Source organism: Lactuca sativa, chromosome 2 (assembly GCF_002870075.4).
Source record: "Lactuca sativa cultivar Salinas chromosome 2, Lsat_Salinas_v11, whole genome shotgun sequence".
Taxonomy (NCBI): Eukaryota; Viridiplantae; Streptophyta; class Magnoliopsida; order Asterales; family Asteraceae; genus Lactuca; species Lactuca sativa.
This window is the reverse complement of record NC_056624.2, coordinates 205171797-205314653: the sequence shown is the minus strand read 5'-3', so window position 1 is coordinate 205314653 and position 142857 is coordinate 205171797. Positions and strand designations below refer to the sequence as shown.

General features: G+C 34.0%; 16 protein-coding genes, 2 long non-coding RNA genes and 1 other non-coding gene across 71 annotated transcripts; 9 read left to right on the top strand and 10 right to left on the bottom strand.

Moving 5' to 3' along the window:
* Window positions 1-7002: 7002 nt before the first annotated feature.
* Window positions 7003-10775, bottom strand: LOC111916425 (protein MODIFIER OF SNC1 11). Its single transcript, XM_023912107.3, has 5 exons — window positions 10341-10775; window positions 8679-8759; window positions 8469-8588; window positions 7973-8063; window positions 7003-7888 (listed from the first exon to the last, which is right to left on the bottom strand). The coding sequence occupies exons 1-4, from the start codon at window positions 10655-10657 to the stop codon at window positions 8009-8011; spliced, it is 573 nt and encodes a 190-aa protein (XP_023767875.1). The 5' UTR covers window positions 10658-10775; the 3' UTR covers window positions 7003-7888; window positions 7973-8008.
* A 1086-nt stretch (window positions 10776-11861) lies between these two features.
* LOC111916424 (probable serine/threonine-protein kinase PBL7) lies at window positions 11862-14379 on the bottom strand. Its single transcript, XM_023912106.3, has 5 exons — window positions 14190-14379; window positions 13452-13648; window positions 13178-13367; window positions 12699-13090; window positions 11862-12470 (listed from the first exon to the last, which is right to left on the bottom strand). Exons 1-5 carry the CDS (start codon window positions 14284-14286, stop codon window positions 12096-12098), a joined length of 1251 nt encoding a protein of 416 aa, XP_023767874.1. The 5' UTR covers window positions 14287-14379; the 3' UTR covers window positions 11862-12095.
* A 13576-nt stretch (window positions 14380-27955) lies between these two features.
* LOC111916423 (WRKY transcription factor 44) lies at window positions 27956-30346 on the bottom strand. The gene is made up of 5 exons (XM_023912105.3): window positions 30053-30346; window positions 29242-29632; window positions 28574-29070; window positions 28354-28497; window positions 27956-28259 (listed from the first exon to the last, which is right to left on the bottom strand). Exons 2-5 carry the CDS (start codon window positions 29524-29526, stop codon window positions 28124-28126), a joined length of 1062 nt encoding a protein of 353 aa, XP_023767873.2. The 5' UTR covers window positions 29527-29632; window positions 30053-30346; the 3' UTR covers window positions 27956-28123.
* A 1598-nt stretch (window positions 30347-31944) lies between these two features.
* Window positions 31945-35723, bottom strand: LOC111916422 (two-component response regulator-like APRR3). Of its 8 annotated transcripts, none has more exons than XM_023912097.3 (12): window positions 35539-35723; window positions 35117-35151; window positions 34502-35011; window positions 34258-34419; window positions 34005-34138; window positions 33767-33910; window positions 33526-33688; window positions 33236-33446; window positions 33016-33163; window positions 32340-32822; window positions 32145-32259; window positions 31945-32066 (listed from the first exon to the last, which is right to left on the bottom strand). In XM_023912097.3, the coding sequence occupies exons 3-11, from the start codon at window positions 34845-34847 to the stop codon at window positions 32152-32154; spliced, it is 1899 nt and encodes a 632-aa protein (XP_023767865.1). In that variant the 5' UTR covers window positions 34848-35011; window positions 35117-35151; window positions 35539-35723; the 3' UTR covers window positions 31945-32066; window positions 32145-32151. The 8 variants fall into 8 exon arrangements, with proteins under 8 accessions (XP_023767865.1, XP_023767867.1, XP_023767866.1 ...); XM_023912099.3 differs by having other exon boundaries at window positions 31945-32259; window positions 34502-34861; window positions 34926-35011; window positions 35539-35722; XM_023912098.3 differs by having other exon boundaries at window positions 31945-32259; window positions 34502-34858; window positions 34926-35011; window positions 35539-35722.
* A 648-nt stretch (window positions 35724-36371) lies between these two features.
* Window positions 36372-44798, top strand: LOC111916420 (uncharacterized). Of its 44 annotated transcripts, XR_008230377.1 has the most exons (11): window positions 36374-37621; window positions 37702-37767; window positions 38038-38196; window positions 38323-38395; window positions 38570-39691; window positions 40459-41989; window positions 42119-42202; window positions 42312-42340; window positions 42980-43022; window positions 43182-44355; window positions 44545-44798. It is a non-coding gene; the product is annotated as an uncharacterized LOC111916420 (long non-coding RNA). The 44 variants fall into 44 exon arrangements; XR_008230372.1 differs by having other exon boundaries at window positions 36373-37621; window positions 42980-44355; XR_008230394.1 differs by having other exon boundaries at window positions 36373-37621; window positions 42787-44355.
* A 4069-nt stretch (window positions 44799-48867) lies between these two features.
* Window positions 48868-53541, top strand: LOC122196646 (uncharacterized). The gene is made up of 12 exons (XM_052769045.1): window positions 48868-49011; window positions 49088-49202; window positions 49459-49552; window positions 49631-49695; window positions 49822-49906; window positions 50009-50144; window positions 50226-50434; window positions 50509-50629; window positions 50705-50884; window positions 53071-53139; window positions 53215-53294; window positions 53403-53541. Exons 1-12 carry the CDS (start codon window positions 48868-48870, stop codon window positions 53539-53541), a joined length of 1437 nt encoding a protein of 478 aa, XP_052625005.1.
* Window positions 53542-58380: 4839 nt separating this feature from the next.
* Window positions 58381-60857, top strand: LOC128132460 (uncharacterized). The gene is made up of 3 exons (XM_052769044.1): window positions 58381-59212; window positions 59325-60542; window positions 60676-60857. The coding sequence occupies exons 1-3, from the start codon at window positions 58381-58383 to the stop codon at window positions 60855-60857; spliced, it is 2232 nt and encodes a 743-aa protein (XP_052625004.1).
* A 65-nt stretch (window positions 60858-60922) lies between these two features.
* Window positions 60923-61423, top strand: LOC128132459 (uncharacterized). Its single transcript, XM_052769043.1, has 2 exons — window positions 60923-61141; window positions 61208-61423. The coding sequence occupies exons 1-2, from the start codon at window positions 60923-60925 to the stop codon at window positions 61421-61423; spliced, it is 435 nt and encodes a 144-aa protein (XP_052625003.1).
* A 30-nt stretch (window positions 61424-61453) lies between these two features.
* On the top strand, window positions 61454-62332 carry LOC128132458 (uncharacterized). Its single transcript, XM_052769042.1, has one exon. The coding sequence runs from the start codon at window positions 61454-61456 to the stop codon at window positions 62330-62332; it is 879 nt and encodes a 292-aa protein (XP_052625002.1).
* A 17110-nt stretch (window positions 62333-79442) lies between these two features.
* TRNAK-UUU (transfer RNA lysine (anticodon UUU)) lies at window positions 79443-79515 on the top strand. The gene has a single exon. It is a non-coding gene; the product is annotated as a tRNA-Lys (tRNA).
* Window positions 79516-80151: 636 nt separating this feature from the next.
* Window positions 80152-81767, bottom strand: LOC111916418 (adenylate kinase 1, chloroplastic). Its single transcript, XM_023912094.3, has 4 exons — window positions 81147-81767; window positions 80851-80991; window positions 80510-80782; window positions 80152-80397 (listed from the first exon to the last, which is right to left on the bottom strand). Exons 1-4 carry the CDS (start codon window positions 81459-81461, stop codon window positions 80254-80256), a joined length of 873 nt encoding a protein of 290 aa, XP_023767862.1. The 5' UTR covers window positions 81462-81767; the 3' UTR covers window positions 80152-80253.
* A 567-nt stretch (window positions 81768-82334) lies between these two features.
* On the top strand, window positions 82335-84026 carry LOC111916417 (thioredoxin-like protein AAED1, chloroplastic). The gene is made up of 8 exons (XM_023912093.3): window positions 82335-82653; window positions 82728-82875; window positions 83006-83051; window positions 83143-83202; window positions 83306-83342; window positions 83441-83520; window positions 83592-83683; window positions 83757-84026. The coding sequence occupies exons 1-8, from the start codon at window positions 82455-82457 to the stop codon at window positions 83875-83877; spliced, it is 783 nt and encodes a 260-aa protein (XP_023767861.1). The 5' UTR covers window positions 82335-82454; the 3' UTR covers window positions 83878-84026.
* On the bottom strand, window positions 83965-87685 carry LOC111916415 (pentatricopeptide repeat-containing protein At5g02830, chloroplastic). The gene is made up of 11 exons (XM_023912092.3): window positions 87004-87685; window positions 86821-86908; window positions 86512-86716; window positions 86266-86373; window positions 86023-86187; window positions 85334-85852; window positions 85118-85264; window positions 84927-85024; window positions 84631-84838; window positions 84479-84539; window positions 83965-84381 (listed from the first exon to the last, which is right to left on the bottom strand). The coding sequence occupies exons 1-11, from the start codon at window positions 87584-87586 to the stop codon at window positions 84068-84070; spliced, it is 2496 nt and encodes an 831-aa protein (XP_023767860.1). The 5' UTR covers window positions 87587-87685; the 3' UTR covers window positions 83965-84067.
* Window positions 87686-88622: 937 nt separating this feature from the next.
* Window positions 88623-89885, bottom strand: LOC128132457 (zinc finger BED domain-containing protein RICESLEEPER 2-like). Its single transcript, XM_052769041.1, has 2 exons — window positions 88730-89885; window positions 88623-88642 (listed from the first exon to the last, which is right to left on the bottom strand). Exons 1-2 carry the CDS (start codon window positions 89883-89885, stop codon window positions 88623-88625), a joined length of 1176 nt encoding a protein of 391 aa, XP_052625001.1.
* Window positions 89886-93254: 3369 nt separating this feature from the next.
* LOC111916413 (ribosome biogenesis protein BOP1 homolog) lies at window positions 93255-94223 on the top strand. Its single transcript, XM_023912091.3, has 3 exons — window positions 93255-93612; window positions 93693-93777; window positions 93857-94223. Exons 1-3 carry the CDS (start codon window positions 93501-93503, stop codon window positions 94044-94046), a joined length of 387 nt encoding a protein of 128 aa, XP_023767859.1. The 5' UTR covers window positions 93255-93500; the 3' UTR covers window positions 94047-94223.
* On the bottom strand, window positions 93721-94532 carry LOC111916414 (uncharacterized). The gene is made up of 2 exons (XR_008230369.1): window positions 94267-94532; window positions 93721-94078 (listed from the first exon to the last, which is right to left on the bottom strand). It is a non-coding gene; the product is annotated as an uncharacterized LOC111916414 (long non-coding RNA).
* Window positions 94533-109420: 14888 nt separating this feature from the next.
* LOC111916247 (uncharacterized mitochondrial protein AtMg00810-like) lies at window positions 109421-111546 on the bottom strand. Its single transcript, XM_023911858.2, has 4 exons — window positions 111353-111546; window positions 111073-111287; window positions 110958-111031; window positions 109421-109462 (listed from the first exon to the last, which is right to left on the bottom strand). Exons 1-4 carry the CDS (start codon window positions 111544-111546, stop codon window positions 109421-109423), a joined length of 525 nt encoding a protein of 174 aa, XP_023767626.2.
* A 4878-nt stretch (window positions 111547-116424) lies between these two features.
* Window positions 116425-117388, bottom strand: LOC111916412 (uncharacterized). The gene is made up of 2 exons (XM_023912090.2): window positions 117175-117388; window positions 116425-116865 (listed from the first exon to the last, which is right to left on the bottom strand). Exons 1-2 carry the CDS (start codon window positions 117323-117325, stop codon window positions 116600-116602), a joined length of 417 nt encoding a protein of 138 aa, XP_023767858.1. The 5' UTR covers window positions 117326-117388; the 3' UTR covers window positions 116425-116599.
* A 21258-nt stretch (window positions 117389-138646) lies between these two features.
* On the top strand, window positions 138647-141634 carry LOC111916411 (protein REVEILLE 8). 3 transcript variants are annotated; one of them, XM_023912088.3, is made up of 9 exons: window positions 138647-138949; window positions 139452-139509; window positions 139622-139745; window positions 139828-140001; window positions 140098-140175; window positions 140292-140401; window positions 140795-140854; window positions 141047-141146; window positions 141311-141634. In XM_023912088.3, exons 1-8 carry the CDS (start codon window positions 138780-138782, stop codon window positions 141128-141130), a joined length of 858 nt encoding a protein of 285 aa, XP_023767856.1. In that variant the 5' UTR covers window positions 138647-138779; the 3' UTR covers window positions 141131-141146; window positions 141311-141634. The 3 variants fall into 3 exon arrangements, with proteins under 3 accessions (XP_023767856.1, XP_023767855.1, XP_023767857.1); XM_023912087.3 differs by having other exon boundaries at window positions 140098-140190; XM_023912089.3 differs by lacking the exon at window positions 141047-141146 and having other exon boundaries at window positions 140098-140190.
* Window positions 141635-142857: the final 1223 nt, after the last annotated feature.

Sequence of the window (142857 nt, the reverse complement as noted above, 5' to 3'; positions counted from 1 at the left end):
GGATCCAAGTTCGCCATTTAGACCCAAACTGCATTTGTTGCATGACTGAGTCAAGATACCCCCAACTCAGACTATCGAAGGACTTCTCGAAATCCACTTTAAAAGTGAAAGCTTTCCTTTTATTTTTCTTTATCCATCTGATTATTTCGTTTAGTATGAGGGGCCCATCGAGAATGTGTCGATTCTTGATGTAAGTTGTCTGAGTCTCGCTAACTACCAGATGCACAACCTTTTTTAATCTCTTAGCTAGAACCTTTGATATAGTTTTGTACAAGCAACCAATTAGACTTATGGGGCGAAAGTCATTAATTGTTATTGGATCCTGAACTTTTGGGATGAGGGTGATAAAGGATGAATTGCAGCCTTTATCAATATACCTGGTAGCTTCAAAGTGCTTCACTGCTAGATAGAAATCACCACCAATCACCTCCCAATGTTGTTTTAGAAACGAAAACGAAAATCCATCAGGCCCTGGTGCCTTATCCGAGCCACACGCCCATATGGTCGCTTTAATTTCGTCTAGCGAGAACGGATCCTCTAAATGCTTAGCCACCTGTGGAGGAAGCTTCTTGAAGTTTGGGCTAATAAACTTGGGTCTTAATTTATTTGGCTCAGCAAATCTTCCAGCAAAATGATTAAATACCACCTCTTTGATTGCAGCAGGATCGCATATCTAGAATCCATTATCCTTAATACCATTTATCCTTTGCAGTCTTTGATGCTTATTTATCAGACCATGGAAAAAAGCACTATTTTCATCCACCTCAATAGCCCATTTGGTTCGAGACTTTTGTTTTAAGTCTTCAATGCGCCTGGCTTCATTTTCCATGATTTTTTGGTAGGCATTTTGTCGATCTCTAAGTAGGTCATCGCTGATTTGGCCCGTCTCAGCCAACAGATCGATACCATTGATCTTGCTCACAAGATCAACCTGCTCTCTTCGAGCTTTTTCTATAGTCTCTTTCCTCCAAGATTTGATATGTTCTTTTAGATTCCTTAGCTTACCTGCAACCATGGATAATGGGGACATATGCAGGCGAGAGTTAGAGCTAAGTGACCACCGTTTCTAAGTACCCCCTCAAAACCTGGTTCTTTCATCCAGGAATTAAAAAACTTGAATGGGGATGGGCCAAAATCAAGCTGATTGGAGGATAAGAGGATTGCACAATGATCAGAGTGCACTCTTGGCAATGCCATGACACTAAGGCTTGGCCATGAGTCGAAAACATTTGGTGTGACTAGGTATCTGTCGAGTTTGCTATGTTTATCACCAGCTTTGCTCATGAAAGTAAATCTTCTACCCCCCATTTTAACTTCCAACAGTCCACTGGAATGTATAAAATTGTTAAAATGAAATGCGCTGTTATGGCAAAATACGGAGCCTAGTCTTTCTTCAGGCATTCGAACAACATTGAAATCACCGAAAACGAACCAATAGGATTCACTATCTGGGTTTATAAGGTCATACAGCTTACTCCACATAATCTTTTTCTTTGTTGGTTCTTGTGGAGCATAGACATTGACAAAGCAAACTTTTTTCCTAACTCTTAACCACATACCCCTGATTACAAGAAAACCTTCCCCTTTAATAGAATCAGTGGCATTAAATAAGGAGGGTAAATGTCACTGTAGTCCAACCAACTTTTCGGTTTTGTTTTAAAAGATCCCTTACATATTTTTTTGGTAGTATAGGTCCTTAAACTTAGAATTGACTTATTAAAAAAGGTATTGAATTTCATTTTTCCCGGTTTCACCGGTTAAATTTGGATTGAATATCATTTTTACTTTTGGAGTAATAAAAAAAGGAATTAAAACTCTCTCTCTCTCTCTCTCTCTATCTCTCTCGTATCATCAACACGAAGAAGACAGATCGACAACCACATCCAAATTCCTCTTGTTTCAGTGAATCCGTATCGTGAAGCCAAAATCTAAAACATGTATTCACCGGTATCTAATTCACCTAAATCGAAGGCTTCATCTGAATCTCTAAATCAGAGGTCCACCGACCCCAATTGAAACCCTTCCCTTTGTTGACCGCTCACCGCCTGCTAAGTTTCATCTTCATCGCCTTCTTTGTTTCAGTTCAGATCCATGTAAGTACAAAAGTAAAAGAAGTTGGTGGATCGTTCAGAACCAGACCATTGTTCTAAAGGCGATGTCTCTCCCTCATCTCTTTCTCACTTTCTCCTTCACTACTAGATCACATGAACTCTACCAATTTCAAATAGGATTCATGTTCATTAGGACACATCCCTATAAATATCCTTACCTTACCAAAAGACTATGTTGCCACAGTGACCAGAAATCACTTCATCAATTTCAACCGCCCTTACCAAACTTCAACATCCGTCTCCCCATCTGCACCTTCACCACCTAATCAATCAAGAAACTTACACCCTCAGAAGACAATCTAGCCACTAACAAACATCATCTTCATTATCAAAATTTCTATACTAACCACACACCCTCAGAAGACGTTGCTGTCAATAATGAGGATCCACATGACGATACAGTGATAATGAAGGAAAGTACATCGACTAATGCATCAGGTTCCATCGGAGAAGAAACCATAGTCGTCAAATGGTTGGAATCTCCGTAATGGAAAGACTCGTTGAGCTCGCTTGAGAGTCAATACCCATTTCATTGATTTAATGTAAGAGGTTAAGAAGTTGATACTCGTTGAATCGATTCTCTAGTTTGATCCCCAAAGACTCTATCTTCATAGCCACCACTGAGATTTGTTTTTTAGAGATCTGATAAGACCCTGAACAATCACTGAACAATCACTTGCAATGGCAGGGAAAATGAGATGGAATGCCGACAAAACCCAAAAAAATCAAAACTTATAGCCATAGAGTGCACCTGTAGAGTCCCGATGAGGTTCCAATCTTAAGTTGTTTGAGGAGGATGGATGGTTGGATTCTGTGAATGGGGAGCAACAAAAAACTCTGTTGAAAAAGAAAAAGATGAATGATTTTAGTTTTATTTCTTTTTTTTAGTGAAAAAATCATAGTCATTAAGGAAAGCTGAAATTACAATGTTGATGTGGGTGACACATCAGCTTCAAACGTAGAGGTGGCATAAGCAACCGGTTTTCAACGGTGAAAGGGACCATTTAAACCGGTCAGCACACACTTTGTGACCCTAAAAAGCAAAAAAATAAGTTTAGGGATCATTTAAACCAAAATCAGTAAGTTGGTTGGGCTACAATGACTTTTACCCAAATAAGGAAGGGTCCCATAAGGAAGCAATTCCACCAGATAATCCAACAGGGTGAATGACCTCACATTGGAAATTTGTAGAACCCCAAATTTGTCTATCTAGCTTCCCTTTGACTTCTGTGGATTTAGTTTCCTGCAGCCCAACAAAGAATGAACAATTTTGAATCCGAGAGTCTCTAATCCTGCACCTTTTTATTTCACACCCAATCCCACGAATATTATTGGAGAAGATATTCATTGATCTACAATTGTCACACCCCGGGTTTTAAATATATTTGTTTCAATTATTCCCTTAATCACTTTTCTTGTAATTTTTAATAAATTAGACATTGTCTTCTCTCGACGCAGGCCAAAACTCAACTTATGTCCACTTTGGGGGAGGGGGTGGTTAATGTATAAGTTTTCTATTAGTCATGGACTAGTTTTCTAGTTTTCTAAATTTTTTAAACACATGAATCTTAATAAAATTTTGCACAAAGGCCTTTTTCTAAATTATAAGGATAATTTTATAATTTATTTTCTATACAAGGATCAAACATGTCAACATACAAAAGCCTTGTGATCAAACTCTCAAACCCAAAGAGTATACTATTAAAACATATGAACCATTTTTGTAAAAAAAAATGCATAGGGACTTTTCTGTAAATTATAGGGACAATTTTTGTAATTTATTTTTTATATGGGGACCAAACCTGCCAACATACAAAAATATTGTAGTCAAAGTCTAAAACTCAAACGTAAAAAAATGAACAACCTTTTCTATAAATTACAGGACAACTTCCATAATTTATTTTCTACATATAGAACAAACTTGTCAACTTATGAAACTATTGTGACAAAAGTCTAAAATTCATAACTATTGTTACAAAAGTCTAAAATGCCAAACTATATTATTCATACATGTGTTGCTTTTAATATAAAATTAATTAGAGAAAATCACAATGTACATTGTTGTTCTTCATCGGTGACTTTTATTCGTAATAGCAATGTGGTTACAATCTTTTATTGATTACTACAATTTCAACTTAAAGAATGTTTGAGATTGTTTATTTAATTCAACAAACATTTTTTGATAAATATGTTTATTAACTCATGTGGTGACAAAAAAAATAATAATTTAAAAGGTGTTTGGATTAATTTATAGGGTAGAAAAAGCTATAAATTGATAGGTTCTTTTTTAGATGTTTAGAATATCTTCTATATTTATTATTGTCATTTTAAGTGAAGAAACCCTAAGTTATTTTTCAAAAGTCAGAAGAGTATATTGCCAAATATAATAATAATATTAGATGATAAAGTGGCATGGCATGGCAATATTGCTAAGACATTTACTTGGACCAGCCTACACTGGTTTGTCATCTAGTAACATAATGCATTTAATTTCGGCCATTGAAAAACATGAGTAGTCTCTTCCATAACTACTAATTGTAACCTATTCTATAGAACTATTAATATTTTTTCAAAATTGTTATTATATATAGTACGGTATATAATTATTTTTATATTCGTAAACTCCCGAGGTCCCAACCGCATAGTGTTCTTTATGTTCTTGCTGCTATTTTTGCATCAAGTTATGTGATTAATGATTATGTATCAAAATCATAAACAAGAATTTGTTCTCTCTTAGAGTATCGATGGGTTATATATTCTCGTCAAAAAATTCCAACTTTATTTAAATATAAAACTAACAGTAAATAAGAATCACAACAAATAAATTATTACATCAAACTTAAAATTGCAATAATTAAACTAAAAAGTAAAAATTAAGTAAAAAAAAAAACATAACAAACTTAAGTTTTTATCAAGTGTCCAATCCAAGTCCATGCCACATGGCCTGGACCGGTATCACAATCAATAGACAATACGGGCTCAAGTTATTTTACCCTTTTAAACACACAGCAAGTTAAAAAAGTAGTCGCTGTTTTTGCTTTTGGAATATGTTTATTTTTAAATTTTAAGAAAATCGTATCAATTACTGATTTCTAACAGTTGTGTATTATTTTAGGTAATGATTTTATACGTAATACTGAGTATTTAATTTTTGACGAACCAGCCAAAGATTGGTCCATAACGTTACTTTCGTTTGGCATCATCTCATTTTTTTCTTATGTCAAACTTTTTTGTGTTTTTTTGTTTACAGGAAAATAATTATATAGGAGCAAGTGAACATATTTATGTTAATATGATATAAAATGATTTTACACATGTCAAGTTGGAGGGATATTTTCAAAAGAACGTCATATAAATAAGAGAAAATTGGAAATTTAGTTTATATGTTCTGTTGTTTTTTATGGGGGTTTTGGTTCATATGGGTTAAATTTGTAAAATGGTTTTTATTTATATAGATTTTATTGTGGTTTTAGTCCATATAAAAATTAAAAAGAACGATTTATCCTTTTTAATGATAATTAATCTTTTTAAAAATTAAAAACATTATCTTTAAATTAGATTAGAACTAAATTATTAATACCCGTTTATAATCATTTCTATAATCAATATCCTTAGTCTCAATATGGTTATTAACGATTATTATTCTTTGTTAGGGTGTCAAATAATGACATGGCACGACAAAAATACACGAAACGAAACGAAATTTGGACGAAATTAAAATTCGAATTTGTGTTCAAATTGATACAACGTCGTGTCATATCGTATTTGTGTTCAAAATTCGAAATCAAATTGACATGATTTAGCATTTGTTTTTCGTGTTTGTCGTGTTATGTATGATTAAATATTAATTAAATAAACTAAGTGTTATTTTATGTTATCTTTGTGGTGTCGTGTTTGTCGTTTTTTAATCGGTTCGTTTTCATATTAGTTAAAAAAACACGACATCACATCACATCGTGTTCGTGTTATATAATACTCTGTCGTGTCAGACAAAAACACGATACGACTGCCCGATTTGTCACCCATATTCATTGTCACTTCATATTATGCATAATTGGTTAACGAAATTGGTGATTGTATATTTCTAATCGACTGTATTTGCAAAACCTAGTGATTGCATATTCGATCGGTTTTAGTAAAACCTAGTGATTGTGTATTCAGTTAGCAAAACCAAAGTAAAACATAGTGATTGCATATAGGTATTTTAGTAATTTAGTTATAGTCAATTTAAAAATAATGTTTTTGATTGTTAAATAGATTATTTATCATTGAAATAAGTATTTAGGTATATTTGCAATTTTATATGTTTTATAAGAATATATTTACAAGGAGTCAAGGATATAGGCATATTTATAAAAATACAAGCATATAGACGAAATTCTCAGTTTTTTGCTTTAATATTATTAGTATAAAAATAGAACCATAGATTTTAATATTATTAGTATAAATAATAATTAGTTACATTTTATAAAAACCAAAAAAAAAAAAAAATACAGTGTTGGGAAACCGTATGAGGATACATTTCACTCCTAAGAACCAGAACCCCAAAATACAGAATGATGATGGATTCATATAAGAGAGAAAATAAAGCGATTCAAAATACAGTAGAGTTACCTTAACAAGATAGTAGGATTTGTGGTCTCGTATATGAATACTATCTTGATAATATGAAACATTATCATGAAACGTTTCAAGTATAGATAAAATTTCAGTTTGACTTTTTAATATTTTTCTAGTTTTAAAAACAAAAGAGAGGAGTTGAAATCAAAACAGAACCAAATTATGTAAAGCTTAAACAAACAACCTAACTCAACCTCAAGCTGCACCGTTTAATGAATTCATCTTATGGTGGTGTGATTTATAGAAGGCATAAAATCATTAAACAAGCATCTTTGTCTTAAATCCCCCTGTTTCCTATTTCAACAACTCTCTTAGGTTCCAATATAGCATTATATAATAATACATTAACATAAACACAACCATTGTCTGATTAAAAATTACAAGCCCTCCCTAAATTTCTTAATAAAACAGGCATCCCCGACAAAATTAATAGCAATCTCCTCCTACAACTATAACCAAAAAAAAAAAGGATTCACCATAATGGAACCAACATTTCCTGCAAATCTTTTAAATCTTCCAAATCAGATCTTCCTATCTTTTATTATTAAAATATCAAAATCCAAAAAAGGAAAAACAATAAATTAGTAATTAACGCATATTGTCCAACCAGTCATCAGATCCATGATTGTTGGTTCGATTACTTTTACTATGATGAAATTCTCATTACCTGAGGATGTCCGTGCGTACCAAAACACTGAGAATCGATCATGTGTTAATATTTATATACGTTTTAAACTACAACACTACAGAGAATACCATTTTTCAAGATTTAGACAAAATATATTTTAAACAAGAAGCATCAACTTTGACTCTACTGCTAGCATTTGAAACCCCAAAAATTGAGAAATTGAGCATGGCATGGATTGAAGACTAGTTACATCTAGTGAATATAGATTAGAGATTCAAATGCAGCTTAGGTACTTGTTGCTTCTTTTAAATCATATTATCCTAAAATCTAACCTCACTCACTATTTCATATCTATAATACCTTGTATATTTTTTTTATAAAATTTTTAAAGACACTGACTGAGGAGATTGCTATCAATTAACAAGGGGGGACACCTGCTTTACCAATACCACAGGAAGAGGAACTACTACTGTAACTCCATAATCAACAAAAGGGTTGTTTGGGGATCAAAAGATTTCACAATTCTAACCTGCATTTAAAAAATAAATAAATAAGAGTTAAATTAAAGGCAAAAGAAAAAAAAAAGTTAAACTCAAGTGAATAAAGGTCTCACTGAAAAATAAAAAAAGTGCAGGCAAGTAGGCAGGCATCAAGCTTCTCCACCAGCCTTGCCAGCAACAGTTGCCTTCTGTGTCCCTGAGAACCTGTACAACAACAAAATGGTATAACTCTGATATTAGGCAAATAAGTTAGTTAGATATAATATAGGAAATCATCTAATTAAAGTGTATCTTATTAGTGGGAGGGGCATTTTATAGTATTAGCTGTTTTGTCAGATAGTGGGCAGGGAGTGATCTATCTATCTCTTGTGTGAAAATTGGAATTCATTCCTATTAAAAGATTGGCTTATCTCGAATCAGCTAAACTATCTTCATTCTTGTAAACATTTGGTATTATCGAGTGTTTTTCAATCCATATTAGAATCTTTGATTGTTTATGTGTTATTGAATCGATTCTTAGAATCCAGTTCATAACACAAAACTTCATAGTATTCATCAAAACTGCCAATAAAAAATATATTATCTGTATTAATAAAATAAGTCAATTACCTGAGTGCCCTAGCTTTCTTTTTCTGTTCTTCAAGTGGATCAGCACTTGAAGCTGAACCAAATCTAGAAAGTCTAGCCTTCTTTTTCTCATCTTCTTCGGGTGCTTGGGTGATCCCAAATCTGAAAACACAGAATATTTTGATAATTACAAAGAAAAATAATAAATTATTATTATTATTATTTGATGATGTGCTCATAGGTCATAACAACCTCTCCGCTCTAGCCTTCCTTTTCAGCTCCTCAGCTTTCTTTGTGGCTCCTGAACCTTGTGTGCCAGGTGTAGTACCAAACCTAAAGTACAAAATGTTTTAGATAATTCATCACATTTTACAATCAAAATAGCAGCATATTTATACTCAACAAGTAGCCTTCTGATTGACTAGACAAAATGTTTATCAAATGAGATATCGTATTTGTGTGTAGGAGTGTTCATTTGGATGGATCGGTTTAATCCGATCCGATCAAGTGAATCCAAATTAATTTCAGTTTTCAAAACGTAGATCCAAATAGTCCAAACTAAATTCAAATCCGATCCGATCCAACCAAATTATAATTCGGTTGGATCATTTTTTTACAATTCGGTTTTCAAGAATCAAGACATTTAAACAAATATATAACTTTAGTATTAACTTACTCTATAATATACACTAAAAAATATTGTTTAATTAGTTGTGAACTAAAACTTATAAATAACTATCAAGAAAAATATACTATAGTTTACTACTCTATAGACAATTTTTTTTTGATAAGAAGTACATATTAAAGTATTATAATTGATGAAAAATTTTGATATATTAAAAGAATAATTTAGTAAATTTATAATTTTTAAAGATGTATATTAAAAAGAACAAAATAATAAATTGTAATTCGGTTTTTTGGACTATTCGGTTTTTATTTTATAAACCAAAACCAATCCGAAATCCAAAATAATAATTCGGTTTTGCTAAAAACCAATCCAAAAATTCGAATATCCGAACCAAATAGTCCGATCCAAATTGTCCAATTGGACAATTCAGTTTTATCCAAATAGTGAACAGTCCTATTTGTGTGATTGCTTTTTCAGGCATCTTATTTCAACAATTCTAGATTTTTTCACAAAATGACACATATTTTCGCCAAATTAGTTTTATTTTGTGCAGAGATAATGTAATTTTAACAAAATAAAAATAAATCATGAAATTAGCTACCATAAGTATTTCTTTGAAAATTAAAGAAAAAAGTCCTTCAAGAGAGTCAAGCAAGGAACCTCATGAGAGCCAAATGCCTTTAAAAATTAATTCCATTTATATTTATAATTAGTTAAAATTAATTAAGGATAAACTGGGGTCATAAATGGAAAAGAAGGAATATGCAAAAGCTGGTTGCTATCATGAGAAACTGACTGGGGTTCACTTTTGGTATACTTGGATGCTAATAAATGAAAATGGGTACATTGGCTGTTTAGTTAGACATTAGATTAATGGGTTTGTATATGTCTTGGTATGTTACAGATGGAGTTGAGACCATTCTCCAGCGAATCCCCACTGCTTCTATTCTTACAATATCGTACGAAAGTTAAACCCTAGCCCTACTCTCTTCATTATTATAATCACTAAACACCCATACAAACAAGAAACCATGAACTGAAAGGGTTGAAAACGGGAACCACAAAGCATGAGAGTGGCCACGGCGCATAAGAGCCTGATTGAAGCCCCTAAGTTAAAACAAATTACATGATAAAAATTGGTGAATATGAAAAGCCGAAACCCTAGTTTAGTATATAGAATCCTTGTTAAAAGAAATCCAGAACCCTAGATTATCATAAACAAACCTTTACATGAGAAACATGTATAAATATAGGAAGAGGAATAAATACTGCTATAGTATAATTACCTTTCCGCACGAGAATTCCGTTTTTCTTCTTCAGATAGCTGAACCGGCATACCAAAACGCTCCGCACGGCGAATCTTCCTCTGAGTATCGGTAACAGAAGCACCATCGTCGCTGCTGTTGTCCGCCGTGACGGTGGCCGGATCTGTAGTTTTCAACTTTGTGTCACCGGAATCACCGTCTTTCCTGTCGGTGGAGGATGCTGGTGATTTCTCGGTGGATACGTCTTCGGTTGTTGTGGCAGGAGGGTCTAGGGTCTTCGCATGATGGTCGTCGGTCTGGGTCGTCGTCGTCGTCGCATTCGCTGCAGGCGTCGTCATTGAGCTGATGAGTGATGAGTGACTAGTGAAGAGGTCCAAACGATTCGATTTCCGCGAAAGAAGAGAGATGATGAGATGATTTCTGTGCCCTAATTTGTGATCGTTTACCCCTTTAGGTACTATATCCTCTCACCTTGGGCCGGGGTTGGTGGTTTAACAATTGAAACTTAAGGGGTCAAAATGTAAATTCTGAAAATCATGATACTAAAATGAAAAAAACGTTTGCGCGTTACCACTGAACCATCACTACTGGACTTGTGTTGTCAAAAAAATCGGGGGGCCTCAATAGTGGTTTATCTGTTTTTTTTGAATTTCGGATTAAAATTTATTTAAAGATTTGAAAGCAAAGCCAAGAAATAAGTCTTTAGAATGTTAGGATTCTTTGATTAAGAACAGTTTTGGGTTTTTTTCTTTTCAAGAGACAATGTGGAATACATTGTTTCTTTAAACTTTTATTTTTTTTTAAATCCATATTGGATGGAAGTGGGAAAACGATGGACAGAAAAAACTTATAAAATAGTATAAAGTTGACATGGCTTTTCCATAAACGACATATTAACTTTTTAATATAAAAGAAAAGACGAAACAAAATCTTTGTTATTAAAAAAAAAGTATGAGTTACGTCATTTGGTTATTTATTTCTATCAAAACTAGGTGCACAAATACAGGTTTTACACTGGTTTTGATTTAAAAAAACAAATCTGCTTTTCTCTAGACCGTTTTCGGTTATAATTGGTTTGGTGTTTTTGGTTTTTTTTAAGTAAAATTTTATTAAAAAAACTAGTTTATTCGGTATTTTTTGTAATTTAAAATAATAATAATAATAATTTTTTGTAAACATATATCAAATCAACGGTTCAGTTGAAACGGTTATAAAAAAGCCGGCCTAACTTTATCGGGCTGGTTAAAGAAAACGATATTGTGCACCTCTAATCAAAAGACATCTATTAATATTTTCACACAACATTTGGGTAAACATCTGCTCAATATAAAATTGGGGATGAGAAAAATAGAAAATTTAGGAACTAGACTGACCCTTCCTTAAATATAAACTAAAACAAAAAGATCAAGCTTGTGTTTCTACAATCATATTTCATATCAATTACATGCATTCGTTAATCTAATCAAAACCGAATAAAAACAACACAACTTAAGAATAATATAAACATGCCTATAAGTAAAACCATTTGTCAACACATACAACTGAAAAATAAAAACATAGTAACAACTGATATTCCAGTAGAAAATAGATATACCTGTCCAGTGTCCACTAGTACAAAGCTTTATGACATATAAATCAAACAGATGCTGTTTGTCTTTATAAAATTAATAAATATGTAAATATACACGTATCTAATATAATTATATAACTACTGTACAGCAAGATGATAAAGTGGGATTCAACATACATACGATATGATGATGAAACTCCAAAACCTTAAAAGAAATTTTTGGTGTGATTTTTCTCAGATCCACTGGTGCTGACACTGCCACTGCCGCCACTACTGCCGCCGCTACTGCCGCCCTGTTTTTTATGATTGTCACGTTTTGATCTTGGAGGAGTGGAAGGTGACCACCGTGGGTTTGGGTTTGGATTTGGGTTTGGGTTTGAAACCGGGTCGTATTGCTGTGAAGCAAGATAGGTCAAGGCTGTAACCACATCAGCTATAACGGGTCGCATGTTGGGTTGATCCTGGACACACATGGCTGCAACCGCAAGAGCCTGAAACAGACCCCGCGTTGGGTACTGGCCCTCAAGTGATGGATCCGCTATCTGACAAAACTTTCTTCGGTCTTTAAACAAAGGTCTTGCCTAAACAATAATATTACAAAAAAAGGAATCAAAATTAGATTTACAATTTTACTTTTTACATGTTTTTGATGTGATGTGACATGAGACTTTAAGTAACATGATGGAGAGACAACAATATCAGCACATTAAATTATTAGCATTCCTCAATTTAATATGCATTGGCTCCTACCCAGACAAATGATTTGTTTGGGAATTGGGATGACTATTGACTATTGAGTAATGACTTACCCATGCAACCAAATTCTGCTCGCCTCCTGTTTTGGAATTATCAATTGCTTTTCGGCCTGTGATGATCTCCAAAAGGACAACACCAAAGCTATACACGTCTGATTTTAGGGTTAATTGTCCAGTCATCGCGTATTCCGGAGCACAGTATCCATATGTACCCATCACACGTGTTGACACGTGTGTGTTGTCCCCCACAGGCCCAAGTTTTGCTAATCCAAAATCAGAAAGTTTTGGGTGATAATTTTCCCCAAGTAATATATTTGAGCATTTTAAATCCCGATATATTACAGGTGGACTTGCTTTATCATGAAGATATTCCAGCCCTTTCGCAGCTCCAGCAGCAATTTTCATTCTTGTATTCCAATCCACTCGTTTCTTGCCAGGTAACGGATCTGCAACAACACAGGAATTATGAGTCCATCATCATTGGAAACCAAAGGGTATTTTCGTCTTTTAATTAAATGTCTGTGTGTTTGTACCATGGAGATGGTCATCAAGAGATCCAAGAGGCATGTATTCATAAACCAATAGTCTTTGATCTCCATCAGCACAATAACCAATTAGGTTAACAAGATTTGGGTGGTGAAGTAACCCTAACATCAACACTTCTACTAGGAATTCACGGTTTCCTTGAAGTCCATTGCGATCCAGTTGTTTGATGGCTACAATCTACAAAAATGGAAAACTATGAATACAGATTTAGAATCAAAGTGAAAATGCAATCTTTTTCATGTGTAATGAAATTGAACTGACTTGATTAGAACTTTCAAGTCGGCCTTTATATACTCTACCAAAGCCTCCTTCTCCAAGAAGACAATCACCACCCCTGAAATTTTTAGTTGCAGCTGCCAGTTCACGGAATGTGAATGTTTGAGCAGCAATATGACCTGATCCCCCATCTTTGATCGCTCCTTCCTTTGTTTTGAATGATGGATTTGACCTAATGCTCACTTAAAGATGTGTATGTGAGAAACAAAGAACAATAAACAATCAAACACATATGAAATACGAAACTGCTTGAGGCAAAATATTATGCATATAGCTCAAGAGAACAGCATTCAGTTTAGGGATTGAACCGATATGTAATAGAGTTATAAAACATAGCTGAAGGTTTCTCAATTCTCAGTTGATTTGCATCATTATTTAATTACTTGTACACACACAAAATGGAATGAATTTGAAGTCAAAAGAAGAAGAAAAGGAACAAGAATATGTCTATAAGAAGGCGTACAATATTCGAATTAATTATTCTCAAGGAAAACCTAATAACACAGTTTAGATAATGAAAAGCAAGAGAAGCAGGTAGAATCGGTAGTTATAATCTTCTTTAAACTCCAAAAAATCAGAGAAATTAACAACTTATATGAAATGGTTACCGTAAAATCATCAGAAGATGATTCAAATAATGATATTACATCGAATTTTCTAGCGATTTTACGGCAAAAAAGGGGAAACGAAAACTTGGAGAAGAAGCAGATATAAATGGAGTACCTGAGGAAGGTTGAATCGGATCGAGTGAGCGATTCTTCTTCCTCTTCTTCTTCTTTGATGTTGGCTTTGAATGTCCAGAGCATGGAAACCACCCCATTCTCTCTCTCTCCTCCTGCTATTCTCGGACAGTTGTGATTTGTAAACTGAGGGCAGTCAACAGCTCAATAAGAGAGACGCCCACATATTTTATTGGTAAGCTCCGATGTGTTAGAAAATGAAACCAAAAAAACTTGTTTCTTTTATTGAATTTATGGCTACAAAACAACAATAAAAGTGTTTTTAATTCATTTTTTTATTCTGTACTAGGTGTGAGCCCGTGTATTACACGGGTTAATTTAAAAAAATATTAAATATTAAAGTGTAAATAAAAAATATTTTTTTAATATGTTTTAATGTAAAACTTTGAAATAAGAAAGAAAGAAACGTACTTATTGCAATTTAATATCATATATACGATATTTAATACTTTACATATATAAGTATATCATTTTAATTTTAAAAATTAAAACAAACCAAAAATTGACAAGTGAATAATATTTATTTCAAAAATACCACAAAATGACAAGTGTCAAAACTCATAAGAGATTGACATGTGGCAAAAAAAACCTTTATTTATTAAGGAGAATTTTAACAAGAAATTATACAAATTTATAAAGTTAACGTATTTATCTTATCGTTATCCTTGACTTTAATGGTAGTTTTTTTAAAGTTTTTTACTATTTAAAAAACCTTTTGTGAAATTTTTTTTTGTTGAAACCGAAAATATAACATACTTCTAAAATATACCTAATTTGATCTATGTTTTATAGTTTTAAACCATTAACCTTAAGAAGATAAGACATCATTTGATATCGTTGAGTTAGAACTTAAAAGTAGTTTATTGGAAAATAAGACATCATTTGATACCGTTGAGTTAGAACTTAAAAGTAGTTTATTGGAAAATAAAATTTATTTTAGAAGTTACTTCAAACACTTATTTTCATAAATATTTTTATATTCTTTTAAGCTTTGTCATATTTAACCCTTGTAGTTAGTAACATTCTATTTTATATCACCAAAATATATTTTGATATTAGATATTGATTAGGTTTTATATTTAGATAATTAATTGATTTAACAAACAAAATAAAAATTAATATATTTTATATACTTAAAAATAGTGGCTAAAAGCTTTAAAAATTAAAAATATCAAATAGTATAAAAACATTGCGGTTACAAAATCTTTCATAATTTTTTTTTATTTTTTTTAACTGTATATGTGAAAAAAATTCATCTTTATAGTCTCAAAAAACAATACTCAACAAACGTTAGAAAAATGATAAATTGTATGATTGGTCTAATAAATACATTTAAGATAGATAACAGATCAATTAATTAATATTAAAAAAACTCCGGAAAAATTTAACTATTAGAGAAGTTACTTGATAAAAGTTTTTATAAATAAAAGGTAATGCAAAAATAATGTGGCAATAGTAAAAAACTTTTGAGATGTTAACCATTTGATGGTTTAATAAAAAGTTAAAAATTAGGAATTATTGTTTAGAAAGTTATAAAAGTTATCTTGAAATGTCTCTAATCATAAGTTTTATGTAGATAAAGTGTTTTAAAATTATGATTTTTCTATTTTTGAACATAAATTCAGTACATACTACATTATTAAAATGGATAAAAAAATTATATATTTGTGTAGTCATTCATGATACCTCCATTTTGGTGTATTATATGTCCAAAACGGATTGTAGATAATGAGAAATTAATTATTAAAACGAGATAGTTGGATGAATTGGTCATGAGGTTTATTCAGGGTCGGCCCAATACATGGGCGAGTTGGGCCAAGGCCCATGGCAACATATAAGGAGGGGCATAAGTTTAGTCCACTAAGTAATAAGTAATATGTGTGACATCCCTAAAATCTCGGTCAGAAAAGACCGATTTTCATTTATGCTTTTAAAATAATTTCAAAGTAAATCCTTTTGATTTGAAAGAGTTGCGGAATTTGTTTCCAAAAACAAAGTATGATAAAATAATATTTACCAAGGCATTTCATAAAGAAATGTATTTTCATTATATAATCAAAACTCGGGATGTCATGTTCCGATACAGACCATAAAACATAAACGGTAACATTACAAGTCGTTCAATAAATATATACATATATAGACTTGTAAACAAAACAACTTAATGATTCATCCATCTTATGCCCTTGCGCCACTTCCTGTAATACAAATAAAACTGAGTGGATCAGGCTTGGGAGCCTGGTGAGCATATAGGGTTTTCGGGGGGGAGGGGTAAAATAGGGCTTAGAGAGAGTATCGGGAGTGGGAGAAAAGAGATAGAGCAACCAAAATCGGCTGCCCCTTTAATTCTATTTATAGGGCAAAAATTTCGGGCTCGCCTCATGAGTTTTGCAATTCTCACCTCGTGAGTTTCTAAAATTCACCTTGTGAGCTCGATTCGTCATTGCGTTCGTCATGACCACTTGTCCTGGAAGACGTCCATCATCTGCTCACCTCGTGAACCACTTAATGCTCACCTCGTGAGCTCGACACAACATTGGGGTTCACGCCCCGAACTTCAGAAATTCATAACTTTCGCATACGAGCTCCGTTTTTTACTTTCTTTATATCCACGCGTAGGTGAGATTATGCTCTACAACTATCGTTTAGACTCCATTGGCTAATTTTGACTTTAATTTTAATATATTATTAATAAATTATTTTTAATATGCCGGAACAGGAAAACTCCGTTAGAAAATCATAACTTCTTCATCCGACGTCCGTTTTCGCCTATCTTTTTATCGTTTCACTACTATCGATGAGATCTTCGATTCTCATTTTGATTGTTTCAGCTAAAAATCACTCGATCTCAAATCAAGGATTCGGACTGAATACTGTTAAGTCGAAACTCCGGAAAATCATAACTTCCTCATACGAAATCAGATTTGGGCGTTCTTTTTATGCACGCTCTCGGTTTAACGAACTCTAAAACTTCCGTTTAGATCACTAAGACTAAATATCACTCTAACGTAAATTTCACTTTTTACGTCATTCAACGATGCCGGTTCTGTCGCGAAACTTCGACAGGTCATAACTTCTTCGTTATAACTCGGATTTTCGGCGTTCTTTATATCCCCGGAATCCTTGTTTTGACCACTACAACTTTATGTAAAGATATCGGGCTTATCTTACACTTTAATTTTGACGCTTATTTTTATCCTTTATTAATTATATCTTTATAATTAAGTAATAAGCACACAAATACACATAATTCACATAATACTCAAATATTTCATCATTAATACTTCAAAAAGAGTTACAAGGGTTAACCTAGACTATTACATCAACGAAAATGCTTAGCCTGGAAAGGCGGGCGTTACAATTCTCTCCCCTTAGGATGATTCCCTCCCCGGAATCACACATCAAAAAACAAATGCGGATAGCGACTCAACATGTCAATCTCCATTTTCCAGGTGAGATTTGGCCGATTCGAATGTTTCCAACGGACAAGCACTAATTCGACCATCTTGCGTCGAAGCTTCTTAGTCTTTCGGTCAACAATTGCCTCTGGTTCTTCAATTAACCTCTTGTTTTAATCAATTTTCAATTTAGAAATTGGAATTATGTCAGGAACTTCTCCCGTGAACTTCCTCAAATAACACACATGAAAAGTGTTATGAATACCATTTAGTTCTTCTGGTAATTCGAGCGTGTAAGCTTGGTTCCCAATTCTCTGAAGAACTTTAAACGGTCCAATAAAACTTGGACTCAACTTTCCCCTTTTACCAAATCTTATAAGTCCCTTCCACAGTGAGACTTTAAGTAAAACCAAATCCCCAACTTCAAAAGTCATCGGTCTTCGCCTCTTGTCGGCATAGCTCTTTTGACGATCTTGAGCTGCTAACATTCTTTCCCTGATCACTTTCAACTTCTCAGCAGTCTAATGGACCATCTCGGGTCCCATAAACTGCTTTTCTCCAGCCTCAAGCCAACAAGACGGCGTACAACACTTCTGTCCGTACAAAGCTCGATAAGATGCAATCTTTATGCTCGAGTGGAAACTATTATTATAGGAAAATTCTACCATAGGTAAATGCTCATCCCAATTACCTAGGAATTCTAGGGTACATGCTCTCAGCATATCTTCAAGTGTTTGTATTGTTCTTTCACTCTGACCATCAGTCTGTGGATGGTAAGTTGTACTTAAACACAACTTGGTACCCATTTCCTCTTGTAGACTTTTCCAAAACCTTGATGTGAAACGGCTATCACAATCCGATACAATCGTTAACGGAACACCGTGAAGCCTCACAATTTCCTTCACACAATAATTCGCGAGCGTATCCATAGACCATTTCTCATTGGCTGCTATGAAATGCGCACTCTTAGTGAAGCGATCAACGACCACCCATATCATGTCGTGACCGTTCTTTGTTCTAGGCAGTTTAGTGACAAAATCCATGGCAATGTCTTCCCATTTACCCATAGGTACAGGTAAAGGTTCTAAACTCCAATATGGTTTCTGATGTTGTGTCTTGACTCTCGCATAAGTCACACACTCGGTCACATACTTTGCAACATCAAGCTTCATCGTTGCCCACCAGTACTAGGGTTTCAGGTCCCTATACATTTTAGTGCTGCCAGGATGAATCGAGTACATGGTCTTGTGAGCTTCTTCCACCAGAAGATCTCTAATTCCTCTGGACTTAGGTACCCAAATCCGATCTTGGAACACCTTCAGTCTGTGACTGTTTATACCAAACACTAACGTTTTACCCAAACATTCCTCCTTTCGGTCATTCTTCTCTAAAGCTTCTTCTTGAGCTTTCTTTATACTTTCCACAATTGTCGAGACAACTTCTATTCTCAACGCTCTTGGCCTTTTTCTCTCAACATTGACTTTCCGACTGAGAGCATCAGCAACAACATTAGCTTTACCGGGGTGGTAAAGTATCTTACAGTCGTAGTCCTTGAGTAACTCTAGCCAGCGTCGTTGCCTCATATTTAACTCTTTCTGATTAAAGAGATATTGGAGACTCTTATGATCAGTGAAAAGTTTGCACTTCGTGCCATAGAGGTAATGCCTCCATATTTTCAGAGCAAAAACTACCGCTGCCAACTCCAAATCATGAGTAGGGTAGTTCTTTTCATGCTCCTTCAGCTGTCGAGACGCATATGCTATCACCTTTTATCTTTGGGTCAAAACACAACCCAACCCAACACCAGATGCATTGCTATAAACAGCGAAGTCTTCAACTCCATTGGGTAGAGAAATAATTGGTGCCTCACATAACTTCTCGAATGCTTCCTTACGTTTCTCGCTCCAAGCATAAGTAGCTCCTTTGTGGGTCAAAGCTATTAATGGAGTAGCAATCGAAGAAAAGCCTTGGATAAACCTTCGGTAATATCCGGCTAATCCTAAAAAGCTTCGGATCTCCGTGGGACTTTTCGATTGTTCCCACTTCATCACAACTTCGATTTTCGATGGATTAACCATTATCCCTTCTTGGTTGACCATGTGACTCAAGAATTGGACTTTCATTCGTAACCTTCAAGTTACAAAATAAATCCTTATTGAGGACTCCTTCTTCTTCTTCTTAGGATAAGTACTTTCCCTTATCTATTGTAACGGATCGATGGGTTATGTTCTAATGACCTACCATCGTGTGCTGCAATGTTTAGACTCAGGTCTCTTAGAGTCAAATTCCAGAATGGAATATACCTTCCTTCATATTCTAATGTGAAATAATCACATTTTTTTGCATGTAGCATTTCTAGCTACAAACTTCCTTAACAACAAGCGTGATGCTATCGATCGCATTGATTTCAATCTTCTGACTTAGGTCAGATGTTACATCAAACTTGGTTCTCTGAACCACATAACAAACTCATCGTAGTCGGACTCAATTTGACATGACCACTAGGGTCAGAATAACAATAATCTCCTTAGTCATCACCGAAACAATGGTAACGACATACTTGAATAAAACGAGACCAATTACTAGCTTCTTGGTAACCTTGTGACTTTCCCTGATCCAAGCGTGAGTCCTGTGCTTCCAGTAGTATAGATCTCTACTACTATTCACACCTACTCATACTCGTCCCAAGTATTGTCTCGCAGTCCCCAAGTCCTAAAATCACAAAACAATTTAACACATACTAATGTGTCCAATTAATCATAAAAATTCTCCCAAACTCTACTAGGATTTCTTCCATGCATATCTTCAATCATTAATTCTACTTCAACTCGGTTGGTGATGGAAATTCCAGACGATGGGACAACTTCAAGAGTTACACCAATCGTTCCATCATCCTGCCAATCGTAGGTGTACTTCAGACGTATCGTACTCCTCTAAACGTTCTGTTATTTTATCAGACATATTCTAAAGGCAAGATAACACTCTTACGTTATCCTTCGATAGGTGTCATTCAACACATCAGATAATAAAACCAGGGTTTATATTGATTCTTGAAACTATTACACAAAAGTTCAAGTTCACCCTATACTATGCCTTTAATAGGCTACACTTCCTGATACTAGCTATACCTTGATACGAAGTCTTTATCCTTGATTCCTCGCTTTGTCATCTGCTTCGTCAAGGATCATTTAAAATGCTTCTGCCTTTGGCTGTGGCAGTGCATTTGGTTTTGCTCCCTCATTCTTCTTCGGGCAGTCCCTAGATAAAATGCCCTTCTCCCCGACATTCATAGCACACCCTCTTTTTGGATACACACTTGTTGGCGTAATGCCCTGTCTTTCCACATTTGTAACAAGTCACATCTTCGTCACATCTCTCATAGTTCTTTAGCGGTACACTTGGCTTTGTAACTCTCATAGGGCATTCTTTCTTGTAGTGTCCCTCTTTACTACACTTAAAGCAAACTTCTTCCTCGGTTGGGCATTCGTGGGCATAGTGACCAATCTTCCTGTATTTAAAGCAGGTCACTTCCTTAGGGCATATACCGTTGTGCTTTCTTCCATACTTATTGCACCATGTCGTTTCACCTACTCCTCCATACCTTGAGAGCATGTTGTTATTGTCAGACCTTGAAGACCCCTCAAATTTCCTCTTCTTGCCAACTTCAACCTTGTTGGTGATACTACCGTTGATCACTTCTTCGACTGACTTAGCAACCCCGATAGTTATCTCAAGAGTAGGTGTCTGGCGTACTGGCACAGTAAGTTCGTCCTTACTTTGTTGAAGTAAACGCCTTGTTTCTTCCATCTGATGATCCAACATCATTCGCACCATTGCATATACTCCCGCCATCGTGATTGGCTCAGGTGCAACTATTAGTTCTAGTGCACTCCCAATCATTTGTGGCTCAATCTACGGGTTGTCGTTTCCCAATCCACTTTGTGTGTCTTCCATTTCGATCTATACACCAAATTAGGTGAATTTAGATCTCTATTTCTATAGACGTTCAAATCATCCTTTTCACTCTGAAACGTTTACATGCTAGTTCTAATATCGTAGACGTACGCTTAGAATCCTAAACACATAAGGTTTCCAGATCCGGTCGGCAACAAACCATAGATCCGGACAAATAATATTATATATGGCAAACATATAACATTTAGCACATAAAAACATTTTAGGCAATTTTCCTAAAATAAACTAGTGCTCGTGTCTAAAATATAACAGACATACATCTCAAAAATTCACTTAGCATTCTAAGTTTAAGTCTAGAAATCCTACAAATTCCTAGTTCGCTTAAACTAAAGCTCTGATACCAACTGTGACATCCCCAAAATCTCGGCCGGAAAAGACCGATTTTCATTTATGCTTTTAAAATAATTCCAGAGTAAATCCTTTTGATTTGAAAGAGTTGCGGAATTTGTTCCCAAAAACAAAGTATGATAAAATAATATTTACCAAGGCATTTCATAAAGAAATGTATTTTCATTATATAATCAAAACTCGGGATGCCATGTTCCGATACAGACCATAAAGCATAAACGATAACATTACAAGTCGTTCAACAAATATATACATCTACAGACTTGTAAACAAAACAACTTGATGATTCATCCATCTTATGCCCTTGCGTCACTTCCTGTAATACAAATAAAACTGAGTGGGTCAGGCTTGGGGCCTGATGAGCATATAGGATTTTAGACCCACAATAAGTAATTAACTTTATTTTCATTAACCCACAATAACCCAATTACCCATTACCGTTTTAGACCCGCAATAAGTAATTCTCACTTTAATTTTAATATATTATTAATATATTATTTTTAATATGCCGGGACAGGAAAACTCCGTTAGAAAATCATAACTTTTTCATCCGACGTCCGTTTTTGCTTATCTTTTTATCGTTTCACACTTTCGCAACTATCGATGAGATCTTTGATTATCATTTAGATTGTTTCGGCTAAAAATCACTCGATCTCAAATCGAGGATTCGGGCTGCATACTGTTAAGTCGAAACTTCGGAAAATCTTAACTTACTCATACGAAGTCAGATTTGGGCGTTCTTTTTATGCATGCTCTCGGTTTAACAAACTCTACAACTTCCGTTTAGATCACTAAGGTTAAATATCACTCTAACGTAAATTTCACTTTTTACATCATTCAGCGTTGCCGGTTCTGTCGCGAAACTTCGACAGGTCGTAACTTCTTCATTATAACTCGAATTTTCGGCGTTCTTTATATCCCCGGAATCCTTGTTTCGACCACTACAACTTTATGTAAAGATATCGGGCTTATCTCACACTTTAATTTTGACGCTTATTTTTATCCTTTATTAATTATATATTTATAATTAAGTAATAAGCACACAAATACACATAATTCACATAATACTTAAATATTTCATCATTAATACTTCAAAAAGAGTTATAAGGGTTAACTTAGACTATTACATCAACGAAAATGCCTAGCCTGGAAAAGCGGGGTCTTTTTTTTGCTATATTTCGGCCTTGTTTGGAGCTCTTCTTTTACGAGGTGGTCTTTTTTTTTGCTATATTTTAAGAGCTTTGGATGGCTGGGGTGATCTGTTTTTACTGAAGTATGTGGTTAGAGATTTGGAAAGCTCATTGCTATGTTGAGTATGTCTTAATCTAATTTGCTCGACTGTTGTCTACTTCAGCTGGAGATTCGCTACAATTGTAGAAACATGTTTTTACTTTTTACATACTGGATGTGGGGAGTTTAATTAGCCCTCTTCAGATCTTTTATTGTTTGGTATATATTTGTCTTTATAGCTTTGCTGGCACTAGTATATATTTGTCTTTATAGCTTTGCTGGCACTTTACATAAGAGGATTTAAATATATTTGTCTATGGGTGTTTGATATTACTATTAAAACGAAAGCAATTACAGCAAAAGTTAATTAGTAGACATGAAAGCAACTATAACTCTTTAATTAGTAGCATTTGTATTGATTTGACAAATTTAATACTACATGAACTCCTTTTCTATATAAACTTCACATTAAACACTCCAAACTTACTTAACGAAAATGGATTGGCGTTGGCTTTGTTCTGTTGGGGCATTTATTTATTGTCTCGCCCCGAGTATTAATAACTAATGGACCGGCCCTGAGTTTATTGAGTTGTATGTTATCCCACATAGATGAGGAAATGAAAACGGAGAGATATTCATAGAAAACCTCTTTAGTATTATAAGACTTATATTATCAATGTTATTTTTTGTGCGTAAATGTGAATCAAAATGGCTTCGAAACAATAAATTTATGCGTGAACACGAACTACGGATAGGAATGCACCCTTGATTGACCAAATACTTTCAAAGGCGTTTTTGCAATTTCAGTTTTTAAGCATATACAAATCCAAGTTGATTAATGTTTGTGATTAGTTTTTGTTAATCACGTCTTTATGCCTATAATATCAGTTACATTTTTTTGTTTATAAATACAAAATTTATGTCACAAGAATTAGACTCGTAAATTCAGGCGAGACCTCTTTTTATATGTTTTTGTTTTTGTGTTTTCTTGCTACACTGAAGGTAATATCCGAACTTAGCAAGATTTGACGATCTCGAAGAATAACTTCTACATTTTGTATCATGGGATACAAACGTCATACTGTGGGTGAATTTGTTTTAATGACATTATATTAAATATAGACCTCTACATTTTTTGGTGAAAGCAAATCTTTTATTTTTTTCGCTTTACATGATACAACTTTCAAAACTAACATGTCCCACAGTAAAATCTCAAACACACATAATTGAACCCTATATTAGATAAATAAAAGAAAAAGATAAATCATGTTATAAATAAAAAAAATTACCAAAATAGCCACTAAAAGACATCATTTTGAAAAGGCTCAAAAAATCGAATATATTATCTACGAAACGTAGGTTTTATCTATAAAAATTCGAAAAAATAAAAACTAATTATTTTGAATTTGTCTTGATCTGATGAGTGGAAGGATAAATAAGAGTGACTTCAACAAAACTAGATGGTAGCATTAGACGTTACAAGATGTAGCTTGTGTATTTAGAGGGTGTTTGAGATTATTTTTCAAAATGACTTTTTGAATTTTTAGCTTTTCGAAAAAATTAAAAGTTTGAAAATGTGTTTGTCAATTCTAAAAGTAAAGAATGACTTTTTTGCAAGAAGAAAAATGAGTGATTTTAAAAGCCAGAAATTGTGACTTTTTGTAACTTTTGGTTTTTTACCCTATGTTACCTTAAAAGATAATTCAAACACATTTTAAAACTTTCTTTTACAAAAAGCTATAAGACAAAAAGTTTTTAAGGCTAAAAAGCAACCCCAAACACTCAGTTAGAATTTTTTGTTTAAACTAAACATTAAAAGTCTGTAGTGTCAAACGAGATTTTTGTTCAAAATTGAACGTTTTGTCAAACACTAACATTTCTAAATGTTACGTGCCAAACATATTCTAAAAAAAATATACACCTTATATATAAATTTAGAATGTTTTGTTTAAACTAAACATTAAAAGTTTGTAGTGTCAAACGAGATTTTTGCTCAAAATTGAACGTTTTGTCAAATACTAACATTTCAGCATCATTTCTAAATGTTACGTGCCAAACATATTCTAAAGAAAATATACACCTTATATATAAATTGTTAATCGAACGGTTACTAAAAGTCAAATCAAAAGATTCAATTTGACTTTAAAACGATTTACGTGGTGGTATGACATTTGGCGGTCACTCGTCGGCAATTCCATAGAACATTGATTGCCTCCTTTATTTTTCTAGAAAACAACTTTTAATCTAATATTAAAGTTCATGATTTATCTAGAAAACGAATTTATTCATTTTTAACAACTATGCGATTAAATTGATTTTTTATTAATTTAATTTTTAATAATCCTGAAGTCGTTAGTCATTAATTAACACATTACCAAATTATGCAACATAAATTGTCAAGAACATCAATTTGTTCCATAAATTAACAAAAATATCTAGTAACAAGTTGAAACATGATTTTGTAAGTTTCCAAAATCTATTTACATGATATAATGAGAAGTTGAGAACATACGAGTTCGTTACTTAAATAAATTGTTAACTCTTAATACAAATACTTAACCAATTAGTATTTAAATAGTTTTAATCATAAACTAAGAAAAACTTTCGAGTAATTTCTCAAGTGTTTTCTAAGATTAACAATAAATTCAAGTTAATTTTATTACGAATCTTTTAAAGTTGAAAATGTTATATCATTTTAAAACTAAATGACACCTTTTTTGTTTTTTTTGAACCGGCTAATTTTATTAAAGAGAAAATGTCGCCTTTTTTAGCATAGAGAACTATTAGTTTTGCGTATCTAATGTTTTGTTTATTAATTAAATATCCACCTTGAGAAAATTTTAAAGAAAAATACATAATAAAGTTTGTAACAATAATTTTGGGTGAATCATATAAACATAAATATCAAGGACCACTATATTTATAAGATATATATATATATATATATATATATATATATATATATATATATATATATATATATATATATATATATATATATATATATATATATATATATATATGTCTAAAATTAAATAATTTTGCAGAATAAATGTTTCTTCTTATATGCTATTTCCTCAAAACTGAACATTTGTTTGTTATGAGAAGCCCATGAGAATTTCGCCAATGGCCCATCTTGAAAACATTATATCTGGTTTTCTTTTGGGAAAATGACTTGTAAGGGTAACGAAGTATTAAACCTATACAAAAAATATCATTGAACTTTTTTTTTGTACATATATCACTAATCAACTATAACTTTTGTACACATATTACCATTAAACTTTACCTTTGTTCAAAAAATATCATTATGTTACCGGTAATAGTAGGTCACCAGCTACGTAACATGTCACGTGGCATGTCATGTGGCTGCTGACGTGGATTTTATTGTATATTATGTACACATTATACCATTAAACTATTTTTTGTACACATTATACCATTAAACTTTTTTTTATGTGTATATTTTACCATTTAACTTTTTGTACACATTTTACCATTAATCTTATATAATTTATTCAAAAAATATCATTTCAAAAAATACATATTTTTACATAAAATGAGTTTTTCATCACCTATTGTGACTCCCTGATTTTGTAAGGTTTGGAGGAAAGGGTTTGTTTTTTACATTGATACTAAGGACTTTCTTTTACAACTATATTGTGAATTTATGTTGGTCATACATCGATTGAAACCCACAAGGTTTGAACTTGAGACTTCTATCTGGAGCGACGAAGAAATACTCAATTGTTCATTATTTTAGCTAATGTCTAATAAACATATTTTTATAAGTCATTTTCTTAGGAAACTACGTGTGAGACACACTTATAAACTCATGAAACATTTTGTACATGTTACCTTATTATAATTTTGCGGAATAAATGTTTCTTCTTATATGCTATTTCCTCAAAACTGAACATTTGTTTGTTATGAGAAGCCCATGAGAATTTCGCCAATGGTCCATCTTGAAAACATTATATCTGGTTTTCTTTTGGGAAAATGACTTGTAAGGGTAACGAAGTATTAAACCTATACAAAAAATATCATTGAACTTTTTTTTTTGTACATATATCACTAATCAACTATAACTTTTGTACACATATTACCATTAAACTTTACCTTTGTTCAAAAAATATCATTATGTTACCGGTAATAGTAGGTCACCAGCTACGTAACATGTCACGTGACATGTCATGTGGCTGCTGACGTGGATTTTATTGTATATTATGTACACATTATACCATTAAACTTTTTTTTTTTTATGTGTATATTTTACCATTTAACTTTTTGTACACATTTTACCATTAATCTTATATAATTTATTCAAAAAATATCATTTCAAAAAATACATATTTTTACATAAAATGGGTTTTTCATCACCTATTGTGACTCCCTGATTTTGTAAGGTTTGGGGGAAAGGGTTTGTTTTTTACATTGATACTAAGGACTTTCTTTTACAACTACATTGTGAATTTACGTTGGTCATACATCGATTGAAACCCACAAGGTTTGAACTTGAGACTTCTATCTGGAGCGACGAAGAAATACTCAATTGTTCATTATTTTAGCTAATGTCTAATAAACATATTCTTATAAGTCATTTTCTTAGGAAACTACGTGTGAGACACACTTATAAACTCATGAAAGATTTTGTACATGTTCTTATAAATGTCATTTTATATCATTTTACATTTGTCATCTAGCTTATCGATTATTTTTTTACCAAACGTTGTTACTTTATCGATTAGTTTATCAACCAAAAATTAGTTTTTTAGCTAATCTGTCAAACACAACCTAAGAAACAAAAACATTTGATATCCGATATCGATGATTAAAAGATTTCCATCTTTATTAATCTAAAAATCTTGAATTCCTTAACAACTACCTTCATCTAACATTAAACATTTTGAAAATAAACAAAGACCTATGGGATTCAAGGATGATTTATACCTTGATTATTCATCAGTTAATTTAGTTTCTTCATTGGCATTTCATGGTTATGTTTACCTTCATAAGTTGTAATAAAAACATTTGGATCATCTGATGCTCTTTCCACATGTTTCCTCACATCGCACTTAACTCCTGTGCATCTATAATAACTTCTGCACAATATCTTCTCATATTAGACTTAATATCCAAATTTTAAATATAAAAAATATATAATTTTTTTTTTAAAATAATTTTATATTATTTAACCTGGGATAAGGATTGCCCTTCACAACTTTCTGCCCATATTTTCTCCATCTAAAACCATCAGCAATTGCCTCTGAATCAATCCCATCATGAACAACAACTCCACCCTCTTTTAAACCTTCTCCATATCTTTCACTTGTAATTTTCCTGCAAAACACAAACTTTAAACTTGAATACAACAGCATGAATGATCATATGATCTTGACTTTGACCAAATTGTTACCTTCTTTTACTTGTGATGGGTTCAAGAGTTGGCATACAACTAGCATCAAATTCTTCATGGACTTTGACCACATTGGTCAAACGTAAAGATGATCCAACAACTTCATTCAACTTATTATCATTCTTGAGTTGATTACTTGGCAATTGAGAGCTTGAATCTTTGATAGTTCCATCAAAAGCATGGCGCCTAGGAAGCCTGGGTTTTGTATGATTATGTTCACCTTTATAAACAGTTTCAGCTATTTCACCATTTATGGATCTTTCAACCTTCTTTTTCACAACACAATTTGGGTGTGTGCACTTGTAGTAACTTCTTGGAAACTCGCTTCCTTTGACTTGCTTTTGACCATATTTCCTCCAATTATATCCATCATAAGAAGGTCGATCTGAGTTGTTTGTGTGTGACTGCAATCTTTTATCATCTGACTTCAGTTTTGGGGGATTCATTGATTCAAGATTTTGAGTTGCTGTTTGTACATGGCTTGTATTACAAGTTCCCTATAACATTAAAAAGAGAAATGTTTTAAATAACTATCAATCATACATATATATATATATATATATATATATATATATATATATATATATATATATATATATATATATATATATATATATATATATATATATATATATATATATTTTAGTTGGTTTTAGATAAATACTGACCATGTTTGCCAAGAGACTAATGGTTGTTCTTGATACTGTCTTTGCCAAGGGTTTATATAGAAATGGAGACGTGTGGTCTGATTTCAAGATCTCAACATTTGGAGAGCTCATAACAGGCTTGAACCTCAATGTTTTTGGTCTGATGGCAGTGACTGTGGGTTCTGTTGAGGGTGAAATGTTAATGGCGCCAGGAAGGATGTCAGAGAAGGATCCGAAGTTGGAAATGGTGGGCCTTGAAGCAACTGGTTTTGCTATGATTGTCCTTTTCGCCTCCTTAACCTCCATTTTTTTACTAATGAATCTAATCAGTGTTTCTTGATTAGATTAGAAAAGGATATTCGACTCTCACCATCTCCTGGTGTTTGTTGTCTCTAGTTCTTCAAATATTTCCCTATCAATAAATGCCCAAAATGCACAAAGTTTGAGTGACGAAACTTGATAAAAGTTACATTTTCAAGTACAGAAATCCATAAGATAGAGTAAATCTAATCAGAGCTTCTATTTACAGACGGAGTATATATTATCCGTTCACATTCATCTGAGACCACAGAAAGCAGAAGCAGATGAAGGAAAAAGTAACAAAAATTTCATGTAACTAATAATTCGCTTAACTACATGAATACAAACAGTAATTAAAATACGCGCACATAACTCTAGCTTTACATTATAACATAAGCATCGTGCGTCTAATTTCGAAACTTATACTGCATTTTCGCAACAAAGAAACAGAGGAATTAGGGCTTTTGTTATCGAGAAGCAATTTCGCATGGATACAGTTATGCAGTTGAAAAAACTTAAGCATAGTGTATACCTTTGTTGTTGAGAGAATTTGTGGATATGTGGATTCCAAAATCTCAAAAAGATATGAAGATGAGCTTCTTTTAGGTTTTGATTGAAGGGGAGAATTGAGAAGAGGCCAGTTGTTTGTTGGTACGACTGTGTGTCAAGCCAACTAACCGTCGTTTCAGCTACCTGTCTTCGTTTCTATTCTGCAAAGATATGAAGAAGCCACTGCCACGTCGACCATTTCAGTTGTTAACAATTTTAATTTATTTTAATTACGGTTTATTTAAATTTTAAGAGAATAATAAAATTGAGAGAACATGGTTTTTGAAAATGATACAAAATTGTGTCTTCATCTTTGATTTTGATAGATATCACAATTTGGTCCGAGTCATCTTCTTGACGTGACATGTATGGATGGAATAGTTGGAAACGTTTTAAATAAATAATAGATATTTTTGTCGATATCTAATCACTACACATAACTCCTTAAATAGATTCATCAACAACTGTCTTTAAAAAGTAAATGATGTGACAAATAATTTATTTTTCGTTTTGATGTTACTTCTTTTTTGTCTATAATAAGTATTACACATCTTATTTAGTTAGTTGGAGTTGGACATCTTTCTAAAAATCAAGTATATCAAGAAAAAATAGTTATTTTGGCGTTCATAAATTTTGGTCTAGATGGATGGTGTTTTATGCAATTATTATATCCTTTATTTGTATTTTTAAGCTTATTTTCAAGTAAATTGTCGGCTACAAACTCTGTTTTGGAGATACAAGTCCTAGAATGTTTATATGGAAGAAGAAAAGTTCAAATATGTCGTCATTTAAACTGTTTGCAATTTTTATTCATATTAATGAGATTTGCATTGAATTTTAACCCCTTATTATTCAAGTTTTCAGTTAATATGACATTGAATTGTATCCAACCACCTTCTACGATTTTTGAAATTCATTCGTATGGGACCAACATCATTCATGTTGCATATTACGTGTATGATGACGATGATGGCGACGGATTGATTATGTGTTCATGCATTCATTAAATGAGTTATGGATACGAAGATCTAATATGTAGAAGCAAATAATATAATAAGATTTGATTCATACATTAACAGTTTTTCTCCGTATATAATAATTTATGTTTTACAAAGTTATACAATAAAACGTTAGGTTATGTGGGTTTGTAGATCTTGGTTTGGTGTTCGTTTTTGAATATTTGGGTTTTGGTGGACGAAAAGGTGGTCTGACTTTGTTTCTGTGGTCAAGTTTAGGTTTGCTAATCTGGGTTGGGTATGTTCATGGTGGGTTGGAGGAACATGTCTGAAAATCGCTTCTATTTGTGCTTTTGGAATAGATCAGAAAATCGATTTTCTCTATGTGTGTGTCTTTGAAAATCAATTTGTGTTCATCGCCAGATTTTAAGACCAATCCCTCTAACACACACAAACACCAACAACACTTGGTGTTCATCATGTTTACTAGTGAAGAACAAATTTGGATGATTTTATTGCCAATTTCCAACGTGGTTGCACGTAGCCATATTTATTGCCACAAAAGCGTTGTTTCAGATTTTCAATAATAGCTTCATTGACATCGTTTTAAAAAAAGTTTAATGACCTGCCTAAGGAAATAACTTGACCAATTCGGGACAAAACACAGATATTTTTCCTTTTTCTAAAGTGGATTTGCAATTTAGATTTTAGAACAGTATGACTATAGAGTGGATTTCGACAGTAAAAGTCATAGAGTGATCTGTATTTTAAATGTGTAATCAATTTCCTATTTTCAAAAAAAAAATTTGCAAAGTGTATTAGCCTACTTTTGAAATGACAAAAAACACACAAGTATTAATAGAAACTGATCACAAGTATTAAAACTAAGATGACATTAACATAGTTATAACCAAGTAGATTTTTCAAAATAAAAAGTATGATGTTATAATAGATAAATCAATGAGAGTACATTGCTATTTCCCTCAACAATACTAAAATTGCCATATACATATATATTAAATCATACACATAGCAGTAAATCTGCAAAGCCAAGTTATAAAGGTTTATTATGTTTTCAAGTTTCTAAGTATTTAACATCAAGTCTTGACACCAACCAACCTGATAACTAGCCATCAGCAGCATTAGTGGAACTGTCGCGACTTTTTCCCTTCACAAATTGTCCTCGTACACGTGGCCTTTGTTCTGCCAATCTCTTTCTGTTTTGATATCTCACCTGGAAAAAAAATAAAAAATAAAAAATAATTTTATGATTAGGGAGATGTTGAATTTATTTGATTATGCAAAATGAATTACCTTCTTCTGAAAGCATCTGAGTTCTCTTTTTTGGCGAAACTTAGTCAAGGCTGCTTTTCTCTGTGTAGATATGTCGTTGCCATTGTCATTGTCATTGTCTGTTATTTTATTTTTGTCACCTAAACAAACATCATTTTCTAATTTTGCAACTTCAGAATTCACAGCATTTGGCACGTTGCTTCCATGTCTGCTGCCTGATGCACTTTTGTTTAAACTGTAATTTTGTAGGTTAGCTTCTGCTTTACCATTACCACCACCCATGATATTTGATGATCCACAATGTGGGGCATCTGCAGCCAACTGTGTTAGACCAAAATCATCATCATCATCATCATCATCATCATCATCATCATTTGACATTGGCAATGGCTCATCTGTTTCTATGTTATGGTAATGATGGACATGGTGATGATGATGGATGTGAAGCTCTTGATCATGGACCACATTGCCATTGCCAGGTGTCATGTCATTTGGTATCACTTGCTGAACAGAGTAAAATTTAGATCAGTTTTTGATACCAACTTTTAACTATAATATATAGGATCTGTTTGTTTGGTATACCGGAATGGAATGAGCAAGGTCATGTTTGGTTGGCTCCAAGGAATGCTCAATTCCATTCCTTCATGGCAACCAAACATGATTTCCAACAAACTATCTGAAATTTACTCATACGAACCTCACTTGAGCCTTGATAAATAAGATATCCTTCTGAATGCACATCACGTTTGGATTCTTTCTTCACCATGTTGGATCTATTATCAGGTTGAGAACAGCTAGCAATGATTCCAGGAGTACACTTTATAGCATTTGAGGTTGTTTTATACCTGTAACATATTCGGTAGCTTATTACTCATATCTTATCAAATTACAATACTGCCCTTTTCTTAGGTTTTGACCTTGTGAAGGCTGAAAGCTCTGAATGTCGCAATATATTGCAGCCATTTTGAACTTCTTCCTCGTCACTGTTAGATGGAGGACGTGCCCTTTTTGTGCCAAGCTCTTCAGTTTCTACTCCATTGGAATCATGGATTCCGTTGGCATTCATAATCTTTTCAGTTTTCCCATTTTCCATGCTTGTTGCAATCTCTTTGCCATTTTCATCGTTATCTGAGAAACACAAAACTTGTCATGGAAATAGTAAAAATGTTTTGGAATGACATTTTCTGGATCAACTTCATATGAATACCTGTATAGGGTTGTGGTTTGTGATTATTGGTGTCTCTTATTGGTTGAGTTTGTAGAGAACGGATAACTATGCCACAAGTGCTGTCTGGATGCTCAGATATTTGGTTGGATGGAATTGCTGATTCCGGGCTTTCACGTTCAATACCATGTTTTGTCCAAGAACTCTGCATCTCATGTCTAAATTAATCTTTCTGAAAAAAAAAAATAATAATAACAAACAAAAAGAAAGTTGCAATAATTACCTGAGTGCCACTACCATCATCACTACCACCACTGGTGTTCTCATTGTCATCCCCATCTTTGCTGCTGTTATCGTACCTTACATTGCTTTTTGAGTTTACAGATTTTTGAGCTTGTGTACCACTTTCACTTCCACTACCACTTGACTGATGGAAACGGGAAATATATTTCCAATAAATTGAAATAATCATATGATTAAACATTATTGCAGGAGGATTAAACTTGGTATAAATGACTTACACTGTGACACCTCCTCCATACATGTTGCCAAAGGTTTTTAAGCTCATTTTTCCGAATAGGCTTCACTAAAAAGTCTACTGCACCTTTTGATAAACACTTAAAAACCAAACCCATTGAATCATGAGAAGACATCACTGCACACAATCTCATTATGCATGGTGGTTAATACCGTCAATGTGGTAAAAAGCTTTTGAAAGACAGACAAATTTTGCTGATAATTTTGTTTTATAGAAAGGATAACATAAGTACTTACTGATCACAGGGATATTCTTGCGTGTCTTGTGGCTCATAATCTTGCATAAAAGACCGATTCCTGAAAGACAAGGCATGACTACTTCAGTTAAAACAATGTCAATGTGATTGGATAGATTTTCCAAGATCTTCCAGGCTTGAAGTCCATTGGCAGCTTGAATAACTGCCAAAAAGAGAAAGAAAAAAGATAGAAAATATGTGTTAGGTACTTATTATATGGAGCAAATGGTTAACATTTGACTAACCTTCATAATTACAGTTGCGAAGCAATGCAGTTACAATGTGACGTGTACAATCATCATCTTCAACCAACATGACCTTAATGGATCTAACATGTAGAAACCTCTCCCAGTGGACCAATGAACCTTGAAGCTGTTGTGGAGGTGCTTGAGGAGGGGCATTGGGATTCACTTCCACTGCTACCTGATTGCATCTATCTTGAACATTTTCATCAATTCTACTAGTTCTTGACTCATCATCTCCCTGTGAACCTGGTCCTATACTCACAAATCTATTCACATCTCCCTGATACTCAGATTTCACACAATTATTCACCTGTTGACCCTTGCTCCCTCCTTGGCTGTTGCTCATTAAGACACTTCCTGCTAATGATATTCAAAAACATCAATGATGAGAAAGGTTGGAGAACTATCTTGATACTTGTCAAACCTTCTTAATTCAAGAAAATATGCAGCACATAGCTGACACATCAAGTTATCGAATCCCTTCAAAGGTCAAATACAAAACCTTCTGCCCTAAATCAAAAGCAGATACCCAAGGAGAGAATATCAAACTAACAATACCATGGACATAGCTTATGATCAAGGAATATACCAAAACTGAGCCAAACTATTCTATACCTGCAAGAGTGAATTCTTATACGCACTATTTATCCCTGTTACAAACAACAAAACAGCAGATTAGCCAAACTTTACCAAATACTCGTTCAGTGGCAAATACAGATACACTTTGATGTTTGATGTTAAACTATGCTAGTTTTCAACTCAAATTGTAATACAAATCTTAAGCCTTTTAACAATACAATTATGAGATTGATAGACCAAAAACTAGCAGAATCCATATGAAGTTTTCCACTTGAAAACATGACCTTTTTGGATAACCACTACAATCGAAACTACAAAAGCAAGAAAAACTCGACAAATTCTCTTAATCGGACATATTTTACTAATTAAGTGATAACAGCTGCAGATATTTCGCGAATCGAAGCTAATCTTCAACTAAAATTAAACATACAGGTAAAAAACAAGTGCTTAAGAGTTACCGTAAAAGCTTTGGCTAAACGAATCGAATTCCCTGTAACTCAAGATCCAGAGCAACCAGAATTACAATAACAAAACAAAATTAGCAAGTTAAAAAATAGGGTTTCGAAATAGGAATACAAAGAAAAAATCTGGTTATGCGAAATGAGATTGACTGGTTTAGAAATCAGAGGGACTGATGACTTGAATTTGGATAAATCCAAGGACTGCCTAAAAAGATTTTACGAGATCCTACATGTCAAATTACGTGGACAAAGTTTAGGTTCGTGGGGATACACGTCCGATCTGTGATGTACGTGGACAGGTTGTGTGGTGACGTGGAAGGTGAGTTGGACTAAAACTGAAACGGAAAATGGAGCGTTCCAAATGGATTCGAACCAAATCATACGGGGGGTGAATAGTGGTGACACGTAGCTGTCGCTTGGCTCTAAAAAGATCTTCTCTGATTGGAAACTTTGCACTACGTATAAAAATTACCCCCCTCAACTTTAGACTCTTCTCATCTTGCCACCCTATATTTTGAAGCAAGAGTTTCATCTTGAAGAAGGAAGCATAAATTAATATTTTAAAATCTAAATTTCTTATTAGTTTAGAAACAATTATCAAACATATAATAATTAAATATAATAGTGGAACTGATAACTATACTATATATTAAAATTATCTATCCTTGGCTACGGTAAAATAGCTAAGGATTTGACAAAAATGTTCCTTATGTATGAGTGTTTTGCAATGCTTTCTTATTTGTTATTTGTTTTTGTAGAGGGTTAATTTAATGTATTTATATAATTTGTCTGTTTACACGTGTTCTTTTTAATTTGGTTCACCGTTTTTTTTAACCAATCTATCTTTGGATTGATGTTACTGACAATCTATGGTAGAAGCACCACCTCAAATGCTTGGATACCTTTATTCCTCTTTCGTCTTCCCCTTGTTGCGACAGTATCAACAAATCCCATCGATCAACAAACCCCTTCCAGGATTGCTTCCAAAATTGAACGACGGTTTCTCATCGCCTGGTACAACCGACCGGGTTTCGCTTCCATTTTATCTGTTTTGGTTTATACATGGCCATCGTTTCCCCCAATTCATTTACAGATCGTGAACGGGAGAAAATCACAAGACCAATTTATCTCCCATGTCTACCTGATTAGTACCGAGGAACGAAAGTATAAGGGTGGGGGTCGGAATTCACAGTAGCAGTTCATGGTTGCGGTGACTAGGCGATAGCAGCTCGGTGAAGGCGGGTGTGACCGGGACTCCAGTCAGCGGCGATGGCAGCTCCGCTGCTTCCACTTTCCTATTCCGATGAGTCCGACGAGAGGGAAAGACAAAGGCCAGAGGTTGAGGAATTTCGATGAGGGGCTGGTCACGGTGGCGGCAGGAGCTGCTCCAACGGCTCCTGTTGCTTCGTTCCCGGCGATTTCGTCGAGTGGGAAAGGGCAGGGAACAATCCGATCACCACAGACGAGTTCGGTGGTGAATTTGGGTCAAGAGATAGTGTTTCTTGGATGGTGCTCGCTCGGCACAACAACAACACCACCATCACCATCACATGCCTTCTTCTTCTGAGAATCGTTGACTTCAAGTTCTACGGTATCAGCAACCTGTCGATTCTGCATCTCCTTGCAAATCCAGTTACGATACTGATCGATTTTGCTTTGCACACCTCCAATTGTAGAAATCATGTATCAACCAAAGAATGCCCTAAGCTTTGATGTATTTGTAAGAAGTGAAAACTGTACATGCTCAATCGACAATTTTTTTCCGGTGATTGTTCATTTTGTTCTCCATCTATCTATTGCATTGATTTCTTTTATTCCTTTTCGTCCTTTGGTTTATATTTGCTGTTACAGATGAAGATGAAGCTACTGACATGATTAATAATTTTCCAAAGGCCTTTGGTTTATATTTGCGGGCTCATCTGTCGAGCAAAAGAAAAAGGAAAACGGAGGCAACTTGGATTCAGGTAAACATTTACAGTTAATATGTTTGGTTTTCCTTCTTTGGCTAATCGGAAGAAAAGAGACATGATATTGATAGCAGACAAACAAACAAATTTCTTTGATGGTTGATGGGTTTGAGGTATGTATTCTTCTTTGAATCTTTTACATTTGATTATTTTGGAAACGATTTGCCTATGAATAGGGAACTATATTTTGCAGGAAAATATATATTTGGCTCTCCGGAGTCCAACCAAGAATTAGCAGTTGTCTCTCTTAACTCCACAAGTACGTTTAAATAGTCTCTTTTATGTATTATTGCTTTTTTTGTGTTTTAGGTTCTTCTAATTTCAGCTGCCAATGGTTTTTGGGTATCATATGACTTATATGTTTTTTTATTCTTTAGTTGTTCCTCTGTGCCATCAAGAGCAACAAAAGGGGATATATTCCATAGTTTAGATTTTAATATTCATTTAATTTAATTAGATCAATGTTTTGTTTTATAATTACTTGATAAAAAGCTCTAATTATGTTTCAGTTTTCCATTTTATTCTACAGTATTTGGTTGCAATTTGAAGGTTCACAACTGTGAAACTAAATCAACAGGTGGTGAACACATGAAAACCAGTCGCTCAGAATTACAAGAAGCCTCACTACAACTCTTAATGTTCTCATTGTCAATAGGTGGTGAACTAGCAACCACACCCACATGATATGGTTTGATGGCAACCAATTTAATTTGTTCAATACTAACTTTTTATAAATTTGTTTATATTTATTTATTAGAGTGTTGTTATTTTATTTTATACAAAAAGGGTTAATTAAGCTAATTTTTTTTTGTAGGTTGGGGGATGGAGACAAGTATATGGTCATTTACAGATATTTTATTGATGTTTTGGTACTATATTAAATAAATGTGAGCTTTTTATCACTTTTAGTTTTTTTTTATCAAACAATTAGTAGTTTTATATCACTTTTACATTTGCACCAGTTCACATTTAAGCTTTTTAAACGTTTATTGCTTTTCAATATAAAAATGTGAGATCTTTAATGCATTATAAATACCAATATCTTTTTTCCTTGTGCACAGGTTCCGGACAACTTTTGAATGTTGATAAATGGTTGCTGCTTTTTAATCAAACGTACATTGCTATTATGGGTTAAAACCGAAGCATAGTGCCTATATTTGTATATGAATTGAAATTTTAAAATTACAATTAAAAAAATAGATAATTTGTTTCAACTTTGTATGGAGTTTTCTTTTCAGGTCTTCATCTTATAAAACATTCAATGTATGGTTCTTCAAGGTATGTGAAGCTAAAAAAGTTGAACATGAAACTCACTTAGAAAGAAAACCTATCTGATGCACCAAGAGATGAATATGATGATATGCTTCATGCCCTAAGTCCTTGACATTATAAAGAATTCAGATTAAGGAAGTCATGGGTTTTGTATTAGATAACATGGAAACTGCTAGAAAGATAAATATTCCAGTTTCTATTTCACATCTGGTAAGGGTAAGATGGTCATTTATATAAAATCAGTTTTTTAGTGTATTAGTATTCCTTTGTTTCTTAATTAGCTTTATTGGTTAATGATGTATTTTCCAAGCAAGCATCAATATATTAGATTTCCTCCAAATGCTTAATTTCTTTTTGATGGGACAACATCAACACATGATGTCCTTTTATCTTATACAAATACAATAATATTATAGAATAAAAATAAAAAATAGTAAATATTTATTAAAAAGGGCAATATGTTCATTATACTTCAAGTAGGAACCGAAATTTCTATAAAATCCCTCAAACAACGACTTCAAATTCATTTCGAGTTTTAGGTTCAAATAACTTTTTGAGGTTTAAATGGAAATAATTAATTTTTTGTTTATAATCTTATTAATTGTTCATTATTATATGTTGATCTGGAAATGGTTATTTTACATGTGGTTACTGTAAACCGTTATCTCTGTCATCAATTTCATGGACAAAAGTCTTTTCTAGATTTGCTTTTGGGGATAAAAAAATGTTACGAGTTCTGTCTGATAACCACATTTATAATTTTCAAAAAAAGTAAGGAGACGATAATTTTAATTTAGATTAACAAATATTATTGTTTCTTTAAATTAGTGTTAAGTGTTGGCTGCTAATTACTTATTCATGTCGTTTCAGACCTTAAAGTTGGCAATGGTTTATTAGAAGACATGGCTCAGGTATGAATATTTAGACAAATGTACAATTACCTAATTACCCCTAACTTTAAGCACCTTAACTGACCTGAATTCTCATTTTTTATATTTTCATTTTTTATAGCCTCCCACTTTTATTATTTATAACAGAAATAAATGTACATTGCTAATTCATACATTTACCACTACAAATTATATGAAATAGCTAAAAAGGAAGAGATTTATATACAAGTGTTTAACCGAAATGCATTTTTTGTTTGATTCAAAAAAACTAAAAAATGTGATGATAATATTTTATTTTGTATAAAAATGATTCACTTCGGTTAAACTGCAACTTGAACCATAAATGGTGATTTTGGTTTGATTTGGGTGTAGTGTTTGGATGAGTGGATAAAAATAGAAAATACACACATATATACATTATTTTCAAAAATTCTCTACCATGTTACCCCTACATACACTTTGACCATACTACAATTTGTTATGTTAAAATTTAGAAAAGTTACAAGTTTTTGACAAATTTAAAGTTTTTGGCAAAATTGACACCAATCGGGTTTGCTTCATGTTTCATCCTTATTTTCTACATTTTGCGTCATTACACTTTCCATTTTTTTACTAATATACACAATCATAAAATTCTACTTCCATTTTTTTTAAAATTTTTTTATAGCATTGTACTTTAGATTGTCTACTCAATTATAATATTCTACCTATAATTTTCTTTCTTAGCATATCAATGAAAATTTCATTACAGTTTGATGACCTTTCTATATTTGGTTATATTTTTCCAGGCATGACGTCGCAATGGGAACAAATGAAAGTAGGGAGCTATAAAAAATTAAATGAAGTACATTGCTTTTTCTTGCATTAAGCTATTTTGATAACCTGCTTATTGACAAAAAGTATGTTTTTCTTTATTATCTATTTTCACAAATGAATGGGAACTGAAAAAACCAAGACTCCCAAAGAAGAGTGGTCATAAGTAGGACCAGAATGTGTATTGGGTGAGATGAACGCATGGAGTTGTATGGGATACTTCTTTATGGCACATGCATGAGGTACTTAACAGATCCCAGAGCCACAAAACAAATTAAATAGATTTTATCTTTGATTGCAAATTGAATCATCAAATGATTAAATATGCATTTGATTCAAATTTTCAACCAACCTGTTTGCTTTAAGATTCTTGAAGATTAGTTACTTGGTATTGTCATCCGTGTGTTGTGAATGATTATTGGGGATGAAAAAAATGAAGTTAGTTGAGATTTGAATGATAAGTGAAGTTGTACTCATGTTTGTAAATTTTTCTTTTGTATTATGCTTTGTTGTCAACAAAGGTCTCAAAGTAATAAAGTACTTGCATATACTCCAAAACACCAACATAGCAGTTCACCCATCCCTTGAAACACATTACTATACTTCCAAGTGCTCTTGCATCTTGAGTAATTCCGTTAATGCTTACAATTCTTTATATAGCTTGTGGTTTTCGGTTGCAAAGAATAGCAACATACTTTACTGTGGCTACCAATTCGGCCTACGTACTATAGTTTCACAAAAAATGACACCTTCCGACCCTCGCAACGTGGGGGAAATCCTTCTGGTTGACGTTGAATTTGTTATTGCAAACTTTTGTTAGCCTTGTTTTAACCATATATCTTATAGTTTTGTGTCGAGTTTATATTATAACTAGACGAATGTTCGTGCGTTGCAAAGAAACACCTATATAGTTGAAGTTTTTACAAATATATGTTTTTTAAAATATAACAATAACGTTGTTGTTAAATTTGATATAATGATTCATATATACTAAATTGATATAATATATTGATTATTTTGAATTTTATATATATATATATATATATATATATATATATATATATATATATATACTATCTTATAAAAAAAATCTAACTATTTCTAAAAATAGATTAAATATAAAAATATTATTTTTTAAAACGTCCAAACCATTAAGCTACTGGTACAAGTGACCATTAATAAAATAATATTAAATTTTAACCATGTTTTTTAATCCTTATAAATCTGATCTTCTTCCCTTAATTCAGGGTTCATTCAAAATTTGAAAGTCTTCTCATCCAAATACGCTTCACCAAATATCTTAAATTCTGCATATATTGACTTGCTCTTCATCTTCACCCAATTGAATCGTTTAATCCGAGATCCATAAACCCTACCCAAACTCGATCTTCGTTGCCATTATAACCAATCGAGACCTTCACGACATCACCCATCATCCAAACATCAGCCACCATCACTGATGTCCTAGGGTTCGCCATACCCATCGTCATCACCGATCCACTATCTGTAAATCCTCAAAATCTTGCTGCTAGAGTATTTAAGAGTTTATCGCTTGGGTTGCTTGCTCTGATATCTGCTTTACGTCAACATTTTCATCCTATTTACACTTATTAGTTAACATTTGGTGGTATTTAGTTTGTAGCTTACAACGTGAATTGAAGGTCACCCTGATAACTCCTTCCAAAAAAGGATATCAACGATTTCGATTGTTCTTGAGCGGTCTCTCTCTCTCTCTCTCTCTCTCTCTCTCTCTCTCTCTCTCCTATAACAATGTGTTAATTTCTCCATTTCTTATGTATCTCTAATTTGTTCTTATTTTTGTGATTAGGGCTTGATCAACACGGCTAGATTTTCCAGGTTCAGATTTTTGTATTTTACTTTCCCATATGCAATCGAAGATGCAAAATCTACAAATTGTTGTTGTTATTTATTCCCATCTCGAATTATAGATTCAATTCCATTTAGCATATACGTAGCCTTTCTCTCTCAATCTCATTGTATCCTTTCATCCTCCCAATCATTTTAAAAAACACTCGTCCCCCTTTAATCCTTGATCGATTTATGTTGAATCCAATTGTTTCTCCCCTCATCCGCCTTCATAATCTGGACAGTGCCAATCTATATCAGTAAGTTCTAAAATTAGCACAATGTTCTCGTGGGTTCCAATAGTTGACACTATTATACCCTAGGCACCACATTCACCGGATTTGCAAATATTATACAAACAAGATGTATGATTTTAAACCCATATAATTGTTTATCTTCCTCTTATTTTTGTTTATGTTTATAAATTTTGTGATTAGGTCTTGACAGAATCCTCTCATAATTTAGAAGTTGAGGTATTGGGTGATTGGAAATGTCCCTGATCACAAATCTTCACGTTGCATCTAGATCTATGTGTTTTTTTTTTCCATATGGAGTTCTTTTTATTTCCATGAATTTTCACCATTTTCCATAGTAAGAAATATCTTAATATTAAAATGTTTATTTGAGCAGGTTTTCATGAATCTCATCTTTGTTGGCTTCAACTACATCACAGGTTTGAACTTTATGGGTAAACTGGAATTTTTACATCTACTATGTTAAGACTGTTTGCTTTTTGTAATGCATGTATAGCTTCAAAAGTAATAGTGCTTATTTGCCACTAGAAATACAATTTATGTCTCGATTCTTATGTGTTTCACTGTGTACCTTGCAGGCAAGTAATTATAGCGTATCAATTTTTCAAAATGACTGCCAGTTTAGACAGGAATATTGAAGGCAGATCTCCAACTCTTTTTATCTTTTCTATTTTACCTTAGTGAAGCTTAATTATTAGTTCTCTATATCCAACATGTGCTCCTAAAACTACTAGAAGTGACAATTCTTATGCAAAGCCAGCTTTAAAGCCTATCAATCTGGATGGACTTACTCTGCCACGTTTACAGATTCTGGTAAAGAGCATGAAGATTGATAACTCATATACATCATGGTAAAGAGAAATACAGATGTTGAAAAATATAGCCTTTATTATATAACATCACAAAAGTTTTGGGGCATGGAAGAGATAATTAAGTTTCCTTATTGTTGTTTTGGTCTGATTGGGCTACCATTTCCAACATGTCTCATGAAGCAATTAGAGAGACTACATCTCCATTCATGAATCAAAATGGAGATATTTTTTTTACTACTTTGCTGAAGCTGAATCTAAGGGGCTGTTTATTTTTTTAGTCTAGGCTTTCTGTTACAACATTGTTTTTACAGAGAGGATTAACGAAGGAACACAAATCTATCTCTGGGTCTTTATGCCCCAACATATTGTATTGTGTGGAACCAATTTTTGGGATAACATTATGCATACAAACTGTTTGATAAATGTCTTGGTTTATTTTACGAGGAATGAGTCATTTTTATTTTTTATTTTTTATTTTTGTTTTAGTAGTTCAGTTTCTTGGATATACTTTTTGTTCTGGTGGAATAAAGCCCCAATGAAGGTGCATATGACTTTATTGAAAAGCTCCAGATGGTCATAGATGTTTAGGGTGGACCACACCACTAAATAAGATGAAGTAGCTTTATTCCAAGGAGGATTCATTTGATCTTCATTGTGTTGGTGTTGAACAATATGTTGGTATTTTTATGATTCAAAGTTTATTCTGTCTCTTTTTCTCTAAATTTGAATCTAAAAACTAATCTATTTCTTGATGTGTTGGGAATGATTTCCTTGCAGATGGAGTTATTAGGTTTTCTACTTTTTTAGAAGTGATAAACATTGGTTTGATGGATTTTACTTATCTTACTTATTTGACATCTGTTTCTTGTAGGTTATACGAAGAACTTAATTAAAGTGTGGGTAACAGAAAGAGCAGGACGACCCTAATCATATGTTGAAGGTAGTTTATTTTCATTAATAATTTGTTGTTAATTTATAATGTTTGTTTATTATTGACAAAACTATCCCCATAATTGTTTCTATTAAAAAATAATAACATTTCTTTTAGTCCATAATGTTGTCCTTTTTGTGGTCTTCAAAAGTATTTTGAACCATAATTTTTACACATCTTTTTGTTTTTTTATTGCAGGTACCTGATTAAGGTATGTCAAAGGCTTTTAATGTAGAACATTGTTGTGTTTCTTAAGATGAAGAGATCGTAGAAGATCTATTTTTGCATGCTCCTATTGTCGTTCCTGTTGCCATTATGGCTCCTGTTGAATGAGTGTTTTTTTTTCTAAAAGATTTTTAACACACTTTTTTTTATATTTCTTTATTTTTATTGTTTTACCTACTCATTAACAAATCAATGAAATTACATGCTATATCATTTTCCATCTCTAATATGCTCCATTTTTATGGGATACTGTAAAAGGAGAATTGGATTCAAAGTTGAAACAAAATTATAGAATCGGAACAATTTGCTAAGCAACATTCATGTTTATTTACTATTGTAGAAGATAGCCACACCTGACTGTTGTGAGATTTCTTGCTGACGATGTAAATGCATACCATGTTATTTTTATTTTAAATTCACTACTATTTTTATGCATAAAATGATTATTAACACCAATGCATATGAACTTATGTAGAAATAGAGTTATAAGAAAAAAAATAGAGTTATAAGAAAATCGTTAAGCTTAAGCTTCTATACTTTCATGTACTAGATATATTTACTTTATTGTTTCCTTTGCCTACATTTCTCATTGAAAAGGTACTATATATTTATTTTACTGTTTTCTCATCTTGTCTGTATACTTTGTCCTCTGTAACCTATAACCTTTTATTATAATAAATTCATTGCTCTATATATGAATGCATGTGATTTTTTAGCAGAAATTAATAACATTTTTTTATCTTTTTATGATGTAAACAATTTAAGATATTAAATGATCTTATTATTATTTTAATATGATTGTTTAAGACTTTGATACATATACAAGAATTAACAGGAAGAAAGAAAATGAAAAAAAATCTTTATTAATAAATAAAGAATTCAAATATAATCAGAACACATTTCAACATTGTTACATAATTAGTTGTAGTTGAAAGTGAAGTTGTAGGGTAATGATTTGAACCCATCACTCATTAGACATAAAAAACACGATTTTAATTTCTTTTTTTCACTTCATCAAAATGGAACTCATTGATAGCAACGATACATTTTTCTACATTAAATAATTATCTTATTTCTTATAACTTTTCTACTTTAATATATACAACGTTCTTATAATTTTGTATCAACTAAAAACTTGTGTTGATTTATTAATGTTATGATTATTCAAAACGAAAAAAGTAGAAAAGATTCGATCTATAACAACTTTTTACTTCTAAATCTAATACAAAACAATATAAGGACTTCTTTTGTGATTAACCAATGTTCAAGATGTCTAATAAAATAAAATTTCTTTTTATGTCACTAAATCTAAAATCTTTAAAATCTTAGATGATATAAATAATTACCATCTCGTGGAATTCTTGAACACCGTCGGTGTTAGTGGTTTACCTCCTCATTACCTACGACTGAAAGTTGGATGCCCGATCATACTGTTACAAAATCTCGACCCATTAAATTGATTGTGTAATGATACTCAATTGATATGTAAAAGTTTTCAGCACAATGTCATTGATGATGAAATTGTTGTTGGTCAACATGCTAGAAAGATGGTATTTTTTGTCAACGATTCCTCTATGTCCGTCTTAAGATGACATGTTCATGTTCAAGTTGATGAGAAAACAATTCCAATCTGATTATGTTTCGAGATGACAATCAATAAAGCTCAAGGAAAAACAATACCAAATGTAGGAATTTATCTTTCATAATCGGTTTTCTCGCATAACTAACTTTATGTGGCATTATCTAGAGAGATATCACGTGCCAATACAAAAGTATTACTGATCCCTGATAAAGAATTCAACGACAGTGCAGTCTATACATCAAATGTGTAATATAAAAGTTTTGTACGATTAATAATGCACAATCAATAAAGTATTCATGTCTATTTGTAAAGAATTTCAACTCTTCATTTTTAGTTCTAATTGATTTTATTTCTGTTAGCGTAACACTTAATGATAATTGTTTAGATGCAATAAACAATTTGTCTAAAAGAAGTAATATTCTCTAGAAACTAAATTTTAGATAAAATATCCATACCCGACAAATCTCCTAATCTAATAAAACGGTACCAACTCGCCACGTGGCAATCAATAAGCTTCCCCCCAACAATTTTTCCCGCTCAAAAAGTTAAAGTTAAATTCCTTATTTGCCCTTTAATGAAAAAAACTATTCTTCAATACTCAATTTACGGAATTCATATTTAAAAATCACATAAAATCAGGAAGATTTTTACAATTATTTTTCGTATATATCTGTACATAAATAAAATCAGTATCAGTTTTCGGAAATAATAATCTATACAAATTTAGCACTCAAAATGTAATCACCTAAAAGATAATGAAGCATCTTACCTTAATTTTTCGGATTTGAAATTTCAAATCTTCCTATTCCAATAAAGCTGCATTAAAAATCACATAAAATCAGGAAGAATTTTTCAATTAAAAGATAACAGAACATCTTACCTTAAATATCGTAAACATCACGATTCTTTCAGTTTTTGAATTATGTATTCACCGGTTACTTGGATATATGGTATTCTGCTTCGTATTCTTCCTGTATCGACTGCATCTTTGAAATTCTGCTTCGTCAAACTTCAACGCATAAGGTTAGTCTTTATTCTATCGTGATTTATTTCTGCATTTATTTCCTTCTCCTTCATCTTCTTCATGGTTTCTGTATCGAATGCATCTCAGCATTTCTGATTCATCATATTTTGCTGGAAATAATATAGCTAATATTGTAGTGGGATGCTAAACCGTTTTTTTTTTCTGTTTTTATTCTACTATAAAGGATCAATGCAATTAGCATTAAACATTCAATTCATCCTTCTTTGTTGGAAATAATATAGCAAATAGCATAATATTTTGCTCGAAATAATAATACTTTGCTGGAAATAATATAGCAATTAGCATAATGTGATGCTAAACTGTTTTTTTATTCTGTATATACACAAAGTACTTTCCAGAAAATAATAATAAGAAAAACAGACAAAAAGAAATTGTAAACACGTTCAAAATTTAACAATGTACTTTTATGATGAATCAGAAAGTAGGATAATATAATAATAATAAAAAAGTATGTTACTATTTCCTCAATTTAACCCTTTGTTTTAGGTTTTAAGTAAACATATTCATCTGCTTATTTAAGTGAGTCAACTCACTCCTTTTCTTCTTACTTTTTGTGTTGGGTTTCATGAGCTAAGAATTAAGGTTGTGTTATTGATTTTATTCGTAAAAAAAATTAATAGAATCAGACAAAATCATTTTTTGATGATCATACCTATGTTTAGCATTATTGTTGTTGTTTATTTTTATTTATTTTTTTTTTTTGGTTTTTTTACTAATAAACCTTCCAAGTATGTGAATAGTTGTTTTTAGTTGTGGGAATTTCCTAAAATTGTTGATTTTAATCATATTAGTTAGTGATGGAAAATATCATCATTTGCACGTGGAGTGAAACAATATTGCCCATGTATGGAATTATTTGATGATCATGATTTGCACGTGGTGATTGTTAAAAAAAAAAAAAAAAACTCTTCAATGTAAAGCATTTGATAATTGTTCTATAAATTTGCCTAAAAATTGATACAATGTTGGATGTAAGGTAAAATACTGAAATATTGTTGTCTAAATACATATTTAACCGGTTACACTATTGTATATATTGATTGTGTTTTTTTTTTTCACTCGATATAAATTTATATTATATTGTACAAACTCATGATTTTATCAAATGTGTACACACAAAACATAGATATGATATTATAACATTGTATATATTAATTTTAAATATTCGTTATAAACTTACAGATAACATTGTATATATTAATTTTAAATATTCATTGTATATATTAATTTTAAATATTCGTAAATAAATAAATTTTTGACTAATCTTTTATTAGTCATTACAATTACAATTTGGATTTATTAGTCATGTTTGTCATTTTTTTCTGTGCATCTGTTACACTCCAAATCCAAGTACTCAATAAACAAATATTTACTGTTTTTGCTCTATTTCTAACTTGTCAAATGTTTACAAAATTATGTTAGGTCCTATTTCTACCCATGTCAACTTTGTGAATGTATATATTTTAGACAAAGTGAATGCATTTTTAACAGTATTTGAAACAATAATGTTTTCCATCTATATATGTGTATATATGTGCTGTAATATATGATGTAATATGTTTATAATTGTTTGCATTTAATACTAACTGTTTAATAATATGCTTTCAATTTATAATGAAAAGGGCAAAATTGATAATAATTTCAATATGCTATCAATTGTTCGCAGATAATGAATATCGGCAATAAACTATATCTAAAACACATTGAACATATTGCTGATGATTCACATCTCAAACTACGGGTGTTAAAGATTTGGAATTTTATAAAAAATAACCACGTTTTATCGATTGAAATGATCGTCATGGACGAGGAGGTTAGTTAACTTTTTTTAAACCCACTAAATATTTCATATGTTTCAAAGAATAATTTTTTTGTTTTTGTTTTAACAGGGTACAAAATACCAATCTCGTGTTTTCCACCAAAAATTTTCAAGATTTCGTGACCTTTTAAAGGAAGGTGAAAGTTATATCATTTTAAAACCAAACTTGGCGGGTGTTAAAAATGGTTTGTGTTACCGGTCAGAAACAGACATTAACTTTGGATTGGAAAAGTATCGTAAAAAAATATGATGATTTTTCGGGTCCCGTTAATGGTTTTGTGTTTGCTGATTTCAACTCTATCATCGAACATAAATGCCCAAGAGACACATTATTTGGTTAGTTGTTTAATTTTATTCCATTCACTTTTATAACTAAATGGAATAAATTATAAATGTTAGTATTTAACTTAATCTTATATTTTTTTTATTAAAATTCTGTAGATGTTATTGGGCTAATTGTCTCATTTAGGCCACTTGAGACAACCAATCATAATCCATCAAAACATTACATGAAGATGACTATTAGCAACTTAGAGTGAGATGATATTTATTTCATTTATTTATTATTTTTAGTCATATTTTTTCATACTAATTAAATTAATTTTTTATTTAGGTATGTACACCTCAATGTCACTATATTTGGAAGTCAGGCACATGAGATGTCACATTACCTGAAAAGTAACACCACGATTACTTGTGTTGTTATAGTGATGCAGTTCGTGAAACTTAACGTTTAGAATGGTTTGTATTTTATTACTTAATTTGTTTTCCAATCTATTTTTATTGACTAATCTGTTTTTACAGGAATTGGTCAAGCCCAAAGTCATTTTGATGTAACCAAAATGTTCATTAATTCAGACATTGTTGAAATTAATGAGTTTAAGAAAGAGTTAGTTTTTTTTTTATTTTTATTTAAACTTATTTATGTTATTATATTTATTTAAATGAATACAATTTCTTATTTTTAATAAATTAATTTTAAACATTGCAGATTGAAGGCTAATAACAAAGGAGATATGTCTGAAAAAAGCATTACTACACCCCCAAACTACTCTACCTCTTATATAGATGATTTTAAAGGCGATTTCCCTTTAAAAACTGTTTGTGAGATCACAAAACCACTTAAGGTATATGTTCTTTACTTTATATCCTTTAATTTTATTTGAACATTGTATTTTTTTTTTAATTTTACATTTTATTTGATATAGGAAATGAAATTTCTATTAGTTGTTTCCATCGTCAATATAAGACAGAATCTGCCTTGGTATTACGATGCGTGCTACAAATGTGGAAGAAGGATAAACAATGTGCCCAAAACCAATCTTTCCTATACCGCCCCCGGCAAGATGGAAGATAGTGTTGTAATTAAGTGTAAAAATGCAGCTAGCAACGATTCGAATTTTCATACTGTTATAAAGTATACACATACCTCCATTTATATTAATCATTTCAATCCTTCAACAAAATTACTAATAATCTAATATTTTTTAGGTATATAATTCCAATCAACGTACAAGATCATACTGGCACCATCAGATTCACTCTTTTTGATAGGGAAGCAAAAAGGTTGTTGGATATAAGTGCATTCGAGTTGAAAAAAATACATGAAGAGGTATAATATTTTATTCATACTTTTCTATCAAATAACATTTTATTTGTTTTAATATATTAAACAATCTTCTTACAGGCTGACGACAGTTTGGAACTATATCCAAATCAAATGAACGCCTTGAAAAACCGCAAATTTGTGTTTCTTGTAGATATTACATCCTACAATGTCACCAACTATAACAATATCTACACCGTTGTCAAACTTACAGAAGATGAGTCCGTTGTTTTAGAATTGGAAAGTAAACTAGAACTTATGGTAAATAATGTTGTAACGCCCCATCTCTGGTATGTTGTTCCTGTGGCATTTATTTAAAAGTTTCATTGAGGGACTCGGCGAGTCTATGGCCTGACTCGTCGAGTAGGGTCGAGTTTTGTGCACGTGTTAGTCGGTGACTCGACGAGTCCATATTCGGGACTTGGCGAGTCTGCCTGCCTGGAAGAAACCCTAAATCCCCGGGTTGCTCACTATTTAAGCAATGCTATGTGCCCCAAACTCGCCTCCTTCACCCTCAGAGAGCTGTGAGAAAACCCTAATCCATCCCTTATTGTTTTAAGTGCTTTTGTGTGTGGATTTTGAAGGCTTGAAGAAGAAGAAGAAGAAAGGAGCAAAGAGAAGAGGTGTAGAGCAAAGATCCAAGGGCAAAAGCAGAGTTCATTGAGGTATTTTTCGGATTCCTTCTGTTTTATGCTTTAGACCTCCATTAGAACTCTTCTAGGGCTAGTTTGATGCATTTTCCAAGCCTTATAGTTGTATGGATGCCTTAATAGGTCGAGATATCCCTAGATCTGTTCATTTAGTAGTTGTAGAGCCCGGATCTATTGCCTTTTTGATGATGCTTTGCATAAGAACCCTAGATCTAGCCTTTATTATGCTTTTTGAGCCTTATTATCTTCTTGGTCGCTTATGGGCACGTAAAGATAGAATCTTTACGTGCTAATCGAGTTAAGGAAGCCCAGATCTATAAGTTTCAGACGCTGGATTCAAGCAGAATCGAGTTTAGAGTAGCTGCATGGATGTGACTCGGCGAGTCGGAAGAACGACTCGGCGAGTCAAGTCGTGAGTCCCGTTTTTCCCCTTTTTGAGTGATGTTGAGTGGAAGCCTGTGAGTAGTAGATTGGACTCAGTGAGTTGGAGGGCAGACTCAGTAATGGAGGGACTCGACGAGTTGTTCATACAACTCGGCGAGTCCAAGGCAATCTTCTTAGCTCAAGAACAACTCGTCGAGTTGTTCATATGACTCGGCGAGTCGAGTGAAGATTGTCTGAGTTCTTGGATCGAGAGGGTACTCGTCGAGTCGATGCCATACTCGACGAGTAGCCACGAGTAGGGTTGAGAAGTGAGACTAGAGACTCGGCGAGTTGGCGGCCCAACTCGGTGAGTCAGGTCAACTGTGGGTTGACTTTGACCGAGAGAGTTGACTTTGACCAAGGGTAAAAGAGTCATTTTACCCCAGTGCAGTGTTTAGCATTTGATTGAGTGTGTTTATGGACTTGTAGCCGGGGAGATACCGGAGCAGCAGCAGTTAGCTTCCAGAGCCATTCACATAACAGCCAGTTCACGAGGTGAGTTTCCCTTTAGTAGGAACGGGTCTAAGGCCACAATGCTGGCCCGTTCAGTTAGCCGTAGTTTCTGGACTTCGGTCCAATGCAGTAGCTAGTATGTTTGACGCCTCCGTGGCTCAGACGGGATTTATGTGTTTATGCTAGTTGATATGTTTATGCTATGTAGGGGACAGAGGTCCCAGTCAGCTTCGGACTTCGGTCCGATGTAGGGGACAGAGGTCCCAGTCAGCTTCGGACTTCGGTCCGATGTAGGGGACGAAGGTCCCAGTCAGCTTCGGACTTCGGTCCGATGTAGGGGACAGAGGTCCCAGTCAGCTTCGGACCCCGGTCCGATGTAGGGGACGAAGGTCCCAGTCAGCTTCGGACTTCGGTCCGATGTAGGGGACAGAGGTCCCAGTCAGCTTCGGACTTCGGTCCGATGTAGGGGGCAATGCCCCAGTTAGCCCGGACTTTGGCCCGATGCAGTGGGCAAGGCCCAGTATGTGCTTATATGTTATTATGTGGTATGTGGTAGTTTGGGGGAGCTCACTAAGCTTCGTGCTTACAGTTTCAGTTTTGGTTTCAGGTACTTCCGCAAGGAAAGGGAAGAGCTCGGGATGATGGCATCGCACACACCACAACTTTAGTTTTGTCTTGGGAGTTGATTTAGTTTTCTTGATATGTTTGGATACAGTTGTGATTCAGTTTTTCTTATAGTATTTTATCATGGTTTTTGAAACACGCAACATATGGTTTTATTATGTGATACTCAGTCTCATGGGTTTTGTTATAATAAAAATCGAAATTTTTGGGTTGTTTCAAATGTTTTAATGTTCAATATTTATATTTGTTTTTTATTTACATACATAACGTTTTACATATTTCCATATTATTTTCTAGAGTGTTCAATCAGTGTCCTTAAATGAAGTACCCCTGGAATCAGATGATGTCGTTCAAAATGTTCAAAAGGTATGTTATATTCTCATATTAACTTTTATTTATATTTAATTAGATCGCTTGTCAGCTTATGTTTTTTTAATTTAGGATGTCATATCACAAACGGATGAGAATTTTACTCCCTCAACAATTGATAACATCCGCAACAAGTCCATTGAAAATATCAGGTGATTTAAAGCGTAACCTCCATGACATTTATGATGTTGATGGTGGAGGTGATTTGAGTTCAATAAAATCTAAAAGAAAATCAATGGGAGAGGGAAACCCACTTTTAGTTCCAAAAGTGGAAAAGTGAGTTGTTATGGTGATGACGTTTATGATGTAGAAGATGATGGTGATGCAAATTCTATAAAATCAAATAGGGAATCTTTGGGTGAAGATACTCCGGTTTGGGTGCCAAAAGTGGAGAAGTGAGTTGATTATGGTTTTTAAAAACAATTATTAAGTTTGGTTTTGTTTTAAAGACTATTTCATTGTTTCGTTCAAGTATTTTGGGGACTTTCGTTTGTTTTTAGACGTTTGTTTTGTTTATTTGAAGTGGTTTAACAGTACATTTTTACTTATTTGACACTTTCGCTTTAAAATTTGTTTGTATCACAATTACATTTCTGAAATTGCTTGAATTATTCGAAGTGATTTGCTATTTATTGCATCCATACCTATGTAAAAACATGCAAAAATGTAATTATTGCAGTTTTTTACAACAACCTTTTTTCATTATTTTCCTAACACAGGTGACTTTCCATGGATTCATATACATTCCATGGCTATTTACTTTTCATTATTGCAATTTTTTAGCCAAATGGCAAAAAGTTCAAAGTCGTGTAAAATATAAAAATAAAAATAAAAATCTGTTATTCTTTGTATTTAATAGAAAAGTACAATTATGCCCTTTCCTATTAATCTTGCCTTGTTCCTATCATTGTTTGTTTTTCTGTTTATGTCGTATACTAAAAAAACTATCATTATTTCTTTTTAATAGAAAAGGACAATTCTGCCCTTATATATGGACCGTTTTACCAAATAACTTATTTCATAATATAGCGGCCTACTTTTCATATAAAGCCACATAAAGGGCAATGAACTAATAGGAATGAACCAAAAAAAGGCAATCAACTATAAAGCGACATAAAACATACCAGGAGCATCAACAAAGGCAAAAAGGCCAATAAACCTCATATGAAGGAAGCAAGAATCAGCAGACATCTGAAACCAAGTATACCGGGGTCTAGCAAGAAAAAGACAACAAAATCAAGTAGTAAACAACATAAATGAAGCCACCCAACACAAAAGGGAAAAACATTCCAACTTATAGCAAAACCAAAAGGGCAAAACAGTCCATCTAAGAGAAACATCAGCTCAATGGTTTGTAATCTTTATCAATCAACACATCAATAGGGTTTAATAGGTTAAACAAAAGATGGTTGACAATTGTTTGTTCATTGTGATTTATAAGATTATTATATTTGAAAGTAAAACCTAAGAGTTTTGGATCTCCCTTTCTGGTATCTGATCATAATTTTCCTATTCAGGATTAAAACAATTAATTTATTGAGCATATAATTACTTTTCAGATATCCGTATCTACTTTTGAATCAAATATGATAACATAATAATTAGTTTTTTAGGTTCTTTTGTTTTGAATAAATAAGAAAAATGTAAGGTACAATAAACAAATTAATAAGTTTTAGTTTCCAAATACAAGAATTATGCATAATACTAAATATATATATATATATATATATATATATATATATATATATATATATATATATATATATATATATATTGTTTTCAACACACGGTGATTTTTTTTAATATGAAATTATTTTTGCACAAATAAAATTTTAAAATACAATCTAAATTAAATAATATTAACAAATATCACAAAAAATGAAACTTCAAGGTATTCTTTTATTTACTCATATTAATATAAATCAGTGAATAATTTTGCACAAAATTAAGCCTAATGTTTAGCAAATTCAAATCTCAAAATTTTAAAATAATACTCACACAATCCTAAATTCAAAACTTTTAGCAAATTGAAAGATACCTGATTGTGTTTCCATTCTTAATCGATTTCGAGGTATTCTTTTGAAGTTCTTCAGTTTTCGCTAATATCTTTATAAACAAGATTTCTGCAAAAACAAAACCAGGTAAATTTCTTCCCAATAATGTATGTTCTGTTAATAAAACTTAACATTAACAAACACTTGACCATCTCTTACCTTCAATCTTGCTGTCTTCAACCCCCAATTTTTCGTTTCTTCAGTCTCTGAGTTCGACATCGACTATTAATTGATGTAAGTCTCTGAGTTCGACATCGACTTTGGTTGTAAGTTTCTCTTCGACATCTTTTACCTTCGTCACTTCCTTCATCGATAGAAATGGACAAACTTGTAGAACGTTGACAACTTCCTCTGATTCATCATTTCTTAGCCTTCATACTTTATTCTGATTCATCATTGCTTATGTTGACTCATGCTGGTGACGATATCCTCTTCCGAATCGTTCCACATTCCATTTCAAAACACACGATAATATGTAACTAATCGCATCCTTCTGATTTCCTGATTTTGGAGAATATCGAGACAAATCGTTCTATGTTGTTTAATCGTCAAGGTTCTGACCTACATACACATTCTGAATAATAGCTCCATTTCATTTTTTGTACGCCACATACGAGATTTGTAGTCAATTGGATAGATATGTTTAGGGCTATGTTTAATTGTGCCCATCCATTCATCATTTCTTTGTTTTTCGAATACCTAGAAATGGAGAAATGTAGATTCGTACGTTAGGTTTAGGAGGTTAGGGATGTTTCATACGTGGCTGCCAATATTTGAAAATAGGGGATCTTAATGATAAATTATACATTTCAAAGTGTATAAAGTAAAAAAAAATTATTAACCTATAATAAATCTATGACTATAATGACAATACTAAACTGCAATTATATATTATAATTTGTAATTTAAAAAAAATTAGTGGTATTGATGTATATAATATTGATGTACAAATCATTTTTAAGACAAATGATTTAGTGGTATTGTCATTATTTTATATTTATGTTTTCTTGACATAAAAATATTAGATTGTAACTACATTACAACTATGGTCCCACTTATATTATATTTACTTTAATTATTTTTTTCCATGGCTATCGTCTAATTTTAAATAATAAATCCGGTTGTGTTGTTTTATTAATTATGTGCATAGCATTTATTTTATTAACTAAATTGTGTTAATTGTTCATAACACAAGCAGATCATGAAGTCGGTTAATTCTAAAAAGACTAGAAAATTAAATACTTTTTACTTAGAAAATAGACAACACGTTAATTTGTCTGCTACATCAATCCAACAATCTTCAACCGCTACTAATGTTCTTTCTTCAATTAACAACGGTATGTTTATCATTTACCATTTTTTAATTTTATTTTTACATATTTTTTAAGTTCTTTGTATATTTTTTAATAGCATAAAAATATGTACTATTCTAACACCAACCCGTATTAACATGACAAGAAAAAGCAAATATATTATATGCTTCGTTGTACGTTGAATCTTCATCATCTGGAATATTTTTTAACAAAGGTTACAAAAGTACATTTATTTCTTCACTATTATTAATATTCTATATCAATACAATTATCTACCTATTGTTAACTTTATATCATATGCTTATATTCCTTATGCAAAAAAAAAAACAACTATATCTACTACTTGCAAGCAAAAGAGAATAGAAGACGGAGAAAATTATATTTGGATAATAAGCGATTGAAGACAACAAATACAAGATCCAGCATTCTAAATCCATCAACTCCACATGTCTTAAAAAACATGGATAGCTGTAATTTTCTTATTAAAATCAACCACGTTTTACACTTTAGCTGAAAAATACAATACATAAATTCTCATCTTTTTATGTTATTACCCTATAATCTTATATAATTTTACCTTCTTACTTTGTTTTTTACGTCATGTCTTCAATTTTTATAATATATTTTTTTGCAGATCAATTTAAGAGCGTTGTTCTTCAAAATGAAAATGTTCATTCATATAGATCTCGAGGAAATGAAAATACGCTCTTACAATTTTCTCCTTCATACATAAATGTTAGAACTTCGTTATCTAACATTACAAATGGTAATAATTTTGTTTTTAAATTTACTATGATGCATTCTCTAATAAATTTATAATCTTTTTTTTTTAATTTACTATTATTTGTTTCAGCTAACATTGGTTTCAATAACTACCACACTTCAACGTTAGCAAATAAAAGTAACTACTATGTGCTTTATATGACATCCAGAATTGCATCTACAATATGTCAATCTTCATCATCGATCATGTTAAATCCAGGATGTCATAAATTAAAAAGGAAATCGAAACATTTATCTCATATTTCATTAATTGACTTGACAGCAGATGTAGAAAATATACATGAGGTCGTATCTGAAAACTTAATCGTTGGTATTTCCAAAGGTAAACAAAAATATACCCTTTTTATTATTTTTTACAAATCAAATCCTATATGGTATATATTTATAAAGTTAGTATTATATTAATAACACTTAATTTTTTTACAGAATATTTGGATCATGGTGATCAGATTGTTGTATGCCAAACATGTCGTGCAAAGTTATGGACAAATGAATCCATTAGAGGCAAACAAAAAAAGAGCACAAAATTTTCATTATGTTGTGGTTATGGCAAGGTTCAACTACCTGATTTAAAAAAAAGGCACCACCAACTTATGAAAGAATGTTTCAATCAAACGATTGTAAAAGCAAAAACTTCAGGAAAAATATACGACGTTACAATTCAATGTTTTCTTTTACATCGATGGGTGGTAAGATTGATTTTTCAATCAATAGAGGAAATGCTCCATACATTTTCAGACTTGGTGGCCAAAATTATCATAGTATTGGAAGTCTTTTACCAGCAAAAGGATCGCAACCAAAATTCTCTCAGTTATACATTTATGATACTGATAATGAAAATTCAAATAGGCAGAGATGTTTTCGGTAAATTTTCAATTTTCTTATTCATACTCTATTTTAATATATATATATATATATATATATATATATATATATATATATATATATATATATATATTGCTGATGTTATTTATATTTTCCATTCATTTAGTGGGGAAAACCATCAATCTACATCATTTGATAATGATATTATTGAAGAATTGAAGGTCATGCTAGATTCAAATAATGTCTTGGTTAGCTCTTATAGAATGGTAAGAGATGCTTTTCAAAAAAATCCTCACGTTGATATGAAGTTAAGAATTATCGGGAAAAGGAATTGTGATGGAAGAACATATAACCTACCAACTGCTTCTGAGGTTGCAGCTTTAAATGTAGGTGACATTTCAGATTCGATTGAAAATAGAGATATCTTTGTTCAAACAAAATCGGGTTTTCTACAACGTATCAATGAATTGCATCCTTCTTACCTTCCTCTCCAATATCCACTACTATTTCCATATGGGGATGATGGTTACAGTGTTGACATTCTTCATAGAGGTATTACAGACACAACCAACAACAAGCGGGCGACATGTACAATGAGAGAATTTTTCGCTTTTAGAATTCAAGACAGGGATCATTCGTTCTCATTGATTCTTACTTCAAAAAGATTGTTTCAACAATTTATGGTAGATGCGTATACTATGACTGAAAGTGAGAGATTGCATTACATACGCAGACAACAACATGTTCTTAGATGCGAGGCTTATGAGAATTTACGTAAGCAAAAAGCTCAAGGAGCTACAAGTATCTCCAACGTCGGACAACGTGTGATATTACCTTCATCATTTACTGGTGGTGCACGCTATATGCTTCAAAACTATTTGGATGCCATGTCGTTATGTAAATGGTTTGGATATCCTGATTTCTTCATAACCTTTACGTGTAATCCCAAATGGCCAGAGGTGAAAAGGTTTCTTAAGGATACTTCACTTCAACCAGAAGACAGACCTGATATACTATGTAGGTTGTTCAAGATCAAGTTTGATGCATTTATTAAAGACTTAAGGAAGAATCATATCTTCGGCATAGTTCAAGCAGGTATTTAAAATTAACTTATTTCATAATTCATGAGATTAAATGCTTTTTATTTCATATTTTTAACATTTTGCTTATGGTCTAACCATATTTTTTTGTGCAAAATATTTTGCAGTTGTTTATACAATTGAATTTCAAAAAAGAGGTTTGCCACATAGTCATATATGTCTATTCATGCATTCTGACTACAAGCTACCCACTGTTGAATTAATCGATCCCATAATATCCGCCGAAATACCAAACAAAGATGAAGATCCTGAATTGTATTCACTTGTGAGTGAGTTCATGATTCATGGTCCATGTGGAGCTGCAAATATCAATTGCCCATGCATGGTGGACAAAAAGTGCTCTAAAAACTTTTCAAAGCAATTCTGCAATCATACATCTGTTGATCAGGATGGTTTTCCCTTATATAGGAGAAGAAACAATGGTCATTTTGTTGAAAAATCAGGTGTCAAGTTGGATAATAGAAATGTTATCCCCTACAACAAATATCTATTGAAAAGATATCAGGCACATATTAATGTTGAATGGTGCAATCAGGGATCATCTATAAAGTATTTATTCAAATACATAAACAAAGGACCTGATAGAGCTACAATTGTCGTTGTACGAAGCAACAATGATTGTGATAATCATGATGCGGTCGATGAAATAAATGAATATTACGATTGTAGATATTTATCTGCATGTGAAGCATCATGGCGAATTTTTACATATGATGTTCATTACAGATATCCTTCTGTAGTTAGACTACCTTTTCATCTTCCTGGCCAACAGCAGATTGTATATGGGGAAGACGATGATATTGATGATGTTTTGGACAAACCTTCTGTTGCTGCTTCAATGTTCACAGCTTGGATGGAGTGTAATGTAATTTCTCGTGATGCACAAAAACTTACGTATGTTGAGTTTCCTACAAAGTTTGTTTGGAATCGTAAGGATAGGTTTTGGAAGCCTAAGAAAGTAGGAAAGTGCATTGGTAGAATTCATTCGGTTTCACCTAATCTAGAGGAAGCTTATTTCTTAAGGATTCTTTTAAATAAGGTGAAAGGTCCGAGATCATTTGAAGAGATCCGCACAGTAAATGGTGAAGAATATTTGTCTTTTAGAGATGCTTGTTATGCTCTTGGGCTTTTGGATGATGACAAAGAATACATCGATGCAATTAAAGAAGCAAGTCATTCTGGATCTGGTTTTTATCTACGATTCTTATTTGCCACATTGTTGATGTGTAACAATATGTCTAAACCAGAAGTTGTTTGGGAAAATACATGGGAGTATTTGGTGGATGGAATTCTTTATAATCAACGACAGAGATTAAAGTTATCAGGTATTAAAATTTTATTATTATTATTTATTTAAAAATTAAATTACTTATTTTCTAACATGCATTTGATAAATTTTTAATTATAACTAAATATTGTTAATAATATATGTAATTAATTTGATATTTTGTCCTCCAGGCTTAACTCTTAGTGAAGATCGGCTTATAAACTTAACTCTGTACGAGATAGAACAGATTTTACTTCGTAACAACAACACTCTCAAAAATTATAAAAACATGCCTTACCCGGACGTTGATTTTGTTTCTTCTTCAAACAATCGACTTATCACCGAGGAGCTAGATTATGACATTTCCTTATAAAGACTGAGTTTGACCGTATGTTTCTTGCATTAACAAATGAGCAATGTGACATTTTCCTTGATATCATGGGTGCAGTTAAAAAAAATAAAGGAGGTGTCTTCTTTGTTTATGGTTATGGTGGAACAGGTAAAACTTTTTTATGGAAGACAATATCTGCAACAATTAGATGTGATGGTCATATCGTTTTAAATGTTGCTTCAAGTGGAATTGCTTCGTTATTATTGCCCGGAGGTAGAACAGCTCACTCTCGATTTATAACTCCATTTGAACTTATTGAGGATTTTGTATGTAAAATAAATCGAAGTAGTGAGCTCGCTAGCTTATTGAGAAAAACATCTTTGATAATTTAGGATGAAGCACCTATGGTCCATAAGCATGCATTTGAAGCTTTAGATCGAAGTTTAAAAGATGTATTGAGGTCTGAAAATTCTACTGAGTCGAATATTCCATTTGGAGGGAAAGTTATTGTTTTTGGAGGAGATTTCAGACAAATTCTGCATGTTATTCCGGGTGGCAGCAGACAAAACATTGTTAATGCTTCTTTAAGTTCTTCATATTTATGGTAACATTGCAAAATCCATAAGTTAACAAAAAACATGAGGCTAACGGTTGGAAGGGATCCGTCTGCTGTAGAAAAAATAAAAGATTTTGTAGAATGGCTATTGGATATAGGAGAAGGAAAACTTGGTGGTCAGAATGACGGTGAAACGGTTATTGATATTCCGGATGATATTCTCATTAGTGATCCAAATGATCCTATAGGTTCATTAATTGAGTTTGTATATACTTCGATTTTGGATAATTACAACAATACAAGTTATTTTCAAGAAAGAGCAATACTAGCTCCAAAGAATGAAGTGGTTCAGGAAATAAATGACCGTTTTCTATTGAAGTTTCCAGGAGATGAGGTTGAATATTTATGTTCAGATAGTATATGCCAATCTGAATTTGTACATGATCAGTTTGATGCATATTTATACTCACCTGATGTTTTAAATGGTCTCAAAGTTTCGGGTTTACCAAATCATAAGTTAGTTTTAAAAATCGGTGTTCTGGTTATGTTACTAAGAAATATTGATAAAAAAAATGGCTTATGTAATGGAACAAGACTCCAAGTGATATCATTGGGCAAACGTGTTATCGAGGCACGTATCTTATCTAGAACTAATATTGGAAATCAGACATTTATTCCAAGAATGTCTTTAACGCGATCAGAAAAAAAATTTCATTCAAATTCAAAAGAAGACAGTTTGGCTGTATGTTTTGCTATGACTATTAATAAGAGTCAAGGACAGTCGTTATCCAAGGTTGGCTTGTATCTCAAAGATCCTGTTTTTTCACATGGGCAATTATATGTTGCCTTATCTAGAGTTCAAAGCAGAGAGGGATTAAAATTGTTAATTTTAGATAAGGATGGTAAGCTAACCAATAAAACTTCCAATGTTGTTTATAAGGAAGTTTTTGGTAATTTATAATCAATTATTTTGTATCATCTTTTATTTATTTTTAGTATTAATTAATTAAATTATATAACTTGATTAAATTATATTAATATATTGTATTTGATTTATTCATGTTAATTAACTTATAATATTTTATTGTTTTTGCTTTATTCATGTTAATTACATTACTTTAAATAAATTTTTATAATTAAAAATTCTTTATTGCTTAAAATTTATAAATTTTAAATACTTACAAATGCCAATCTTAATAAAATAAATATACTATTATTATGTATTTATCTTTTTTTCTTAACTATGGTATCTTCGTTTATTATGTAATCAAAATTATGATTCTATTTAAATCAATCAACTGTGGGTCCCACGGGTTTTACACCTAGTGCGGTGTATAAAGAAGTATTGCACGATTAATAATGTATAATCAGTCATGTCTTATTACACATTTTCATATTTTGCGTATTCTTATATAATTTTATTATTTTTGTTTGAACAACTTAAACATTTCTTTTGTGTCGTCTTGACCGGTTTCTTTTTATCGGTTATTTGATGTATCATGTAACAAATAACACCATAGTTTGATTATATTGTCTTCGACATGTACTTTCTTTTGGAACATAACATTTTTGTAAAGAAAACATATCACCGAAAGAGCTTATGCGCCCCGCCGCTTTGCGCGGGTACACTACTAGTATGTGTGTGTGTGTGTGTGTGTATATATATATATATATATATATATATATATATATTATAACTGTATAATCTCAACCGTTTAAATGACTTCTACCCGCTAGTTACTGATAAATAAAATTAAATATAATATATGGCTTAATGTTATTTATAGTTTTTGTTATTATTAATTAATTTTTTAAAAATTATTTTCTTAACGTATTCTATCATTACATTTATTTAGAACATCAACCATTATTTTTTTATTTCAAAGATAACAATATAATCATTTATATAAAGTTATTTTTAACTATTGTCATTGTAAGTTATTTTAAGCTCGTTATTTGAAAACTTTTAACGATTATACAAATAGCTTTAGGAAATATTTTAGTTAAATTGATATTATAATTTAGGTTTTGCGGTTAGCACTATAATTTATCACTTTTAACTATTCACAAAACATCATTGGGTTTTTTTAAGTGGAACTGAAATTTATATTTAAGTTGACACTATAATGTTATATTTAAATTAACAGTTTAAGTATTTTATCTAAACTATTCCAAAGTTGTAGCTTTAAATTGATAATGGTTTGTTATATACAACAACATATTAAATCTAATAAATTAAGTATAATATGTTAAAAGTTAAAGACATAACTTTATAAGTAGAAGTAAAGATACTATTTTAATATTGAAATTTAATTTATTTATGATTACACTTTAGATTTGATATTTAGTTAACCTTATTAACCAAATTATAATCATTATTAGAAAGTCACTATAATTTATCACTTTTCACTGTTTATAAAATATTATTTGGAGTGTTTAAGTTACACTAAAATTTGTATTTAACTTTGTCCTGTAATGTTATATTTAACTTTATAATTTAAATATTTTATACAGATTGTTCAAAAGTTGTAGCTTTAAAATGATAATGATTTACATTCAACAATACTTTAAAACTAATAAATTAAGTATAATATGTAAAAAGTTAAAAAAAATATAACTTTATAAGTAGAAGTAAATGTATTCTTTTAATATTAAGTTTTAGTTTATATATGATTACATTTTAGGTTTGATATTTATTTAATCTTATTAAACAACTTATAATCATTATTATAAAGAAAATGAAAAGTCATGGGAGTTTCAAATGAATGTGGTGAAAGGAAAAATGCATGAGAGTTTCAAATGAATGTTGTGAAAGAAAAAATGCTTCTTTTATAATATAGTATGATATGATATGATATGATATGATATGACATGATATGATGATATGATATGATGATATGATGTGTATTTGAATATTCATCCGAAACTAATCCTTTTATAACTCAACAACAGGTCGGTTTATTGTGTATTCTTAACATTCTCAAAGTTGATCTCATACCATTAGAGAACATCAATGAGGTTACCTAGCAACCAAATACTCGGTCAAGGCCGAATAATAAAAGGTAACAATATAGGTCAATGCTTAAAGATTACATAGATTGTAGGTGTATAATAGACAACGATAAGGTCTCACAACGATCAAGGTTTAATGGTATCCTTGAACCATAAAACAATAAGATATTACTCTTGTATATGCAAAGCCTGCAAGTTGAATACATAATCCACTATTAAAACAAACTCAAGCCAAAAGGCCACATTTTAAGTGTAGTTCGTTGAGGAAATTTTTTCAAATGCTTTTGTTCGTATTATAACATCCATAAAATTCATGCCAAATTTAAACTTTTGAAAATATTTCAAATATCAATAGTTATTATAAATTTATTTTCAAAATAGTTTCTTATCAGAGTATCCCAGAAATCCAAATCAAAATATGAGGAAGTGTACGGTCACGCCTTCGCCTTTCCGCGATCATCCTTTGTACCTGAAACAATAAATCGATAGATGTAAGCTCGAAGGCTTAGTGAGTTACCCCCAAAATACCAACCCCATACAACCATAAACATATCATATAACCAACACATAACAACAATGCATCCCGAGTCTACAGTGTGACTGGTCCGCCCGCACCGGGCCTTCAGTCCACCTGATCCATTCTGATCCACCAAAAAGTTCTATATTTGGGACCAAAATGACTTCAAAATCAAACTACACTAGATCTAAGCATTCTTGAGGAAAGTTATGAACTTTATACCTCCAAAGAGTCTCAAATGATGATGCTATTCCAAATCTATGAGCTCAAACTTCCCAAGTCCTTCCTTGCCAATTTCTTCTTTCCTCTTCCAAACTTAAAAATCACCAAGATAGGCTTCTCAAGATTAAAATCACACAAGAATGAAGGGATGAGACGTTCTAGGATCTTTCTGAGGTTGGGAAGGTTGATAAGGGGCTAGGGTTCAAGTCCTCATGTTTTTTATATAGTTCTTGACCCTAAAATTAGGGTTTAGTGTCACATCTCGTACGTTGGGCGTACGTCTACAACACCCACGACCATTTAACCTTCTACGTTGGGCGTACTCACCCAACTGCCACCTTTGCATGCATGGTCCTTTCTTGCCACTTCCTTCCAACCAAGGGCCAAAAATGACATAATTAAAATCCAAGGGATGAATTTGAAGCTACTTGAAAAATGGGATGTTACACGTATAAATCGAATTTAATATTGAGTAGAAGTAAGAAAATATTTGTCAGGTACATAAACCAAATGATGTTACATCTTTAATTTGAAAAGAATCACAACACTTACATCTACGTGAGGTGTGATCGGTTGATTAAGAAAATGCAAACATTTTGTTTATGTTGGTGTAGTCGGTGTCTGATGTTTCAATGTATCAGTTATATCGTGCACACTATGTTACCGCTTCAATGACAATTCTCAAGGAGGTGGTGGTGATTGGATGGTCGTCAACAAAGAAAATCAGTAATAGATAGGGATGTCAACAGGGGCAAACGGGATGGGGATTGCATCCCCCGTCCCCGCCCCCAAAATTTTCCCGTTCCCCCGCCCCCGAAATCTCCATCCTTTCCACCCCCGCCCCCGCCCCCGTTCCCCCGCCCCCGATTGATTTTGAGCTAACTTATATGGGCTAAAATAAGTTCTTGTTTGGGTTAAAAGAAACTATTTTTGGGGTAACAAATAGATATTTATAACATAATTTTACATGTTACAAGCAACTTAAAAACATGTTTTTTGTTGAATTTTTGCATGTAAAAATCATTTTATTGTTTATTATATTTATATAATTAATATATGTCAATTTATATAATTTATTAACGAGGCCCCCCACGGGGTTTCGGGACGGGACTACCAATCCTCGCCCCCGCCCCCGAAATTAAAACGGGGGTTAACCTTGCCCCCGCCCCCGCCCCCGTCCCCGATTTTTTTCAACAAATCCCCCCATACGGGACGGGGCCCCCACGAGACTTTTTGACATCCCTAGTAATAGAGACATTGGTCTTCCACACAATTGTTCTTTCTCCTTTTCAATCTGAAAATAATCCAACTATTTAAAAGGTAATGTTTGAATATAAAAAGAAATTGAATCAGTTTGCATGTAGTCGAGTGTTAGAGAGCGTCAACTTGTGGTGCATCTTTAAGGGGAAGGCCCATAGTAGTGTTTTTTGAAATTTTTTGCACCAAATTGAAAGAAATTTGAGTATGGGCAGCGATCGAAAATGGATGTTCTCGTGTAGGTGTGAGATATATAAGAGTATGGTGGTTGGTTTTAGGTGAAATAGGGAATACGGGCACGAAGGTGGAGACATAAAAAAGAAAGGTGAATGTAACATCCCAAAATACAGGCCAAAAATTTTATTTTTAATTACGTCATTTTAAAACCAACAGTGAAATAAAACATCTGTAATATTATGTCATGTCAAAACCAAAGTAGAAATAATCAAACATGTTATCATAAAACAATATCAAAGTGTAATCCCAAGGATCTCATGTGCGGAAAACCATAGTGTGATGCGCTGCGATCAAGCCGACTCCTTCCTTTTGAAAACGAACTACCTGAAACCAAAACTGAAAACCGTAAGCACAAATCTTAGTGAGTTCCCCCATCGTACCACATACCATACAATCATATAATGAACAGCTAGGAGATACGGGTCTCGCCCACACTCATGGAGGTACGTGCCTTGCCCACACTCCGCTAGCTGGGAGATACGGGCCTCGCCTACACTCCACTATCTCTGAGATACGGGCTCTGCCCACACTCAGCTATGAAACCATAACATGCAAGTATATACAATCATATACTAAACAGCTAGAAGATACGGGCCTCGCCCACACTCATGGAGATACGGGCCTTGCCCACACTCCGCTAGCTGGGAGATACGGGCCTCGCCCACACTCCACTATCTCTGAGATACGGGCCTTGCCCACACTCAGCTACTATCACAAATATCATAACACAAACATACTATCAGACATACCTGGGGTGTCCGAACTACCCTTCGGTCCTCACAACCGAACTTGGGGACTATTCCCCTCCTACTACCTGTAACACCGTGATTTCCAAAAACAAAATTTTCATTTAAATAATCAATTTAATATTAAAAACACTTGTTTAAAATCTTATTCACATTCGAATTACAAATCATAGTTTCATTTTCGTTATAACAGAAGACCAGGATCCTCCAAAACACAACTCTTTCTTCGGTGTGTACAATCGAACCGTTGCCATCCCGCGTTACTGTAAGAACCTGAAACAACATAACATAAACAACGTAAGCACGAAGCTTAGTGAGTTCCCCAATATACCTTACGCACATACGCCTTCCGGCCCGGACCTTTCGGTCCACATAACATTGCCTTCCGGCCCGGACCTTTCGGTCCACATAACATTGCCTTCCGGCCCGGACCTTTCGGTCCATGTGTCTCAGGGGACTTCCGTCCCTGCTGGGTAAACCTTCCGGCCTTACCCACGCCGACCTTCCGGTCCATCACACATCATATCGCCTTCCGGCCCATAACATAATGCCTTCCGGCCCATAATATAATCGCCTTCCGGCCCATAACATAATCGCCTTCCGGCCCATAACATACATAGCACATATAACAGATAACTTACCACATATAGCATACAGATCACATATCATATTCGACCTTCCGGTCACACAATCAAACCCTTCCGGGTACAGTATAGTGAGAAGACTCACCTCGCGGACACTGGAAGATAACAACTCCTGAAATCTCTTGCACTTGATCCTCCGAGCTACAAGCTCCCTGTCTCATCATATATCTCTTTTTAATACTTCTATCTCCCACGTTAACTGACCCTACAACGTTACACACAGGTCAACTCTGGTCAACAGTCCATTGTCAGCTCGACTGGACTCGGCGAGTTCCCTGGCGACTCGGCGAGTCTGGTCGTCCTTTAATCCTCTAAGATTCCCCTTCTACTCGTCGAGTATCCTCTTTGACTCGACGAGTCACTCCTGGAAGAATCGCGGGGCCACCCCGACTCCACTCGCCGAGTCTGAAGAACAACTCGGCGAGTCCCAGTGAATCTTCAAGCTACTCGCCGAGTCTGATCATCCGACTCGGCGAGTCCACGCCATGCAGTCGAACAACTGCTTCCTGAAATACGTATGGTCCCGAAATACACAATCATGGGACCTTCTGGACTTCTAACCATCCTATTACTGGGTTACAAACACTTGGGTAACAATATAATAATCCATCTAATCACCAAATGGGTTTCATAAACCCTAAAATCGTGTACACATCAATATAGCAGAAATGATCCGAAATATTACCTGAATAACACCCTCTCTGTGTCTCCAAACCTCAGAACTCGATCCCCTTGATATTCCTTTGGCAAAAACTCTTCTTCTTCTTGCCTAACAAATTCTTCAAGGTTCCAAAAGCTTTCTCTCCTGCTCTAGACGTCCACAACGACTAGGGTTCTTCTCAATCGGCCAAAAGACGGACATTGACAGCCTAAGAGGCATTATATACGATCCAAAACCAAACGGCTAGGGTTTCTGCTGAACAGCGTCGACTCGCCGAGTCCATATCTGGACTCGTCGAGTCCAGTCGCGAACCCGCGACCAAGTCTGCGGTCCTACTCGGCGAGTCTAAGCTCCAACTCGCCGAGTCCCCTCTTAAATCACCCCCCAAAACATAATTATATCAATATCTGAAATTTCGGGCTGTTACAACTCTCCCCCACTAGAACTAGACTTCGCCCTCGAAGTCTCACTCTGAAAATAGCCCCGGATGCTGCTCCCACATATCACATTCCGGCTCCCAAGTCATTTCCGATCCCTTACGGTGTTGCCATTGAACCAACCACCAGAGATACCTCCTTGTTCCTCAGAACCTCGATCTTTCGATCCCTGATAGCCACTAGTCTCTCCGCATAATTCAGGCTCACGTCCACCTGAATATCCTCTAATGGAACCACCGCCGATTCATCGGCTATGCACTACCTCAATTGCGACACATGCAAGGTGTCGTGGATTTGTCCCAACTCCGCTGGCAACTCCAACCGATAGGCTACCCGGCCTATCCTTGCACTCACACGAAATGGCCCAATATACCGTGGACCCAACTTGCCCCTCTTCCTGAATCGAATCACTCCTTTCCAAGGAGAGACCTTCAGGAGAACGAAGTCGCCGACCTGAAATTCAAGCTCGGACCGGCGTCTGTCTGCATAACTTTCCTGTCGGCTCTGGGCAGTCAATAACCTCTGTCTAATCTGCTGAATCTGCTCTGTCGACTGAAGCCCAATCTCTGTACTGTCCATCTCTCTCTGTAACCGAGAATTACCCAAGATGCAACTCTGCTCTAAATCCCAACAATCACTCGACCAATAAGGGTTAGGAAGCCATGAACCACCGGATCCCCGATCCAAAGTCCGCTTTGTCCATCCCAGACCAACTGAGAGATCCATTCTCACTCCCAGAGTAACTCTCACAAGTTCTCCTCTTGCCATCATATACACATGCTGAACTAGCCCCAACACCCGTAGGTTGGAAGACCCGTTACACTGATGATATCCTCGAACATCTCCCAAGCTGAACCACTACATCCACCCTACACTCTGATCAGAATCACACTGAGAATTTAAGATTCTCTCTCCCCCTGCATCCCTTCTGAGCCTCAACAGACATCCCAAACCGGACGGGCTCCTACTTTGCTGCCGCGAACACGATGCTCAAAGGCATACCCGAAATACTCTAACCATAACTCTGCTCTGCGGCTTTCCTTCTCGTGGACTTGCACTCCCCTTCGGAGTTACACACCTTTCTCTTTTCCTTTTCCAAGGAACCCTCTTGGCCATAATGCCACTCCAACCGGTGCCACAGTGCTCGCCCCAAGCGACACCACCCTTTTGCGTAACCGCTATTCACATACTCTGGTTCCCATTGCAGGGGCTCTCAATCCCATGCACTCTCTCCACTCATCAAAATCACTGCCTCAGCTAAACAAGATCACTAACCCGGGGCCAGACCTTCCAATGCAATCACACTGCAACCTACACAATCCGCAATCTCAAACTGATCCAGCAATACCAACAGAGTCTCCAGCATGACTGGACCGACTCTCATAACACATACTAGCCACTCGAGGCTATATCTCTGTGGGTCCGTACACCCAACTCTGCGAACCCTCAGGTTCTAACTCTGGAACCTTCCGGTTCCAGCTCTAGAAACATGCACAACATAATCCCGTGGGATTAATGCAGTACAACCCATCACATACCTCAAACATACCAATACTCTGATCACATAACCCCGGTTACTTACTCAAGCTTGATCCCGACCTTCTCTCAGGCCCCCACAATCGAATGCCCTAGGTCTGTATCCCGCCCCGCATACCCGACACTCGCTCTCGTCGGCCTATATTCTGCGCTGATAACCACTGCTGAATCCCAACAGCTAAGCACCCTTACATACTCATCGATCTCCCGGAGAATTTTACAATTCTCCCCCACTAAAGCACTGACTAACTGCCACCGGTCGTCATTAACGACCTTACAGAACAATCCTGTACAAAGAGAACAATTACGCACTGACTGCTTCCCACAAGCACAAGCAACCCTCAGCAAAACACACCTCCTCCCTGATCAACCCACTCACAAGAATCTAGCCCTTCAATCATCCACTCCCCGACTGTAGATGCTACTCGACAATCAACCCAGTGCCGCGTCTCCCCTAACAACCCCCACGAACGATAACCAAAGGAATCCTCGACAATAACCCATAACCAAACTCACAATCTGCCCAAAGGATGAACACCACATCGAAAACCGCACAAGACTACTGACACTAAAACACCAATTATAACCATACCCAACCATCAGGGAATAACGAATGCGAAAGCGAAAACCTGAAGCACCAATCCATAACCATGCCAGACCCGCGAAACAACGAATACCGCATCGAAATCCATACAAGATACCAGCACAACAATACGCCAAATCAATGCCAGACAATTAAGACATCATGAAAGCATCATACCCGCAGCTGTCTCCGGCACTGCTCCGTCTCCCTCTGTCGCACGCAGATAAACACGACCCTGAGCCCTCTGGGGTTCCGCTTCATCCTGTCCTCCTCAAATCCCGAATTGGCACTGACTGCCAACTATCCCGTGCACAGTGCCCCTCCTTTCCGCACTTGCGGCATGCACCACTGGGCCAACAAGCTCCGGTGCCATCTCTCTCACACTTCCCACAAGTGTGACCGCTCCGATCCCCCATTCTAACGTCTATGGTCATGGACCGTTTCGGCGCCGACTGCGACTGCATCGGGGCCTGCCTCATCTCACGCAACTGCAACTCAACCTCTAACTCACGCCACATGGCGGCCTCCTGCGATACCAACACGGTCTCGCGCCTCTGCGCAGACACGAACTGTCTGATACTCCCCCTTGAGCATACTCGGATATCGGGACATCTGAGCCTGCTCCGAAGCGAACTCAGGGCAAAACATCGCCCTCTCAATAAACATCCCGGTGCTCCCAGTCACCGACTCCAAATCCTGCTTCAGCTTAAGGAACTTCCGAGCCAATTTCTCCTTTTCATCTCGCGGAACATAGCGAGTACTGAACATCCCTCTAAACTGATCCCATGAAACCGCAGCCCTCTGCGCATCGGAAAATGACCTCATGGTCAATCTCCACCAATCCTTCGCCCCGAGCCTCAATAGGTTCAGAGCACACCCCACCCTCTGATCAGCAGGGCATAAACTCGTGGAGAAACACCCCTCCATGTCTGATAACCATCTCATAGCAACAATCGAGTCCTGAACTCCATCGAATGTGGGAGGCTTCGCATAATAGAAGTCCCGATACTGAAAACCCCGACGAGCCCCTTTCTTTGCCGTTGCTACAGCCGCTGTAACCGCCGCGGCAGCCGTCTCTGCGAAAGCCGCATATCGCTCATCAAACTACTTCAATCATAGTGGTCCTGATCGACCTAAACAATTCTGGCGACTCAGCCCGCAACAATGCAGCAACCTCATCACGCAGGATCTCGCGAATCCTCGCATCCCGCTCGCTCGTGCTCGTCCGATCGATAACCGGATAACAAGATAGCCACAAGCATCATCCACTACGAACCATGGTACTCATCCCATGACATCCCTCCTCAACATGCTTCGGTGTATGGTACCTGAACCATAGCACCACTCCTCAATCTGCTCCAATGTATAGCACTCGAACCACAACATCTATCTCAAACTGTTCCGATGTATTGTGCCCTGACCATAACATCACTCTGTATCCGCTCCGATGTATGGTATTCGAACCATAACATCACTCCTCAATCTGATCCTTAGGACCTTCAAAATGCCCCCTGTATCGAGTATGGGTCCTCTGCTTTCAGTAGTACGGGCCCATACTACCTGCCACATCTACCCATACTTTCCACACGGACCATCCCAGAGTTCCTAAGTAGCTGATAAACCTGCTCTTTCATCCATCTCATCGTGCGTGCTCGCTTTCCAGCGAAATCCTCTACTCTACCAGCGCACTCATCTGGCTAGGTTTACTCCCTAGTCCCTTCTGCTGTCCTCCCACTTCTTTGCTATCAGCTGCTGAAAAGTTCCTAATGATGCCAGCCCTCTACCTCCTGAGTATCGTCATACTCACTTAGTAGCTGACTCCCATCATCGATAACTCCACAAAGCACAAAGCAAGCAGCATTCGAGCATTGAAGCATACATAGGACTCCCCTCCTGTGGTAGCTCCACCTTCTCGGCTCATCCTCGGAAGTACCTCTGTACCCCGTAGCTTTACCCCTTGTGCGTTCTAACTAGATACTCTCACTCATCACATACACACAAAAGCATAACGCACATATAACAGCAAACCCTAGACTAAGGCATCACAAATCAGGCCACTCTAGTCCTAAGATGTGAAATACCTAGCCTGTCTCTAGCATGCAATAATGTCTCATAAAGTGCATAATAGATATTTCATAATACAAAAGTAAGAGTATTTTGGGAAATCACCGTTTGGCTCTGGCTGATTGTACACACTGCTCTTTCTTGCTTTCTTTTTGAACTCTTATTCACTTTTAGAAAACCATTTTTTTGGAAAACTTTTTCTTACTTCCTCAGTTTGAGTCCAGATTTACCCGTAGGCGCGTCCGAATCCCTCAAACCAAGGCTCTGATACCAATTTGTAACACCGTGATTTCCAAAAACAAAATTTTCATTTAAATAATCAATTTAATATTAAAAACACTTGTTTAAAATCTTATTCACATTCGAATTACAAATCATAGTTTCATTTTCGTTATAACAGAAGACCAGGATCCTCCAAAACACAACTCTTTCTTCGGTGTGTACAATCGAACCGTTGCCATCCCGCGTTACTGTAAGAACCTGAAACAACATAACATAAACAACGTAAGCACGAAGCTTAGTGAGTTCCCCAATATACCTTACGCACATACGCCTTCCGGCCCGGACCTTTCGGTCCACATAACATTGCCTTCCGGCCCGGACCTTTCGGTCCATGTGTCTCAGGGGACTTCCGTCCCTGCTGGGTAAACCTTCCGGCCTTACCCACGCCGACCTTCCGGTCCATCACACATCATATCGCCTTCCGGCCCATAACATAATGCCTTCCGGCCCATAATATAATCGCCTTCCGGCCCATAACATAATCGCCTTCCGGCCCATAACATACATAGCACATATAACAGATAACTTACCACATATAGCATACAGATCACATATCATATTCGACCTTCCGGTCACACAATCAAACCCTTCCGGGTACAGTATAGTGAGAAGACTCACCTCGCGGACACTGGAAGATAGCAACTCCTGAAATCTCTTGCACTTGATCCTCCGAGCTACAAGCTCCCTGTCTCATCATATATCTCTTTTTAATACTTCTATCTCCCACGTTAACTGACCCTACAACGTTACACACAGGTCAACTCTGGTCAACAGTCCATTGTCAGCTCGACTGGACTCGGCGAGTTCCCTGGCGACTCGGCGAGTCTGGTCATCCTTTAATCCTCTAAGATTCCCCTTCTACTCGTCGAGTATCCTCTTTGACTCGACGAGTCACTCCTGGAAGAATCGCGGGGCCACCTCGACTCCACTCGCCGAGTCTGAAGAACAACTCGGCGAGTCCCAGTGAATCTTCAAGCTACTCGCCGAGTCTGATCATCCGACTCGGCGAGTCCACGCCATGCAGTCGAACAACTGCTTCCTGAAATACGTATGGTCCCGAAATACACAATCATGGGACCTTCTGGACTTCTAACCATCCTATTACTGGGTTACAAACACTTGGGTAACAATATAATAATCCATCTAATCACCAAATGGGTTTCATAAACCCTAAAATCGTGTACACATCAATATAGCAGAAATGATCCGAAATATTACCTGAATAACACCCTCTCTGTGTCTCCAAACCTCAGAACTCGATCCCCTTGATATTCCTTTGGCAAAAACTCTTCTTCTTCTTGCCTAACAAATTCTTCAAGGTTCCAAAAGCTTTCTCTCCTGCTCTAGACGTCCACAACGACTAGGGTTCTTCTCAATCGGCCAAAAGACGGACATTGACGGCCTAAGAGGCATTATATACGATCCAAAACCAAACGGCTAGGGTTTCTGCTGAACAGCGTCGACTCGCCGAGTCCATATCTGGACTCGTCGAGTCCAGTCGCGAACCCGCGACCAAGTCTGCGGTCCTACTCGGCGAGTCTAAGCTCCAACTCGCCGAGTCCCCTCTTAAATCACCCCCCAAAACATAATTATATCAATATCTGAAATTTCGGGCTGTTACACTACCACTATCACATATAACATATCATGCCAACATATAAACATATCATCACATGCTGTCAGACATATCTGGGGTGTCTGACCTACCCTTCGGTCCTAACAACCGAACTCTACTACTATCACATATAACATATCATGCCAGCATATAACATATCAGGTAGTAGCAAACCTAGATGATATCACAAAGACAATCATCTAACATACAACTCCTACTGGTGGGCCGGTATTGTGGCCGTAGACCCACCGCTACTGGAAGGTAACTCACCTCACACTGCTGAAGTCCCGAAGACACAATCCCACACTTGCTGAAGTCCCGCAGACTCGACCCTAGCTGCTGGCTAACAGATTCCCAAACTGTCAACACCAAAATAACACCCAATTAATAATTGGGTCCCAATACATTACCATAAGTACATTCTTTGGGTAATTACTACATTACCCCTAGCTTGGCTTATTCAAGCCCAAGGCCCGATCCATAGGCCCAAAGTCAATTATGAATCAAAGCCCAACACATGGCCTAATTTTCCAAATTGGGCCTATGCCTATACATGGTCTCATTCTAAGGCCCAACATCATATAATCATTAAGGCCCAAACTATGGCCCATCTATGGCCCAAATTTCCAAATTGGGCCCAAGCCCCTTACATGGGCCTTACCCTAGGCCCATTAAACTATTCTAGTTCAATTGCTTGGTCTTGGATGGTCCATTATTATCTCAATCATTTAGGCCCAACATAAAGGCCCAATAATATACCCAAGTGAAATTAGGGTTTCACATAAAATGATGATTAGGATTAAGTTTCCTACTTAACCCATTAAGGACTTAATCCATTAAGGACTTAATTCATTAACTCTAATATTGCTTAGATTAATTCCTGCAAATGATTATTATTTAATATCTCAAGTTATTAAATAATTCTCGTGTGTGTGATCTGATTAATTCTTAAAGTTAGGTTTTCATTGGCATTAGGGTTTTCCAATCCAAATATTAGCCCACTTATCAATTTGTTGGCCTTTTATATCAATTAGGGCTTTATTGGGCCTATTAAGCCCACTAAAATCTTAATAGGCTCATTAGGGTTTTATTGGGTCCATTAGAGTCCATTAAGCTTTATTGGGCCCATTAGAGCTCCTTTGAGCCCATTAGGGTTTCAAGCATCCCTAATCGAGTCAACTCACAAGACAAGCACACCGCCACCCAACATGGCGGCCGGTGGCGGCAACCACCACCCTAAGGTGGTGATTTGAGTTTCTTTCTCATTATTCCATTTCCAATTACATGTTACAATGCTAAAACTCGAAATAAACACAAACACACACATGCAGCACATGGCGGCAGCCACCACCTCACGGTGGTGGCAGTGGCGGTCCTTGTCTTTCCGTCTTGAAAAACTCACACACATAAACCTTAGACTGCATACAACACTCCAGCACAACCTTCGCGTGGCGGCGTACGGCAGTTGGATCAAGCGGCTGATTCACATTGGCGATAGCAAACCAGCGACGATGACCAACCAAGGGTCTCCTCCGGCCACATACTGCCTTGGCGCTCCATGGCGGCCCTTCGTCTTCAACAGTGATGATTGTGGCGGAGGGTATGGTGGTAATAGCAGGGAGGTGGCGGTCGAACGGCAATGGAATAGTAGCAGCGTACCGCCGAAATAGAAACGGGGAAGAAGGATCGATAGGGTCGTTTCTCTATCCATGAATGGTAACAACGATAGTGAGGTTGTTGTCGTCGGCGGCTATAGGATCTTGGCAAAAACGTCCTTGCCGGAAACGCTATTTGTGACCTTAACAACGGAGAGGGGAGGCGGCGGTAATCCACAACAACAGTCTTGCTTTCTTTCCGACATAGCAGGGTTGGCTCCGGCGGCTGGAGCAGAGAGAAGGTGAGGGTGGCTGCTGGAGGTCTTCCGATGATGGCGACTGCCTTCATGCTAGGGTTAGGGTTAACGGGTGATGGGTTTTACAGTCCCGTAGCCCATCAAACTTTTCCCCATAACAACACCTTTGGTCCTTCCCTTTTCTTATTCTTTCAAAGTAAATCCAATAATTACCCTTTGAACCCTCACCATTAAAATCCTTACAACTTAGGTACACAATTTACCAAACAGTCCCCCAATGTCTTAATTATAACATATTCAGCCCCTCCACTTCATTTCTTTTAAAAAATAATTCCCGGTAATTACCACAGAGCCCTGTCTTCATAGATATTTATAAAATGAGTCCCAAACTCACACTTTTAACCCCCAATCTCTTGTAGTGTGACAATTAGCTCTACGAGACCATCATTTCATATATAATTATTTATTTTAGGCTACCACTCGTTCACTAATTTATTTATTTAACTAATAAATAAATGGGTGTTACAGTGAATGTCAAGGAAGTTACAAGTGGAAGAGAAATGATGATAAAATACGGTGCAATGACCTCCAAAAAAACTATAAATAGGTAATCAAGACGGTTTATTATATTTTATTCACATTGAATATACATGTCTAACCGGTCATCTCCATATACAAAATAAATAAATAAATAAAAATAAACGATTTGTGGCATTTGTTAGTTCGGTTTTAAAATCAAGCAAATAACATCAATTACGAAAATCCGTACACTTCAAATAAACGTGGTAATTCGAATCTATATATCTTATAAATGAAGCATTTTTCCTTGATTTTTATGCATTTGAAACCCCCTAATTTAATTTCCTTGATTCTTATGCATTTGAAACCCCCTAATTTAACTAATAACACTCAAAAGACTTTTTAATAATGATTATTAATTGTCTTTTCAATGTAAAAATAACATGAACAACATCAAACTTAACAAGACCAAGTATAAATACGGTGAATAATAGGAACATATTTGTCATATTTTGAAAGGATTAAGGACCTTTAAAGAAGTAAAAAAGACTTTTATATGTGTATTACTTTTCATATAAATTTCAATAATTCATTTTTAGCAACTGTTCAATATGTGGTTGCTTCCGGTATGCCACATGTTATATTCGGGGTAGAAACTTTTGCTTAAAGATGCATCTAATTCCATTCACTACAGGTACTAAATTAATATTTGTTCATGCACACACAAACAAATCTTGCTGATCATTTTAAATTCTTTGAATAGATTCAGTTTTTATCATCGTTCCTTCAACAATGGAAATTATCTCTACCTTCAATATTTGACACTTCCATATGTATCCATGTGTGTAAGAATTTTTATTTTTCTTAAGATTTTTTTTTTGTTAAAACCAGTTTAATACTTAAGAATATAAAAAACAAAGATGGAAATTGTGAAATATTCATCATTGGCATCACAAGGTGGATTTATTGAACCCTAGAAGATATCGGAAAATTTGAAGTCATATTAGTAAATGTATTGCTACATATAAATTGTTTTACATGTCAATTAGTCTTAGTTTCCATTAAAGTCATGATTTCCTATTTGATCCTATAAAATATCACATGTGGACTAAAGTCAGGTTATGCATATTTTAATGATGTACAGGTACAACCGATACCAATGAGTTGTCATGCTCATTTTCAAGTCACGAGGAGAATCATTTTTGCTTTCATTTTATTGTATATATACCTTTAGTCTCAACCAAGCATTTTTGTGGTAGAGGTGTTTGTATTAGTCCCTAATAAAAATTAGATGTTGGTATCCAAACTATGCCTATATGGTTTTAGTTTGCCGATGTTGGAATATGAAATAATATGATGCATCGATATGCATTTAACAAATAATAAGTATATCACATTATTTACTTAGCATATATTAACAGATATAAATATCACTTTGTGCATTTGCAGTTGCGTAATCTGGATTGAAGCAGAGCAATAGAGGTGTGTGGTGATAAACAAACATAAGTTTCGTAGTATTTTTTGGATGTTTTGGTTTTGATAGAAAAGAACTCATCAAATACAAAAAACAAACATTAGTATATTTCTAAAAATTAAAATGTTGTATTTTGAATAACATGTAATATGAGGGTAAAATATGAAAGGTGTTATGATATAAATATCAATAACATATATTATTTTTAATATTTATTTGTCAAAAATTTAAGTACGTAATTTTACGTTGCGCAATGTGCGGCTATTCGCCTAGTTGTTTACATAAAAAATGATTAATTTAAGTAATAGTTTTTGAGTACCGTCAAACAGCATAATTTAAAGTTTTAGCCAAAAATAACGTGGGTTTTAATCAGTGAACGTATATATAAATTATCCGGAACAAGCAAAATGTAAGCCGTTCTAGCTCAGTTGGTAGAGCGCGTGGCTTTTAACCACGTGGTCGTGGGTTCGAGTCTCACGGATGGCGATTTTTTTTCACTTTCTCAGCTTTTGCTGCTTCACCATATTATTATTAACTGAATAACAACAGACCAATGTGATTTTGGTTTCCTAATTTTAATAGAAACAAATACAGAACCATTTTAATAATGGTTGGTCTAGTTTTATTTAAAGTATGGTCTCTTGCACGTCATAAATATAATATTATAAATTTCTTCAGTTTAATGATGGTTAGGTTTTAGTTTTATTCAGAGTATGGTCCCTTACACTACATATATTTATATTATTAATTTCTTCAGTTAATAAATAACATCACTCACTAAAAAATAGTTGTTAAAATAGTTTCCCGATCAAGTTCGATATCTTGGATTGAGGGTGGACTAGCCAGTAGACTCATGATCCGTCAAAAATCAAATAACTCATTCACAATAACATGAATATTGTTATTTTACGGGTATATTTTAGCTGCCAATATTGTATCAGTAATTTACAAAAAGAACATAAATAATTAAAGATCTAATTAATAATAAAATATTTTTACTAATTTAAAACTCATATTTATATTAATATATAGACATTTAAGTACTAGTATTTAATTATTATATGATATAAATTACAAAGACAGAAAATACATTATTTCAAAAAAATTCCAAGACGAATGAAGTGCCACCAAATTAAACAGTTTTATAAATAGTGTAATTTTTTACAGTATAAACTTGGATATTTTGACAGATATTTTGGTATCCATAATCATGAACTCGATCAACTACGCCGCCGCTGACCTTTTGTCACCGTAGTCGTCTAGGTTAAGGGCTTCCAGCAGCTTTGGCCATGATTCCGGGATCCCTCCGGGAAGATCAAACTCCATTAACTTCCCTTGATTTCTGTAATAATCCTCCACTGGTTCACTCTGTTTACCCAAACCCAAACACAAATACAGATCCATAATTCATAATTCGAATTTTATCTGAAATTATATAAACATAACGGAGGGTGAACTCAACCTACAGACAAATAATTACCTGTTCCTTGTAGATACGAAGCCGCTCCCTGACAACTGGTTCAGTGTCATCAGCACGAGTAATGAGCTTCGATGAACACTGTGGAGGTGGAAGAAGCGGAGCCATGGTGATTTCTGGATAACCGTTTTCTGCTTTTGCATTGATTGAGGCCAGATTGAAACTTTTTCCACATTCGCTGCATATCCTTCGTCCCAGACATTTCTCAATCAATACATCTTCCCTCAGTTTCAGATTTATCACTAGATCAATTTCCGTCGCCTCGTCAAGAATTTCCTGTATGTTAAATTCGTTTATAACGATCACAATTTGGGAATTGGGAATAATATTACATGACCACTTACACTTTGTCTTATTGTTCGTGGAAAACCATCTAGAATGAATCCTGATTCACCTTTTGATTCTCCAGCTTCGAGTCTCTTCGACAATAAGTTGAATATGATTTCATCTGAAACCAACTTCCCTTGATTTACTATCTCCTCGAGCTGAAATAAATAGAGAAAGTTTTAGTGCCGAAATCAACGAATTCCATGATTTGCAACGGATTAATATATGATCCCAGTTTGTAATTATGAATAACTTGATAACTTCCAAGGCTTAAATTGTAGCGATTGTCATGGATGAAGATCGAAAAGGATACCTGATGGGAAAGAGGACCAGAGGAAGATAACTCTTCACGAACGAGATCACCGGTGGCGATGTGAGGGACACCGAGAAGAGAGGAGAGTCGACCGGCATATGTTCCCTTTCCGACGCCGGGACAACCTAGAAACACCCACTGGAAATTCCTACAACCCTTGGGATCATCAGTAAGCGGAAACAGAATGGAAGAATTGGGACGTTGACGTTGAGGCTGGATTTCGGAAACGGTGGCAGTGGTGGTGGTGGTGGTGGAAAGTGAACGCCTGAGTAGAAATGGGAATTGGGTTTTGAAGAGGCGGGCGAGGGCCGCCATTGGAGGATTCTACGGCAGAGTTGCAGAGACAGAGATGGAGTTGGAGGGGGAAAGCCGAATTGGGAGTTAAGCGTCGGCACGCATCGGTTTCGACCTAACGTGATTGGTGTGTTCTCCATAATAAAAGGTTTCCAACAATTTTATATGTTTATGCAAAATAATGTATAACATTAATTAAATTTCTTACGATATAATAACATGTTAAATATGTTAAAATTCACGACTTTAGATGATTTATAACTTAAAATATTTAACAAGCATGACGTTATTTTAGAAAAAGTTCAGATATAATGGTTGTTTGGTGCGAAGTGAAAAAAAAATACAAAGAAAGCAATTTGTTAATATAGGATACTTTGTAAAAATATAATATCTGATCTAATTATATAATTGATATGTTTAAAATAAATTAATAGCTAAAAAAACTAATATTCTTAGGGTTTCCCAATGGGTATAGATGATGAAATATAAAGTTCGATTAAAGGTTACTTATAAAACCCATTTACATTAAATATTACATTTTGAAAAAAAAAAAAAATACTACGTACTTGTTTTGCGAAATAATAATAATAATAACAATAAAAAAAATAATGCAACATGTTTTAGATACTTATTTTTGTATTTCAAAAGATGTAATATATTTGGAGAGATTTTTCTTTCAGCTTTATTAAATAATGTTAGAACTTTAGAAGATGATATCAAGATAAATTGAGTTTAATATATATATATATATATATATATATATATATATATATATATATATATATATATATATATATATATATATATATATATATATTCTTTTTAAAAGGCATGTTCTTAAAATTTTGACGATTATAAGTTGATTTTGTTTTTAGATTAAATAATATTTTTTACAGACACGTAGACTCCCAAGAATAGAGGGCCACGTGTAACGACCTACGCCACGAGAGTCAACGAACCTTCAACGGCTAGAATTGATATCGTTTCTCCGGCGAGAACACATTCAGACGGAAAATGGCGATTACTCTCTCAACAATCGCTCCGATCACTCGTACTTACCTCTCTCCTGCTAATAATTCTCCACCAAGTTGTACAAGTAGTAGTTGTACTTATAATCTCACTCTCTCCCCCTCCGTCACCGCCAACAAAACGGTCCTCGCTTCTTCATCACATACTCGCCGCCCTGTCTCCGCCGCCGTCTCCAGCTCAACCGGCAAGTTTTATTCCTCTCCCTCGTATTCACATACTAATCCACAAGGTATGTAATTTGGCATATTAATGGCGCAGGAACTGCTGAATCTTCGATTGGAATTGGCGAAGAAACGGGCAGTCTGTTGGAGAGAGTAGAGGTGTTTGATTTGAATGGGAATTCGATTTTGATTTCTGATTTATGGAAAGATCGGAAGGCTGTCGTTGCATTCGCTCGTCATTTCGGGTATGCATGTGACATATCATCTTATAGAATTTTCGATCATCGGAGAAATCGTAGCGCGAATTTGGTGCCCTAATTCATCTACACAAGAATACAGTGCCCTAATCCAATTGCTTTACGTGTTGAATTGCAGATGTGTCCTTTGTCGCAGACGAGCTGATATGCTTGCTGCTAAGAAGGTATTCAGATTTTACGAACTGAATCTTGCACTTTTTTTAGACATACGATGATGAAATTCATGTTGTTTTTCCTCGATCGCGTTTCAATCAGGATACGATGGATGCTTCAGGTGTGGCGCTTGTCTTGATTGGACCTGGTAGTGTTGATCAGGTGTGTGTGTGTGTGTATTGATCATGTTACTTTTGATTTAGGGTTCATGACAAGTGTTTTATGAAGTTGATGAGACAATTCCATCTGTATTCACCATGTGCAGGCAAGAACATTCTCTGAGCAATCTGGTTTCAAAGGAGGTATGTTTTCAACATTGAAGCATTGAGAATTTGAGATGTGATTTAATCATCAAAAACTTATATAACAGAAATGACATATTTCTTGTTGCTTGTTGCAGAAGTATATGCAGATCCTAGTTATGCATCATACAAGGCACTGAGCTTCGTTTCTGGAGTTTCAACCACTTTTACACCCGGAGTATGTTTTTTGCTTAATCATCAAATCAAGTTTTAAAGTTTTCTTATATGCGAATCATTTGAGAAACACAGGCAGCTTTGAAGATCATAGAAGCATACATGGAAGGTTATCGACAAGACTGGAAGCTTTCGTTTGAAAAAGATACTCGTACCAAAGGTGGCTGGTATGTATGCATATTTCTTTTTGGACCGACTGTTTGAATAAGAAGAGTAAATGACCATTTTACCCTTGTGTAGGCAACAAGGTGGAATCATAGTTGCAGGTCCAGGGATAAGCAACATCTCATACATCCACAAGGACAAAGAAGCAGGGGATGATCCCAACATAGAAGAGATACTTAAAGCTTGTTGCTCATGAGTCATGAGTCATGAGACATGAGGATGAGGTACTTATTATATTCACAATGATACTCTATGTAAAATATTGTAAATGAACATATGAATGTATGATAGATGACTTTTTATTTATATTCAATAAATTGGATTATAGAGTAGTGTTACAAATTATTACAAGTACATTGAGGGACCAATTAATTATGAACAAAAATTTATGATTTGATTTTCTTTTGTAACCAATGATACAAGGACCTTCTTGTGACCTTCAACCTCTGAAAAACTGCTGGTCTTCTGTTTGGGGGGCGGAGGGTTTTATCTAATAATAATAAGTCGGGATTTGGATGGAATGGATTCTCCACATTTATTCTTATTATCTCACTCGGGATTTTTGGTCCTAATGAGACAATCTCAAGACCTAAATTATCTCTTACAAGTTTGATTATTGTATCCTTTACATCAAATTCATGTTTATCACCTACTTCATGTACTCCCAGTATTATCAACATGTCATCTCTTACCAATTCACCTGCAACCAAAACATAACATTTTCACCATCAAACTTATACTCCAGTAGTCCAGTCTCTATAAGATAGTGAAATACAGAATTTAATTCTATTCTCTACCTGAATGGTAGTTTTCTTTTATCATGCGCAAAACTGCTAGGACAACAATCCGTGCTTCAACCTTTTCAAATGTCAATCAACACATTGTTGTGTTAGAAAAAGTTGGTGGGAAATTCATTTTTTTGTTTTAAATAAATAAATAAATAAATTACCTTTGTGAGGCCTCGAACATCAACAGCTATAGATTGGGCATCTGTGTTACCCCTTTGCAAGTGTGATGCAACTTTCTCAAGAAGTAAACTTTGAGGTCCTCCTAAATCTCTTCTGTTGTTAGAGTTTTGTGGCCGATGGTTATCTTGTATTATCCCTTCACACCATTCCTCTATCAGTTCCTTCAGATAGTAATCATTGGGTTTAAACCTACACAGATGCTAAATTATTTAATATTATTAATCAAAAATATGATCACCAACTTATTAATATAGATAAAAACATTGTTGCCCATTACCCTGCTTTACGCATGTGTTGATAAATAGATAAACATTGTTGCACTTCTTCTAGGGAACCATATCTGGTACGTGCTCTCAGAAGTGTGTTATATGTAACCTACAATTCAAAACAAGAATTCAATGTTTTATAATATATATATATTTTTTGTTAAAACAGTTTGTATTATTATAATTAAATCATATTCCTTACCATATTTGGTTGTACTTGATATTTCTGCATCTCTGCAAACAATGAAAATGCCAAATTCAATTCCCTCTGTTTTACACAAACCTTAATAGCTGCTGTAAACGCAACAACATCAGGCTGGACACCAGAGTTACGCATGGTTTTCAAAATCTGCACTGAATTAGCAAATGTTATTAGAGCTAATAATAATATAATATAATTACTTGAATTTTGTCTTACCTGTACAGCACGCTTGACATCCCCAGAACCTCCATAAACACCAATCAAAGTGGACCAAGTTATATGATTAGGGAAAATGCCAGCTGTCCTCATCTCATCCATTAAACCTCTTGCACGAAAGTCATCAGTGCCACAAGCTTTGATGAGCACATTATAAGTAGAAGTGGTGGGTCTAAAAGGAACCTTCATGGAAACTTCCAAACTCCCTTGTGACAGATTTTGTCTGTTTGTGATGTTTCCATATTCATTCTTTTTCCATGACTCAAATAAACGGAAGGCTCTGTCATACTGGAAAGCCTTGACACATGCGTATAACAAGACGTTGAAGCATTGTGAATTTGGCATGCAATTGGATACCATCATTTCTTCAAATAATACAAATGCTTCATCTACTAGACCTGCTTTTGCACATGCACTGATTAATGATGACCATGTAACTGCATTTGGAGTCACACCCGCTTCAAGCATTTTTTGTTTCATTCCCAGTGCCATCTCCCACATTCTTGCATCTGCAAATACCTGACATTTCAGATAATAAAATATGAAAACTCTTGGGAATCTTTCACACCATTTTCCTAACAATTTTCTACACTCTAGAACAAGAGAAGAATAAAAATCAAGTGTTAAGACCATTTTCCCAACAAAAAGCATTACATTGGATTTTTGGGATATAAAGATGAATTTGATACCTTAATCATTGTGCTGTATGTGAAGACATCCAACTTCAATGTTCCTGTTGATTCCATGCACTCTACCTCACTGTAAATTTCCTGGGCCAAATCAACTCTAGCAGCAAGGCAGCATGATTTTAGAAGGATATTGTATGAAGCCATATCTGGAGTAACGCCCACATTCTGAATAGGTGAACTTAATTAGTCAAAATTCTTTTTAAACTAATGTGTGATTTTGTAAGAAGAGAGTATTATTATTACTTGCATATGTTCGTATATATTCATCGTGTAGCTCAGGTCACTGGCATTTACATTCATAAGACTGTTGAATACATACAGATTTGGGTTGATGTTTTCAGCACTTAACTCCTGCACCAAATTCACAGAAGAAAATCTACTATAAATGAACCATGATCTATAAAGAACATCTTTGATGCATAAATAGAAGAAACACCATCCAAAATTTTAAGGAAGTTGGTATATTATGATTTATGAGCATTAGCATACCTCGTATATGGACCTAGATTGCAAATGGTCACAACAAAGACCACATACATCTATGATTGTGCGATAAGCATACATATTTACACGACCCAGATTATGTTTGGATGCTTCAAAAACAGTTAGTGCAGATGCCATATCTCCTCTCTTTCCGAATTCATGAATTGCAGTACAGAATATCTCATCAGAGTGGGTACACAAACCCGAGTATCTGCAAAAGGAGCTAGTTAGCATCAAGGAACAGGAAACATGAAGCAGAACAGAAAGCATAGAATCATAGATATATAATTATCGGAAGTAGGAAACTAAGCTTACCTTATGGCCGCATGTGGATTTCTTTTGTTGACACAGTTTCGTATAACCTCAATTGGTTCCACAACATTTTCGATAGATATATGAAATCCTGCACCACATTGAGGGGGTAGAAGAAGATAAATCATAAATGTATTACGCAAAGGGTACTACTACACATTACACAATGAGTTTACGAAAATTTACCAGACAGCGTTTCCATGAGATCAACAACCTCCTCCACACCACCACATTTCAAAATCCTCATGGATTCTCGACCAATTGCCTCCATAACAGATCTGTCGAACAGAAAAACTTCCACTGCACCAGCACCACCAATCCCTAATTTCTGAAAACCGGTTAACACTTTGATCAGATTCCTCACGCCCCCATCGCTCTCAATCACACTCAAAATCCCCTTAGAAACAAGCTCCGAATTCAACAGTGCTGCAAATTCGACAGGCTTCAAGGCAGAACTACCGCCGCCGCTAGTAACCGTCTCCACAATCATGAAAAAATCCTCGAACCTGCCATCTTCCACGATCTTCGAAGCTAGTTCGGCATAGTAGTTGATCCGATTGTGGCTCTGGCGATGTTCCCCCCACCTGAAAGTGGATAGGAGAGGAGGACGGTGAGAGTGAGAAGAAGACGAGGAGGATGGGGGTGGTGGTGGTTTTGATTGTTTGGAGGGTTGTTTAGGGTTAGTAGTAGGTAGAGTGTGTTTGGGAAGAGGTGGAGGAGTGGTGGAAACGGAGGAGCTAAGCATGAGAAGAGTGGCGGTGCTTCTCATCTCCCGGCTAACCGGCCGAGCTGATTTGTTCGGTTTTCACTTTTCAGTTGTTTGGTTGGGGGCGAAGATTGTATTTGAAAGGCAGGTAATAATAGAGGGATAATACTTATTTTTTATTTTTATTTGTTTGCAAAAGAAAAAAAATATATATATAAAATTTTGAACATTTTCAGCTTTAAATTTTGTAACGTCGACTTATTATTTTAACTTGAGAAATTAAATATCCTCCTACTTTTCATCCTACAAATTCTCCTACCTAATAAAATAATTACATGTGTCATATTTGTATGTTAAAATTTCATTAAATGAGCATTAAATGTTACACATGTCACTATTTAATTTGGTAGGAGGATTTGTAGGAACAAAAAATAAGAGGATATTTAATTTCTCTTTTAACTTTCATGGGACAAAACGCTGTTTTATTGAACAAGAAAAACAATTTAATTTTCTTTTATAGGAATTCGAGTTTTTTTTTTCTTGTGTCATTAGTTTTTGTTCACCTTCTACTAGCGGTGTCAATCGGGTAAATTTTTCGGGTTTCGGGTAATTCGGGTCGTTTAATTTGGGTAATTCATGTTAAACAATTTACCCGTTACCCTACCCAAACTAAATTCGGGTTTGGGTCATTCGGGTAGTGGGTCGGGTAAGGGTAATTCGGGTATTATCCGATTTTTTTTTTAAATGGGACCTAAAAATAAATTTAATGAAATAAGTATTTCATGCTCAAATTTTGAACATTAAGATTTTTTACTCAATAATATTTGAGATATCAAGTATTCGTTTAACGATTTAATCAAATCTAATAAGATGTTAAAAACAAATACTTAAAAGAAATAATAACAACCAAAGTCAATCATTTAAATTACTTGATATCAATGTATATGCATATATTTTGCATTTACCAAAAAAACTCAGTCGTCAATCTAGAAAACATAGAAATCCATTACATATTACAAAAAAAATAACATTCAAGTTCCAAAAGACATTCATAAATATACTCGTCTTCTTGCACCTACTCGTTCTTCTTGCGCATTCACTACTTCATCTTGCTCAATTCTATATAAAAAAGTCAAATAACGTTATTATTAAAAGGAAAATATATTAAATTTACAATAATTAAAATAATGAACGATAAACAATTACCTTTGTCAATTTGTTGATTTTCTTCCCAATCTTTTTCATAATCAATTGTGTCACTTATGCTACCCTGAATCCAGTCTTGTGTACAAATTAAACTTTCAACAATCTTAGGAGTCAAAGAACTCCTAAACGGATCCAACACCCTCCCACTAGTGCTAAAAACGGATTCCGAAACCACGGTTGAGACGGGAATGGCAAACACATCTCTAGTCATCAATGATAGAACCGGGAATCTTGGACTATTCACTTTCCACCAATCTAGAATACTAAACATTTTTGAGTCGTCTTCAATACTTTCTTGCAAATACTTTTCTAACTCCCCAATTGATTCAACTATGTTCGTCTTCATTTTTTCTCTTAGTTTATTTCTTAACGGGGGATTAGGTGCCATAAAATCCGAGTTTTGGCGTTTCCCTAGTATCGATGATGAAGTGGTAGACTCGGCAGTACTTGAAGTAGAACTTGGAGAATGAATTCTAATATAATCATTATATTTCTTTTTGGCCTCCACCCCCTTTTCTCCATAACGATCCTCAAGTAGTATAACCAAATATTTTACTTTGTTCCTCGGATCAAGAATCAAAGCAAAGTAGAGCAATAAATTCATTTTTTCTATGTCGCCAAAATACTTATCAAACTTTATTTTCATGGCCAATGCAATATCACAAAGACTAGAATCGGAAATAGCATCATCCAAGAGCGTACGAATGGAATATATATCTTCAATGCATGTGTTTGATGTCACATAAAGTGTCCCGGAAATCCTCAAAGTAACATCATGAAAAGGTTTTAAAAAATGACATACATTCCTAACCCTTTCCCAATCGCTTGATGAAGGTATCGACAAACCCGCCTTTTCAATTTCGTACCGAAAATCAAATTCTTCAAGATCATATCTCTCAAAAGTTTTTTCGTAAGCTTGGGCAATTTCCAACATATGGTAAGTAGAGTTCCATCTTGTTGGCACATCTCTCTTCAAGTGTTTTGTTATACCGGGATTAGCAACCTTAGCAAACTCGATAAACTTATGAATTCTAGAAGGCGATTGCCTAATCCATTTAACCGCCCATCGAACTATCTCCACCGCCTTATCAACTTTTTTATGCCATCTTGCACCACTAAATTTAAAATGTGGGCAATACATCGAATGTGCATCCATTTCCCATTTAGAAGACACTTGTTGGAGTTTTGAAAACTTTTTTTCAAGAAGTCAATTGCCACATCATTCGCACTTGCATTGTCAACAGAAATTGTGAAAACATTTTCTATTTCCCATTCCGTTAAACATTTCTCAACCATTTTCCCAATATCAACCCCACGGTGACTCTCTTGAGAAGAAAAACACAACACTTTTTTTTTTAAATTTCCATTCGTTATCAATAAAGTGAGCGGTGAGACACATATAACATGATTGTTGTTTAGAAGTCCACGTATCGGTGGTCAAACATATTCTACCAACATTTTTTTTAATAAAGTCATGAATTTTTTCTTTTTCCTCTACAAACAATTGGTAGACATCCGTTGTGCTTGTACTTCTACATGGAACTTTAAACAATGGTTGATTAACACTATTGTAATACCTAAAACCCGCACCTTCTACAAAGCTAAAAGGAAGTTCGTCAACTACCAACATGTGGGCTAGAGCTTTCCGACTCTCCTTTTGATCAAATTTCCAAGCCGACAATTTGTTTTCATCACCATATTGGAAAGTTAGTTGTTTTTGCCCACCATTAAGTGTAGCCAAGTAAACTTTACATTTATTTAAATGATAACCTAGATTTTTGGTCCCATAACTACCCGATTCACACTTATAATTCCCACCACCACAATGCTTACATTTGCATCTTTGAACACCGTTTTCGTCATTATACCTTTCAAATTCATTCCAAAATTTCGATCTTGGGTTGAATTCTTTAGTTTTTTTCTCTTTTTCTTGTGGAACTTGATCATTTGTTGGGTTATCAACTTCAATCGTATCGTCTTCCACTTCAATATAGTCATCCGTTTTTGACATCTAAAATAAGAAAAAAACAGAAAAACTGTTAAGAAACATTATGTAGCACCTGATTCCTGGTATGTATTCGTGATTATTAAATCTCTTTATTTTGCACAATTAGCCTTGGACTCGGCGAGTTGAGGGACTGACTCGCCGAGTAGAAGCGGGACTAGACGCGGGATTTACTCGGTCTACTCGGCGAGTAGGTCCGATGGACTCGGCGAGTAGACCCTGTTTGGACTTAAACCCTAACCCGGGTGTTTGCACCCTATTTAATCGATCTAACCCAGCCTCCACTTCCCTTAGCACTCCCAGAGACCTGTAGAACGAAACCCTAGCCTCCTTTGTGTCCTTGTGGGTGATTGTTAACATTTTGAAGGTGTTTTGGGGCTTGGGAGAAGAAGTAGAAGATTGAAGAGTGCAAGAAGGGAAGGAGATCCGGAATCTACTCTGTGAAAGGCCTCCATTCAGGTAGAAAAGACCCTAACTTGATCTTTAGCTCGTTAGTCCCCTTTTGTCCCTAAGAAAAGAGGTTTTAAGCCCTAAAAACCTAAATCTCTATGTGTTTATGGCTAATGTTCTGCAAGAACTTCGGATGTGGACCTTTTGGACTTCATAGTAGCATAAAGTCTCTGTGGTTGAGGTAGTGGAAGTCCCCAATGAGCCTAGGACCTCTTGTATAGCTTGGAAGTGCATGTTTGAGCTCATAGGGCCATGCATGCACGTAAAGTTTACAACTTTACGTGGTAAATGAACCCTAGGACCATGGATCTGTAGTCTGGAAGTGTTGCATGTCCTAGATCTGGCCTACTCAGGAAGTGGGTCGAAGGACTCGGCGAGTTATATGAAGATGGTCGTCGACTCGGCGAGTTGGATGAACAAACTCGGCGACTGGAACTCGCCGAGTAGTTCTTCAAACTCGGCGAGTAATATGAACATCCACAGAACACAAGGGGTTTAAGCGTCAAAGGCACAACCCTTCGTACCTGTGCACGGAATTAACCGTATAGCGTAGTCCCGAAACCCCCCCCCCAAACCCTCGAATGGGGTGTTTTGGTGTGGATTAGAAGCAAGCAGAGGACCTGCTCGAGGAACTCGACGAGTTGCTCGCAGGACTCGGCGAGTTGGTACTCGAGTCGGCCCCAAAGTCCTGGATAGCGAGTCTGGGGTGACTTAGTGAGTGAAAGAGGGACCTGGTGAGTGGGACCGGATCAGCGAGAGATGGACTCGGCGAGTTGCTCTCTGGACTCGGCGAGTCCAGTCAACTGGAAGTTGACTTTGACCTGGTCTTTGACTTAGTGAGGGGTAAAAGGGTCATTTTACCCTAAGAACATCTAGCGTGTTTGATTGATCGTTTTTTGGGAATTACAGTCGAGGGACGTTAGCAGCAGCAGCAGTAGACAGCCAGTTCCCACACAGACCAGCAGCCTATTCGATGTGAGTTACCTTCCAGTAGCAGTGGGTCTAAGGCCACAATGCCGACCCACCAGTAGGAGACGTATGATAGATGATTGTCTTTGTGATATCATATAGGTTGCTACTACCTGATATGTTATATGCTAGCATGATATGTTGTATGTGATAGTAGTCGAGTTCGGTTGTTAGGACCGAAGGGTAGTCAGACACCCCAGATACGTCTGACAGTATGTGATGATATGTTTGCATGCTGGCTTGTTATGTTATATGCGATAGGGGTAGTATGAGGGGATCAGTCCCTATGTTCGGTTGTTAGGACCGACGGGTAGTCAGCACCCCAGAATGGCTTGACATGGGTAGTCAGCACCCCAGAATGGCTTGACATGGGTAGTCAGCACCCCAGAATGGCTTGACATGGGTAGCCAGCACCCCAGAATGGCTTGACACGGGTAGGACGGCACCCCAGAACGACCGTACCGGGTAGTCAGGCACCCCAGAATAGCCTGGCAGTATGCGTGTTAATTGTTTGTATGATATGTGGTACGATGGGGGAACTCACTAAGCTTTGTGCTTACATTTTATGGTTTTGGTTTCAGGTACCTCTTCGTCAAAGGGGAAGGAGCCGGCGCGGTAGCGGCACATCATACACACACACGGATTTCCGCACTTACGAGATTCTCTGGGATTTATACTCTGATATTATGATGATTGTATGATTTGATTTTTAGACATGGCTTACGTTTTGTTATGGTTTGATCAATCAATGTTTTTAACAATTAATGTTTCTCTAAAGTAATGTTTTTAAAATGAAATTTTTGGACGTGAAATTTGGGTCGTTACACATTAAAAAAAACAGGAAAAAAAAACATAAAAAACAACAAAAAAACAGGAAAAAAACAGGAAAAAAAACATAAAAAAACAACAAAATATTTCAATGAAAACGATGAATTGTCCCTGGAATTAGAAATGACAAAGGTTATTATTGTTGTGGTGGGGAGACCATGCAACTGTTGCCCATATAGGTATGGGTCTTGGGTGGGCAGAATTGTCCTTTCTTTCTTTCCCCACATTTCCACTCAAAGTACTATTCATTTATCCTCCAAAAATACCCAAATAATTACTTGTTAAATATTTCATTATTTTTTTTTCTAAATTAACGACAATTTTTCTTCTATATGCAACTCAAAAAATTGTTTTCTTTTCTGCAAAAGGGTTATACTTACCACTTTACCAGCAACCCCACCTGATCGACATTAAGCATACTTCATTTCTCAATATTTACATAGTTTATTAACCAAAACAAGATCATTTTATATATTATTATGTATCTAGACATAATAATATATAAAAAAGAAAAAAAGAATGTTGTCAAGAAAAAAGAACGTCAGAGTTTATGATTTAGTAATGAAGAAGTTCATCAAAAAGCTTGAAGCTGGAGTTCGTGAAATCTCTTCTATCTCCATTCATCCTGGTGGTATGTTTCCAATTCTATCCCTTGTTTATTGTTCTATATCAATAATTTTTAATGAAAACTATATTACTGTTTTTATGCAGGTGATAATGTTATTGTGGGAAGTAAAGATGGAAAGTTATGTTGGTTTGACATGGATCTTTCTTCAAAACCTTACAAAGTTCTCATGTATGTTTTTCATTAATACATACCATGATTGATATCCATGAATCTAACATTAACATATGATTTTTCCAAATGTGTGCAGATCTCACAATAAAGACATAACAAATGTGGCTTTCCATCGCAACTACCCTTTGTTTACAGCTTGTTCACATGATTCCACAGCATATGTTTTCCATGGCATGGTCTATTCAGATCTGAATCATAATCCTCTTATTGTTCCTTTGGAGATTCTTCATGGCCATAGAGACACAAATGGAAGAGGTTTCTTCTAACTTATCAATATGTCCACAAAATAAATTTAAACCTTTTTCATCACCCAACGCAACACAAAGTTCAAAAGATTATCATCAGATTTGGAAAACAAATATAACCGAATGAAAGCTAAAACTAGTTTGCTAATTTTCTTTAAATCGACAAGAGCCTCATTCAAAGTTGCACTAGTTTGCTAATTTTCTATGTCAAAAAGAGAATCAATTGGTTGTTATTACTTACATTTGAGTTTGAAGTTCAAATCCGTGATTTTTTCTTGGAGTGGTGACGAGCTGAAGTCACGCTGCGACGAGCCGACGAAGACCTGATGACCGGCGAGGCGGCGCCGAGCCGATGACCACCTGATGACCGGCGAGGAGGTGGCAACGAACAGCTGAAGATGATCGACGATTCGACGGTGACGAACGAAGAGGCAGACAAGGGTTTTTTTGATGTAGAGAAAAAGAACGAGGTAAATTAAATTGGGTTGTGATTTGGGAATTGAGACGTTATATATATATATATATATATATATATATATATATATATATATATATATATATATATATATATATATATATATATATATATCGGGTAATTTGGGTATACCCGAAACCTAATACACTTACCCTTTACCCGACCTGAAAAAAAATCGGGTTACCCAATTACCTGAAAAAATTAACCCGATACCCGAATTACCCGATACCCGAAAAAATCGAGCGGGTAATTCGGGCAACGGGTATTTTCGACAGGGCTACCTTCTACTAATAATTTTGGACCTATCATTATATACTTATAAAGCTAGCATTTTTTCTTTCATCATATTCATTTGAAACCCTCATTCATTTTTCCTTTTACCACATTCATTTGAAACTCCTATGACTTTTCAATTTCTTTCTAATAATAGTTATAAGTTGATTAATAAGGTTAAATAAATATAAACCTAAAGTGTAATCATATATAAGCTAAATTTCAATATTAAAAGAATATATTTTTTTCTACTTATAAAGTTATGTTTTTAACTTTTAACATATTATACTTAATTTATTAGGTCTAATATGTTGTTGTATGTAAACCATTATCATTTTAAAGCTACAACTTTTGAACAATTTATATAAAATTCTTAAATTGTTAATTTAAATATAAACTTACAGTATCAACTTAAATATAAATTTTAGTTCCACTTAAACAACCTAAAGAATATTTTGTAAATATTTAAAAATGATAAATTGTAGTGTCTTTCTAATAATGATTATAAGTTGGTTAACAAGGTTAAATAAGTATCAAACCTAAAGTGTAATCATTAATAAACTAAATTTCAATATTAAAATAATATTTTTACTTCTACTTATAAATTTATGTCTTTAACTTTTAACATATTATACTTAATTTATTATATTTAATTTGTTGTTGTATGCAAATCATTATCAATTTAAAACTACAACTTTTGAACAGTTTGGACAAAATACTTAAATTTTTAAGTTAAATATAACATTACAAAGTCAACTTCAATATAAATTTCAGTTCTATTTAAAAAAACCCAAACAATATTTTGTGAATAGTCAAAAATGATAAATTGTAGTGCTAAATGCAAAAAGTAAATTGTAATATAAATTTAACTAAAATATTTCCTAAAGATATTTTTATAATCGTTAAAAGTTTTCAAATAATTAGTTTAAAATAACTTACAATAACAATAGTTAAAAATAACTCTATATAAATGACTATATTGTTACCTTTAAAATAAAAAAAAATTTGTTTGATGTTTTAAATAATTATAATGATAGAAATTAAGACATTAAAAAAATTAATTAATCATAACTACAACTATAAATAACATTAAAATATATATTATATTATATTTTATTCATGAGTAACATGCGGGTAGAGGTCATTCAAAAGATTGAGATTATGCAGTTTTAATAGATGTATATATTATAATATAATTCAAAATAGAGAATTACATGAATGACCCCTATGGTTTAGAGTAATTTGTGTGTTTGGTCCCTGACTTATTTTTTTTAACTCGAAAGGTCCTTACTATTTGTTTTTGTTACGCACTTGGTGACAGTCTTACCTAAAAAGACTATTTTCCCTTGATTTTCTAATTTATTTAAATAAACACATCTCTAACCCCACCCATTCATCTTACCTTACCTACCACACAATTTATCTCTATTTAAATAATAGTCTTTTTAGGTAAGACAGAGACCAAACGCATAACAAAAACAAACAGTAGGGACAAAGCGCGTAACAAAAAAAATAGTAGGGACCTTCCGAGTTAAAAAAAAATAAGTTAGGGACCAAGCGCGCAAATCACCCCAAACCATAGGGACCATTCGTGTAATTTACTCTTCAAAATAATCAATATATTATATCTCCTTAGTATACGAATTATTATATCAAATTTAACAATAAAATTATTGTTATATTAAAAAAACATGTAAATATTTCAATTATTTAGGTTTTTCTGCGCAACGCGTGGACATTCGCCTAGTAACTATCAAAAGCTAAAAGAAAACATCAAAGACTATCATACCAACCATTTATTGAATCTTGGATTAAATGTGCTTTTATAAAAAAAATATGTTAAGTTTTGAGACTTCACCATAATATATAACTATAAGGTTGGTCGGTACTCAGTACGTGACTTTAACACAGTGGAAGAGGCTGATGTGTCACTCGTCCACGTTGTGGCCACCTTGGAACCCCCCCCCCCCCCCAATCACACTCACATTATTTATATTTTTACAAACGACAATGAGTATTTATAATTGTCTTCAATCGTCATTGTTTACGACTTCTTGTCTTCAAACGTCATTGCTTACGACTTATTTTTTGTTATTCATCGATCGCTTCCATGAAAAGTGTTTCTTCCGTATTTTCGTTGCAATGACTACAATTGTGTCTTGATGCATGCAAAGCATCGTTGTTTTTTTAATTCAGCAACACCCTATTTATACACAAGGAGGACTCTTTGGAAGTCTATACATAATTATAATTGTCTTCGATCGTCATTGTTTACGACTTCTTGTCTTCAAACGTCATTGTTTACGACTTCTTTTTTGCTATTCATCCATCGCTTTCATGAAAAGTGTTTCTTCCTTATTTTCGTTACAGTGACTACAATTATGTCTTGGTGCATACATAATTATCTATATGATTCTAAACAACAAGTGACTATATGAAAATCTAGTACAATATACTTTCATGTTCTCATGTTTGAGAAACGACAAACCTACATTATTACAAATTACATGACAAGACTCACATCACACTCACATTATTTATATTTTTACAGTGGTCTAGGTAATCCGTCACTGCCCTTTCTTTTTTTAACCCCTCCCCCTATATATATATATATATATATATATATATATATATATATATATATATATATATATATATATATATATATAAAACAATTATAAATAATTAATCAAATTTGTAATTAAATTGTCAAACAATAAAAATGTCCAAATAAAGGAACTACATGACATTTAAATTAATAGGACATATTTTAAAATATAAGTTATTTTTGACGGACCAAAAATTAAAAATATTTTAAACATTTAATTAGTATTTAAATTTATTTAATGTATCTATATGACATTTTAATTTAATTAAGGATCAAAAATGTCATAAATAAAACTATAATGAAAGAAAATTAAAAAATATTAATTAGATGTAATAGTATGTGAATTGAAAATTTAAAAAGTTGGAAATATGAATTTGGTAAATTTATAAAGTATTTTTCCTTATAAGAATTAAAATATGAATTTTCAGGCTACACTCAATCATATATACATATCTTCTGATCAAAGAAATTATTATAAGAAAAAAAAAACATGTTATCAACAAAAATATAATATAAGTTTCATAACTTGCCAAAGGTTAACACTAATAAATAATAATAAATTTCACAAATCTTGCATTTTAGTCACTACATCCAACTGACAAATGAAATTCAGTTTAGAGGACTGATTCAAGAAGTGCATCCATGACTTCTTGTAGCCAAATTTGGGAAAATGTTAAGACCTACCAAGATATGAAGGAACGGTCTATGAGGCTACAGTTGGTTTGTAGAGGGAAATACAAATTCAAAGTCGTTAGCACATATCTTTCTTACCTGTTTCAATTATTAAATTTAGATTAGACTTGTCAAAATCAAATTACAAAAAAAAAAAAAAAACAGATATATAACCTAGCAATCAAACAACATATTTTTCATAGAAATAAATATCACAAATCCACAATTTATACTTTATATAATATTCTTAAATTATATCATACATTTTCATCTTTAATAGTTACTAACACCTCTTTCTGTCTTATTGTTGTGACACGCATGTACATAAAAAATAAGAGAAAGAACTTTAGAGAACAAATGTTGATAGAGTGATCCTTCATTGAAAACGCAGCAAAATTATTCATAGAGCCGCTAGGATTCTTCTATAGACTGCTACAAGATTTGTATAGTGACAACCGGTGTGACTTCTATGAGAATGCACCATTTAAAGTAATAATTTTGATTAATGTAAGTGAAAAATCATTTGGAATACTTACCAATTGTGATTGTTTCTACTTGAATGTGAACATTAACATTCTTGTAGAGAAATAGAACTTCAAATGAATCCTACATAGCCAAATTAACAAACATGCAACACAAAAAGAAACATAAATTGATATATAACCAATTAGGTTTTGTTGAACAATTTTTTCAATTTATCAAAATTTTATTTTATTACAAACCTATATGAGTAATCAATAATCTTAAGCAAGTGAAAGAAGTAATTGTTAATTTAAAGCTAGTAAAAAAAATACAATATTGTGAAATTGCTTATAATTTGCATATTTGTTTATTGTCTTGGAGTTACCCAACCACTTGGACGTGTATTATTATTTGATTAATTAGTGCATTAATTACATTATAGAATATGAAATTTAACAGTTGTTCAAATTCATTTACGCTTGATTTATTAATAGAAAATTGACAAATTTATAGTCATAAAAGTATGCGTAATTCAACAATTTTTTTTATCAAAATTAGTAGAAAACCGAGTTTTTTGAAGAAACAAATCAAATACACAAAAACGGTATAAATAAAAAAAAAACAAAGAATTAAGCAAAGAACATTTGAAGATCATGTCAGAAAGGTATTACCAATATGAACTTTTTAGCACTTTTCAATATAGTCATGATTAATGTTTTATCATCTTCAAGATGATAAATACAAGTAAGTAGAGAAAGCAAATTTATAAGCATAAAAATATGCTTAATTCAACAAATTTGTTATCAAAGTTAATGGATTTTTTTTTTCAAAATACCCAATTATTAAGTATGTAGGATATTACCACTAAGGTATTTAGAGTTTTGTATCATCCTCAAGCTTCAATACAAACATCAACTAATGCTCGTCACTTTCAAGTAAAATTCTCTGCAATTTAAACTTAAATATAGTAAATATAATCAATAACATTATAAAAAAGGGTAAGTTAATAAATACATACAATTATTGAGTTAGATAGCTAGAAATCGAGCAATTGTAATTTAACATGTATCAGACCGATTATTACTTTCAAAACTTGAGGTATTTACTATATTAATAAGTTAAATTCAAGATGACTGTTTTTCCCTTTATGAATTTTGGTACCACCGATCTATACTGAGAAAGAAATAGAATAATTATGAAGATATATCATGTTAATTTGCAAACATATAGGATGGCGAATGCATAAATTACGGCTTTAAATTTTGAGAGGAGTTGAATTTTGAATTTTGAATTTTATTTTAGGGATAGAGGAAATTAGTAAAGGTTTGAGTGGAAACATTAATGGACAACGCGTTTGACCAAACATTGGTTAATATGATATAAGCAATTTGATCTAAGAGTGGAAAATGTATAAGTGAAACACAATCAAAAGTCTTTATTGCTTTAGATGATGGAATAAAGTTTCTCTTTTAGACATAGATATCAATCTTCTATTTAGTAAATGTAAACATCTTAGTCTTGTCTCTCTCTAGCATCATTAATATGATATCATTAATATCTAAAAATAATAATATTTCAATGGTAAATATTACTAATAAATTTATAAATAATTTCACAAGAATTATAAATAATTGTTTTATAACGGTTTAAATATTTATAAAAGTTTACAATTTCCTAAAAAGTGATAGTTTTCTAATATTTATATTGAGGTTGTAATGAATAACACTGTAACAATGTTGAAATATTCACATTCAACCGAAATTATAGAGTAAAATATGATTACATTTCTAAATTCATCTGAGTTTAAACCTAAAAGAAAAACAGATGAATAATTCAACATTTCATAAAACCCAAAATGTATTCGACTGATCAAAATTCTTACCCAAAAACGATTAGTATGAAATAAAGTCATCAAAAATCAAACCCCAAAACCAAATAGTATGTAAACAAAATATGAAATGAATAATATTCAAATCACTCAACTACTCAAACAAAATCATGAAAATCTTATATTATTTATCTTGAATTAACAATTTTGGCTTGTCTTCTCTAGAACTACGATTTTTCATTGATGTTGATGGTCGTTTGTTTGAGGACATGGTTGTTAGATTATCAACATCGTAAACATCTTACCGGTTCCGTTTTAATTCTTCATGTCCATACATTTTTTTAAAGGATGTCCACTTAGTTAGTGGACTTGTTGCAATGTTTTTATCAAGATTCGAAGCAGGTGTGACGTTATCACCAGTAAACAAAAACAACATCCTAAATGTAGAAAATAAATTCATATGTCAATCTAAAAGTTATTTTAAAGTTTTTAAAATATTAGATTTAGTTATATTATATTTAAAACCTTCTAATTTAATGTGTCTTGAGATCCGACTTCTGCCAATAAAACATTAAACGAATCAGATTCTGACTCCTGCATTTGTAGTACATAGAAATATGTTAGTTGGTCAACTGAAATATAAAAAACGAAATTTAATAAGTGTAATATTTGTAGTATTCTTCGTAAAAGAATGTTTCCTGTTCGATGTTAAATTTTTTTCCCATTCAACAATGATTGTATTATCAACAGTGAAGTTTGAGATTGCATAACCATCAACTTTGTTCTTCAAATTATAATGTGCAATTTGAATTTGAACACCAACTTTTTATCGAAAAGTATATTCAAAGCATATGGATAAATCTCCATATTACCCTCCTAAAAATAAAAAAATGTTATAAAAATAGATAGACAAAAGGTAAAATATTAGTTTTATATAAATGAAGTTAATATCAATAACCTCATTAAACTTTTGAAGCAACTCTTGTGTGGTTTTTTCCAGAAGTTTCTTTGTATCACGATCAAATAACGTAAGTGACACCACACCGGTAAAGTCTTGTACTTGAATGTCGATTTTGAAACTAAATCCATTGATATAAACAAATACAGTAATATAAAATTAGAAAATTTAACTAAAGAGTATAATAATGTGTATAAAAGAATTATTAAAAAACTTAGAACAAGATATATGTATTTGTTCATGCAAGTTGAAGTGTAACAATAAAAAACCTCTTCATCTTGCTTTTGGTCCGTTCCACGAGTTTTGTCATCATACGTTAAAACGACTTTTTATGGCTTTCTTTTGACAAACATAGGTCAGCATATTAAAAAAATTAATATAAATGATATAATTTTGTTTCTATAACTAAATGAATGAAACTAATATACTTAAAGTAGATTGATTAATTTTTTTCATGACCTCTCAACATGAATACAGTAATAACAAGTAATAAGAACAATGTAAATACAAGAAGTTGTAGAAGAAGAAGGAGAAAAACAACTTCAATGTGATCGTATATATATGTTGTTTTTTAATAAGGAAATCATTATTTTTCAAAAAAACGGGATCCTAAAATATTATTTTGGAGATTTTTGGTTATTCATCTGGAAAAAAAATGATATCATTTATATTGAATCAAAATTTCAAATTAATTGACTTGTTTAATTAATGGGTTTTAAATTCAAAATCATTATCTCAAATTGATTTATTTTATGTGGTATATACCGGGAGATAAATTATAAATAATATTAATTTTATTTTTAACTCTTAAATATTGTGCTAATTTAATAGGATTAGATTAGATTTTATAGGTTAATAACCAAATTATTGATATGCTTATTTAATGAGTTTTTTCAAAAAAAAAAAAAAAAAAAAAAAAAAAAAAAAAAAAAACTAAACGGGTTTGAATTTTGAAGCCAGAAGCTATAAATAAGGGAGTTAAGTTAGGAACAATATTAATTAGAGATATTGATATCTCATATATAAATAGAATGATATGTTGTAATTGATAATGTAATTATTGATTTTAAAAATTCTATAATTATTAAAGATTCTATAATTAAATGTAATTGTGTTTGAATTTTATTTGAAGAAGATGATGTCAGCAATCTAATCTAATGGTAGAAAACATATGATTGAAATGCAATCAATGGTCCTGATTGCTCTATTGATGAGTTCTCTTTTAATAATATTTAAAGATTGACAAGCGGATAAAGCGTGTGGCATATAAATAGTTTTTGAAGGGGTGGCTGAATAACAGGACCCTTTTTACAAACAACAATGGGTATTTATAATTGTCTTCAATCCAGTGGCGGACCTTAGTGGTGCCCGGGGGGTCCCGAGCAACTGCTTTAATTCCAGAACGTAGTGTAAAATTTTTTTTTTTTTTTATGTTTTTTTTATATTTTTTTCTATTAGGCGCATCGGCTTAAAATATAAATGTCACTACTATTGTAGATTTTTTTGGAAATTTTTTTTAGTGTCACCCCTACTAAAACGTTCTGCGTCCGCCACTGCTTCAATCGTCATTGCTTACGACTTATTGGCTTCAAACGTTATTGCTTACGACTTTTTTTGTTATTCATCAATCGCTTCCATAAAAGGTGTTTCTTCTGTATTTTCATTGCACTGATTATAATTGTGTTTTGGTGCATGTATAACATGTTTGCAAAGTTGATTTTTTAATTCAACAGGTAATTCGGCTAAATGATAAGAAATTTTTTCGAATGGTTGTTGTGACATCCCCATTTTCACGGCCAGAAAAGACCGATTTTGTTTATGCTTTATAAAAATCAGAGTACTTTTAATAAAAATGTTGCGGAATTTCTACCTAGAAAAATATGATAAATACGTTATCAAAGCATTTTCGAAGAAATGTATTTTTATTCATTTAAAACATTTGGGATGTCATCATCAATACGAAATATAAGCATAAACAGAACTTACATTCATTTACACTAGTGATCTACATTTCTTTTAAATCTCTCAGTGCAAAGTAGCTTCGTATCGACACTTGTGATACAAATAAGCTGGAGTGGGTCTGGTTGGGAAACCTGGTGAGTACATAGGATTTTCAACCCACAATAATATAATTATTATATTTAAACATCAAACAATCAACCCGATTACCCATCCCTGTTATCTTCTTTAATATTCCTTAAAGAATTATCTTAAGGGTCATCTCCTATATCATATTTACCTCTCATATTTTTCCTCACATTTCCTTATATGCTCGTTCCTAAGGCATGCATACGTAGTTACAACGTCGTCTGAACTCGTAATTCATAGTAAGGGTTAGAGTATCATCACATGAATATGCAGTCACAACATCACCTGGACTCGTAATTCATCACCTACAGGTTATAAGTCTGCTGGTGTTTCCACGAGTTGTCTAGAATAGTCTGTGGTCGCCATCTATACTCTAGTAGATGACTACATCTCCAAATTGACGGACAAGGTTATAGTATCTTTCATCCTACATCACCGATTCATCATCACCTATCCATCACCTTCCTATCATCACTTATCTCTCATCATTTTATTTCATCACACATCAACTATTTCATCTACCCATGTTTTATCCCAACATATTTGTAGATATAAAATAAATATATATTTAAATCATTTAAAACATGTATAAAATTATTCATCCATCATAGACAACAAGTATTCAGATAATATGCACACATAGCACGTAATTTATATAAAATACTTCATATCTATGTGTAAGATGAAAGGCACCATGCACTCACTTGAAAAGGTGGGGAATCCGAACTCAGACAGCGTTTCGCTTCTTAAAAATAATTTCCTTCGACGAAACCTAGTATTATTACCACTAGAGTTTAGTCTATTATTCGCCGAGACTAATTAATAGTCTAGCTATTATTACTATTATATAAACGCTAAACAATACTTATATAAAAAGCACGCAGCCATGTGGTAAGCACAAAGCGAACTATTCTTTCGCCTTTTACTAAAAAAAACAATACTTATATAACCCATAATAATAGCTCAAGTACTTATTATAAGTTCCTATGTGACATCCTCATTTTCACGGCCAGAAAAGACCGATTTGTTTATGCTTGGTTTTTAAAATTAGAGTAATCTTTTAAAGAAAACAGTTGCGGAATTTGTTCCCAAAATAAAATATGATAACCATTTATCAAAACGTTTCTCAAAGAGAATGTATTTTCATTAAATAATAAAACCTCGGGATGTCATGTTCCGATACAGACCAAAAGCATAAACAATATAAAATAGACCTTACAACAGTTATTCATAACTACTGGCCTATGATCCAAAATCTCTCGTCAAGTCCACCAACTTATACTCTTGTGCCATTACCTGTAATGCAAAGAAAACTGAGTGGGTCAGGCTTGGGAGCATGGTGAGCATATAGGGTTTTCAACCCACAATAATATAATTATTATATTCAACCATCAAACAATCAACTCAATTACTCATCCCTATTATCTTTCTTAGGATTTTACCCTAGGAATTCAACTACTCGTCATTCATTCATTCATAAGGATTGACCTAAAGAATTTACACAAACTTCCATTGCTACATAAGGCACATCTGCCAACATTACCCTTTAAGCGCCTCTGCCAAGATTACGTCATACACTATGAGGCGCGACTGCCAGGTTTATGACACTCTTTTAGGCGCATCTGCTGACATTATCTTGTAAGCGCATCTGCCAAGATTACCCTATAAGCGCATCTGCTATTATTATGACAATCTCTATTTGGCGCATCTGCCAAGATCACGACATTCACTACTTTGTGCATCTACCGATATTATTCTCAAGCGCATCTGCTAGTTTTATGATATTCTTTAATTGGTGCATCTACCAATATCATCCTTAATCATCTTTCATACCTCATCATTTTATCACATACCAACTATCTCATCTACCCATGTTCTACCCAACATATTTGTAGATATAAAATACATATACAGTTTAACTCATTTAAAAACTATATAAAACATCTATTCCACACTCATCTTAAATAAACAACAATATATAAACACATAGCACGTATTTTATAACAAAATACTTCATGTTTATGTGATAGAAGAAAGTAACTACACACCTACACATATAAACAGCAATATACTTAATACACTCGAACCATACTTGTATTATTATCATGTTTATGAAAGGTAGTATACACTCACTTGATCCGAAGATGATCAGACAGCACTACGACTTGTAGAAGTAGTATTCTTCGGTAGATCTGGAAGATCTCCACAAAACCGGACTTCTCGCGGGCAGAGCTTCGGCTCGGGAATCGCACTTCACGGGATCTCGGGAGCGTAAAACTTCCTTCTTAACTTGGATATGAGATCCGGGGTGTCGGGATGGCTTCGGGGGTTTACACACAGAGCTTCGGCACAAAAACGAGGAGAAATGAGCAAATAAGCCCGGAACCCTCGCATCCTATTTATAGGAGGCTGGAGCCTCGGAGTACGCGGGGCGTACTGCGTTATGCGGGGCGTAAGGCTCCGAAATCGTCACTGCATGTGTCATCCGAAGAACTCGAGTGCGAAGGTCGTCATGCTTCGTTGTACGCGGGGCGTACAACAGTACGCTGGGCGTACTTCGGATATGCCCGGTGACTCCCCTTCGGATAATGTCGGATTTAATAATTAAATTTAATTATTAATTCTTTAATAAACTTCGAAAATTCATATCTCCTTCATACGAACTCCGTTTTCGACGTTCTTTATATCCACGCGTAGGTGAGACTACGCTCTACAACTTTCGTTTAGACTTCGTCGGCTAATTTTGACTTTATTTTTATTATTTATTTTTAATAGGCCGGGACAGAAAATTTCGTTATAAATTCATAACTTCTTCGATTGACGTCCGTTCTCGCCTAACTTTTTATCGCTTCAATACCAACAACGATATCTTCGATTCTCGTTTAGATTTCTTCGGCTAAAAACCGTTCGATCTCAAATCGAGTATTTCGGGCTGCATATCGCTAAGTCGAAACTTAGAAAAATCATAACTTCCTCATACGAAGTAAGATTTGGACGTTCTTTTTATGCACGCTCACGGTTTAACATATTCTACGACTTTCATTTACATTGCTAAGGCTAAACATCGCTCTAACGTAAATTCACTTTTTACGTCGCGTTGTGCCGTGCCGGTTTCTGTCGCGAAACTTCGACAGGTCATAACTTCTTCGTTATAACTCGGATTTTGGCGTTCTTTATATGCACGGAAACCTTGTGACATATACTACAACTCGGTTAAGATTAATCCTTCTAGATAATCTTCCATCAAAAAGTCATTTTTGACGCCTATTGTCTCTAAATTGACTAGCCCTGATCTACGAGCGTTACAATTATCTCCCCCTTAGGATGATTACGTCCCGGAATCATCAACGAAAATAGAACTTGTATAATGATTCCACACGTTATTTATTCATCCTAGGTAATAACCGTAACTTCTATGTTTCCTCGAAAGAGTATTTAACTCTATGGCTTTCTTGACCGCAGACGATGCCCAATCTTGCATCTGCTTATCGTACTATGTTGTACTTTCAATCGTATCCCTCGAGTTACCAAATAAGTCGTTATTATGGACTCCTTCTTCTTCTCAGGATAAATACTTTCCTTTATCTATTGTAACAAACCGATGGGTCGTGCTCTACTGACCTCTCATCGAATGATGCAATGCTTAGACTCAGGTCTCTTAGAGTTAAATTCCAAAATGGAATATACCTTCCTTCATATTATAATGTGATATAATCACATTTCAGCATGTAGCATTTCTACCTACAAACTTCTTTTAACAACGAGCGCGACACTATCAATCACATTAACTTCAACCTTCTGACTTAAGTCAGATGTTACATCTAACTTGGTCCTCTAGACCACGTAACATACTCCTCGTAGTCAAACTCAAATTTAAATATGACCACTAGGTTCGAAACAAGAAACATCTTACTAGTCACTACCGAAACAAAGGTAATGACACACTTGAACAAAACGGAATCAATTACTAGCTTCTTGGTAACCTTGTGACTTTCCCTGATCCAAGTGCGAGTCCTGTGCTTCCGGTAGTATATGCATCTACTACCTTTCACACCTACTCATACTCGTCCCAAGTATTGTCCCGCAGTCGACCAAGTCACCATACAAGAAAATCAAACAATCATTCAACACATTAGCTAGCAAAACTAGGGTTTATATTACTTTCTTGAAGCTATTACACAAAAGTTCAAGTTCACCATATACTATGCCTCTAATAGGCTACGCCATAAGTTACTATTCACACTGCTACTTCATAACTTAATCTTTGGATATAAAATCCTCATTCCTGATCCCTTGCATTGCCATCTGCTTCATCATGGATCATTTGAAATGCTCCTGTCTTTGGCTTTGGCGGTGCCTCTAGCCTTGCTGCTTGATTTTTCCTAGGGCAAGTTCACCATATACTATGCCTCTAATAGGCTACACCATAAGTTACTATTCACACTACAACTTGGTTAAGATTATTTATTCTAAATAATCTTTTGTCAAAAAGTCGTTTTCGAACCTTATTATATCTAAATTGACTAGCCCGGATCTATAGGGGCGTTACAGTTGTTCAAAAGTTTCTAATGCTTTCAATGCGTCGGGAGTAATTCCATTATCGGTTAGAGAATAGATAACAAATGTTTTTCTTGCATATTATTCTGACCAGTGATCTTTGATCTTTTCCACTGCCTATTCGAGATGATGCAAGATAAACACATGTTAATGCAAAAATTAAATGGTCTTGTGTAGGTGCTTCATGTGGAAGTTCATCTTGTGATGGTTTAGAACTATTGCTTATTCCCATGTTTTCAAATGTTATACTTGGGGCAAGTAGCCAAGAGTCTTCGTCAAAGATTGGATAATTAGAATACATTTTAATGAATAATCCCCTATCTTATTTAACAAACCTTGTTTCGTAGCTTTGGATTATGGATTGAACGGATAATGGAAATTCACTAATGCAATGTAGATTAGTTCTTTCTGGATATATAGTGTCTATAAACCCATGGATAAAATAGTCCCATAAAGTCATGGGATCCCTCACCTAACAGTGGATAAGAGAGGAGGACGGTGAGAGTGAGAGTGAGAAGAAGACGGGGAGGATGGGGGTGGTGGTGGTTTTGATTGTTTGGAGGGTTGTTTAGGGTTAGTAGTAGATAGAGTGTGTTTGGGAAGAGGTGGAGGAGTAGTGGAAACGGAGAAGCTAAGCATGAAAAGAGTGATGGTGCTTCTCATCTCCCGGCTAACCGGCTGAGCTAATTTGTTCACTTTTCACTTTTCAGTTGTTTAGTTAGGGTGATATTGTATTTGAAAGGCAGGTAATAATAGAGGGATAATACTTATTTTTATTTTTATTTTTTTGCAAAAGAAATAAATTGTATATATAAAATTTTGAACATTTCCAACTTTAAATTTTGTAAGGTCTGACTTATTATTTTAATTTTTATTGGAAAGCGATGAAATAGAAGATAAATTCAAGGAGCACATAGTAATGAAACAAGAGAAAAATATACTGAGACGTGAGTACTTAAAATTCTTCGACTACAATAAGGGTTGAGTGGGAACGGCGAGAGCAAGAAGAAGCACTCCAACAACAACAATGACTCCTCAATAACTTGTCAATTTTAAGAATGAGCACCGAAATTTTGGTGTTTGCAGATCTTGAAGTTTTGCTAACGTTCAAGGAAAAGATTCGAGAATAAATTATGGATAAAGTTTAAATTAGTTTTCGTTGTATGATTTTTATTTATCGTAATGTTTTTGAGTGTTTTTCAATTAAAATGTAAGAGTTATGTTTAAATCTTATGTTTTATAAAGTTATTTGTTATTTATTAAAAACTAAAAAAATGTGACATAAAAATTAAAATGTTGTGGTGTGTGGTAGCCATTTTCTAATAAAAATGAAAGTGTAGATAATGACATGGCACATGATGTGAAAAAAAAAATTAGAGGGAGTGATTCATGCCACCAACATAATCGATTAGGACTAACATGTTTATATATTTTATAAGATAAACTTATCACTTCAACCTGTTTTTAGCACAAGTCATTCAATATTGAAGTTTGTGTGATTTGAGCAAAAACCAAACTGGAAACCAAAAAAGATACAATTGAAAAACTGATAAAAACCGACAAAGCAAGTTTATATTTTTAGAAAAACAATATTATTGGTTTGGTTCTGTAATATAAACCCACCTAACAAAACTAAACCCACCCATAGTGTTAAAATTCGATAAAAAACAACCTCACCATACATATTACTTAATATTTATTATATTTTAAATATTAATAATATTTACTATAAATATTTTATGTTTAAGAAAAATGAAAATACTCTAAAGTGGTTATTACTTATTAGTTGTTAGTTTAGTATTTGAAATATAAAATTGGATTCAAAACCGTTTATACTTTATAGCAATGAACTTTTAGTGGGTTTTGAACTGAAAATCCGATAAGCTATGAACCCACAAACCCACGGGTTCAAACTGAAAACTCAAAACTGCCCATACAAAAGTTGACCCCCCCCCCCCCCCTCCCCCTCTCCAAGAGTTTTAAAACTGAAAAAAAAAAAAAAAAAACCCTTCTACAATTTGGTTTCGGTTTTAGCAAAAAACTTATCTAAACCGACTCATATTCATCCCCACTAACATAAATCCTGAGTGATTACATATATGTTGTTTTAAAGCTACAAACATATTTGGACTTATCTTTTTGATAATTTATTTCAAACTCTAAATATGTCATTCGGAATTAACTAGCTACACCTTTTAGGCTTTTTTTTTTTTTTTTTTTTTTTTATAATTCCTGTTTTGTTTTGTTTTTTTGTTTCAATTGTCATAAATACATACACAACATCAGTCAGCATTTAGTGATTCTATCACTTACTTATACGACGAGAAATCGTTGAATTTTTGTAAGTTCGTTATAGTTTATACAATGATCATTCAAATTAGAATATAAACGTGACAATCATTAATATTCATTATTACTATGATAAGAGTTATAGTATACAATGGAATTATAATATCTTATGATTTACCATTGTATTTCATGATCATTCTCATGTGAATGAATAATTAATATCAACGACTATTATGTGATCATTCAACCGCAAACGAACATAAAGATAGCGTGATAAATAAGTTGTATATTGATTGAATATAAGATTACACGATGGATATATATATATATATATATATATATATATATATATATATATATATATATACACACACACACACACACATTCAACCCTATACTCATAATAATCTGTCTAATCTTCCCCCGCAAGCTAAGGCCAGGTAAGGACTTGAAGCTTGGACCGTAATCCCTCAAATCTTTGTGAAGATAATGGCTTAGTGCATATATCAACAATTTGATCATCCGTGGATATAAACTGAACAGAGTCTCTTAGCAACAACCTTATCTCCAACAAAATGAAAGTCAACGTCAACATGTTTTGTGCGAGCATGGAAAATAGGATGAGTAGACAGATAAGTGGCACCAAGATTGTTACACCATAAAACCGGTATTGTAGTAACCGGGATGCACAGTTCTCGTAATAAAGTTTAAAGCCGGGTTACCTCAGCAACAATTACAGCTAAAGCTTTGAACTCGGACTCGATAGATGAACGAGAGCCAGTCTTCTGTTTCCTTGCTGACCAAGAAACAAGATTCAAACCAAGATATATAGCATACCCCCGGTGGATCGACGATCATCCGGACACCTAGCCCAATCATTATCAGAAATGGCGGTAACCATAGATTGTGCATCACCGTAGGCATGAATGGTGGTGTCATAAGATGGTGACGGAGACCAAAGGTACTGGTACCACAAAGATACCGAAGAATCCGTTTGACAGCAGACCAGTGGTTGACAGTTGGAGAATGCATGAACTGACAGACTTTGTTGACTGCATAAGAGATGTCGGGTCTGGATTAAGTGACATATTGCAAAGCACCAACTACTTGACGATACCGAACAAGATTGTCAAAAAGAGGACCGTCACCAAGAAACAAAGGAGCACCTGTAGGAAGAGGGGTGCTAACTGGCTTAGCCTCGGTAAGACCAGCAAGTTGTAAAATGTCCAACACATACAGCTTTTGAGAGAGAAAGATGTCAATTCCACAATAAGCAACCAAAATGCCAAGAAAATAAGATAAAGCTCCCATGTCTTGAAGAGCAAGGGTCTGACTCAGGCTACGAACAATCTGATCAATAGCGCCTTGATTCTTGCTTGTAATGATGATATCGTCAACATAAACCAACATGTAAATTCGCATACCATATGAAAAGAGAAGGATCAGTACGAGATCCTTTGAAGCCAAGACCGTAGAGAGCCTTAGACAAACGGTGAAACCAGACACGTGGAACTTGTTTTAGTCCATATAAAGACTTATGAAAAAGACAAACATGATTAGGTTTATGTGGGTTAACAAAACTTGGAGGCTGGCGTAAGTAGACCATTTCATTGAGATCACCGTGAAGAAAGGCATTTTTAACATCCAACTGTCGAAGGGGCCAGTTGTTGGACACAGCAAGAGAAAGAACAACTCGAACAGTGATGAACTTGACAACTGGACTAAACGTGTAATGATAGTCAATCCCGGGTTGTTGGTGTAAACCTTTAGCGACAAGACAAGCCTTGTATCGTGTAATACCTCCTGTTTGATCTCGTTTAATTTTGTATACCCATTTACAGTCAACAATGTTCTTATTAGGTGCAGGAGGTACAAGAGTCCAAGTACCATGTTTTAGTAAGGCTGCATATTCATCAATCATTGCTTGTTGCCAATGGGGGTGTTTGACAGCAGCCGAGAATGTTTGTGGTTCCGATTCATGTGCAGCAAAAGTATGAAGAGCCAAGGGATCAAACCGGGTTGTAGGTTTTGGGTTATGTCGAAGCCGAGGAGGTCGAACCCGAGCGATAGTGGCATCAGTGGAAGCCTCAGATGGAACCGAGGAGGCTGTTGGGTTCGGAGTAGTACCGGTAGGTCGTCAGCGAGAATACACGCATAAGGGGGTAGTAGGTGATGCCACCAACGGAACCGTATGGGGCTCGGTAGGTGGTGGGAATAGGGTTTGTTGAGGTGACGGTGTAGTGGCTGGTGGTGGTGAATTCTTTGGTGGTGATGTGTCGGGTATCGTAGGAGTAGGATACATCAAGATGTAAGGGTCAGATGCGGAGGGTATAGGTGGTATAGGTTTAGGTTTCAAGAAGGGAAAATAGGTTTCATGAAAGCGAACATGGCGGGAGATGTAAACCTTGTCAGAAGTGGAGTCAAGACACATATATCCATGGTGAGAGGAGCTATACCCAAGAAAGACAAATGGGATGGATCTAAAATCCATCTTATGTTGGTTCTATGGTCTTAGATGGGGAAAACATTGACACCCAAAAACCATTAAAAAGGACAAATCAGGAGAGCATTTAAAGAGAAGCTCAAATGGATGTGAGAGGTGGTCCGAGATGGCATTCGGTTAATAAGGTAGATTGTAGTGTCGAACGCGAAACGCTAGAAAGTGTTAGTAACACCTGATTGAGCCAGTAAGGTCAGACCAGTCTCGACGACATGTTGATGACGTCTCTCAACCAAGCCGTTTTGTTCACTTGTATGAGGACAAGAAAGACGATGAAGAATGTCAAGTGATGTAAAAAATTGATTAAGTTTGCGAAACTCATCCCCCAATAAGTTTGGACCGATTTAAGTTTGGTAGAAAATTAGCGTTCAACAACAAAGACAGACTGTTTAAAAACCTCAAAAACATCAAATTTGCGTTTAAGAGGAAAGATCCACATAAAACGAGAAAAATCATCAACGCACAGTAAAAAGTAATTATGACCATCAAAGGAGGTCATAGGTGCTGGACCCCAAACATCACAAACAAGAAGATGCCAAAATATGTTTGCTATTAAAATTGGAAGTTGCTAAGTGAAGTTTAGAAGATTTCCCAATATGACAAGGTTTACAAAAAGTATCAGAAACTTTATTAGAAATAGGGAGACAATACTTAGAACACATAAATTAAAAAGTTGTGAATAAGGGTGCTGTTGGTGCCAAATGTCAGAGGAAGCCTTGAAGGTAGTGAACACAACTTTAGGAAAACTCTGAAGAGACGAAAGAATGATGGAGTAGAGCCCGTTGTTACTTGGACCCGTGAGGAGGGTAGTTTTGGTAGTATTGTCCTTCACAACAAAAAGAGAAGAATGAAATTCAAAGAAAACGTCGTTGTCAAGACAAAATTTTTGAACAGAAAGAAGATTCTTTTTTATTTTAGGAACATGAAGAATATTGGGTAAAGTAAAAAAGATTTTGAAGGAGAATAGAAACGAGTAGAACCAATATGTAAAATAGGTAGACCCATACCATTGCCAACATGAAGGGAGTCCTCACCAAAGTAGGGTGTGTGGCTGTCAAGAGAAGAAACATCATGAGAAACATGATTGCTGGAACCAGTGTCGGGAAACCACGTGGTAGACTGAGTGCGATTATCAACATAGTTGGCTGTTGGCAAGAGCGGATACTGGTTGTGTCTCGGTTATTGCATTGGGAAGGAATATGCCCGATGCCACACCGGTTGCAGGTACCATACACCGTGTTTTGTGAAGATGCCCAAGGAAATTGGTTGTTGCGGGTTCCTCCTGATGGTTGAGTGCAGTTGCCTCAGCCACGAGGGTTATTTGAAGCACGACCTCGAGAAGATGAAGGTCGGTTGGTATAAAAGGCTCGAGGCAATGGAGCGGGGGCTGGGTTAAGTTGAAAACCCAGCTGAGAGGCAAGTTTTTAAAGAGTTTGTAGTGCATCAAGAGATGTAGTTGTAGGAGTGGAGCTGATGGAAGAGGTGGTAGCGAAGGCTTGTACGGGTGCAACCGCAGGTATACTTTTTTTCACCATAAAATCATGATCAGCGAGAAGACATTGGAGCTCTTGGAAGGAGGTGGAGAGTTGTCGATCCATGAGGGTGGACTTTAGCCCATTGTATTCCTCGCAAAGACCAGAGATCACAAGCATGACAAGGTCTTTCTCTTTGACAGGTTCACCAATGTTTGATGGGGCATCTGAGTATTCTTGAGCACGTAGAAGGTATGTAGAGGCTGCTTCATCAGGTCTCATCTCGATTTTGAGAAGCTGTGTTTTAAGGGTATACTCTCTAGATGAAGATTGAGGGGCATAGGCTCGTGGTACAGAGAGCCAAAGGTCCTTGGCTGTCGTTCCTTGTGCATGAAGATATGATGCTTCAGATATGGTGGATAATAGAAGCATGCGTACATGAGCATCATTAGCAAGCCATGCAGTGTAAGAGGGGTTTGGTGTAGGATCTGCAGAGTTAGCCTTGTTAGCAGCCGGAAGGGTTTGAGTGGGACACGGAATAGTGTCATCGATATACCCAAAAAGATTGTTGGTAACAAGGAACAGTTGAATCATAATATTCTAGAAACCATAATTAGTAGGAGTTAGGGTAAAAGGGAACTTATGAGAATTGTGTGAAGTCTTCTCGCTTATGGAGAAGGGATTGATGATTGTCATCTGTTGATGTGCTGTAAGATCATTATGGACTTGTGAAGTCTTTGTGAAGATTATGGTTCTGGACTTGTGAAGACTCTGTGAAGATTATCGTTTAAAAAAAATTGTGTGAAGGCTCTGTAAGGATGTGAGGATCATCCTAGTGTTCTGGTGAATTGTAACTTATCGACAGCTAGGGTTGCAACCTAGCCGACAAAAACAGCTCTGATACCAACATAGCATGATAAATAAGTTGTATATTGATTGAATATAAGATTACATGATATATATATATATATATATATATATATATATATATATATATATATATATATATATATATATATATATATATATATATATATATATAAATTTAACCCTATACTCATAATAATCTGTCTAATAGCGCTTTAGTATCTAGGTACACTTCTTTCATTATTGATTTCATACTCTTCTTCTGATACAAACTATGGAGCAACGAGCATGTTTAGAACATCTCCAACTCGCTCACATTTCCATTTTTTCTCCTATTTTTACCCTCATTTTTCTCCAAACCATCCCCATTTATTCCCCCATTTTGGGGGATATGAATACTATTACACCAAATATGGTATTATAATATTCATTTCTCCCAAAATGGGGATGAACTTTGTGTTGTCTATTTTAATCCCTCTGTTTATATATTTATGCATTATTAATTTATTTTTGCCTACTAATTATAATTTAAATGTAATATTTAATATTTATAATATTTTCTTATATATTAAATTATATTAACTAATTATAAATATAAAGTTTGTGTTTTGTTCATCAAATTCTTATAAAAAGTTAAATGCATATTGAAATTTTAAAAAACGATAATGTATTTTACAAAAGCTTATAAATATGTTATAAATATAATCTTATTTATTTAATATTATTGTAATGAAAAAATATAGATTATATTTTTGTTAAAACCAAATTAGTAGAATGGGTGTTTTTGACAACCTATGTAATTTGGAATAATTAAATATACTTGAAGTATTCTTTTTGGGGTGAAAATAGGGTAAAAAATGAAATAGGGTTGGAGATTAAACGCTATTTATCCTATTTTTTACTCCACTTTTGGGGGGAAATGAGAATGAGTTTGAGATGGTCTTATTAATTGTGATATCCAAAACATACAAGGGTCGTTGATCAAGATAGTTAGAGTTTGAATAGACTTCTTTCATTATTGATTTCATACTCTTTCAGTCTTTTGCTTGCTATTTTTTTATAGATTTTGTTCATAACACACATACACATTAGATGAGAATGATATTTGTTTTTATAGAACTTTTTGAGAAGAGTAGTTAAACATAAATGATAAACCACATCATCTGAACAGTCCATGTCAACCCGCCACATATATGTGCACAATTGCAAAAGTTGGTTACTCTCGTAGGTTTTATATATATATATATATATATATATATATATATATATATATATATATATATATATATATATATATATATATATATATATATATATATATATATAGTGTAAATACTAAATACATTCAAATGACTTCTGAAAGAGCGGAAATCGATCATTACATATACATATTTCATGAACTTTCAACTTTAGACATTCCACCAGAGTAATCTCCATGAGAATAGACATGAGTTATGTACAGCATCAGCCATCAGACCTCTCTCCTATGAAACTGGAAGGCTGAATGCTTAGAGTATGTATTTAACTACTTGACGGGAAAAAGAATGGTGTACACAAGAAGAACGGTTACAATGACAATTGCACCCCCAAGGGTGAAACCTGGACTAGTCCATAGACTTAAATTTGATCTTTCTGCCCTCTTAATGGGATCTACTTCCTCAGACAATGGGTAGTTGGATCGCCTAGGGTTCCAGCTTACATACTTATTTGGGGTAAACTGTGAAAACAAGCTCTTTTTCCCTTGCTTTTTGAAACTTGACCATGCCTTATCCCAATCTGTTGATGATTTGTCTGTACATGATGTGCAAAAACAGTATCAAGAGTTCAAGACCATTGGCACAATCATGAAGCATCGCTTCCTAACGCTCCAATTACTAGATTAATCAATGATTTCTTAGTGATTTTGGACTTATAAACTGATTCTGTTAGGTATATCTCTACAATTTCATTTCACTCACAGCAATCAGCTCCCCTAATCCAAGTAAGATCTTATGACCTCCGAGAACAGAATAATCAAATCATGATCATGTAACCACAAGCAATACACAAATTAACAGCGACGAATCATAAACGTACACAAATAGCTCCGAATTCTAATACCTTTGCCGTTGTTGTTCCGATCGTCGCCATTTTGAGGAGACGGTGGCCTCCGAGGAGGAGGATCTCGGCTGGAACAGTAACAGGGCTTCGGAGGTTTTTGATTTCTCCACGATGACGTGAGGCTCCCAATGCTCATCGCTCGAATATCCATTTTTTTAGATTCTCAACTCTCAACCACAGAAGAACGCAAGCTTTTCAAAACCTGTATTTTGTTTGTATGTACGAGGGAATATGTAGGGCTGCATTGGTCATTTAACGATATATTTTTTTAAAAAGGCTGACTACATTAAATGATTAAACACAGTTAAGCCCAATTTGTTCCCAAAAAGCCCAAATTTGATCATAAAGTTATTTAACACAAAAACTTTAACAGGCTTTTATTTTATTTTTTCTTATATATATATTTTTTTGTACTTGTTACTCAAGTGGAAGCAATGTTGTTGGACTGCTAATTAAAGTGAGTCAAAGGCTCAAAGATCATTATAAAGGCACAAAAGAAAAGTAGGTATCCTTTTTTCATTCATGTCTTACCAACTTCGTACAGTAAATATATAAAAATATATGCTATATTACTATGTACGTTAAATAGTTAACACAATTAAGCCCAATTTGTTCCCAAAAAGTCCAGGTTTGATCATAAAGTTATTTAAGATGAAATTTTCGCACCACCCTAATAAAATACAACATCTACCCACTCTTCTTTTATTCATGCCTTAACAATATAGTACAAGTTGCACTACGTATACCTAATACAAGTTCTACTAAGTATATTATAAAAGTTGTTACGTCGTCATGAATGACAGGATAACATCTATCAGGATTCCACTTGTATTTCGTGTTTTATGGATTTTACAATGATCAACATTCTTGTTAGGGAAAATGACTCGGAGGGTAACCAACTGTTGAGTTTATTCTTATTTGGTCTATTTCCTTTTTTTTTTTTATCCAATATACTGTTGTTTGTGTTCATTATAACCCTTTTGACCGACTATCACCTGTGATAACCGGTCAAAAGGTTATGGTGAACACAAACAATAAGCTCGATGATATATTGGGTACAAAAAAAAAAGCAAAGGGACCAAAGGAGAACAAACTCAACAATTGGTTACTCTCTTGAGTCATTTTCCCCAAAAAGTTAAATGAAATTAAAGCTGCAAAAGTATCAAAGACTGCAACCTTCTTAGGTCATAATGTACATGAAGAACGTTTCGGAAGGGTAGCTTCGTCAAAACATTGTCTATGTTATGTTTACTGTGGTTAGCTGTCAACAACACTCTGCAAAAGGATATGCAAAAAGGATATGACTGTGTATGAGAGGTATCTTTATCAGCATAAATGTTTACCTCAAGGTATATTATGGTGATGTGTTTGCAAAAGTTGTATGATCTTGTATATATTGATGTTGTATCTGATCCCATGAATTCAATCTTAAAGCTAAGTAAGCTCAAAAATCACAGCCCTTATGATTCCACTCGTTTGTAGACTTGTCCATAATCCATGATACGATAAATCATTTGATTGGAAATGTAAATGTAATCATGAAATGCATCTGCTTAATAAAGATTCCCCTAATAAATATTCAGGTGTATTACAAAGTTGTACATGTATGAATAATGTTTTATCGTGGGTTATGTTTTGAATAGAAACAATAATGAATCTCATAAAGTCATTAATATAAGCAGGAGATGACGTGAGATTTTTTCTAAATGAGTAAACGGAAAATGACTATGTACGGTAACCAACTGTTGAGTTTGTTCTCATTCGGTCCATTTCATTTTTTTTGTACCTAATATACCATCGAACTTGTTATTTGTGTTCACCATAACCCTTTAACCTATGATAGCCAGTCAAAAGGGTTATGGTAAACACAAATAACAAGTTCGATGGTATATTACAGAAAAAAAATGACCAAATGAGAACAAACTCAACAGTTAGTTACTCTCTAGAATCATTTTCCCTTCTTGTTATGTACTTGGAATCTTTCAGGGCTTTCTTACATTTTAAGCACATAATACAAGTCAAGTAAGCCTTATAACAAAAGTTGAGTATGTTATAACCCACCCTTCCTTAAAAAGATGTTAACCTCATAATCTCTTCATAATCGACTAAATGTGTATATATATATTCTTCATTTTGTCTTTTGTGTATGTCGTACAATTTAGTCCAACATTATGTTTCCACTTGACCAAAACTAGTTATATTTCCTTGTTTTGCAATATTTTTTGTCTGGCTTAATAGTTGTTTTTGGTTTCCCAACAATCTCATTCATCCCTTCCACCTTTAATTTAGTCAAAGAAATTACTTCATCATGTTTTACAAATGCATATTAAATATGACATATTTTCTAAATCAAAAACCCAAAATTCAACAAACATAAAATTGAGCTTTAACATGACCTTATGAGGTGCTCTATTTTCAATTCATCAAGTTTGAACTACAATTAAAAGGTGTCGAAGACATTCAACAGATTGCATTATTCATTCAAGTATTTGTATTATAAGACCGTGTTTATACCAGTAGGTGTGGAGTTTAGCTAGAGCAACAAATAATCTCCATATTCTAATAAAAAATAGTTTTATTTTTCTTTTTTCCATATGTCATCCTATTAAGTTTCTTAATTAATGACATGTCACTTGTCAACCTATTGATTTTTCATTTCAAAGTTCAAATTTTAAATTTACGCATTTTAATTACATTAAATTAATAACATTACAATAAAAATTAAGATATAATTAATACAAATTATAAGATGATATAGTTTCATTTATTATTTAAATCAACGATTACAATTTTATATAACCAAAAAAATATCTCTTAATAACTTATTTAAAATAATTGATTAATAATTTTGAGCGTTTATTATGAAAGTTTAATTAATTTTGTAATCGTGATTCTCAGGGTTGATAAAACCGATACAATAGATGTACACATACTAATACTATAAAATGAAAGGGAGCACATAGGGAATAAGAGGTAACAAGATATTAAAATATTTAGACAAAAATACGGATAAAACAATTAAGATAAAACAATAAAAAGTGGGTTTTATTGTATGATTGCAATTTCTAAATGAAATATAATAAATAAAAAGCATTCCAATATTGGGTTTGTTTTGAAATTATGTGAGTTTTAATTTTGGATTCGCTAGACCACATGTTAGACTATATTAAGGGCGTGTTCGGCACGAAGAGTTTGAGAGTTTCTAGCGTTTGACAAAACTCTCCGTTTAAAACAAAAAATCTCGTTTGACACTACAAACTTCTAGCGTTTAGTTTAATCAAAACGCTTCAAATCCAAATGTTACTTCATGTAGCGTTTAACAAAACGCTACAAGCTACAAGTTACCCGTTACCCTCTACTAGCTAGTTTTGCCGAACACGCCCTAAGCTTCATGGAGCCTCCACACAAGTTTATTTTTGAGGTCATTTTGACTATTTTGATCCAACACGATTATCATTAGTGCCCTCTACGAACAAAATTTATGCATCCGCCGCTAAACCATATCACATAAATAATGTGCAATTCAAAGATGTCATTCAATGCATAATGTTTATTATTATATACATTAAATTATGTTAAATGTTAAATAAAACATGGTAAAATATACATGAAATGCAACTTAACAAAATATCTCAAGCTTAAATATTTTATTGTCCTAAAGAAAATAATCAGAATAAATCGGGAAGATAAAAAATATAATTAAACATAAAATGATAAAAATAAACTCTTGATCCATACGACATAATCTTATTTTCAACAAATAATAAGAATACACTCATTACATGCTAATCTCTAAAAGAACCCTAAAATATACATATAGGAAAATAAGGACTCAAACTTGTCCCAAAATTGATTCAACAAAATCACGAACTTCCAATGGTATCATGAAAACAATAAGTGGTAGAATCATAATTTAAAAAACAAAAATGTATGAGTTTAAGTCAAAAGTTGTTTATCCATAGATTTTTCAAAAATATAAATAACTTTTTATCTAATTTTCTTTCATCACGAATTTTTTTTTTCAAAACCTTTCTTTAAAATTTACTCATAACTACCCAACTTGATTTGCCTGGCAATGTTTTCTATTTTTTTTCAACAAATGTTGACATGGCCAGGCCTCAACTGGACCAAGTCATGTGCTTTCTGCTATATTCAAAGCCCTCAAATATGGGTCCATCGTTCAAATTCCTAAGGTTCATGTCAGGTTATTCAGTAGGGGTGGAAGTGAGCCGAGCTACTCGTGAGCTATTTGGGATCGACTCGTTAAAAGCTCGACTCGAGATCGAATTAAACGAGCCCGATCCGAACTCGAGCCTAGATATGAGGCTCGTTTACTAAACGAGCTCGAGCCAAGCTTCAAATAATGGGGCTCGCGAGCCTAAACGAGCTTAAACGAGCCTCTATATATATATATATATATATATATATATATATATATATATATATATATATATATATATACATAGAGGCTCGTTTAGGCTTGATTAGGCTCGCAAGCCCACTAAATTTTTCATGAGCCGAGCTCGAGCTTCATTTTAAGGCTCGAATCGAGCTCGAGCTCGAGCTCGAGCTTCCTCAAATTAAACGAGCCGAGCTCGAGCTTGGTCAGGCTCGGGCTCGGCTCGGCTCATTTACACCCCTAGGTTATTGTTGGACTAATTTTTTACAGCCTTTTGTTTGTTCTTTAGGTGTTTGTTTTTTTAAAAACAAAATATTTGCATTAGAAGAGATTAGAGCAACCATATGTAGTCTGAAATAAAAAGACTTTTTTAATGTTTGCAGACTGTTAAAAAAAACTAAAATTCAAAAGAAACTAATTTTTTTTAAACTTAAAAATGTTTTTCAATACTTTTTCCGACTTTATTATAGATAATTACCAAATCTAGATCAAACTTTATGTATTATTATATAAAAATTGAAAATAAAATACTACGAATTAACGTATATATTTGATAAAAAAAACCAATAAGCATTAGTGACAAAGTTATACCTAAACATTGTAATTATGCATCAAAAAAATGTAACATATTAAAATGATGGAATAAACTTCGATTTTAAAATGAAAATTTTTATTTTACTTTTTCAATTAAATCAATTAAAAGCTGATCGTAAATATTTTTCACAAGAAATAGATGATACTACATTAAATAATGATTTATAAAATTTGACACAAAAAATATAAGACGATATTATGATTTTTCACATCTATATAAACAGTTCCAATGATCATTATTGTAATTAAATATTTATTTATAAATTTCTCACAAAGGTTATGTTTGTGTCATCAAACCTTTTTTAATTGAAATATTGTAACTTTTTTTTTTCAAATTGTTTATCATAGATAAAATTGGATTAAACCAAAGTTTTAAAAATAATAAAAACAAAGATATATGTGTTTTTTAAATAAGAAGGTGTCTGAAAAGGTTATAAGACTCTGGTCCAAATCTGTGCTAAGAAGAGGACGCGTAAACATTTTTAGATCAACAATCTTCGAAAAAAACAAATAGTCTGTGAAGACTAATGTCTGTGCGTGGTCTGCGTGATGCAAACAAAAGAGTCCAAGAAGATCTGCAGACAAAAAACAACAACACATTAATCTCCTTTTAAGACTAATCGTGTTTTTTTATGGATCCAAGAGGGGTCAATTACGGGTCTTTGGTTATTCTTCAAAGATAACTATCAAAGTGCCCAAAGGCGTATTCATGCTTTAAGTCGCTATTTTACGTGATTACCGAAAGCAATTACATAAGGGTCGTCGATTACTTAGCAACTAAAACTGAGAAATACATATTTCAATGGACGTGTGAAAAAGGTATCTAAGGATGATCGATCAAGTGAATTAAATATGTTCCCCTCTTAACCCATAGATGCGGTTTAATAAGCAAGATCAAGTACTAGGTCATCCCGAATCATGGAACTCGCAATAAATCAAACCACAAAAAATATTGTATAGTCCAAAGATATCGTGCAATGCATGATAATATTATGATTATGTACATTAAATTAAGCTAAACCCTAGCCCCACGAATTCCGATTTCTGTTTTTGTTTATATTAAAGTATTGGTAGCTTCTAGCCTCGAGCTGGAAAGTCTCATCGGCAGGGGTATTATAGATATATCATAACTTTCTAATTGAGTCTCAATCTATACAATCAATTAATAAGTATGTGCAATATAACGGTTTTTACGATATGCTCTTTAAAATAGATCATAAATCTTCATGCTTAGTTGCACTCCTCTTTGAGCTCTTTTGCCCGCTATCACTTCCTCTAGTACTAGCTCTGATATCTCTTCAATAGTTGTAGTACAATTCTTTAATTCATCTCATGCCCTTAAAATATGTATGTATTACAACCTAACTAACTAACTATATACATGTTAACATTATGGTTTTAGAATATTCGAATATTACACATTATATTTTTATGATTACTAAAATAATATAATATTTCACTAGAAAAAAATGGTCTCATTATCTCATAAAAATATGTCGTCTCACATAAACCTATATATATATATATATATATATATATATATATATATATATATATTATTATTATTATTATTATTATTAAACCTATTGAAGTGGAACATAAACACCACTACATGCAAAAGAGTTTTTGACACGACACAACAAAGTTTGACCATTTTATACATTTAGTTTCTCAAGTTTTTTTTTTGTGCCTAATAGACCATTAAAGTTGAATTTTACTTATTAATTACATCATTATCTGGCTTAATACAGGAACAATCTGTTACTTGAGTGACTAAATGTGCAAATTTGTCAAACTTTGTTGTGCAACAGTGCCAAAAATCTCATATGAGTTTTGCTCAAAACATTCAACCACGTCAGCATGTCACATGTAAATTGGATACAATTTCCCCCAAACCCTCAATTAGCCGGTATTTCCTAAAATCAAGGAACAATTGAACACAAAGAATACTTAAGTGACTAAATATGTAAATTCGCCAAATTTTGTTGTGCTACAGTGCCAATTGAACACAAAAATATTTGAGTGACTACATGAGGTCACTGAAGTCTCAAGTTACAATCATTGTTGACGTGATTTGATAAACAACCTGAATTCTCGTATGAAATGAAGCTTAACTTTCACTACAAAACAAAAAAATATGTCGACGTTTGATATTAACTTTGTGCAGTCAACGGGGACGGGGTGGATGCTATCCATGGCCGGTTCTAAGGAATTTAAAATCCTCAAATGTCTAGGACGAACAAGAAAAATGACCCTTTGTCGTTATTATAAGTTGTTATTTTTAAATAAAAATATATAATATAAAAAAATCGGTCATGTGCAGCTGCCCATTCCCAATGATACCTTCCACATATGGAGGTTAAAAGCTTAAATCATGTGTGTTTTTAGAACTGATTTTGGCAGTTGGAACAAATCCTTTCGAGGAGTTAGAATGTTATATTATTAAAAAAACAAACTTTGAAAAAAGTTATTTTAATTGTGTTTAGTTTTGACCGAGATTTTAAAACAATCAAGGTTTAGGAAAGTGATTATCGGAACACTCATTAATAATCGTTAGGAACAAATATATAATAATAGAAAAATGCAAAGTTGACCCTAATCAGTATTCAATAACAATGTTTGATTATTAAATGCAGACTTAAGAAACGATTTTTAAGTCATAATATTTGTCAATAACAATGTTTGACATATTTGTTAATATTTTATAAATGGCCCATATGATAATTGTTAATCAAACTTGATAAAATTTAAATCACGTGCAGTTCAAAACAAATTTGATAATATTTTATAAATGGCCCATATGATAATTGTTAATCAAACTTTTGTCATAATTAATGTATTTCTTAAACAACTTAAAATTAGAGAAATTCCATATTTTGTAAAAAAAAACAATTTCTTTATCCATTAAAAGAAAGAAAAGCCCCACGTGAACCATTTCCTTTAATGTATCATTGGCCCAAATCTCTTTTCATTCAATTACTCGGCTGTCGTAACTTCCCATGTTACGTGGATATAACGATCGCCACGTGTCAACGTCCATTCATTTTTATAATGCAAAACAGCACAACCGGGCCTACGTGTCCGCTCATTATCCACCACAAAAATACAGCTAACCATTTAGATCTCATTAATCCAACGGCCAGCAATAGTTGGAATTACCAGGTGGTCCCCACTCCCTAAACTGGTGGCCAGGAAGGGCGCACACGTTGCAGGCGGTGGGACCCGCTTTGAACATTCAATATTTGCAAAAAAAACGCCGGTTTTCTATTTCTTCACGGTGATATCCTCGTAGACCAGAAAGGCCGTTTGTGTCCGCTCAAAGCCTCAAAGAAGTGAAAACTGAAACATGAGCGTTAGTTACGGTAAGCCCCCTCCTATTTTAAAATATTTACGAATGAAACCTTCAGTTTGGTTATTTGCATTTCACACCATTGATTTCTTTGTGGAGGGGGAGGGGAAAACATGGACTGATGGACGTGAGCTCCATAATAGTAGTGACATACTTTGTTCCGATTGTGAAAGTAAAGATTTGGAAATGAAAAGTGGCGATACACTCCCAAATACCAAAGCCAAAAGTTATAAGTTTTTAACGTATCATAATTCAAATGTAACCACATAAATCATGGCTTTCAAATTATACTCACTATTTATTAAGCATCCTCCCTATGTCTTCAATACGAGCACGTACCAAAGTATGGTAAGGCAATGAAATGCCTAATAAAAATAATCGAGTTTGATTCATTTTGAGTAAATAATGATATCAATTATTACATTAGAGTCAAACCTCCAAAATCAATTTAAAATCAATCAAATTATCCAAACATTTACTAATCTCAATAAGAGAGTTTATTGGTTCAATAGACTCAAAATCAAAGTCAAAGGGTTTAATAACACACAAACCAAAATCAAAGATATGTAAACCATTAATTTAAATCAAAATGGTATTTAAACCTGTATTCAAAGTCAAAAGTATTGTTGGGTTTTTATTCAAAAACTAGTTTCAAAAACATAATATTTAACAATGAAAGACTTGTTGTTTTGAATAACATAAAACAAATTTATAACCCACCAAGGATATTCTTGCAAAGTTTGAAAAGAAAATAAACACAACCAAAGAAGAAGAAGAACAAATAACAACCTTTGTAGTTTTTTGAATCCTCTTGGGAGGCTTGGAAGTTGATGAAGAATGATGAACTTTAGAGATACCAACAAGAATCCAACTTGATGTATATTGTAATCTTAAAACTCTTAACTCTTAAGTTTGAAGTTCATAACCAAAATATGCACTTTAAGAGAGTGTAAAAGCAAGTGATATTTTTAAGAGATTAACCAAAATGAGAGAGAATGTCTAGATTTCGGCCATCACAAGTCCAAGACTCAAAAATTAAAGCCTCATGTGTTTTGATGCATAAAGTGAAGTCCTTAACCAAAAGGTCTTAGAACTTTTAAGCAATCATGTCTCTAACTCATTATTATGTTCATGCATGCAAGTTAGGCTTTACTTTTAACTAAAATAATCAAAAGTCCATCCTCTCTTTTGTCTTCTATATATTTGGAAATTAATAACAAAAAGGAAGAAACGTTTTATAAATTTATAAACTAGTTTATAAAATATAAACTTTAACTTTTTGGTAAAAGACAAAAGAATTTGTAATTAGGGATGTCAAAAAGTCCCGTGGGACCCCGATCCCGTGGGGGCCCCGTCCCGTATGGGGGCATTTGTTGAAAAAAATCGGGGACTGGGGCGGGGGCAGGGGCAAGGTTAACCCCTGTTTTGATTTCGGGGGCGGGGGCGGGGGTTGGTAGTCCCGTCCCGAAACCCCCGTGGGGGCCCCGTTAATAAATTATATATATATTGACATATATTAATTATATAAGTATAATAAACAATAAAATGATTTTTACGTACAAAAATTCTACAAAAAACATGTTTTTAAGTTGTTTGTAACATGTAAAGTTATGTTATAAATATCTATTTGTTACCCAAAAAATAGTTTCTTTTAGCCCAAAGAAGGTAGCCCAAAATTAATCGGGGGCGGGGAAACGGGGGCGGGGGCGGGGGTCAGAAGGGGAATTTGGGGGCGGGAGCGGGCGTGGAAAGGATGGAGATTCCGGGGGCAGGGGCGGGGGCGGGGGAACAGGAAAAATTTGGGGGCGGGGGCGGGGGATGCAATCCCCGTCCCGTTTGCCCCCGTTGACATCCCTATTTGTAACGTTACTTGCTAATGAAAATTAATCTTTCCTGGAAATAAATAATTTCCAATTTAATTATAAGAGTTTATTAAATATTCATTAAAATCAATTTTTAATAAATAATCAATTGTATCAAGTTGTTGTTAGTATGACCCATTAGTATCATATGTTAATTAGCAATATCACTTTAATATGACTTTTGAGCATACTAGATCTTTCAACTATATGAACTTATAATCGAAGTCAAAGTGTATAATAATTCCATAATTTGGAGTCAAACTCCAAAGAATATCCAAAATGTTAAACAATGTTTAGCAAACGTTACATGTAATAATAACTCAAAACATAACAACATAATAATTCAACAAAATAAGCATGGAATATTGAAATGTAAATGCTTCAAAGTTAAGAGTATATGAACTTATAATCTAAGTCAAAGTGTATGATAATTCCATAATTTGGAGTCACTCTAAAGCATATCCAAAATGTTAAACAATGTTTAGCAAAAATTGACAAGTAATAATAACTCAAAACATAACAACATAATAATTCAACAAAATAAGCATGAAATGTAAATGCTTATGTTCCTTAGTTCCATGTCAATTTCAACGGGCCAAACTCAAAATGATGTTCAATCTCCAAGTTTTTAAATAGATAACATAAAACATTGTGCTCAATCATTGCTTATAAAAATAAAGTAGGATCTAGTGGAACCACCATATTAGTCCACATGAGGGATAGCTAGTCCACACATGCACTCGATAAGAAGGAATATCTTAAATTCGTAGTTAGGAATATCTTAAGCTCGCTTTTAGGCCAACCCGTAAAGGGAACATCTAAATCCCATGAAGGGAATATATCAAGTCAAAGTTGGTATTCGGGTCACTCATCCTCAATCCACTCATAAGTGAATGCATATAAGGATGCCAAAATATTTTCAAACCAACAAAGCTTCTCAAGCGAGTAAAAATCTTTCCAAACTAACTTTCATGTAATGCACAAGTATTACATGTAGATGTAGTATACACATTGCACACAAAGGAATATCTTATAGAATCAAAACATCAAAGTGTGTATAAGGACATGTACTATTATTAAACTTACCTCATGCCAAAATCTATGTTTCCCTACTACTTATGAGTCACAAAAGCTTCTTAATCAAAGTCTAATTGAAACATCCCCAAAATACAGTTCAAAATTTTCGTTTTAAAATCATTTAAGAAAACCATAATTCATCTAATCATCATAATAAAATCGTAAGTCATGTATATCAAATCATCATATCAAAATACTATATCAAATCACATGCTCAAATATCATAGTCTAAACATCCCATGCTAAAAGCTATGGTGTGTGCTATGCAGTCATCCAGAGCTCTTCCCCTTGCTAACTAAAGTACCTGAAACCAAAACTGAAAACTGCAAGCACGAAGCTTAGTGAGTCTCCCCAACTACCACATACCATACACATATCACATAAACATATCTTGGGCCTCGACCCTTCTATATCGAGTCAGAATCAGCATCGGGCCCCACTCGGCATCGAACCCTATTCGACATCAAGCAGATCTCGACATACATATGAGTATAACAACTAATACATAACATACGCAACTAACACCAACATATAAACATTCTTCGGGCCCCACCCGACATCGAATCGAAATCCGGAAGCATACTAACATTCCTCGGGAACCGCCCCGACAGCGGGACGAAGCCCCAAAACATACAAATACAAACACATGCAAGAATCACAAAGACATCAAGCATACAAGCATTCCTCGGGACTGACCCGACATCATATCGAAACCCGAAAAAACATATAAACCTACATCGGGCCCTGCCCGACATCGGACCGTAGTCCAGAACTAATACTATCTAAACGGGCCGACCTTGGTGCCTTAGACCCATTCCTACAGGAGAAAACTCACCTCGTATGCTAAACGTGAAATCTCGTGTGAGGAATCTCTGACGGCTGCTCCAACGAATCCCTGGCTATTGATTTCACAAAAACACTCAGTCAAAACCTGATAATTCCCCTTAGGGTAACATGACCATTTTACCCCTGGTCAAAGTCAAAGCTTTCATCGAAGTCAACCTTCTGGTTGACCCAACTCGTCAAGTTGCTCCATCAACTCATCGAGTACTAGAACCTGAAATCGTGCTCTAACTCGTCGAGTTCCCAAGCTACTCATAATCACGATTTACCAAATCAACTCGTCGAGTCCCTTCACTGACTCGTCGAGTTCTACCTTAAGCTAAAATGGGTCAAACCAACTCAAATCGTCGAGTCCCTCAATGGACTCGTTGAGTTCCTCTGTCTGATTGAGCCATCTCAATGGATTAAGCTCCTACCCTTCAAATCCAAACTCCATACTTCATCTACACAATAGGAATACACTTTTAAGGGAAAAGTTTCCAACTTTACCCGCTATTAGTCCTTCTTAATGGGTTTAGCTCAAACCATAACTCTCTAGAACATAAATCTTGGTCCACAAGCCATAATACTCTAAACTAAAGCACATTATAATATATCTAAGCCTTGGACATCAGTTGGACACGTAAAGTTCCTAGCTTTCCTTCCATGCATGGCCTTTTAGGGCTAAAAAGGCCATAGTAATGTTTTTAAGCTTGCATGGGGCTTCCATGGTCATAAAGTTTGCACCTTTATGCCGTGGAACCTCTTTTAGACCCCATATCTAGAATGTAAGTCAATTGAGACGTCCAAATCCCAAGGACCAAGGTTCTTGAACCAAAATCCTCATAAAAATGGAAGTAAGTAGATCTAATGAATGAATGATAAAGGTAGAAACTTGATTACTAGAAAATGTAGCCAACGAAGTGTAGTTTCTGGATCTACTCTCTTCCTCTTGAGCCTTTTATCTCCTTCATCTTCCACAAGCTTCAAAAGTGCACAAAGATCACTCAAAATGGCTCACACTCTCAAATAAAGCGCTAGGGTTTCATGGATTAGGGTTTGGTACTTGGAGGCTGGAAATGAGGCCAAAGGGTAGGGGTTAAGGAGCTTAAAAAGGGTGTAAAACTCCGAAATTAGGGTTTCACTATGGCAGCCCTACTCGCCGACTTGGGGCTCTCAACTCGTCGAGTAGATAGTTGAAAACCAGCGTCCAAGACTCGATTATACTTGACGAGTCTAGGGCTTCAAACTCGTCGAGTAGCTCTATAAAAATGAATAATTTTATAAATAAATGTGTACCAGAAATCGGGCGTTACACTAATGAATATAACTAGATGGTTACAGAATGACCAAAATACCTTAAGGTTAACTTTTTTAACCTTATTTTATGGTCAAGCAACTTATTACAAGTCTACATGGATGTTTGGGGGCAACTATAGATTGAATGCATGGAATTATAGATAAAAAATTGATTCAGGTGATGAAGGTCCTTAAACCATCTATATAATATTGGCCTTGCTAATTACACGACCATGTAATTACATAACACATCAATTTTGAGATCTTTCTTCATTTTGAGCATTATACTTTAATCCTTGTACGCCCTCACCTTCCATAACTCACCTGGGTGGCTCATATGAGTGTAATAATTTATAATAACTTAATTTACTACGTAAACACCTATCAATCTATTTATAATTTAATAATATTTTCTTTAATGTTTTACAAGTATTTAGTTACTTATGGAAGCATTGACTTTCTATTTCCATGTATAAGTCTCTAGTGACTTCATAAATGATTTTGGTATACTTTTATACCTTCATATTTTTCTTAATTTCCTTTTAAATATACATCAAGTACTTAATCCCATTCTAATCCATTCATCATATAACATCCAAAAAATGCCAAGTAAAAATTTTCTTTTTTAATAAGATAAAACCAACCAAAATCCATTTCATAAAAAGATCATCATAATTTCAAATGTAGTTTTCAAAACAAGACATTATTGTGAACCTATAAATAAGATTTATCAGTAATTCCAAGTCAAAATACTGATTGATCTATTTATAGGAATGATGACAAAGCTAGATTTAGTGAGGTGTTTAAAGTGGGATTTTCAAACAGTATATTATGTACACCAAACAGACCCTACCTCCGATATGATATTACCTGGTTGTTCCTTACTTGATAGATCTTGATGTAGACATTGTGATTAGTGAGTAATCTAGACCAACATTAATCGTCAAGAATATAAGACTAAGACTTAATGATATTCGTACCTAGGCCACGTCAGAGAAAAAACTAAAGTACCAAGGCAAATTTCTGCCCAAATTCTAAGGCATCCACTTTTATCAAGTGACTGCATAGTCTATTTCATGAACATGATTTTAATACAAATATTAATTAAAGTATTAAATATATGTAGACAAGTTTATAGGTGAGTTATATGCTTATTGCCAGGAACATGTGTTAAAAATGTATTTGATGATATACGATATGTGAACTAGTTATGGTTTTATATATGTTAAGATATATATATATATATATATATATATATATATATATATATATATATATATATATAATTACATGATATTAATACTAGAGTACTATTAGAGATAAAGATAGACGTATATAATACCAAAAGTACTTGGTCTCAAGTAAATACATTAAGGTAGGATAATGTTGCCTAAATGAAGTTGGGATTAGGAGTTGAGCATTATAGTCTTACTGAGAGATAATATAATACTTGTAAAGGAGGATTAAATTAATAAAGATAGATATTGGGTAGTATGTTCTTAAGAGTACGTATGAGAGATGAATGGAGGATAGAACTCTGACATTTCCGTATTCCCCCTTTCTCTCTAGATAAGTTTTGTAAGTCATCTAGCAGTGTATTAGATGCCCACCTTTGATAAGAATATGACTTGTGGTTTTTAATTCACCACTTATAAGAGAGTATGGATTAAATATAGACAATCAACATTGATTCGAGAGTATGGATTAGTTATAATCATTCATCACTGATCCGAAAGTATGGGTTAGGTATAGTCATGCATCACTGATCTGAGAGTATGGATTAGACATAATCATTTATCATTGATCCGAGAGTAGGGATAATATACATTCATTTATCATTGATCCGAGAGCATGGATTAGGTATAATATCAATATAGTGTTAAATACATAACTTAAATTAATATATTAAATAAACTTAAAAATATAGTGTTAAAATTAAAACCTAAACTAAAATATCAATTAAATTTTTAAAAATTCAATGTATATTTTTAAAAATAGTTAAAAGGAAAATATTAAATTCGATAAATATAAAAATCTTAAATCTAAAAGTCGAATTAACTAAAAGATGTCCAAAAACTATTTTTAAAAAAAAAACTACAACTCAATTAAGTTGTTTTTAAATTAATTTATAATAATAATTAAAATTAACATAAATTTGTAAATTAAATTATGTTACATTAAAAACAATGGTTGATAGTTTATATAGTTCAGGAAGAATTTTTTCTTTTACCATATCATTTTTAAACTTTTAACTCTTCATATTTCCATATAACATATTTAATTTATTAACTTAAATATGTTGTTAGTTATATACATTATCATAAATTGAAGACTTATTAAATTATCAGTATGGTATACTACATTTGTTGACTTCAATATAATGTTAAATACATAACCTAAATTTATATAACAAACAAACCTAAAAATATAGTGTAAGGTTTAAAAACTAAAGTAATAAAAATCTAACATGCTTTTTTAAAATAGTTGAACGGAAATTACTAAATACGATAAATATAATAACTATAATTCAATTAAGTTGTCTTTAAATTAATTTATAATAATAATAATAGTTAAAAATAACATGAAATTATAAAATAAATTATGTTACATTACAAACAGTGGTTGATAATTTAAATAATATTCATGATGAAATTAAAACCATCAAAAAATTTAAAATTTTATAAATTATTACAATAGTTAATTAAAACAGTAAGTACTATAACTTTTTTTTTCGGAAAGAGAACTTCTTAACCAGGGTTCCATGCCCGAGTAATCCATCGATGCAAATATAAGGCTATGCATCATGCACTGGAGTAGTGTGACAATTTAAATATGGGTCAATACTTTGTTCATCGTATCTTCAACATGTCTTACTAAGTCACCACAACTAATTTTATACACACATAAAGCATAACCAGAGGCCATCAAAATAATTTGATTTTAATAATTGTTATATTATTTATTGTGCAAATTAATTTAAATTTTGCATCAACTAAATGTAATTATTATTATTTTATAGTTAATAAAAATGACATAAATATTTTCAATAACGTATGATTACAAAAAATTTAGGGTTTATGTCAGTTTTGGTCACTTAACTTTTGATTTTGTGTTCATTTGGTCAATAAACTCATTTTAAGTTTTAAAAGGTCACCGCACTTTTAACTTTGTGTTCATTTAGTCACCTGATTTTTGGTTTGGTCACTTAACTTTTGGATTTTAGCTCATTTAATCACTTAACTTTTAAAATTGTGCTCATTTAGTCACCTAACTTTTAAAATTGTGCCCATTTTTATAGCTTGATTTTAAAATTTTAGTGAATAAATGAGCACAATTTTAAAAGTTAGGTGATTAAATGAGCACAAATCCAAAAGTTAAGTGACCAAACCAAAAGTTAGGTGACTAAATGAGCATAAAGCCAAAAGTTCGATGACCTTTTAAATCTTAAAATGAGTTAAATGACCAAATGAACACAAAATCAAAAATTAAGTGACCAAAAATGAACTAAACCCAAAAATTTAATCATATAATTTTATTTCGCACAACACGCAAATATTTGTCTAGTTTAAAATTAAGTTCCGAATAATTCTAATTTATCCAATATTATGCACATACTCGATATTCTATTTTTTCACGTCTAAGTCTAGTTCAATCAATTTATATACAAAAAGGTACTAAGTAATACCTTAGTGACAAAATGACTTCTAGCACAACAGTATCCGGTGTTGTCCTCCCTCATTGAGGTTGAGGGTTCAAGTCTCGTCGTGGATATAGATAATTAAATTTAAGGAGACCGTTAAACTTGCCAAGTGGAATGTGTCATGAAAGCAAGCTCCAACGATCAAGTTATATTCTTATGTAAAGAGAGTTGACTCATGAGAGAGTTTGAAGTAACGAGAGGGAGCCAATTGTGTGGAGAAAAATGTCTCCATGAGAGAGTTGTAAGTGAGTAAAGAACGCTTATCTAGAATGTATGAAGGACACTACTATTTATAGGAAATGAAAAAGGGATTGTACATGATCTTGCAAGATATTCTATACTTCTATCCAGGTGTCTTTTTATCAATATCCTTTTGTCAATGCTTTTGCAGACAATTTAAGTAATTGTCTTGTGTCAGGGTTAAGTAACTGTCTTGTGTCATACTATTGTTGAATCTGAGCTAACACCATACATCATTAATAACCTTCACAATATCAATTTCTCCTCTCAAGCCCTTTATTTAATTCAAAATTTAAGTCATGGCCTATATTATATCTCAAGTGTTGTAATTTTTTTCCAAAACAATGACATTTTATTAAAAACTCAGCAAGAAGCTACGAAATTACATAACGGAAATAGCTAAACTAGGATTTTGCAACCATCCAACCCAATTTATACACCACTTAGCCTTCCTAGCTAGTTGTAATCTAGAAGAAAATTTGGGAAATGATAAAATCCCAAATCAAGGTTGCACCAACCACATTAAGACACTACCAAGTTCTGTAACATCCCAAAATTTTATAAAATTTAAACTTTTCAAAACAACCCTTTTTCTATACAAGTGTTTACGAAAACCATTGTTCCCAAAACATTATTTAAAAATCAAATTCTCTTTCAACATAGTTTTCAAAACATTCACATTATCAGATTTTTCCAGAAATCATAAGTCCAAAACGCGATGATGTGTACGGTCATGCCTTCACCTTGACACGATCCACTGAAGTACCTGAAAACATAAACCAAACTGTAAGCACGAAGCTTAGTGAGTTTCCCTCAAAATACCAACACCCAAACAGATAACATATACAATTAACAACATGTATTAGGTCCACAACTAAAAGACTAGATTACCCCTTGAGCCCACAATATGAGTCTGGCTTGCCTATCAGGCCCATAACTCATATATGACTTGCTCCTGAGCCCACAACATAAGTCTGGCTTGCCCTTGGCCCCACAGCTTATGTATGGCTTTCTCCCTCAGACCTTGAACTGGAATACCAATGAGTAGTCCTCAGTACGAGTCTGGAATACCACCCGGTCCTCAGCTCGTATATGGAATGCTAATGAGTCATCAATATGAGTCTGGCATGCCCTCCCTAGCCCTCAGCTCACATCTGACATACTCCAGGGTTTTTTGGCTACAACACAAAGTAGTACAACCTCAACCGTACCTGCACAATATGTCGACATATAATAGATAATATCATAAACAGATAAACAGGCAATTCAACGGTAGTCCTACAGATCTACCAGACTAGCATAGCAAGACTAACATGCATAACTATAACATACTTAGAATATCAGCAATACCAGGTTATTAAACCAATGGGTTGGCCTTGCTGCCTTTGACCCGAAAGTATAGGGAGGAAGACTCACCTCGAATGCAGAAGCTTCCCCGAAAGAAAGTCCATAGCTGCTGCACCGCCAGCTTCCGAGCTATCAATACTAATCAACACACTCAATTAGAAATTGGGTTCCATGCCATAATCCATAATCCATACTTGTGGTAAAATAACCATTTTACCCCTGACCTAACATACACCAAAATTGAGGCCCAAAACCAAAAGATCCACAAAGGCCCACTAATGGCCCAATTTTCCAAATTGGGCCCAACCCCATATGGGTATTATCCTAAGCCCATATTTTCCTTAAATCCAAATAAGGTTACCACAAACACCCCTTGGGACAAACTTGGTCAAAGACATAAGTCAAAAGTCGAAGTCAACGGTCCAAGTTGACCCAACTCGCCGAGTTGTCCTTCAACTCATCGAGTTTCTTCATCAATCTGCATAGATCGGGAAAAACCAAGCCAACTTGTCGAGTTCCTTTATCAATCTGAAGATGTCGGGGAAAACCGAGCCATCTCGCCAAGTTTATCCAACAAACTCGCTGAGTTCGCCAGAAACCCACCACTTAACACATTAAGCACATGAGGTCATGACTCCAAAACATAGATCTGACTTCCTTGAGCTGGAAAACCATGTAAAGTTGCTAAATTTACGTCCATGCATGCCTAGATGAAGCTCTTAACCTTCAAATGAACTTAATACTCAACTTAATGCATGCATAACATCAAGATCCTCCTAAAGTTTGCACCATTAAGCTCAAGGGTAGAAACCAAACTCAGTTCTGAAAGGATGAACCTTTACACCACCAATCTTATCCATAAACTCAAAAAGGAGGCCAAAATCAAAATAAAACCCGAATGAGAAGATCTAAGCTATTAATCACCAAGTTCCAGACTTTTTACCTCAAATGGTTGCCAAAAGCGTGATAGATTCCGGATCCCAAAGCTTCGCTCCAAGCTGAACAACTTCAAGCTCTTCCAAGCCTTCACAAGCACCAAAAGCACACAAAAATCCACTTAAAACCACAAGATTCCCAAAAAGAGGCTCACAACTCGATTTAGGGTGTCAGGAGGACAATGAGGCTCATAAGGAGGCCAAAAGAAAGAATTAAGGCCTTTAAATAGGGTGCAAGACCCTAAAAATTTAGGGTTTCCTTATGAGTGGCTAACTCTCCGAGTTGAGGCTCCTCAACTCGTCGAGTTGCCTCATTAAACTTCGCGGTCAAGCCAACTTCTACTCGCCGAGTTAAGGCTCCTCAATTCGTCGAGTAGGCCCATTAAATCCATGATTCTTCATCTTCAACTCGCCGAGTCGGCTCCTCCAACTCGTCGAGTTCAACAAGAAATTGACATAATTCCACAATTAACCTTCTAGATTCCGGGTGTTACAAGTATTAGGCGTCAACCGAGTGGATGACAGTCAATCAATTCATTCACAAAAAGAGGAGCAAATTGACATATCCAACCCACACTAACCACACAAACTCTAGATGCCAGCTGTCATCTCGCAAATGAAAAAGAGATAATGAATTGTATCGACATCCAAACTACAAAACAGATAAAGCAACCAACAACGATAGAGAGTAACTGATTACACCTCGTGGAAATAGTGTTGACTATCAAAATATGTAAATGACATGTTTGTTTGTTTGTTTATTTATTTATTTATTTATAAAATATTGAGTTGTAAAAATTAAAGCAAAAAAGAAAAATAGAAAATCATGTTAACCCAACCCATCTATATGATGTGTTGAACATATAGAATGTCAAAAATGATGTAACGGTGATGTAACTATCAAAAAGCTAAGGTGACACGGTGACAACCATAAAATATTTTTTTTTGAAAGGGAACTTCTCTAACGAGGGTTTTCGGGCCAACTTTTACGCACCGATTAATCCCCCGCTGCAAACATGAGGCTTTGCCTCATGCCCTGGAGTCACTGCAGGCGAACCTCCATGGCCACAAGGACTGAGTATTGTCAGGATTTGAACATGTGTCAATAGGTTATCCACCATATCTTCCACATGCCTTACCAAGTCATCATAACCCAAGTGGTTACCATAAGATATTCCTTCCAGTCTAATGTATATGTAATATGTCTCACATAAATTTTAATAGAAGTTATTTATTGGGTGAGATTGGATATAAATTATTATCTTAACGTAACTAACTTTTACGTTTAATCAATAATTATATATATATATATATATATATATATATATATATATATATATATATATATATATATATATATATATATATATATATATATATATAATGTTAGTTCAAAATTGAGGTCCAAACCATATGCCAAACCCTAGCATATATATCAGACAACCAAAATGCCAAGCCAGTCCAATTTTTTAAACTCCCATTGTTCTTGTCCATCACTATGACTTCCATCCGTTTGTTTGATTTTCTATGGTATAGACGTATATTATATATTATATTGTACAACCAAATTATTTATATTTTTCTTATTTTACCTTTTTCATTTTTTACTTTGTGGAATCGGGCAAAAGAATATTATACTACCACTAATTATTGGAGATGATTAAATATGAGATTTATAATGTATTGTGCGTTCCTTACTTGAGACATGAATCTAATGGGTTACCAAATAGAGAATTGATTAAACTAGGGTTAAATTTATCAAATCTATCAAAGTAGAAGGTCTTAGATACAAAAAATGGAAAACAAACGTCTAACAAGTGGTGCGATTAATTGAACGCCAGCTTCAGATCACCTGAACCACACAACATATCCATACACACAGACTGACGAGACTGCGAAACGCTGCACAGCCATCCTCCTCTGTCCCTCTGTCTCTCCCTCTCTCTCTCTGGAATTCTCGTATGCATTCACAAGAATAGTGATGAGCAATTCGAATAAAATTTCTACGCATTCGTCGTCGTCATCAATGGCGGCGAATTCGACGCCCACGGACAGTTCTGGTAAGAAGGTACGGAAGCCCTATACTATTACCAAGTCCAGAGAGAGTTGGACTGAAGAAGAACACGATAAGTTCCTCGAAGCTCTTCAATTGTTAGTAATTTTGATTGTTTTTTTATATATAAATTAATTTAATTGGCGCTTAACTTATCGATTCGATTCATAGTTTGATCATATGATTGGAAGTAATGAAGGAGGTATCCTTATCATTTCTGTTTGATTTGATTCATGATTTATCTGGAGCGTGGGAGGTTTCTAGCCTTCAATGTTTTTTGATTTTGATTTCATCATGCGTACCTTTAGAGTACAATAATTACTATTTTCGTGTAATATGGCAAGAACTGAAAGATGAGAATTGATAGTAGTTAATGATGATGTTGATACTAAAAAAATACTATTAGATATCTTGATTTGTAATTCAATTTCGAATTGAGTGATTGAGAAGGAATGTAAACGAATAATATAGAGTAGAATGGAGTCAGAAACTCCATTAATGTGTATTTCATGTGGCTAGTCCTTCTAATCAAGCAAGATCTGTTGAAATGAAGATTAGTAGTTACAAATCTCCTTATATCATTGTTTATGTACTTCACAGGTTTGATCGCGACTGGAAGAAAATCGAAGACTTTGTTGGTTCCAAGACAGTAATTCAGGTGCAATTATACGAGTAACTGAAAACAAGTACATATTTTAGCTTAATTACAAACGCAATTTATGTCCCAGAGTTTGAATTGATGCATGTTAGTAAAATAATGAAATTTTCAGATACGAAGTCATGCCCAAAAGTATTTTCTAAAGGTCCAAAAGAACGGATCAGTAGCACATGTTCCACCACCTCGCCCCAAACGCAAGGCCACACATCCCTATCCACAAAAAGCTCCCAAAAATGGTTAATAATAAACATACTCTCACTTAATTTTATATAAACTTGAACTTGAAACCTTTTCTCAATTTGAGTTTAATTGTGGCAGTTTTATTGCCACTTCAAGCATCATTGGGCTATGCATCTTCCCTGAGTGGGCTTGCATCTGGATACTCTCCATGGGATCATGACACCTCCCTGCTTATGAGCCCATCTGGTCGAATCTTACCACCACAAGATGAAATTGAATATGATCTCCATGGATATGAAGGCGTTCATGCATGTTTGTAATCTCTCATCTCTTCAGTGTATATATATCAGGCATGTTTATAAAATTATACTCTATAAGATATTGAGACTTAGTTATATTGCATTTCAGCTGACACTGGATCAAAGGGGACAGGAAGGAGTAGTGGTATAGGAAGCTCAAATAGAGAAATGCCAAGTTCTGAACAAGGTTCTGTCCTCTATGGTACCCTTCTTCTTCTCCTAATTATATATGCATGCATGTGTCTATATATACATATGTAGGTATTTTTGTAATTAATGTTGTTTGTTTTTTTTTTTCTTCAGGTACACCGGATTTCTCTGAAGTTTATAGCTTTATTGGAAGTGTTTTTGATCCAGAGAGTAAAGGGCATGTGCAGAAACTAAAGGAGATGGATCCTATAAACTTTGAAACAGTGAGTCATGATAATGAATTAATGATTAGATTTATTATTTATTTCAAGAAAAATTGCAGGAAATAATATATATATGGGATATATACACTTATTTTTTTACCCTTAATAGCAACATACTAATGATTTTCTTCCAAAACAGTAGTTTTTTTTTTTAACCTCGAGAACCTGTAAACGGTTACCATTTTAATTTTTTTTTTCAACTTTTTGCTTATGTGGCATCCAACCAATGATGATGTGTGATGTGGCATTACAAATTAATGCCAAATCAGCAATAAGCAAAAGTTTGAAAGAAAATGAAAAGTAGATTATTTTAGTAACATAGATATGTTGGATTTTATATTAACATATATAACAAAGATCCTTTATTAATTTGTTTTGGTTTGAATGTTTGAGGTGTTACTGTTGATGAGAAACCTGACAGTGAACTTATCAAGTCCAGACTTTGAGCCAATGGTAATTATCAATTATGTCCTTTTTCATGAGCCTATATTTATTTCTATTGGTTTGAATTGTTGTTCGATTCAAAACAGTGAATTTACCATTGTGCCCTTGGGGTGGGTTTAGTGTAGACTGTAGTGTAGGTAGAGCATGTAGCATGTAACATGAATATTGTGTTAAAGATGATGATGATGTTGGTGGGTGCAGAGAAAGGTTCTGTCATCATATGATGTGAATTCCAAAAGTATAGGAGTTTCTGCATGCAATGTTTACCAAGAATCAGAGCCATAATTACTATATATATGTAGTATGTCACTTTCCTTTGATCTATCTACAAACTATTAATTAGTTACTAGTTAGTTAATTATATCTCTTCCTTAAAACTAGAAAAGTATTTCTCATTTTTATATTTTTTGGATTTTTATCTTCCGTATCTAAAAGACTAAAACATTTGTTTTCTTGATTTAACAGAACTACAAATGAGAATGCATCATGCACAAAGATCAAGAAAGTCGCATCCCAAATATCATCGCATGTGAAGATGGTCATATAACTCATATGGTTAGTGCTACGTTTTTTTTTTTTTTTTTGCATATGGTGCTTCTTCTTCTTGTATTTTTTTAATGTGATGATTTCGTGAGTTGTATATTTGTAAGAGTGGTGTTGCTACAAAAAGTAACAGAGGGAGAAGTAATCCATAGGATTAATAAATAATCAAAAGAAAAAAATTGTCTTGTAAACCAACTTAAATGTTTTTTTTTTTATTTAATGGAAAAGGAACTTTTCAAAGTGTCACCCACCCAAATGTGAAAGCTATAAAAACAGAATAGGGTATGAATTTTGAGACGGTAATTGACAAGAAACATGTTATATGATTTTGCACAATGATCCAAAATCAATTTACATCCTCAATATGTTTTTGAGACCCTTAAGATGATAGAGGTTGTAACATGGTTGATCCCTTAAATTGCGTAGTATTTTAAAATGTGACAGTTATGAACCTAGATTGATAAAGATTTGTTTTATAGATAATTATTATATTAAATAATATTATAAAATATGTTATTGCAATAATTCAATTTTGTCATTAGTTTTTATTAGTGCTGTATATGTATCCAACTATACATGATTTTAGTTGGGCCTATTTTGAGCCTTCTTTGTATAAGTCTATATCAAACCGTTGTAAAATTATATATATTGATGTTTAATGGTAGATACACGAAGAAATTATAATCTAATATGGTGGTATCATAACTTTTTTTCCCTAAACAAATAACTCCAACCCTTCTAGAAACTTGCACTTCTCACAATCGTCGGTCAGTCGATGACTCTTTTTCATCCTCCTCTACATCTTTTTACTTGCACTAAAAAAAACCCTATGAAATCACAATATAGACATTATTTCCCTTAACCCTTGATTTCGGACGACTTAATCATGATGCAAACACTTTGAAATCTCTTGAAACCAATTGCACTGATTTTCGTGTTCATGGTCACAACAATGGGACCAACAATGATCAAGCCACTTGCGGATTTGCTTAAGATCATCTCTGTCGTCAAACTGCGGATATACGAAACGATGCCTCATAATCTTCTAATCTTGAAAAGAAACTCTAGAACTCAGCAAATATTGATAAATTGGAGACCTGGTTTTGCGACAACAAATGTACATAAGCTATTCAACTTACAAGCCAAATCACGATCAAAGACTTTTTAATAATTTAATAACGACTTATATCTGGATCAAGGCTATCTAATACCTTCTTGATAATATCGATTCAACCATTGACGTAAAATTTTGTTTATATGATAAACAAATTGCCGCCAAAATACGACTACATATATACTTAAATAGTCTCATCCGTCATCGATCCTCTATCTCAACTATCTTGGAAACTAGATCAATGCTTCTCCTCGAAGAACAACATGTGACTCAAATTTGTCCTCAAGAATCCTCTCATTTCGATCAAAAACCTAAATTCTGTTTTCCACCTTGCTTGTACGGATGCATGTTGAGA

Excerpts from the sequence above, each read along its gene's own strand:
- LOC111916412 (XM_023912090.2), bottom strand. The coding sequence starts at position 117,325 with ATGGATATTCGAGCGATGAGCATTGGGAGCCTCACGTCATCGTGGAGA. Across the intron at positions 116,866-117,174 it reads TCGGAACAACAACGGCAAAG|ACAAATCATCAACAGATTGG; the intron begins GTATTAGAATTC and ends CATCATGTACAG.
- LOC111916413 (XM_023912091.3), top strand. The coding sequence starts at position 93,501 with ATGTTGTCAAGAAAAAAGAACGTCAGAGTTTATGATTTAGTAATGAAG. Across the intron at positions 93,613-93,692 it reads TATCTCCATTCATCCTGGTG|GTGATAATGTTATTGTGGGA; the intron begins GTATGTTTCCAA and ends GTTTTTATGCAG. Across the intron at positions 93,778-93,856 it reads AAACCTTACAAAGTTCTCAT|ATCTCACAATAAAGACATAA; the intron begins GTATGTTTTTCA and ends AAATGTGTGCAG.
- LOC111916247 (XM_023911858.2), bottom strand. The coding sequence starts at position 111,546 with ATGGGAGCTTTATCTTATTTTCTTGGCATTTTGGTTGCTTATTGTGGA. Across the intron at positions 111,288-111,352 it reads CTTTTTGACAATCTTGTTCG|TCAACAAAGTCTGTCAGTTC; the intron begins GTATCGTCAAGT and ends TCTCTTATGCAG. Across the intron at positions 109,463-110,957 it reads TAGCTGTAATTGTTGCTGAG|TTTGGTTTTTGCTCAAATCA; the intron begins GTAACCCGGCTT and ends TTTGGTTTCCAG.
- LOC128132459 (XM_052769043.1), top strand. The coding sequence starts at position 60,923 with ATGGGTGCAGTTAAAAAAAATAAAGGAGGTGTCTTCTTTGTTTATGGT. Across the intron at positions 61,142-61,207 it reads TTGAACTTATTGAGGATTTT|GATGAAGCACCTATGGTCCA; the intron begins GTATGTAAAATA and ends TTGATAATTTAG.
- LOC111916418 (XM_023912094.3), bottom strand. The coding sequence starts at position 81,461 with ATGGCGGCCCTCGCCCGCCTCTTCAAAACCCAATTCCCATTTCTACTC. Across the intron at positions 80,783-80,850 it reads CACGAACAATAAGACAAAGT|GAAATTCTTGACGAGGCGAC; the intron begins GTAAGTGGTCAT and ends TTTAACATACAG. Across the intron at positions 80,398-80,509 it reads TTCGTATCTACAAGGAACAG|AGTGAACCAGTGGAGGATTA; the intron begins GTAATTATTTGT and ends TTGGGTAAACAG.
- LOC111916422 (XM_023912097.3), bottom strand. The coding sequence starts at position 34,847 with ATGAGCAACAGCCAAGGAGGGAGCAAGGGTCAACAGGTGAATAATTGT. Across the intron at positions 33,689-33,766 it reads ATGATGGTAGTGGCACTCAG|AGTTCTTGGACAAAACATGG; the intron begins GTAATTATTGCA and ends CATGAGATGCAG. Across the intron at positions 33,164-33,235 it reads GAGCTTTCAGCCTTCACAAG|GTATAAAACAACCTCAAATG; the intron begins GTCAAAACCTAA and ends AATATGTTACAG.
- LOC111916411 (XM_023912087.3), top strand. The coding sequence starts at position 138,780 with ATGAGCAATTCGAATAAAATTTCTACGCATTCGTCGTCGTCATCAATG. Across the intron at positions 139,510-139,621 it reads GTTCCAAGACAGTAATTCAG|ATACGAAGTCATGCCCAAAA; the intron begins GTGCAATTATAC and ends TGAAATTTTCAG. Across the intron at positions 140,002-140,097 it reads ATATGAAGGCGTTCATGCAT|CTGACACTGGATCAAAGGGG; the intron begins GTTTGTAATCTC and ends ATTGCATTTCAG.
- LOC128132457 (XM_052769041.1), bottom strand. The coding sequence starts at position 89,885 with ATGGATGCACATTCGATGTATTGCCCACATTTTAAATTTAGTGGTGCA. Across the intron at positions 88,643-88,729 it reads AAATCAACAAATTGACAAAG|AATTGAGCAAGATGAAGTAG; the intron begins GTAATTGTTTAT and ends TTTTTTATATAG.
- LOC111916415 (XM_023912092.3), bottom strand. The coding sequence starts at position 87,586 with ATGAGAAGCACCGCCACTCTTCTCATGCTTAGCTCCTCCGTTTCCACC. Across the intron at positions 86,188-86,265 it reads ATATATACGAACATATGCAA|AATGTGGGCGTTACTCCAGA; the intron begins GTAATAATAATA and ends TCACCTATTCAG. Across the intron at positions 84,540-84,630 it reads ATGTTCGAGGCCTCACAAAG|GTTGAAGCACGGATTGTTGT; the intron begins GTAATTTATTTA and ends ACATTTGAAAAG.
- LOC111916424 (XM_023912106.3), bottom strand. The coding sequence starts at position 14,286 with ATGGGGTGGTTTCCATGCTCTGGACATTCAAAGCCAACATCAAAGAAG. Across the intron at positions 13,091-13,177 it reads TCTTGATGACCATCTCCATG|ATCCGTTACCTGGCAAGAAA; the intron begins GTACAAACACAC and ends GTGTTGTTGCAG. Across the intron at positions 12,471-12,698 it reads AGCAGAATTTGGTTGCATGG|GCAAGACCTTTGTTTAAAGA; the intron begins GTAAGTCATTAC and ends ATTATTGTTTAG.
- LOC128132458 (XM_052769042.1), top strand. The coding sequence starts at position 61,454 with ATGAGGCTAACGGTTGGAAGGGATCCGTCTGCTGTAGAAAAAATAAAA.
- LOC122196646 (XM_052769045.1), top strand. The coding sequence starts at position 48,868 with ATGAATATCGGCAATAAACTATATCTAAAACACATTGAACATATTGCT. Across the intron at positions 49,553-49,630 it reads ATGACTATTAGCAACTTAGA|GTATGTACACCTCAATGTCA; the intron begins GTGAGATGATAT and ends TTTTTTATTTAG. Across the intron at positions 50,885-53,070 it reads AAAGTAAACTAGAACTTATG|AGTGTTCAATCAGTGTCCTT; the intron begins GTAAATAATGTT and ends ATTATTTTCTAG.
- LOC111916423 (XM_023912105.3), bottom strand. The coding sequence starts at position 29,526 with ATGGAGGTTAAGGAGGCGAAAAGGACAATCATAGCAAAACCAGTTGCT. Across the intron at positions 28,498-28,573 it reads CCCATCACAAGTAAAAGAAG|GAAAATTACAAGTGAAAGAT; the intron begins GTAACAATTTGG and ends TGTGTTTTGCAG. Across the intron at positions 28,260-28,353 it reads AAGGGCAATCCTTATCCCAG|AAGTTATTATAGATGCACAG; the intron begins GTTAAATAATAT and ends GATATTGTGCAG.
- LOC128132460 (XM_052769044.1), top strand. The coding sequence starts at position 58,381 with ATGGTAAGAGATGCTTTTCAAAAAAATCCTCACGTTGATATGAAGTTA. Across the intron at positions 59,213-59,324 it reads CTTCGGCATAGTTCAAGCAG|TTGTTTATACAATTGAATTT; the intron begins GTATTTAAAATT and ends AATATTTTGCAG. Across the intron at positions 60,543-60,675 it reads ACAGAGATTAAAGTTATCAG|GCTTAACTCTTAGTGAAGAT; the intron begins GTATTAAAATTT and ends TTTGTCCTCCAG.
- LOC111916417 (XM_023912093.3), top strand. The coding sequence starts at position 82,455 with ATGGCGATTACTCTCTCAACAATCGCTCCGATCACTCGTACTTACCTC. Across the intron at positions 82,654-82,727 it reads CGCCGTCTCCAGCTCAACCG|GAACTGCTGAATCTTCGATT; the intron begins GCAAGTTTTATT and ends TTAATGGCGCAG. Across the intron at positions 83,203-83,305 it reads GACCTGGTAGTGTTGATCAG|GCAAGAACATTCTCTGAGCA; the intron begins GTGTGTGTGTGT and ends CACCATGTGCAG.
- LOC111916425 (XM_023912107.3), bottom strand. The coding sequence starts at position 10,657 with ATGACGACGCCTGCAGCGAATGCGACGACGACGACGACCCAGACCGAC. Across the intron at positions 8,589-8,678 it reads AGGAAGGCTAGAGCGGAGAG|ATTTGGGATCACCCAAGCAC; the intron begins GTTGTTATGACC and ends CTGTGTTTTCAG. Across the intron at positions 8,064-8,468 it reads AAGAAAGCTAGGGCACTCAG|GTTCTCAGGGACACAGAAGG; the intron begins GTAATTGACTTA and ends GTTGTTGTACAG.